This window comes from Manis javanica, chromosome 15 (genome assembly GCF_040802235.1).
Source record: "Manis javanica isolate MJ-LG chromosome 15, MJ_LKY, whole genome shotgun sequence".
Classification (NCBI taxonomy): Eukaryota; Metazoa; Chordata; class Mammalia; order Pholidota; family Manidae; genus Manis; species Manis javanica.
The window spans coordinates 76,033,103-76,173,748 of NC_133170.1; the positions used below are offsets into that span (position 1 = coordinate 76,033,103).

The 140,646-nt window shown below is 44.7% G+C and overlaps 7 protein-coding genes, 2 long non-coding RNA genes and 2 other non-coding genes across 24 annotated transcripts; 5 read left to right on the forward strand and 6 right to left on the reverse strand.

The window, feature by feature from the left end:
* Positions 1-2,625: 2,625 nt before the first annotated feature.
* Positions 2,626-2,766, reverse strand: LOC118967496 (U4 spliceosomal RNA). The gene has a single exon (XR_005054585.1). It is a non-coding gene; the product is annotated as a U4 spliceosomal RNA (small nuclear RNA).
* A 503-nt stretch (positions 2,767-3,269) lies between these two features.
* Positions 3,270-3,410, reverse strand: LOC118967497 (U4 spliceosomal RNA). Its single transcript, XR_005054586.1, has one exon. It is a non-coding gene; the product is annotated as a U4 spliceosomal RNA (small nuclear RNA).
* A 2,650-nt stretch (positions 3,411-6,060) lies between these two features.
* SIRT4 (sirtuin 4) lies at positions 6,061-15,256 on the forward strand. Of its 3 annotated transcripts, XM_073222687.1 has the most exons (6): positions 6,061-6,119; positions 6,308-6,394; positions 9,607-10,104; positions 12,554-12,848; positions 12,974-13,270; positions 14,817-15,256. In XM_073222687.1, the coding sequence occupies exons 3-5, from the start codon at positions 9,608-9,610 to the stop codon at positions 13,124-13,126; spliced, it is 945 nt and encodes a 314-aa protein (XP_073078788.1). In that variant the 5' UTR covers positions 6,061-6,119; positions 6,308-6,394; position 9,607; the 3' UTR covers positions 13,127-13,270; positions 14,817-15,256. The 3 variants fall into 3 exon arrangements, with proteins under 3 accessions (XP_073078788.1, XP_073078786.1, XP_073078787.1); XM_073222685.1 differs by lacking the exon at positions 6,308-6,394 and having other exon boundaries at positions 6,063-6,119; XM_073222686.1 differs by lacking the exon at positions 6,308-6,394 and having other exon boundaries at positions 6,063-6,119; positions 12,974-13,186.
* Positions 15,257-18,762: 3,506 nt separating this feature from the next.
* LOC108397694 (uncharacterized) lies at positions 18,763-34,698 on the forward strand. Of its 4 annotated transcripts, none has more exons than XR_012125461.1 (4): positions 18,763-18,896; positions 30,195-30,306; positions 30,955-31,082; positions 34,566-34,681. It is a non-coding gene; the product is annotated as an uncharacterized lncRNA (long non-coding RNA). The 4 variants fall into 4 exon arrangements; XR_012125460.1 differs by lacking the exon at positions 18,763-18,896 and adding an exon at positions 24,116-24,276; XR_012125459.1 differs by lacking the exon at positions 30,955-31,082 and having other exon boundaries at positions 34,566-34,698.
* On the reverse strand, positions 19,757-26,644 carry PLA2G1B (phospholipase A2 group IB). The gene is made up of 4 exons (XM_017661229.3): positions 26,540-26,644; positions 23,950-24,109; positions 23,307-23,434; positions 19,757-19,962 (listed from the first exon to the last, which is right to left on the reverse strand). The coding sequence occupies exons 1-4, from the start codon at positions 26,571-26,573 to the stop codon at positions 19,841-19,843; spliced, it is 444 nt and encodes a 147-aa protein (XP_017516718.1). The 5' UTR covers positions 26,574-26,644; the 3' UTR covers positions 19,757-19,840.
* MSI1 (musashi RNA binding protein 1) lies at positions 34,584-57,137 on the reverse strand. 5 transcript variants are annotated; one of them, XM_036993538.2, is made up of 15 exons: positions 56,954-57,130; positions 56,744-56,784; positions 56,105-56,186; positions 55,922-56,006; positions 52,943-52,984; positions 51,272-51,364; positions 47,707-47,755; positions 46,488-46,570; positions 45,890-46,007; positions 43,374-43,454; positions 42,104-42,160; positions 39,255-39,323; positions 38,269-38,423; positions 37,757-37,820; positions 34,587-36,465 (listed from the first exon to the last, which is right to left on the reverse strand). In XM_036993538.2, the coding sequence occupies exons 1-14, from the start codon at positions 57,010-57,012 to the stop codon at positions 37,779-37,781; spliced, it is 1,056 nt and encodes a 351-aa protein (XP_036849433.1). In that variant the 5' UTR covers positions 57,013-57,130; the 3' UTR covers positions 34,587-36,465; positions 37,757-37,778. The 5 variants fall into 5 exon arrangements, with proteins under 5 accessions (XP_036849435.1, XP_036849434.1, XP_036849433.1 ...); XM_036993537.2 differs by having other exon boundaries at positions 34,589-36,465; positions 38,269-38,456; XM_036993540.2 differs by lacking the exon at positions 42,104-42,160 and having other exon boundaries at positions 34,584-36,465.
* A 48-nt stretch (positions 57,138-57,185) lies between these two features.
* LOC140846409 (uncharacterized) lies at positions 57,186-69,889 on the forward strand. 2 transcript variants are annotated; one of them, XR_012125458.1, is made up of 6 exons: positions 57,186-57,574; positions 57,967-58,047; positions 58,136-58,242; positions 60,552-60,692; positions 67,528-67,607; positions 67,999-69,889. It is a non-coding gene; the product is annotated as an uncharacterized lncRNA (long non-coding RNA). The 2 variants fall into 2 exon arrangements; XR_012125457.1 differs by lacking the exons at positions 67,528-67,607; positions 67,999-69,889 and having other exon boundaries at positions 57,190-57,574; positions 60,552-61,988.
* A 31,438-nt stretch (positions 69,890-101,327) lies between these two features.
* On the forward strand, positions 101,328-103,324 carry COX6A1 (cytochrome c oxidase subunit 6A1). Its single transcript, XM_017661217.3, has 3 exons — positions 101,328-101,485; positions 101,641-101,783; positions 103,046-103,324. The coding sequence occupies exons 1-3, from the start codon at positions 101,380-101,382 to the stop codon at positions 103,127-103,129; spliced, it is 333 nt and encodes a 110-aa protein (XP_017516706.3). The 5' UTR covers positions 101,328-101,379; the 3' UTR covers positions 103,130-103,324.
* Positions 103,325-104,915: 1,591 nt separating this feature from the next.
* Positions 104,916-107,281, reverse strand: TRIAP1 (TP53 regulated inhibitor of apoptosis 1). Of its 3 annotated transcripts, none has more exons than XM_073223684.1 (3): positions 107,102-107,281; positions 106,539-106,596; positions 104,916-105,859 (listed from the first exon to the last, which is right to left on the reverse strand). In XM_073223684.1, the coding sequence occupies exons 1-3, from the start codon at positions 107,279-107,281 to the stop codon at positions 105,789-105,791; spliced, it is 309 nt and encodes a 102-aa protein (XP_073079785.1). In that variant the 3' UTR covers positions 104,916-105,788. The 3 variants fall into 3 exon arrangements, with proteins under 3 accessions (XP_073079785.1, XP_073079784.1, XP_017516722.1); XM_073223683.1 differs by having other exon boundaries at positions 106,533-106,596; XM_017661233.3 differs by lacking the exon at positions 106,539-106,596.
* A 22-nt stretch (positions 107,282-107,303) lies between these two features.
* On the forward strand, positions 107,304-116,965 carry GATC (glutamyl-tRNA amidotransferase subunit C). 2 transcript variants are annotated; one of them, XR_012125882.1, is made up of 5 exons: positions 107,304-107,416; positions 107,513-107,685; positions 114,529-114,632; positions 115,480-115,733; positions 116,169-116,965. XR_012125882.1 is itself a non-coding variant. In XM_017661232.3 (4 exons), the coding sequence occupies exons 1-4, from the start codon at positions 107,336-107,338 to the stop codon at positions 116,219-116,221; spliced, it is 411 nt and encodes a 136-aa protein (XP_017516721.1). In that variant the 5' UTR covers positions 107,304-107,335; the 3' UTR covers positions 116,222-116,965. The 2 variants fall into 2 exon arrangements, 1 of the variants encoding a protein (XP_017516721.1); XM_017661232.3 differs by lacking the exon at positions 115,480-115,733.
* A 641-nt stretch (positions 116,966-117,606) lies between these two features.
* Positions 117,607-123,968, reverse strand: SRSF9 (serine and arginine rich splicing factor 9). The gene is made up of 4 exons (XM_017661231.3): positions 123,657-123,968; positions 121,245-121,405; positions 119,509-119,681; positions 117,607-118,094 (listed from the first exon to the last, which is right to left on the reverse strand). The coding sequence occupies exons 1-4, from the start codon at positions 123,842-123,844 to the stop codon at positions 117,951-117,953; spliced, it is 666 nt and encodes a 221-aa protein (XP_017516720.1). The 5' UTR covers positions 123,845-123,968; the 3' UTR covers positions 117,607-117,950.
* Between the last annotated feature and the right edge of the window lie 16,678 nt (positions 123,969-140,646).

The window sequence follows — 140,646 nt, forward strand, 5'->3', positions numbered from 1 at the left end:
GAGCTAAGAGCAAAATATCATATGGATGTTCCATAAATTTTACCTTTTTTAAAAAACATTGTTTTGCTTATCCTTCAGCTATTTGTTCATTTTTGAGGTGGCTTTTCCCATGCTTTTCTTTCTTGTGTTTGCTCACAAATGAGTTATATTTTACTTACTTGCTGTTACAAGTTCTAAGAAAATCACACACACACACACACAAATCAGATGGGTCAGTGCTTGCTAGAGCATCATTTGACTTTTCTGATCAATACAAAATTTGCCATGGGAGGAAGTATCCATCTTTTATTTCCTGGTTTGAGCCCAGATTAACCATCTCGGCAATGAGCTAAGGTGGAAAGAAAAGGTTGGAATGCATTTTCAGACAAAACTATCAAAAATATTTATAGCTCCTTGAAATTTCAGCCTCTGGTCAGCACAAATCGGCTTTTCTTGCAGTTCCCAGGATCAATGTGAGCTTCCTAAGCGGCCCCTTTGAGCAGTTATACCTGACCCCCTCTTTCCATCACATTTGCTCAGTTTCAATACAGTGGCTTGTTAGGAGGACTCTTGACTTTCTAGAACCACAGGTCCTGAACACAGGGTATTCCCTGGTCTCAGGAAATCTACCGTGGGTTCCAGAGAAATGACATTAATTTATCTCACTCCAGCCATATTTTGATGACTGATCAGAAAGTCAGCTAGTGGTTTAGGGAATTGATAGGAAAGCAAAGGGCTTTTAGTATCAAATGGTTCCTATGGCAGGTGGTGTGCATTCCACAAATTACTGATTAGACAGGGGAAAATGCACTTTTACAGTAGAGGCAGCAGTTACTACCTTAACCAGGTGCTTAAGCTCAGCAACATTCATAATGGGAGATGCAGTACAAAGTTCACAATGCCACCTCTGAAGTTCTCTTGAATATTAATGAAGCCGCAAGGTCCTGGTTATAGGAAATACAGAGGACAGAGGAACATGTTAAACACCTCAGGGGACACAATCAGATGAAGTAAGACTGTGAGACTTCTATAAGATAACTATCTTGGACTCTTCAAAAAAAATTAATGTCGTGAAGGAAAGTAAAAAGGCAGGAGGACTTATCTAGATTTAAAAAGACTGCAGATGGGATGTACACTGGTACAGCCAACTCTGGAAAATAATCTGGCAATTTCTTACAAAACTGAACACGCAATTTACCAAGTGGTCCAGAGAATTAGAAACATATGGTCACACAAAAACTAGTAAGGGAATGTTCTTAGTAGCTTTATTCATGCTAGCAAAAGACTGGAAACAACCTAATGACCTTCAAGGGGTGAAAGGTTCAGCAATAGTTGATACATCCATACAACTGAGTACGCAAGAACAGTGAACTATCAATACATACAACAACCTGGGTGGACCTCAAGGACACTGTTTAGTGAAAAAAGTCAATCCGAAAAAAATCACATACCAAATGATTCTATTTATATAAAACTCTAGAAAATGCAAACTTTATAGTGACAGAAGTAGGAGTGTGTGGGGAGAGACGGGAGGGATCAACGGATTACAAAGAAACACTAAGAAATTTGGGAGTGATGGATTGTGTTCACTATCTGGATTGCAGCAATGGTTTTGTAGATACGCATGTTTCAAAACTTAATCAAATCTTGTGCTTCAAATATATGCAATTTATTGAATGTCAATTATACATCAATAAAGGTGTTTGTAAAAAAAAAAAAAAGAATGGGGAGAATGGTTTCTGTGAGAATTAAATGAAATGAAGCATGTTAAGTACTTTGCCTGGAGTGTGGCACACAGTAAGTGCTCAATAGTTGCTACTGTAATTTGGCTGGTCTCCTGGATGGCTCCATCACATCTCCCTCTGTATTTTCTCCATCGCAATGAAATAATTTGTAATTACTTTGTTTATATATTTGTTTACTTACCTATGGTCTGTCTCAAGACTGAGCTCCCTGCAGCAACTGGGTCTAATTTACCGCGCGGGCCGCTTTGAACCAATAGATGCCCTTCCACTACCTTTGCCCTTAGTAACCACATCCTTCAGATTACAGGCCAAGAGTGTTTGATGGGTAGTGGCCTAAGCAGGTCCAGACAGATCTGCCATGCCCAGGCATAGGACTACTGAGGGCTTCCGACTGGGACACCGCTGGCCTCCCTAACAGGACAAGACTAGTGGTAGCTGGTGTAGTGGAAACCAGCACACTACTATGGGTGCTGAGTTCCAACCCCAACTTTGCTTGGGACTCCACAATGAGTCCTGAGCAAGCAAGCATTCTGTTTCCATTTCCCTCCTGGTCGTTTTAAAAGGAAGCATTCGGGTGAGATGCTTTCGAGATTCCCTTCCATTACTGTGAACCTGTCTCTCTTTGGGTGGGATTGTCCACTCCAAGGGCAATGAAGAGGACTTGGCCATTTGCTGTGAGCTTTTGGAAAAAGATTAGCTACAATTAAAACCAAACGTGTGCTACTCTAAATAAGAGACCTCACAGCTGTACATAGAAGTCGGAAAAAAACCAAGAATTTTTCGTACAGCAGTCCTGTAAACTCTTCCTAACAGCCTCAAACTAATACAGTAGAAAATGAAGAAAACACTACAGATAGCATATAATAAATCTGAAATCTACCGTTGAACAAACAAGAATCAGTCTCCGTAGAGACTGTCAAAAATTGCCAATGCCGACTATATTTCAAGTCGTCATGGCGGGGTATTGGGAAAAGTTTTCAATTAGCAATAATCGCGCCTCGGATAAACCTCATTGGCTACGATACTGCCACTGCGCAAAGCTGGCACCCATAATCACCCACCCCGCTCTCCCATGGATGACAACTGTCTTTACAGTAAGGGTGAGTGACTGCCAGCGAGATCGCGGATTTAGCGCGTTCCCCTTTAAGCAGTTATATTTAAGGCCCATCTGTAAGGCAGGCTACTTCTTGTTGGATTATCTCTTACAGAACATTTAGATTTTGGAAATGAGAGCGAATTCGCTTAGGATGCTGGGAAATATTATGCAAACTAGTGTAACGTCACAGAGATGGCCCGGCTAACACCTCTGGATTTTGAGTAAAAAACTGAGCGGCAGGAAGGCGGGGAAAACAAGAGTGAGCCAAGACGAGTATAGTTGGAGGAAGCACCCCAGACACCAAGGGTATAATAGCTTTGGTTAAAGCAGCGATAAACAATACTTCCAGAATTTCTGACGTTCTCAATAACGTACGACAATGACTTAACCTCTCGCACACAGCAGAAACTACTACGGAATAACTATTTTTTGCAAACCTGAAAATCCAGTCTCCGTAGAGACTGTCAAAAATTGCCAATGCCGACTATATTTCAAGTCGTCACGGCGGGGTATTGGGAAAAGTTTTCAATTAGCAATAATCGCGCCTCGGATAAACCTCATTGGCTACGATACTGCCACTGCGCAAAGCTGGGTACATCTTAGCCCTATTCATCATCCCCAATAAGCAAGGTTCCTATTACATAAAGGTGAGTTTGAGTCCTGTGGAAAAACCTTCGTTTATTGTTTGATGAAAATTATATAACCATACTAAGATCTCTAGGAATGCTTCTGTCGATACAGTTCCTTGTATACACTTAACAAGCTTTGGTGGGAAATGAAGCAAAGCATTGTGGGAAAGAGCATGCTAATAATTAACTCAGAGAATGAATTGGAGAGGGTGAGAAATGGGCTATGTCAGTGAGCTGTTGTTCCCTTGGCTCCCAACTCACAGTGTAAATGCTGTCCCCAGAACTTTTTTTCCAAATTATAATAAAATATACATAGCATAACATTTACCATTTTAACTGTAGAGTTCAGTAGCATTAAGAACATTTACATTGCAACCATCACCACTATATGTCTCCAGAACTTTTTCATCATCCCAAACTGAAGCTCTGTACCCTTAGACGCTAATTTCCCATCCCTCATCCCCTCCGCCCCTGGCATCCTTTATTTTACTTCTGTCTCTGTGAATTTGACTACTCAAATATATAATATAACACCTCGTATAAGTGAATCATACAACATTTGACCTTTTGTGTTTGGCTAATTTCATAACAATACTGTTAAAATCCACCCATATTGTGGTATATAATAGAACTTTATTCTTTTTTATTGTTGATTAATATTCTACTGTATGGAATTTTATTATTCATTCATTCTTGGATGGACACACCTTGTTTCGACTGGCTATTGTGAACAATGCTTCTATGAAGTGATAAACAAGTATGGGTTTGAGTCCTTGTTTTCAATTATTTTGTGTACATACTTAAAATGGAATTTCTGGGTCATGTGGTTTTTCTGTATTTAATTCAAAACGGTTTTCTGTGGACATCTTAATTCAGAGGGGAGAAGCTGAAAGAGGCTATTTTTTCAGAGACGTCCACAGTTCATGAAGTCTGAAGATTTCACAACACTTCTCTCTACAGATTGAAAGCTGATGGAAACCCATGTCTGTACTTGTTTCGCCCCTGAACTATATTCTCCAAAATACTTTTGTTTTTTGCTACTCATTAACATACAAATAGTAGTTTCCGAGAAAGTGACATTTTCCCCAACATTTTATTATAAAAATTTCAAACAGAACAAAGTATGGATCAGTGAGCATTCATGTAGTCATCATCTAGATGCAAAAATGACATCTTTAAAATGTATGATGCTGATGTATAATTAGTTTTATTTTCCCACAGCAATAACTGCCAGAGTGGGAAAACCAGCAAAAAAAAATTTAGCAATCTGATTAGATTATTTTAGCTAGATCCAGTCAAGGATTTAGTCATTAATTCCTGGTGTGGTGAAACTGTTTCACCAGCTGTCTTGAACAACTTCAATCTCCACAGATGACTTTCCAGCAACAAGGAAAAAGTAAAACTCAGCTAACTTCTTCCCAGGATGTGAGATTCCTTGGGGCCTAAAAGCACAATAGTCGTGTATTCCTAGCCAGTCTTTATTAATGATGTTTATTCCACTTAAAACTGAAAAAAAATAACATGGGCTTGAAATTTTTCATAATAAAATTTGCCTGGGGGCAGGGAATGTCACTGTTTTGGCATTACTATAGGTTTTGATCGAATACCCACATGGGCAGAAAATGTTGTGGATTGCAGTTTTTTTTTACTTAGCGTTTTACTTAGTAAAAGTATTATTCAGTAAACTTAGTTTTACTTAGTAAAAGTCTACATTTTGGTACTTATTTTCAGGTTAGATTAAGGCACTCGTGACCTGTGGAGCTGTTCCTGCAGGTACTGCTCTCCAGCTACTAAACTGCGTTACTTTTCCGCTGTTTCACGCTTTAAGAATCAATGAGAGGATCAGGAATGAAAATCTGACTCCAGCTTCCGTATTACTCGTTTGGGCTTCAGCTCATCTTAAAACGGAAGAAGTGGTTCCGTAGGTGATCTTCACGGTCCCTGCTAGCTGCCCTTTGATTATACTGCAAAACACAAATTGTTTGCTGGTTTACTTAGGCAATGCTATAAAGCAGCGGTTCGCGTTGGCTACCCATTTGTAAACCGACTTGAAGCCCAGGCGTCTCCCCAGACCAATTAAATCAGAATCTCCAGGAGCGAGATTCAGGCATGTTGGTTAATTTAGTAAAAACATAAGCTGAGAAATAAAATTGGAGAAGACAAATGGGCAAATATATTAGTCCCTGTATAGACATTTGGCTTTAATTGTTCACATTAGCTGTAACAATATCAATTTTTCAGATATTTGTGAATGTATTTCTTCACAACCCACTGCAAGGTGGGAACTTAAACACCTAAGTTGAAGATGAATCAAATCTAGATCCATTATTAAATCTATCTTAAGAGAGAATTAATTCCTAAGTTATCGCTAGTTGAATGCACAATTTTGCTTTCAGGATATCGCTGAAGTTAGACTTCTCTCTCAGAGAGATGACGTGTAGGTTTAGCAGAAAGAGGCATCTCAAACCGAGGTTCAGAACCTCTGACGAGGAAAGGTCGACAGGGGGCGCAATTGGACTATATGGGACCCACAACAGGTGAAACCCAGAGGATTGTGGGACTTGTAGTGTTTCTTGAATCAGTTCAGCTTCGTGAACTACACTTCCCAAAATGCAAATGTAGCCGGTCAGTCCTTCTGTCGGAGGTGAAGTGTCCCTTAACTTGTGAAAGGTAAGCGTGTTCTCTGTGGGCTGCAGGTTTCCAGAAGTTGTGGGTTTCTTGTAAGGGATACACCATTTACCTTCTTTGCCCTTTAGTGGTAGCTAGGAGAGAGCAACTGTTCTAAAAGAGCGTGTTTTCAGCGGGGTTTTCTCAGCCCTCTCATCCAGGAAACCCGACTGTTTACCCTGTGTCCTTAGCTCTCACGTGTTTCTGTCGAATGTCATGGAGAAACCGGGGTCCTGGACCTAGACGCGAAAAGCCAAGCATAAAATTTTCCATACGGGGTACGTGTCGCTAAAGAATTTCTGCATTCTATCAAATATGTCAGCCTTGTTTTTACAGCTGGAAAAATTGGGGTCAGATGTCTTCCTAGGTCTCTCTACGGTGTGTCCAAGTAGCAGTGTTTGCAATTGAGGGTAAACTGAAAGAATTCGGGGAAAAAAAACACACAATAAAAGGTGTGCATGTACTGAATGACATTAATAAAATCAAAAACCTGAAAAATATGAACTTCATCACTATAACTAGAACCCAAAGCATTTTTAGCTTATGAAGAAATAAGATAATTCTAACTTACAGAATGGGAAGTAGGTTTATGGAACACACAGTCCCTCAAGGGATGGTATTGACTAAAAATATATTATGATTGAGACATCTTTAGATGCAGTCATAGATGGAATAACAAAAGCTATTAAGGGATTTAAAAGATTCTGGGGTAAACTGTTAACCTTTTGAAGTTTATAAGAAATTTAGTTCTAACCAGCCAGGTGTTACTGTGAGAGACAGAATAGCCCTTATGTTATTCTAGAATTCTGCTTTACCAATTTTTACTTTACTCTGTCTCGTTTTATTTCCACCTGATGGACACAGCATAGTAGAGCTCTGACTATAGGTCCTTAAGAGGTCAGGAAAACAAGATTGACTTGGGCTGTTTGAAACAGTCCAGTGTAGAGACAAGATTCTATGGAAGGTATTAAAAATTCTTGACCAAAATAAATTGTTAAAAAGATAATGAAAAGGTAGACTTAGTGTTTCAGGCTAAACTTCATAGGAACCAGGAGGGGGATGCTGGAATCAGTTTGTACTGATGAGGTCCAATTGTTAAACATTCAGGAATTTGCTAGCTTGTTATTAAACCATTGGTAGCCTTAAACTGGCCATGATGGGATTATTTTCTTCTTTCCTGTTTTTTGGAGGTGGGGAGGAGAAAAGCCAGTTTACCAGCATCCTGCTGGCAAGGGTCAATTTTCTCCATAAACCCGGAGTCCTAATGTTCAGTTCAGTACAGGTTTGAGTTATCAGATCCCAAGTTAACTCACACCCTCCCCAGTTTTACAAAATACTGGAGTACAAAATAATATTACATCAACCAAGAATTAGGAGAAGTGCAAATTGTAGCGCTCCAAAATCTTACAACTACAGACTATTTACTGTTAAAAGAACATATGGGATGTGAACAGTCCCCAGGAATGGGCTGTCTTAATTTGTCTGATTTCTCTCTGACTGTTCAAGTTCAGTTGGACAATATCCGCCATATCATAGATAAGTCTTCACAAATGCCTAAGGTGCCTAACTGGTTTTCTTTGTTTCACTGGAGATGGCTGGTAATTGTAGGTCTGCTTTGGTTATGTAACTGTACTCCTATTATGTTAATGTGTGTGCATAATTTAATTAGTAGTTTAAAACCTATACATGCTTATGTTACTCTACAAGAAGATATGTCAAAGAAATAATCAATCTTCCCATGTTTTCTTCTGCCTGCTACATCTATAGCTTTTCTTCTTCCTTCCTAATTACAACCCTTAAATAGAATTCGTGCCTCATATCGAATTTACCGTGTATCATAATTCTTCCAAGTGGTAAAGATACCTCAAGACAAATGCTGGGCATAGAAGCCACAGGGCATAAATATGCAAAGAAGTAAAAAACTAACCTTTTCAAACAATAAGGCTTCTCTCTCACTTACCAACTTTACATTTCCCTGTATGGCCCCAGAAGATCACTGGTTAGCCAGAGACGGGTAAGATTCCTCAAGGGAGGAGCAACCTAAGACAGGCACAGTCACAGGGGGGCCATCAGGTGAGAAATTGGGGATCAACAGAGGTGAGGCTTAGAACCTCACCCCCCCCTGTTTTGAGAGAAATCTGCTGCATCCATGGATGTTTTATTGCCCTTGTCTAGCTTGGATTAACACACAGTCTACAGGCACACACCTGATCATCTACATTTGCTCTCTTACAACACTAAACTATGTTTTCTACCTTTATCTTGCATCTACCTACCACTTCAGCATTTTATTAAAAATAATAATAATAAAGAGAGAAATGTGGTATCCACGTATAAATCAAGTATAAAAATCAAACAAATATTCATATTTGGACTGATTGTTTATAGTTCATAATGCATGATCAAAACCGAAAGTTTCTGTGATGACTGCCCTTGTACTGTTCACCATGTAACTTGTTTACTGTGTAAGAATTTGTTCTCCATGTAAGAACTTGTTTGTTATGCTTCAGAAGATTGGAGACTGATGAAAATTAGGCTTGGGGTGGATTAATGATTGTGCATTGAGCATTGAGTCCCCTATACAGAATTTTATTGTTGTTAACAACCATTTGATCAATAAATAGGAGAGATGCCTCACAAAAAAAAAAAAGTACACACTTGTAAAATAAATAAGTAACTGGGATGTAATGTATAGCATAAGGAATATAGTCAAAATATTGTAACAACTTGGTATGGTGATAGCTGGTACCTAGAATTATCATGTATATAAATGTTAAATCACTGTGTTGTACACCTGAAACTAATGTAATACTGTGTGTCAACTACCCTTCAATAAAAAATAATTATCTACAAAAATATATATATATTACAAATATATTCTAGGTGTGTGTATGGAGAGGGCTGTACCTTTCCAGTGAGATGTTCTTGTTTATTTGTGGGCCATCTTTCAAGGTACTGAAGTCACTGATGAGTTCATTATCAGTAGGTTGTTCAGATAAGCATGAAATCTACCCTGGAAGTAGTATGGTCTGGATGGATTGCTTCCTTGGATTATATAAAACCTGTACTGCTCCCCAGTACAATACATTTTTCTAATACCTAGATATTATCTTCCAGAAGGCAGTATTGTATGTAATACCAACAAATTCCTGCTCCCCAGCCATCTCTGAGTCTCATGTTGTTGGCTCTCATCACATAAATTATTTCAATGTCCAAGTTTGCTGATTATTAGATACCTTTTGGGTTGGCAGCTTCCAGATATAAATTGGATGGGTCTTGAAATCTCATCAGTTACCTGCTCCCAAATCCCATGCAGGGGGACTATTTTGAGGAATGAGGATGCCACCCAAGCTTTTCTTTATTTGTATAGTGTATACAAATATTGAATCATTATGTTGTATATGTGAAACTAATATAATGGTATATGACACTTATATCTCAGTCAAGCAAAAAAACAAACCGGTTTCTCACATGAGGTTTCTCTCTCTAGAATGAGGATGAACTTTGGGTTGACTTTCAAGGCAGCAAAAGGCTGCTGGATGGTGACCATCAGCCGGCAGAGCTCACATGGATCCACTGGGTTATTTGTGCCACCAAGTCCTCCTCTGGACCCTGAGAAAGTCAAAGAATTACAGCTCTTCATCACCCTTTCCAAGAGGCTCCTAGTAATGACTGGGGCAGGAATCTCCACGGAGTCAGGGATCCCAGACTACAGGTCAGAGAAGGTGGGACTTTATGCCCGCACTGACCGGAGGCCCATCCAGCACGGGGACTTTGTACGGAGTGCGCCAATCCGCCAGCGGTACTGGGCGAGAAACTTCGTGGGCTGGCCTCAGTTCTCCTCCCACCAGCCTAACTTGGCACACTGGGCTTTGAGCAACTGGGAGAGACTTGGAAAGCTGCACTGGTTGGTGACCCAAAATGTGGATGCCTTGCACACCAAGGCAGGGAGTCAGCGCCTGACAGAGCTCCACGGATGCATGCACAGGTACAGGAAGGCCTAACCATTTTGAATGCAGAAATCTGTGCTCTGTAAGAGCAGGGACCTTGGCTGTCTTGATCACTGCTGTCTTCAGTAGCCCTTGAAAAAGGCTTTGGGAGCAAGTTGTTTATTTTGGGGGCAATCCTAGCAAATTCAGTTATGGAGTGGGAAAGTGAAACAGGGCAGGGAGGAAAGGCAAGAAGAAGGTGTGTTAAGGGGTTACTTCTTAGGGGAGCTGGGGCTGTCTTGTGAAGGGCCGTCTGACAGTCTAGAGCATGCTTCAGAATTGTCTCACTGAAGTCAAGGAAGCTGGGGGGTTTATCCATCTCCCATTTCTCACTGGTTGAGGGTCATGCTTGGGGAATTAACTATCTAACCCTGACTCTGCTCTTCTGGAGAAGGCTTCCTTGGCCAGTAAACACCCTAAGCAAGAGACACAGTAAGTGGCTTAGAAGAGAATTGTGTGCAAGGGGTCTCTAGGTCGTCTTGAAGGGAACCTGAGCAGAGCACCCACAGCAGATACTACATGCTGCTAGATCTTTGGCACTTAGGCACATAGAACACAGTATATCCTGGAATGTAGTCAGAACCCAATAAATATTGATGGAATGAACACATGTAGCCCTGGCAATGACTTGAAGCTAATTGGAGAGGATTTCCTTATCTTTAAGCCCTAGAGATCCTCCTGCCAATCCAAATATTTATTGGGTGCCTAAAACATGTGGTGTGTGCTGGTGGGTTACTTGGTGCTGTGGAGGGGTCAAAAACAAGGTATAAAATATCGTCTACTTTATGTGTGAGAACTTTGCAATCTGTTGATGGGGGGAATCCAAAAACAACATGTTTAATGACAACTCCACATATGAGTGAAGGTCCTTGTGGACATCACTTATAAGTTCAGATTGTGTGGTCCTTGATAGACATTACTTACAAGTTCAGAGAACAGAGATTTAGTAAAGATTGGAGTCATCAGGAAAGCATTTATGGGTAAGGTGGGGCTTGGGACTGGCTCATATTTGAGTAGGCAAAGGAGGGGAAAGAGAGCTTTCTGAATGAAGGGACTTTGTAGGGCCCAGAGGAGTCTGGCCTGGCCTCTGTGGACACTACTATGAAACCAGATTGTCTGGAAAGGCTCGATGAAAATCATAGGTGCATTTGAAAATTGTGCAGTGCAGTTTAGGTCTGTTAGGAGAGAACAAAGGGGACTATTAGTGGTTTCTGAGCAAAAAAGCAACGTGATAAAGATAGCATCCTCAAATGCTAGACAAGATTAGAAAGAGTGGCTCAGGGAAGTCAGCCTGAAGATTCAGACTAAGGTGGTTTCAGGGGAATGTGAGAGCTAATGATGGCTATGGATCCAGTAAAAACTTCTTTTCATAATGAAAATGTCAAACATCCACAAAAGCAGAGTATGTAAAGAAATAAGCTCCCATATACGGTTATCCAGATTTAAAGATTTTACCATGTCTGCTTTATCCCTTCTCTCCCTATCTCTTCTTAAGTATTTTTAAAACAAATCCAAGACTTCTTTTCATTTCACAGGGGTCCTTTTAATTTAAAAAAATCAACAAAATCTGATGGCTGACTAGATGACGAGTAAAAGGAAAAATATACATAACAAGTTTTTTCCAAAGGTTAAACCCAAATAATTTGAGAACAGGTGGAGAAGTTGGGGGGTGGGAGTTGAAGACAGAAGGTAAGCTTAACAGGACAGTCAAGAAGACTTGGAGTTTGGACTAGAGTTTGGGAGTGAGAACAGGAGGAAAGTTCTAGATACAGGAGGAAACCATTAGCACAGAGGAGTTGTAGCTGTGAAAACAGAGTCCCCAGAGTGGGGGGCATAGAAGGAAAGCAGGCTGGAAGATGGAGGAACAGAGGAGGAACCAACTAAACAACCTTTTGTGCTTTCTTTGAACAGCTGTTTAGTGAGTGCCCACTGTATGCAGGCACTTTCCCAGGTGGTAGGCATAGAGCAGTCTCAAAGTTCCTGCCTTCACGGAGCTCATGTGCTGTGTAGAGAGGTGAGAAGAGGCCCAGAAGACAGTGGGTCAGGATGCCAAGGAGGAATGTGTTTTAAAGAGAGAATGGTGATGAACAGCAACAATTACAGCTGATGAGGAGAGCAGAGGTGGGAGGGAAAAACACTGAAAATCATGTGGTCAGGCCTTTGCAGTGTGTTAAGGATAAGAATGAGCCAGGCAGAAGGTTAAGCAAGGAGTGGGAAGTAAGGAAATTTGTACCTTACTTGTTCTAGAAGGTTGGCAGTGGAAGGAAGGTGAGAGATGGTGGCTGCTAAAGAGGTCATGAGATGGTATTCCTCAAATGGGGAAATAACTGGATGATAGGAAAAGCAGACATCAGTGGAGTGGGTAAAAATGGCTGGGGATGAAAAGTCTTTGGCAGCTTCTTGCCTCCCCAGGACAGACCATTCATTCAGCCTCATCTTTGGTTGCAGGGTTCTCTGCCTGGGCTGTGGCGAACAGACTCCCCGTGGGGTGCTGCAGGAGCGTTTTGAAGTCCTGAACCCCACCTGGAGTGCTGAGGCCCACGGCCTGGCCCCTGATGGCGATGTCTTTCTCACAGAGGAGCAGGTACAGAGCTTTCAGGTCCCGTCCTGTGCTCGCTGTGGAGGCCCTCTGAAACCAGACGTCGTTTTTTTCGGGGACACAGTGAACCCTGACACAGTTGACTTTGTGCACAAGCGTGTAAAAGAAGCCGACTCCCTCTTGGTGGTGGGATCATCCCTGCAGGTATCTGACTTGGTTGAGGTGGTAACTGCCCCTTTTTCAGGACAGGGGGCCCTGGAAAGGTTCCTTATTTGGTTCATCTCTTCCTGTGTCTAGAGAGCTCTTACCTGTATCTTCTCCTCGTGCAGGTGTACTCTGGTTACAGGTTTATCCTCACTGCCCGGGAGAAGAAGCTGCCAATTGCAGTACTGAACATTGGGCCCACACGGTCAGATGACTTGGCGTGTCTGAAACTGGATTCTCGTTGTGGAGAGTTGCTGCCTTTAATAGACCCTTACTGACCACAGCCTGATGGTCCTGAGCCAGAAACTGGGACTTTCACTTGAATCCTGTTGCTAAAGGTAAATGCCTTCTCAGAGATCAGGTTCCAGTTCCCATTCAACTGAGATGACTGACAAGATACAGAAGGTTCTAGGCTTCTTAAGGTATGGCTACTCTTAATTAAAACTGATTTTTTAATGTGCACTAAGCTATAGTGTTTATAGACTGATTTCCAAATTCTAGGCACATAGCTATTTAAGACAATGTTCCAAAATTTGCCATTGCTTTTTTCCGTTTTTAAGAATAACAACTTTTTTGAGATATAATTCACATACCATAAAGTTCACCCTTTAAAAGCATACAATTAACTTATTTTTAGTACATTCACAAAGTTGTACATTAATCATGACTATCCAATTTGAGAATATTTTCATCATCCCGAGAAGAAACCTTGTACCTGTTTGCAGTCATTCCCCATTTCCCACACCACCCTGAGTCCCAGGCAACAACTAATCTCTCTGTTCCTGCCTATTCTAGACATTTCATACAATATGTGTCCTTCTGTGTCTGGCTTCTCCACTTAGCATAATGTTTTCAAGGCTCATCCATACTGTAGCATGTGTCAGTATTTTAATCTATGAGTGCAACTATTTAAAATATATGTATAACGGATTTACTGAGATATAATTCACATACTATACAGTTCACTCAGTACAATTCAATAGTTTTTAGTATATTCCCAAAGGAGAGCAACCACTTAAAAAAAAAAAAAGGGCTTTGGAAACCACGGTTTTGGGATGTGGGTGCTGTCCCCATTGTTCTTCTTACTTGTTGCAAATAATAAACTTTTTTTTCTTACCCAAAAAAAAATAGACTTTATTTTTTAGAGTAGTTTTAGGTTCACAGCAAAATTGAACAGGAAGTTCAGAGTTCCCATATGCCCCTTGCTCCTTTACACTCACAGTATTTTTTACCTACTGAAGGACATCATAGTTGCTTCCAAGTTTTTGGCAATTATTAATACAGCTGCTGTAAACACCCACATGCAGGGTTTTGTGGGGGCGTAAGTTCTCAACTAATTTGGGTAAATACCAAGGAGCAACACTGCTGGATCATATGATAAAAGTATATTTAGCTTTGTAAGAAACTGCCAAACTGCCCTCCAAAGGGGCTGTACCATTTTGCATTTCCACCAGCAACGAATGAGAGTTCTTATACACCCACTTTTTAAAAACCACCTTAACTCAGGTGTACTGTACTTACAGGGAAGTGTATGTATCGTAAAAGGACAACCTGATGAAGACATACAGCATCTCGATGAAGGAACAGGATGTGACCAGCACCTGAAGAGTCCCCTTGGCACAAAAACTTTTTAACCAGTTTTTCATTACTAGAATAATACATATTGTAGAAAGTTTAGATGACATAGGTAATAAATAAAAAGAATATAGACTAATTACCCATAATCCCACCACCAAGATAACCAAAGCTTAACAATTCTGGTATAACTAAATCTGTTTTTACAAAAATTGAATCAACTTGTGCATAATGTTATATTACATCCTATTTTCACTTAACAAGATATAGTGGCCATCTTTACTTGTCCTAAATGCTGTGGTTTTTTTGAATGGTAGGTAGGCTGATGTTCAATCATTTCCTCTACCCAACCCTTGGCCTATTCTGGCACTAACTTGTTTCCTTTCTTTTCAGATCCCTGAGGGATTCAATCCTTCTTCCTCTTATAGAAGCTCACCAAGTGCAACCTGTAGAGGGCAGCAAACCAGCTTCTTTCCCAGCACGTCTCTGAACTGCCTGGTGTTCAGTCGGGCTGATGAGAACTGCCCTTGACGAAAGACTTTTTCAGAGAAGCGGCTTCTCTTAATAGGAAAACTGCTTTCGCCTCCTTTTATCTCACCAGACAGAAGAAATGGCCTGGGGAATATGTAGGCCAGAAGAATCTCAGGAGTGCTAACCTGGGGATCTCACTAATGTGGGGAGGTGAAAGAAGGAAATGACTTTAATTTATAATTCCAAATGGTTGTATGTCTTTAACTGAACCATTTTAATATATTTTTTTGGAAAGATGAGCAACAGTATTAATTTTTTATTAACCAAAGAATAAAATAATTATTGTTTAATAGCACACCAGGTATATGGGGTCTATATTTATATTATTTTTTTCATCAGGTAAGAGAATAGGACTTTATGACATGGTTTTCTAAGGACTTCTGCTTGATTTCAGCTGCTAGAATGAGACACCTGCCTTGAACCTGGTCTGTAGAGAGGAAACTGAGTTCCCAAGCGAGCTCCTAAATGGATTTGTTTCTGCTGAAGAAGCAGCAAGACCTGTTTGATTACTGCCTTAGCCAGAAAGAATCATTGTACCAGGCTAAAGCTTTCTGCACAATCTCATCAAAAGTGAAGTGGATCAAAGAATCACAGACTATTCTGGCCTGCCTTTTGTCCAAAATTAGGGCAAGCAATACATGTTCATCCTGCACCTACCTAGGAAGCAAATTTCAGTTAACTGGAATAATCCAAGAACTTGAAAACACAGAGTTCTTTTCACCTGCACCACTCTAAGTTTGTTCATGGTCATTAATTAATTCTGAAGAGGCTGAGGGTTGTTGTAAATCTCATCCCAGCTTTTTTTGTAGATGAGGATCCTAAGATGCTTTGAATCAGATTTGCTCAGTTACCAAAAGTCGATACCAATAATTGTATCCAAATCTGGATCTTTTGAATCTTAAACTGTTCTCATCCACAACTCATCAGCAGTTACTGACTATTAAGTTGCTAAGGCTACAAAGACACAACCTCTTGCTCTTGCCCTTAAGTGGCTAATGGAAGATGTGCTATTTTCTCCACCCTTATTCTCTACCAGAAAATGTCTTGGAGTCATGCATGGAATGACTGGGTGAGAGCAAATTTAGTCATCCCTCCTCATTTTATTTTTGAAGAAACTAAGAGCTAAACTTACCTAAGGTCATAGTACATAGTTTCAGAGCCTGGCCTAGAATCCAAGACTTTCCTCCCAGTTTTTTTTCTTTTTAAATAACAGTGCTTCTCACTTGCCTGAAGATTATGGTTAGAAGTAAGTCAACGTAATGTAGAAGTAGAAGCTGGCAGCACACCTGGCCCGGAAACCAGGGATAGTCAAAACATGGTGGGTAGTGGAGACCAGGTTAGGTTGCCAGGGAGGGAAGGCAGGCTTTTTCATCACCTAATGCTGGCCTGATTCATGAAACCATTATCTTGAGGGCCTTAGGAATGTCTGTTATTACTGAGATGTAATTCTTTCCAAAAAATGTGTGTCGAGGGGAACTTGGTATTTCCTGAAGCTGCTGCTTCTCATGTCTCCTTACATCTCTTGCTTTCTCCCAGCATGATGGTTCCTAACCCACTATAAGTGTCCAGTTGGGAATAACAAACATCTACCAGTGGGTGCCATCAGTGTGTCACTGCCCTGGTTACATGGTTTTAATGGCATAAGCCCAGCTTTGGGCATGACTTTTCAGTGGTGTCCTTTCTTGGTTGCTTCCATGGTTCTGCTGAGGTATCACAGTGAGTAGAAGTCACAAAGGCAAACAAGTACATTACACTTAAAACCTCCTTCCCACTAACTCATATTCTTTCATGCTATCATAAACTGAATATCCTTCTCTCACCTCTTTCTTAAATAACAGCATTATTGAGCATATCCTGAGCAATGTGGGAAGTATGTCACAATGTATTAGCTCACTTAATAAAAAGTTAACCAAGAGATGCTTGGGCATGCCTTAAGGGGCAGTCTTTAGGGAATGCCAAACTTTTCTCAAGAGGATCAGAGAGGAAGGCCCAATAGGAAATTCAGCACTCCTAGATAGGGTGACCAACTGTCCCAAGTGGCCTAGTACTGAAGGATTTTCTGGGATGCAGGACTTTCAGGACTAAAACCAGGGTGAGTCAGTCACCCTGCTCCTAGGAACTGCAGAGGTTGCTGCCAGATATAATAGTTAATTCCAAATATATTACCCTTGCTGAGATTCAGGATGGTGCTCTGAGATCAATTTTTTATTTTTTATGTCACAAAATAGGTAAATTCTACCTCATGGAAAAAAAAAAAACTCATCCAAGAAAGAGGAGTGTTGTTTTTTTTCTCTCAATTTGTTGGAAAAGGAAAACAGGATGGAATTGAAAGTCAGGGTATAGACAGACTTGGATTTCCATCCCTGTCTTGCTTTTTACTTGAACAAGTTGTTTAATTTTCCATCTCTTTATAAATGAGGATAATGGATAATAGTAGCTACCTCAGCAGGTTATGAAGATTAAAGAAAATGATGATATATGTGAAGCTCACAGCACAGTGCCTGCCACCCAGTAAACAAGTGCCAGCCATTGTCACATGGTTATGGGAGGAGAGCCAGATGGTGGGAGGGGAAGCCATCACACCCCCTGAACCTTTGTCCGTTACTGAGAACTACTTAAACTAGACTTGCAGATCTTCCTCAGAGCCGTATTTCCTTTTTGTGCACCTCTTTGCCTTTTAAAAAAAACTACAAAAGCCAAGTCTTCATTGATGTAATAAAGCCTTTCTAAAGAAAGAGTATCCTGCTCACCCTTACCAAAATACTATTTATTCTACAAGCACTGTAGGAAGCATTTTACAACACACTGACTCACTTCAACCCTATGACCTGCACACAGTTTTTAGAAAGATGAGAATCCTGAAGCTCGGGACCCTTATGTAACTTGCCCAAGGTCACCTAGGGTGCCCAGGCCAGTAATCAAACCCAGTCTGTCCTGTTCTGTGCTTGGTCCCTCTCCTCTTTAATGCTCCAGAAACCCGGGGCGGGGTGGGGGTGGGGGTGGAGAGCTGGTAGGTGAGCAACTTGTACTTTGGGAGGGAAGAAGGGCAAGGCTCAAGAAACTTCCAGAAGTGACTCCAACTAGGTTCTGAAAGATAAATAGGCGATAAGCAGGAGGGAAAAGGGAGAGCATTCCAAAGGCAGGCACCAACAAACGCAAAAGCATGGCGGTCAGAACTGCAAATTCTTACACCTTTTTTTTACTTTTGAAGTAGGGATGGGGATGCAAGTGGGAACTTGGGGCGCCCCAGTGGCCTTTGGCTGCAAATCCACTCGCCGCTCTCCTAGGCTGCTCCTCCTCCTCCTCGCCCCACTTTGATTCCCTGCACCCGCCTTCCTGGCCCCCGCGGCCACTCCCAGGGATAAAAAGCAAAGAAGGGGTCGCCAACCAGAAACTGTTAGGGGGCTGGAGTAGGAGGGGCCTGTGTGCAGTGAGAGACTCTGAGAGGAACGAACCCCGTGGGGAAGTTGGCCCCCACGTCATGCCCACGTGAGTCTCCCCCTTTTCACATGAGACTCGCCCACTCTGTGCTTCCTGCCGGATTCGTCCCCAGAACGCACCTCTGGAGACGCCACACCCAGCGGTCGTTACCAACTACTGCGCCTGCGCTGGCTCAGCCCCGAAGCGTGAGAAGTTGGGGCCAGACCGTGGGAGGCGCGGAGGTAGGCCGGGGGCTGGGCCGCTGTTCACCAATAGGAGGGAGGAACCGAGAGCCACGTGCCCAAAATATGCCCAATCACATTTCCTGCTCTGAAATCCCTCAGGGCCGGAGGGTTGAATGGGTTGAGAGCGCGGTGTCACGTGATCTGAAAAGGTAAATACGGCCTCGTGGTTGCTCCTCGACTGCCGCCAGCCGTTGCACCACACTGCACCTTCGTTGAACAATTATTTAATTAGCTTGTACAATATGATGAGCACTGTGAAGATATTGCGGATGCTAAGGTAAAATCTCGACTTCAAATTACTCTAATTCCAGTTTTATTTATGAATTTAAATCAGCCCAGCCACTGTAGCGGTGTTTCCGGTATTGCGTTTCCTGAAATAAGCACCCAGCAGATGCTCTATTAATGTTTTCTCTCTCCCCAACCCCAGTAATGACAAAAAAAAGAGGTAGTTTTTTACGACGGGATATTTTTAGAACCCAGATTGAGTACTCGGGTGACTGTTTTTCTCTTGTTTTACAACCCACCCCATTCCCCCAAAATGGGAATTTGCAGCAGTCTCCTAAAATTGTACATTTCTTTCATCCGAACATGGGCTTGAAGTTTCTTTCCATAGAAGAAGGACATTTATGACCTTTACAGTTCGTTGAAGGCTGCGACATAATTTTGAGTCCCTTGCAATCCTACTGTAGCATAGTATGCACAGAATGGCCATTCCATCTAAGCTCGTTTAATCTGAACAAGAGCCCACAGCTTCAGCCAGAGTAGCGTAGTGGTTAAGAGTGTGTGTTCTGTTGGATCCCTGGGTTCAGAGCTCTTCTTTGCTACTTACTAGATGCATAGCATCGGACAAGGACCGTCTCCTACTGAGCCTCAGCTTAGAAAAGTGGGATTTACTAATAGTTTCAAAACCTCATAGGACAGTCCAGATAAGGTAGAGACACAGTCCTGGCACAGAATACATAATCAGTGATTGTTGGTTATTCAGGTCTCATGGTACTCAATTCCTGGAAATATCCCTCTAATTCAACTTCCAAGGCTGGAAGGAATGCTCACAAAGGACTAGAAAGAGACTTAAGTCATGTTCAGTAGATAGAATAAAGCAATCTTAGACAGAATAAAACAATCTCCAAACGTGAGGCCTTTCAACAAAGTGCTTTAATGGAGGGCACAGCATAAGGTGAAGGCCATGAAGCAGGTAGGGATGATTTCTGGAGGTGATACTCAGTTCCGACAGTACTTGGTGTCCAGGTTCTTGTTTTCCTTGTTGTATGGGGCCTTTGAAAAGCAGATAGCAGCTTCGCGATCACAGTTGCAGATGAAGTCCTGACAGGCTTTGTTTTTGCCTGGAAAAGAGCAAGAGGAGATGACTGAGCCAAGGTGGATCTTGGTTTGTATAATTTGGGGACAGGAAGAATTAATTGGAATAATCCAGTGGCCATTCCATTGGTGCAAATTTAGGGTTGACAGATCAAGCAAATAAAAATACTGGAATTTCAGATAAACAGTGAATGCAGTATTTGGCACATAGACTAAAAAATTGTTTGTTGTCTATCTGAAAGTCAGACTTAACTGGGCAACCTCTGTTTTATCTGGCAATCCTAGAAGTGACAGTTACCTTTTGGAAAGTCCTATTTCACTCCCCTAAAGGAGCTGGTAAACATAGGAAGGCAATTATAAATCATATGGAAAACCCTAAAACATGTATTTGAAGACAGCAAAGCAATATACATTTCAACTTAGTGAAGCTTAGTAAGCCAGTTTCTCTAAATTACATATTTCTCTAAAGTACAAGTTACAGAACATCCTTACAATAGAATATTCTACAGACATTTAAAGGAATTAAGTTTGTATATATGTGTAAGTATTTCTAAGGTATTTTATTAAAGCATAAAATAGCTAGTATATGCCAAAAAAATTTGAAGAGCTATATACCTAACTGGTTATTTTGGGTACGATTATAGGCACCTTTCACTTTCCATGACATACATTTCTGTAAAGTTTGAAATTATATTACTTTGACCCTGTTTACTTTTTTAACCAAAAGAAACAACGAAGGCAACATTTAAAATGCATTTCAGAGTATCATAATTCTTCCAAGTGGTAAAGATACCTCAAGACAAATGCTGGGCATAGAAGCCACAGGGCATAAATCTGCAAAGAAGTAAAAAGCTAACCTTTTCAAACAATATTGCTTCTCTCTCACTTACCAACTTTACATTTCCCTGTATGGCCCTAGAAGATGACTGGTTAGCCAGAGACCAGTAAGATTCCTCAAGGGAGGAACAACGTAAGACAGGCACAGTCGCAGGGGGGCCATCAGGAGAGAAATTGGGGATCAACAGAGGGGAGGCTTAGAACCTCACCCCCCTGTTTTGAGAGAAATCTGCATCTGTGGATGTTTTGTTGCCCTTGTCTAGCTTGGATTAATACTTAGTCTATAGGCACAGACCTGATCATCTACATATGCCCTCTTACAGCACTAAATTATGTTTTCTACCTTTATCTTGCATTTACCTACCACTTCAGCATTTTATTTAAAAAAAAAATAATAATAATAATAATAAGGGGGAAATGTGGGATTCACATATAAATCAAGTATAAAAATCAAACAAATAATATCTGACTTGATTGTTTATAGTTCATGATGCGTGATCAAAACCGAAAGTTTCTGTGATATGACTGCCCTTGCACTGTTCACCATGTAATAACTTACTCACTACGTAAGAACTTGTTCACCATGTAAGAACTTGTTCGTTATGCTTCAGAAGATTGGAGACTGTTGAGAACTAGGCTGGAGGTGGATTAATGATTGTGCATTGAGTCCCCTATACAGAATTTTATTGTTGTTAACAACCATTTGATCAATAAATATGAGAGATGCCCTCTCAAAAAAAAAATAAATAAAATGCATTTCAACTTTATTATCCATAATTTAATTATGTCTCTGCTTACTTTCAATAATCTTATTAAATAAGTGTTCTTTCCTCTTTGAGCCTTTCTTTTAAGAATCACAAATGTTTTCCTTGCTCAGCCATTAAAGCACAAATTAGCTCTTAGATAATAAAGTATATACAATAAGATAATTATTTAGCAAGTTATTGTTACTAAGAATGCCCTCTGATGTAGGCTTCTTTCCCTGCTTTGAAGGCAGCTGCATTAAAAATAAATTATTTGCAAAAATTTGTGTGTGTTTTTTTGCCTTGTGTGAGCGTCCATAGCTTTCATCAGATTTGTAAAGAAGGCCAGAATCTATAGAAAGGAACTGTTGCTGGCCAAGTGGTAGTGCAAAAATATAGTTTCCATATATTTGGCTTTCTAAAGTGAAGTACAATGGAAATATCTGTTACCAGGGGACTGTGAAGCAAGTTAAGCCATGTTATACAGCAATTACATAACAGTAGCAATGAAGACTCTGAGCCACTAGGAAAAATTGTCAAAACGTAATAAGTGTGAAAAAGCATAATGCAAGATTGTATCTAGACTATGAATTCATCATATACTTACTGAATAACTACTGCCTGCCAGGTACTGGTCTAGATTCGGGGGAGATAGCAGTGAAGAAAACAAATAACAATCCCTGTTCCTACAGATCACACTTTCTATTGGAGAGATAGGAAATGAAGAAATAGCATAAATATATCAGCTGTTGAGAAATTCTGTGGTGAAGATAAAGCAGCAGCAGAAAATAGAGAATGCTAGATAGACAGAAGTACATGTGTGATTTAAAAGAACATGATGAGGCTCAACCGAGAAGTGACAGCTGAAGAAGGGCCTGGAATGAGGGAGTGACCCAAGCAGATGGTGGGAAGTTTCATGCAGGAGGAACACAGGGCTTGGGGTTGGGTGCATGCCTAGTAGATGATGAAAATTATATAAACCTTGTTTCAAGGATAAGGGCGAAAGGGAACATGGAGGGAGGGGTGAACTGTTTATTTTTTAGGATGGTGGGATTTTGGGTAATTTTTTTCATAGCACTTTTGGGTTTGAATTATGTTCCTTCCAATATGTTACAGTTTTGAAAAGTGGGGCCTGTCTGTAAGGTCCACAAAGTGGAGGGCAATGAAAATCCAGAATGCTGGCCTAGCATGACAATACCCTTCACCTCTCTGAATTGTCTGCTTTTCAGGACCACATTTGTGGAGGGACATAACTTAGCACTCCCCATGAGCACTTCACTTAGTGGTTAAGACCAGATCCTTTGAAATCAGAAGAAACTGAGTTCAAATACCAGCCCTACCACTTACAAGCTGTTTGATTTGGGGCGAGTGACTATTTTTGAGCCTCCACCTGTAAAGTGGGGCTAATAAAACCTCTCATATAGTCGCCTAGCCTTGTACCTGGCATGTACTAAGTACCTAATAAATGCTAGTTCTAAGTTTTTTAAAAATGAAATAATGAAGCAGTATAGCATGGCAGTTAAGAGAAGTGGCTTTGGAGTCATACAGACCTGTGAGAGAGCCAAACACCTGTGTGTCCTTGAATAATTGGCTCAGCTTCTGAGCCTTGGTTGCCTTAGCTGTAAAATGGGGGTAATAATAGTACCTATCCCATAGTGTTGTTGCAAGGGTTAAAGGAGATACTGCCTGGCACCAAGAAAATGATCAGTTTAGTATGGTGGCTATCGTTACTATTATTCCATCCCCCCATGCCTGCCCAGGGCCTATAAGCCAACATGGGGTCAACTTACTGTTGCAGGTGATCTCAGAGCCAGAGCATGAATATGAATAGGTTTTGGTGTAGGGGTTGTCTAGGAGGAATGTACAGCTGTCCAGTTTCTTGGCTTGTGAGTAGCACTTATCGTGGGTCTGGCAGCACCTGGAGAGGGGGAGGGACAGAGCTGAGGCAGGAGCAGGGCCAGGGCAGCAGGACAGCTGGGCAACCTGCACCTGCTCTCTCAGAAACAGGTGGGGATGATTTAGCTGACATGCTCTGGGAGATACTGGGTCTTGTAGCTTGAGATGTTTAAGTCCTTTTATCATATTTATTAAAGGCGATATAAAAATGGTTGCAGGAATACAGTACAATCATATATTCTGACGATGCCGTGATAGTTCTAATTATTGCTAGATGGCGGCGATTGAATAGCCGTGGTGTTTTGTGTTGTAATGTTCGGCCACTAGAGGGCAGAAGCACCCACTGCTTCACACCTCCGACCTTCGCTTTCCAGCCCGAATCCGGAGCCCTGGTTTCAGGTTCTCCTTGGAACACATTTCTTTCAAAGACAAATGGTGAAAAGGTGTTAGCCTTAGCAAATGTGCAAATCCCTTCTCGTGAGATCCCCGGCTTGTGCTCACCCTCCACCCCACTCTCCCAGGAGATCCATTACTCACCTGTCCAGTTCATCAACAGGCTGGCCCGACCCACCAAGCCCGCAGTAGCAGCCGTAGTTGTTGTAATCCTTCAGGGGGTCGCTTTCGGGGATCGTGCACTTGATCATGCTGCGGAACTGCCACACTGCCCGCGGGCTGACGCTGCTCTGGGCAGCGCCCACTACAAGAAGACAGCTAGAGTTCAACTTCATCCTCATCAGCTCTGCCAGCGCCCGAGAGCCCCACTCCTGCCAGCTCTCAGACTCTCCGCTGCCCCAGCCTCCCCCGCCTCCCCGAGCTCCTGGCAGCTCCCGTCTGGGGAGAGAGCTGGACAAGGAACCTGGTCAAGTGAGTAGGAATTTTTTAAATGAACACTTTTTAAAAAACGCTGTTTTTATTGAGATAAAATTCACCATTTGACCACTTCAGATGTACAATTCACTGGTTTTATTATATTCACAGAGTTGTGTTGCGACTGTCACCATTAATTCCAGATCATTTTCATCAACCCCCAAAGAATACCCTGTACCCATTATCAATCATTCCCTTTTCCTCCCCTTCCCTCTGGCAAACAGAAATCTGCTTTCTGTTTCTAAGGACTATTCTGAGCACTTCGTGGAAATGCAGTTATACAATATGTGGCTTTTTGTAACTGGCTTCTTTCACTTAGCATCATGTTTTTTAAACTCATCCACTGTTGTATGTATCAGTACCTCATTCCTTTTTATAAGTAAATAATATTCCACCATATGGATAGACCACATTTTGTTTATTCATTCATCACTTGATGGACATTTGGGTTATTTATACTTTTTGGCTCTTATGAATAGTGCCACGTTTAACGTTTGTGTACTAGTTTTTGTGGGAACATGTTTTCAATGGGATCTGCATTATTTATCCAGCAAATATTTACTGGGCATCTATCATGAGCCAGAATCTGTCCTAGGAGCTCGAGATGTATCACTGAACAAATAAAATTTCTGTAACATAATTGAGCTTACAGTCTAGTAGAGGAGAAAGACAATAAACAAGAAACGTAATACATAAGGAAATTGGATATTGTGTTAGAGGGTGGAAAAATTGGACAAGGGAAGGGGAATCAAATTGGAGAGTTGGGTGGGGACTCACAGGGTTGAGGTAGGACAGGAATTTAAGAAATAATAAAGTGACCTGTGTGCCCTCCTACCTTCAGCAGACAACCTCTTTTCTGCCTCATGGTCCACACACCTACTATTCCCTCTGCCTGATACACTTGTCATCTCACTTTCCAAAAGGCTGGAAGATCTCTGTTTAATACCACTTCCTCAAAAAGGCTTTTCCTGGCCACCCAAACTAAGTGGCTCCTTTGCTGTCACTTTTCTTCATATTCTTTGCTTCATAATACCTCTTACAATCTGTATCCACCTACTGATTAGGACTGTAATCATAGGACCTTTCATAGGACGATAAAGTCAAGGACCAGCCTCTGACCTTTCATCCCACAGGGCCTGACATTGGGCCTGACACATAGTAGGTGCTCAAATAAACTTATGATGAGTAAAATACATGAAATAACCAAACAAGTGAATTAAAGAAAGTACCTGGCACATAGTAGGTGCTCAATAAATATCTACTGAATAAGTTTAAAAAGTCTGCCTTTCGATGAGTGTTTGCCTGAACCAAGAACAAGGCATGGCTCAGCAGACTCGAGGAAGCCCTTTCATCTCCTTTGCAGAGCCCCACCGTGTGAGATTTGATGCCCTAAAGAGAAGATGGCATTAAATGACTGTGGCATCCTGCTCAATTGGCCACCAGCATCATCTCTTTGCCCCATGCCTTCCCCTTTCTTTCCTTGATCCGCTGTGCACATTGGAGCTGCTCCATGTCCTTAAGCCCCAGATCAAAGGAAGGGTGGCAGCTGACCATCCTACCCCATGCTCAGCCTCTTTGGTGACCTGTCTACCTTGGCCCATCTCCAGACCCTGTCCTTCTGTATCCCTGTTTTCTCTCTCTGATTCAGCCAGCTGTACTCTTTGCATAGGAACAGACCTGCACAAAGCTGTTGTTCATGTGTGTTCCTTGGACGGGGACCATGGCTCATTCATCTCTGAGTCCCCAGTCTCAGCCCAGAGCCTGGTACCCTGGAGGTATCCATGTTGAGTGAACGAATGGACAATGGATGAATGAGGTGGGATTTGAATTCCAATGTATCTGATTCCATTAATTCATTCAATAAACTGCAAATGAGCGCTATTCCTGCTCTCATGGAGCCCATGCTTCAGGGTGGATGGCAGATGAAAAAGGAAAGGAATCAACTAGATACAAATTGCAGGCAAAGGCAGGTGCTGGGAGATACAGTACAAGGCAATATGGTAGACAGAAGGGAGAGAGGCCTCACCTAGCTTGGGAGGGCAGAGTAAGCCTTTCTGTGAGGGGTCATCTAGGCTCAGACCTGAAGGTTGAAAAGGTGCTAGCCACAGGAAGATTGAGGGAACACCAGTACAGGAGCTGTTAAGGTCCAAGGAGAGCCCTGAATAAAGGCTTCAGGTCTGGCCAGCCCTGTGACCTGTGGCCCCCATTCCAGAGGAGATCTTAGCACACGAACGGGATGGAGCTGGGGAGACTGGCTTACCTGTGAGCAGAGCAGTCAGAATAAGGAGTTTCATTCTGTTTGTCAAGTTGGTGAGCAAGAGAAAGGACTAAAGCCACCTATCACCTCCCTACTTATAGTCCCATGGCCTCAAGATAAGGCTGGAGTGTTTGTTTTGTTCCCAGCCCACTTCGGGTTGGCCTTGAATTTGCCTGCTTCAAGAATAACCTTGACCAATAAATAAGCAAACCTTGCCAGGAAGGGGCCAATGGAAGTAGTATATGTATATGTCATCTGCACGTTTTTTATGTTATTCTTTGTCGATCTCTTAATTTATTATGCATAAATATGTCATTTAATATATATATCAAAAGGAAAATCATAACATAAAGTTACAATTGCTATATATCAGTGGTAAACATACAAGCAAAGCTAAGACTGTTAAAGCAAATCATTCCAAAGTTCATCAATTACACATTTTTTTATATTAAGGTATCATTGATATACAATCTTATGCTCAGGTTTCACATGGTTACTACATTGCCCCCTATTATCAAGTCCCCACCACATACCCAATTACAGTCACTGTCCATGCTATAGAGTCACTACTTGTCTTCTCTGTGCTATACTTCCTTCCCCGTGCCCCACTATATTATGTGCATAATACCCCTTAATCCCCTTATCCCTCCCTTCCCACCCACCCTCCCCAGTCCCTTTCCCTTTGGTAACCACTAGTCCATTCTTGGGTTCTGTGAGTCTGCTGCTATTTTGTTCCTTCAGTTTTTGCTTTGTTGTTATACTTCACAGATGAGTGAAATCACTTGGTACTTACCTTTCTCCACCTGGCTTATTTCACTGAGCATAATACCCTCTAGCTCCATCCATGTTGTTGTAAATGGTAGGATTTGTTTTCTTCTTATGGCTGAACAATATTCCATTGTGTATATGTACCACATCTTCTTTATCCATTCATCTACTGATGGATACTTAGGTTGCTTCCATTTCTTGGCTATTGTCAATAGTGCTGCAATAAACATAGGGGTGCATATATCTTTTTGAATCTGTGATCCTGTTTTCTTAGGGTAAATTCCTAGGAATGGAATTCCTGGGTCAAATGGTATTTCTATTTTTACTTTTTTGAGGAACCTCCATACTGCTTTCCACAGTGGTTAACTAATTTACATTCCCACCAGCAGTGTAGGAGGGTTCCCCTTTTTCCACATCCTTGCCAGCATTTGTTGTTGCTTGTCTTTTGGATGTTGGCCATCCTAACTGGTATGAGGTGATATCTCATGTGGTATTAATTTGCATTTCTCTGATGATTAACAATGTGGAGCATCTTTTCATGTGCCTGTTGGCCATCTGAAATTCTTCATTGGAGAAGTGTCTGTTCAGCTCCTCTGCCCATTTTTTCATCGGGTTATTTGCTTTTTGGGTGTTGAGGTATGTGAGCTCTTTATATATTTTGGATGTCAACCCTTTATCAAATCTGTCATTTATGAATATATTCTCCCATACTGTAGGATGCCTTTTTGTTGTACTGATGGGGTCCTTTGCTGTACAAAAGGTTTTTTAGCATGATGTGGTCTCATGTGTTCATTTTTGCTTTTGTTTCCCTTGCCCAGGGAGATATGCTCATGAAAAAGTTGCTCATGTTTATATTCAAGAGAGTTTTGCCTATGTTTTCTTCTAAGAGTTTTATGGTTTCATGACTTACATTCATGTCTTAGATCTATTTTGAGTTTACTTTTCTGTATGGAGTTAGACAGTAACCAGTTCCAAAACCAGTTGTTGAAGAGGCTGTCATTTCCTCATTGTATATCCATGGCTCCTTTATCATATATTAATTGGCCATATATGTGTGGGCTTATATCTTGACCCTCTATTCTATTCCATTCATCTATGGCTCTGTTCTTGTGCCAGCACCAAATTATCTTGATTATTGTGGCTTTGTAGTAGAGCTTGAAGTCGGGGAGCAAAATCCCCCCTGCTTTATTCTTCCTTCTCAGGATTGCTTTGGCTATTTGGGGTCTTTTGTGGTTCCATATGAATTTTAGAATGATTTTCTCTAGTTCATTGAAGAATGTGGTGGGTATTTTGATAGGAATTGCATCGAATCTGTAGATTGCTTTAGGATCATCTGCACTTTTTAATGGAAGGGATTATTTCTGGAGTTGGCACCTCTTGGAATCTTGACCCTCACCCCTACCCCTTTGCACTCAGCCAAGCTTCATAATTGATGGGGGAGGTGTGGCAAAGCCATCAGTTCCACTGAACAATTGGGAGGAGGGGGACAGGAGGGAAGGGACTGCTGCCTCCATGTCTTTTCATGCACCTGGGTCTGAGCTGAGGGTCTCATTGAATAGTCCTATCAATCTTGCCCTTTGCAGATGGGGAAACAAGTTCAGAGAGATGGAGTAACTTGCTTGAGGTCACACAGCTAGTAAATGGCAGAGCAGGGGCTCAACCTTATGATTTTAAGGCACATGTTTTATTTTTTTCCCACACCCATACCACTCCCCTCCCCCACTCCCCAGTGTGGATTTGTAAGAAAACCCTGGGCTTTGAAGTTCCAAAGGCTTGAATCTGACTTGTAGAATAAACGAGGTTTTAGAACTGTCATGTCAAATGTCTATCTGACATTTTTAAGTGAAGTTCACATAGCATAAAGTCATCTATTTTAAAGAAAAATTCAGTGGCATTTAGTGCATTCACAGTGTTGTGCAACCATCATCTTTAGTTCCAGAGCATTTTCATCCTCCCCAGAGGAAACCATGTGCCCGTCAGAATCACTCCCCTCAGCCCCTGGCTAACCACTTATCTGCTCTCTGTCTCTACAGATTTACATATTCTGGATATTTCACCTAATATGTAATTTGATTTTTTTTATCATTTATAACTGATTTACTGAGTGTTCTCCTGTTGAGTTCTCATGATCTCTACAACACCTGTGAGTTAGGGAGGCCCTGTTGTTTTATTTTTCTATTCATTTATTTATTTTTCTCAAGCAGAGAGTTCCCACATACCCTCTTGCCTCCCCCATCCTATTGCCTATTATTAATATCTTACATTGGTATGGTACATTTGTTAAGATTAATGAACCACTATTGATATATTATTATTATCAAAAATAATATTAATAAACTCAAGTTCATGGCTTATTCAGGTTTACTTAGTTTTTACCAAACGTCATCCAATCCAAAATAGCACATTATATTAAGTTGTCATGACCCCTTAGGCCTTCCTTGACTGTGGCGGTTTCTCAGATACCTTGTTGAACACCTTGGCAGTTCTGAGGACTACTGGTCAGGTATTGCTAGGATGGCCCTCTATTGGAATGTGTCTAATGTTTTTCTCATTATTAGTCTGGGGGTGGGTTATGGGTCATGGGGAGGAACATCACAGAGGTCAAGTGGCATTTTTTTATGACATGGTCATGTTATGCTTAATCATCTCGTGTCCTGGGATGCATTTCGGCCCCTTCCCAGATGGGAACACTGAGGCGCATCCTGGAGCGGAGCGGGAAATGGCCACGCCCAGACTTGAACCACACCGCTTCTTCCCACTGAGCCATTTCCCTCCTCCCTGGGTGAGGTTGTGTGTATCAGCGCAGAATCGATCGGCCTGAATCTGACTCTGTGGCCTCTGCTCAGCCACTCCAGGACTCCAGCTCTTTCTGTTCTGTTCCCTTGACCAGGCACTGGGGCCAAGGAAGAGACCCATCTGGAAGGGCTTCCCTGTTTCAACCCAAGTCCAGAAGCCCCAGGAAAGGTCCTACAACTACTGAGAAAACACTGAAGCAGCATTTGGTAAGCAGACAGGGAAACTGAGGCCCAGAAAGGGGAAGTGGTTTATTTGCTTGGGCCTGGCTCTGAACCCATTTGACCCAAGTTTGTTTCATGCACCTGTCTCTTCATATTTGCCCGAGGCTTGTACCTTGCTCCAGTATGGTGGCCATTAGCCACGTGTGACTATTTAAATTCATTACAATTAAATAATGTTAAAAATCAGCTTCTCAGTCCCACTTGCTGCATTTCAAGTGTTCAATAGCTACATGCAGCTGGGAGCTGCTGTGCTGGAAGGTGTAGATATAGAATGTTTCCATCATCACAGAAAGTTCTATTGGACAGTGCTGCTGAGGTTGTCACAGAGTCTGTCTCAGCGCCAGCCAGGAGGCAGGTGGAGCTGGGAGAACTCTGGAGGGAGAGGAGGGTTCGCTGAGGACCCTACAGCAGCCTGATGAATGGCTCTGCCACTTCAGCACTCAGAATGAGTGAAGGCTGCCCAAGGAAAGGGCAAAATGCTAAATCCCTCTTATATGGGTTCTTCAGAATCAGATCAGAAGAGAGGACTAGGCGCTGCTCCTGTTGGGAGTGGTCTGAGATGTAGCTGGTGCTACAGAATCCTCTAAGGCTAATAATATTAACTACCATTACTGAGTGCTGACTCTATTCCAGGTCGCATGCTAAGAACCTAGCACAAACCCTGGAGGTGGAGCCAATTACAAACTCCATTTTACAGAGAAGACCACTGAGGCCCAGAGAGGTTAAGGGACTGCCCCAGTGTCACACAGCAGGACCAAGATGTGAGTTGGAGTCAGTGCTTATGATATTACAGTATCACCTCATGGCAGGGAATCGTAGTCATGGGTGGGAGTGCCGAAAGCTCCCAGAAGGAGACTTAGCCCTGTTTACTTCCCTCCTCTTCCCTCTCCCAGCCAGCTGGAGGCCTTCCACAAGGCAGGCTGGATAAATTCCCATGTGCATTTTGTGCAGGGGCCTAGGCAAAGCACCTGGTGGGGCAGGGGTCGAACCCCTTCTAGAACCCTCTCCTCCTGGCAGGAGATGTGCTAACTGTGACAATCCAAATCTCCCCTGGGAATACAGAGCTGGCAGATGAATAGACCCAGCAGGCACTGGGTAGTCCATCAAGTCCCTATACTTTGTACTGCTGCCCAGGTTCATGCACAGGTGTGCACAGCACAGCTTCTCCCACCCAGCCTGGCTGGAAAACACTCTCCAGTGGAAAAAACATGTAAGGATAGCTTGTTGGCTTCTTCAGGTGACGGCATACCCACACTCCAGCAAGGTCACACCTGCCAGGGCTCCTGCTTCCAGGAAATGTTAAAAGCAGCCACCAGCTACCATTTATGGAGTGCTTCTGTATGTCTGGCCCTGAGCTACAGGCTCTATGTGTATTGTTTTTCAGCCTAACAATAATCTTCTGACTTCAAAACATATTACATTTTTTTCTAGGAGTTATTGTCATCCTCTGCCCCTTTTTACAGATGATGAAACAGGATCAGAGAGCTTAAGTAACTTGCTCAAAGTCACACAGCCATAAAGTAGTGGAGATAGGATTTGAACCTGTGTGCACCTACCTCTTGGCCCAGGGCTCTCTTCAGTAATAATAATAATAATAACAACAGTAATAAGAACAGCATCAGTAGCCTCCCTGGACTGCTGGGCCAGGAATGACACTAAGAGCTTTACACAGGCTGGCCAATGATAGGGTGCTATGACAGATGGGCAAATTGAGGCAGTATACCAACGTCTCAAAACCTTTTCCCACACCCAAAGCCATCATCCTCAGCATCTGGGTTTCATGAGACTCTCCTATTGGTTCTCATAGCATCCATTCTCGGCCTCCCTCATCCATCCTGAGAAGCAGTTCTTTATATATTCTGCATATTAACTTCTTATCAGATGATTTACAAATTTTTTCTTCCATTCGGTAGGGTGCTTTTCACTTTGTGTTCCTTGTTGCACAAAAGTTTTTAGGTCCAATGTGTCCCATTTGTCTATTTTTGCTTTTGTTGCTTGTGCTTTTGGCTTGGTACCCAAGAAATCATTACCAACCCTGATGCCATGAAGCTTTCCCCATTTTCTTCAGGAGTTTCAGGTCTTTAATCCACTTTGAGCTAATTTTTGTAGATGGTGTAAGAGAAGGGTCCAGCTTCATTTTTTGTAGGTGGATATCCAGTTTTCCCAGCATCATTATTAATTTTTTTTAATTGAGGTACATGCAATAAAGTGCACAAACCTTAGTGTACAGTTCAATGAAGTTTGACATGTGTATACACTCATGTAACCATCATCCAGATGAAGATACCAAACATTCTAATTTTTTCTCCTTAACCTATGCACCCATCCTCCTCTGCCCCCTCCCCTTTGGCAACCACCAGTTTGTTCTGTGTCTGTGGGTTGATTTCTGTTTTCTTTGTTCATTTGTTCTGTTTTTTAGATTCCACATGTAAGTGAAATTGTATGGTATTTGTCTTCTCTGTCTGAATTATATCACTTAGCATAGTACCTTCTAGGTCCATCCATGTTGTCCCAAATGGCAAAATTTTCATTCAATGGTGGAGTAATATCACATTGTAGATGTGTATCACATCTTTATCCATTCATCTATTAACGGACATTTAGGTTGCTTCCATATTTGGGCTCTTGTAAATAATGCTGCAATAAATACAGGAGTGCATATATCTTTTCAAATTAGTGAATTTTGTTTTCTTTGGGTGAATTCTCAAAAGTGGAATTACTGGGTCATATGGTATTTCTATTTTTAATTTTTTTGAAAAACCTCCATACTGCTTTCCGTAGTGGCAGCACCAATTTACATTCCCACCAACAATGCACGAGGGTTCCCTTTTCTCCACAATCCTTGCCAACACTTGGTTGGTATTTCTCATCTTGTTGAAATTAGCCATTCTGACTGGTGTGAGGTAATATATCTTGTGGTTTTTATTTGAGTTTTAAGGGACCATTTATTGAACATATATGAGCACCACAAGCTGTTGGGCCCACTCAGATGGGAGCAGCCACTGCTGAGCTCTGATCATGCATTTCCAGGTGTCGGGCTGCCCTCTGCACAGCAGCTACTTACTTATGTTGTGCCTTGCCTGGTGTTGAGGCCTCTGTTCACCTTCCCGTTCAATTCTCAACCACATGAATGACTTCTAGCATTCTTTTTAAATTTATTGAGGTGAAATTCTCCTAAAATAAAATTAACCTTCTAAAGGCGAACTATCCAGGGGCATTTAGGACTTTCACGATGTTCTGTAACCACTGCCTGTTGTTCCAAAACATTTTTATCACCCCAAAGGAAATTCCTTAACCACTAAACCATTAGTTCTGTTCCCCCTCCTTCCAGACCCTTCCGGTTTTCTATCTTTGGAATCTTAAGACACGTGGCCTTTTCTGTACCATCCCCTTTCACCAGTGAGAAGACTGAGGCTCAGGGGTTGGGGAAGCTGTTCAATGTCCGTCAGCTCGGAAGGGGAGGGGCCAGGTGTTGGAACACACACATCTAACCATTGACCTATACCTGCCCTGAGCTGAGCTGGTTTCTCCACCTTACTTTCTTAGGATTCTTTTTGGGTCAAAGGCAAACCAAAAATGTACCATTTTTAAGTGTAGCACTCAGTGGCATTAATTATATTCACCATGTTGTGCAACCATCACCAGGATCTATTTCCAAAACTTTTTCATTATCCCAGACAGAAACTCTGTAACCATTAAGGAATAACTCCCCATTTCTTCCTCCCCAGCCCCTGGGAGCGTCTGATCTACATTCTGTCCCAATGAATTTGACTATCTGAGGTCCCTCATATAAGCAGAACCATACACACATTTGCCCACTTGCATCTGGCTTCTTCCATTCATCGTAACGTCTTCAAGGCTCACCCATATTGCAGCATGGGTCAGCACTTCCTTTTTATGGCTGAATAATATTCCACTGTATGGATATATGTGTATCCACTCATCTGTTGTTGATCACTTGGATTGCTTCCCCATTTTAGCTGTTGTGAGTAATGCTACTATTAACATTGCTGTACAAGTATCTGTTTTTGACTCCCGGCTTTCAATTCCTTTTGGTATATACCTAGGAGGGAAATTCTGAGTCCTATAGTAATTCAATGTTTAATTTTTTGAGGAACCACCCAAGCGTTTTCCACAATAGCTGCACCATTTTACATCCCACCAGCAATGCAGAGGGGTTCCATTTTCTCCCATTTGTAATTTCCCATGGTTTTTGTTTGTTTTTATAATGGCCATGCTAATAGGTGTGAAGTGGTATCCCATTACCAGTGCCAAGCTTTGAGGCTGGTCAAGAAGTTGGAGATGGAAGCCGATCAAGTGAAGACTATTCTGGAGGAAGAGAGAAGGGAAGGGAAAACGGTACCATTGAGGTACGGAGATCTGAATGCACAGGTGGAGACACAAGACACAAGCCCGGCACCATTTTCAAATAATTTATTAGGAATTTAAAACTGAAAATAAAACCTGGAAAAAGAAGTTACAGATGTGGAGAGAAGAGACACCAGAGGGTGGTAACTTGCCGGCTTCGAAACACCGTGTAACATCTTTTAAAAAAATTCCCCAAACAAATCAGAAAACAGAATTCCAGGGCCCTGAGCCATGGTTGGGTCCCCTGGGGTGGGAGTGGGAGTCACAGGAAGGGGAGGAGAGGGAAGCTAAGTCTCTCCTGACTCAGCTCAAACGTGTAAAAAATTAAAAATAAAACCCAATAAAATGCAGCTTCTCTTTTATTAGGAAACATCAAAAAAAAAAAAAACACCACGAACAGCCGCGTATCTCAGTAACAAAGATTATTGCTTTGTGTTCTCAGGGCTAATAGGTTAAGCACCTCAGACAATTAACTCTCCAAAGGGGGTTTTAAGGGGTGGGGGACTGTGATGCAGAAGGGAGCTTAGGTCCCCAGCCTCAGATCTGGGGGAGAAGGGGAAGGAAACAGGATGACAGCAGGTGGGCCTCAGCCCTGCCACGCCAGCCAGGTCACTCAGTTCATGAAGTCAGACCCTTTGAAGGGGACTTGGGGGTAGGGAGCTGCCAAGGGGCTTTGGCCATGGGACCAACCCGGTGGGAAACTTCAGTGAGAGAATGTGGGGTTCCCTGAGAAGCCCTTTGCTTTCCCCTGGGGTCCGCCCCTTCCCAAAGTGCCCCCTGATGCCCACTCATGGCAGGGCTCAGAGCAGAAAACATGAAGGCCCAGCCTAGGCCGGGGGCTGGGGGAGACCTTTAGAGAGTTAATTTCTTTCCAGCAGTGGCTCTGGGCGAGCCCTGCTCTTTGCCTCCCCCCTTGCCCCCACAGTGGGTTTTTGGGGTGAGCAGGCCCAAGGCCTGAGAGCGGGCCTGCCTCAGCCACAGTTGAGGCCTGCAAGCTTACAGTAACGGTGTCTGAGGAGGAGACAGAAATGGGGGAGTGGGGGAGACCTTTGCCAGGTGGGGTCAGGCAATGCCCTCACCCCCAAGGGGTCTGAGAGAGAGGTGGGGGCTTCGCCTCACAGTATTTACATATGATACAGGACAGGATGGTCCAGGGGCTTGGCCTGGCCCTACTCAGCCCTGTCCTCCTCTCCAGGGCTGGAGGGAGGTGGCCAGGGGTCCACACCCACATAGACATTTTGTTCTCAGCTGGTGGGGGGCACCTGGCCCCTTGCCCCCTGCGGCCTGGGACTTCACATTCACAAACCTAGAAATAGTTTAAAAAACAGTTCTTTAAAAAAAACAAAAAAACGGAAGAGGAAAGGAAAAATCAAAATAAAAAACAAGGGTTGGGGCTGCGTCCTGTGGCAGGCGCCCTCCGCCCTCACTCTAGCTATGCACAAATACAAAAGCCTTCTTCGGGTCGGGGTCCTATGGGGGCGCGACAGGGAGGTAGGGGCACAGACCCAAGAGGGGAGGTAGGGTGGGCAACCGGCTAATCCAAAATAAATAAAAGCGGGCAGGAGAGGGCAGGTGAGGGGCGAAGGGTGGAAGTGTGGGAGGTTAGTAGGGGAGCCGGACGTTGTCCAGAGGCAGCAGGGCAGGCGCTGGGCCCGGGGGGGGGGGGCCTGCAGAAGCGGTTCGAGTTGCTGCAGGAGAGGAGACGACGGCTGCGGCTGAGGTGTCCGTCCCCTCACTGGCTCACTCCTGGTCCTCAGTCGGCCACAGGCTGGGGTGCTGGAACACAGCAGGAGGCTCTGGGGGCCCTGGTGTCCTGCCCTTGCCCCGTCTCTTGGGGGCCCCCACAGCACGCGATGGCAATGCCCTCACATAAGGCCCCTTCCCTAATGCCTTCCTGGAAGGGCTTTGTTCCCACACTTGCTGGATTTGGAATGGCTGGATTTATTCAAGTGTCCGTTCCTCAGAGGTGTCTTCTGTGACTCCCTAATCCAAAGTAGCCCCCTCCCACACAATTTGGAATTATCTCATTTTTCACTTCATTATTGTCTGTGGAATGAGAGAGGGCCCTTGTCCCTCTTACATAGCTGACCCCTGAACAATAGGGAGTGGGTGGGCTAGGGGCCTTGACACCCACCTCCATGCAATGGAAAACCCCAGTGTAACTTTTGACTGCCCCAAACTTAACTATTAATAGCCTACCACTGATTGGAAGCCTTACTGATAACATAGTCAATTAACACATATTTTGTACGTGTATTTTCAACTGTATTCTTACAATAAAGTAAGCAAGAGAGAAGAAAATATTAAGCAAATATAAGGAAAAGGAAATACATTTTCCAGTACTGCACTGTATTTATTGAACAAAATCTGCTTATAAGTGGACCTGCACAGTTCAAACCCGGGTTGTTCGGGGGTCAACTCTACATCCCTCTTTCCTGGAAAAGTACTCAATAAATAGCTGTTTGAATGAATGAATGAATGAACAAAATGCCATGGGGTCACACAGTACCCACCATCATGACTGTGTAGAGTTATCTATCTCTTGCTCTCTGTATATGTATGTATGTTGATAATACCCTGTTTTAACTGCTGTGTAATATTCCACTGCATGCATGTACTCTAATTTACTTAATCACTTTCCTGTGAATGGTCATTTCAGTTATTTGAAACTTTTAAAATAAATGCCTGGAAGTGGAATCATTGGGCCAAGGGCACAAATGTTTAAAATCTGATAAACACTGTCAGTGTGTCCTTTGGAAACTCTGAGTCAATTTACACGCTGTTTCCCCTAAACCTTTATCAATGCTGGACGTTAACAATCTGAAAAAGTCTTTGCCTGACAGGTGACATGTGCTGCCTCATTGTTTCCATTGACGTATTTTATGTGGCAGGTTGCACAGCTTTTCATTTTCGTTGACCACTGCTGGTATGAAGGTCTGTCCCCACCGTGACTCCCAGGACTGTGAGCTCTGTGTTTGCAGGGATGGCGTCTATGTCCCAGACTGGGCAACCCAGAACCAGCCTCCCTAGTGCCACCTCTACCCAAAGCACCAGCCCACCTCCTCACCTCCTGCCACCTGTATCCTGCTTCAGTGGTACCCATTGGTGAAAGCTGTGGCAATCAAGGGGCCCTGGAAGAAAAGAATTTGACTCCTAGATTCCTGAGGGAACCCAAGAAAGCCAGGGGCCCTTCCCTCTACCTCAGGGAATCTGGGGGGGCACACACGCTTCTTCAGGCCTGCCCATATCACCCCCACTGCAGACCCATTGAAAGATTCCCCAGGATAGGACCTGGAGAACCACACATAACCCTTACCTTGGTTAAATCAGGGCACCCCTGAGCCAGAATCTAGCCTCCATGTGGGCAGAAATGGTGAGTCTTGTTTGTATAATACCCCCAGAGCCCATCTAATGCCTGGCATACAGAGGGTGATCATTAAATGCCCACTGAATGAATGATAATCCCCACTTGGCGACACTCTTTCTCCATCCATCATGCCTCAGCTTCCTTCTGCCCCTGAAGACAGACCAGGCCTCTCCCTCCTCCAACTTCAGGGTCCTCCAGGACCAGGCACTCACCCCAAGGCTGTGGCCGAAGCCGGTGCTGGGGGCGGGGCTGGCAGCACTGATGTAACTGCTGACCCCCGAGTCCTGGTTGGCTGCCCCATAGAGCTCAGCCATGGGGCCGGGGCTGGTGGTCCCCAGGAAGCCCCCTGTGCGGCTGGGAGTTGAACCTGGAGGGGGAGCCATCGTCCAGGGGTGAGAGCCTGGCAACCCAGAAAGAAGACAGTGATAGCCCCGGCGCCCACTGCTGCCCCACGGCACCCCCTCAAACCTGTTCCACCCACCCTGACCTCGACCCTTCCTCTCCTTCACCCCCACTTCCCAGAAGGGCCTTTGAGTCCACCTCCTGGAGACCTTGCCGAGTCCACGCCCACCCAGCCCTAGTCCAGGCCCCCATCATCTCGTCTGACCACTCAGCCACCTGATCTCTAGGTCTCCATTCTTGAGCCCTTTCAAATCTTTCCCTCGCTGCAGCTGAGTGCATCTTCTACAATAGACGCCACTCCGCTGCTTAACATGTCATGAAGGACCTTGTTCCTCCTGCCTCCTTCCCTGCACTCCCCACTCCCGCACTCTACCCAAGCTAACTGGCCTCCAAGCCTTTGCATATGCTATTCCTTCTGCTGGGAACACTTTTCCTCTTCTTCGCTTTTAAGTTGGAAGTTAAAAGGCCCTTCCTCCGGGAAGACTTCCCAAGAGGCCCTGGCTGAGAGCTCCTCTGGTATCTGGCTTCCCCTGGTGGAGCAGTATGAGCCTTCAGAATTATTGCCATTTCAGTACACAATGACCCCCACCAGCCTGTTAGGCCTGGAGGGCAGAGACCACATCAGTCTCCTCTGTGGCCTGCTTGCAGGTGCTCAATGAGTACTTGTTGAGTGAGTGAAAAAATAAAAGGGGTGAGAAATAAATGGACAGGGGTGGCAGTGGCTACCTCGCCTCCCCTCTGGGCTTCTCCACCCCCTGCACCCCTTCCCTGCTGCCTGCACCCTGAAAGGCCTCACCGGTCCCTCGAACCACAGCTGCTGCAGCCGCCGCCGCCGCCATTGGTCCATAAGCAGTGAGAGGAATGGCTGAAAGGAAAGCACGGCACTTCAGCAGGGCCATCAGGGGACAGAGGCGGATGAAGGAGGCCCCTCGGGCAGAGCCTCTCCAGCCTTACCCACCTCAAGGGGCTCAGTGCAGCCCCAGGGCCAAGGCACAGAGGGCTCTCTGGGGCTGCCATCCATGCCCTGACCCACCAGATGGATGGAGAAAGGCAGGAGAAAGGAGGCTTTCCTAGTGATTGGCTCAGCCTCTGTTGTCCCCTTAACTCAAGAGACACACTTGAACAACCCAAACTCAGAGGATGGGAGCGGGGTGCCCCACCTTGAGCTGCTCTGAGCACTGCCCCCTTCTCCCAAGAGTGCCCTCGGCTGAACAGGGGCCCAGAGGTATTCCGGAATTTACGTCCCTCATCCCAACCCAGGCCCAGTGCAGCCAGAGACTGGCTGACACCGGATACAGAAAGCCAGGCCTGTTGCCTCAAGGTGGGATGATCTGGGGTGCAGTGCATGCCCCCGAGTCCCTGTGGGATCAGGCTGGAGGCCCCAGCTGCCTGTTGCTCCCTCTGCTGCCTGTCCTGTTTCCCTCACTTCCCTTCTCCTGAGAGCACGCCCTCCACTGTAGGCCCCCAATTCCCTGCCTCGGGGTCCCCAACTACCACCCGGCCAGAAATGACCTTTCCCTGCCCCCAATTCCCTCGACCCTATCCTCTGATCTGCTGCTCTTCAGGCACAGGGATCCTTCATCCTTGTCTGCATCTGCCTCCAGCCTCACTTCCACAGTGCCTAGCACCCTGCCTTGTACACAGGGGGTGTTTCCTAAGTGTTGCCTGAAGGAGTAGAAGGACCTCTGCTTTAAGAACCTGGGGGCTTGAGCCCGGAGCTCCCTCGGGCTGGAGGATGGTGGGCAGCTCCGCCCCCTGCTTGGTCTCGCCGTTGCAGCCCCTGGGAAGCTACCACTCCGCTAAAGCCAGTGTCTCGTCGGCATCTGCCTTTAGGAACACCAGCCTCTCATCCCAAGATGCGTCCCCCAGGGCTGTTTTGGTAACCCTTATCCTGAAACGGAACCCAACCTGGGGCAAGGGACCCCGAAAAGGCCCCTGAAAATCCTTGGCAAGACCACTGGGCTGGGGGATTAAAGTCTAGGAAAGCGTGGTTCCTGCACCATGGAGGACCTTGCCTAAGAGCTTCATACTGTCGGCTCTTTCTCAATTGGACTTCTCCTCTGAGAAGCCTTCCTTCCTTGACCATCATTGCTAAACCAGCCTCCTTGTCCCCTATCCTAACACCTCAGCACACCTCCCTGTTTTATTTTCATGGTGGAATTTCTCACCTTCTGAAAGCATCGTATTTATTTGTTTACTTGTTTATTGCTGTCTCCTTCCCCTAAGGGGGCAGGGACCCTCCCTCACTCACTGCTATATCCCTACTGCCTGGAACAGCATTTGGCACAATAAATATCTCTTGGATATTATGTGTGTTTCACCCACATCTCCTGAAGGTAAGAGAAAAGTTCAGACCCCAGGATTCCAGGGTAGACTTCCTCCCCTGCCAACATGTTTGCAGAGGGAACATTTCTTCTCTCAGTTCGTTAGGGGCAGAGGCTGGGCTCTTAGGTCTGGTTTTGGTCCATTTAGGCATTTCCATGAAGCAAAGTCAGTGAGCAAGTGCTTATCACAACTGTAACGAATTACTTGTTTGTATAATAAGAATTTGTTTCTCTCTGCAGGCTGGCAAGTTCTACTGAAAGCAGGTCCTGGTTCTGTCTTTGCCTCCGCTCTGCCCCCCAGGGCCTGGCACAGCATCCCACACAGTAGGTCCTCAACACAGAGTTCTCAAAGGAGTAGACAAGACTCCCCTTGTGCATCCCCCACTGCTGCTCAAATCCTCACTCTGCTCAGAAAAAAGCCTCTATCACCTCGCCTCCAGGACTCCCTCCCCTTCTCCAACCCATGTTTTTGCCCCATCTGGAGGGACCCTTGAGCACCCCTTGGAAGGAAGGTCTCATCTAAAGCAGCATCCATGCTCACGTCCTCCACACATGGCCAGGTTTGGGGGGGAGAGTCTGGGGTGAGGGGTGGGGAGAAGCAGGTTGAAGAGAGAAAAAAACCCCTTGCAGCCCACCTGTCTACACAGGCACCGCCCTTCGGAGCTGAGCTGATTGGCCCAAGTGAAAGCTTCAGCTGCAAAAATGGCTCCTGATGGCCAACCCCTTCATCCCACTTGCCCAGAGGTTGCCAGTGGGCAGCCTGAGGACTGGGGTTAGCCCTCTAACATGTTTCGCTTGGCCTGCAGTGGTTTTTAAAAATTTGGAATTTGTTGCCAACATTTGAAAATTTCATCTGAAAGCAAGCGCTGGGTGTCTGGCTTCTCTTGGAAAATGAGACTGAAAGTACTGACCTGCATCCCCTCCTGGCAAGGGTTTGCTGGCAGGAAGTGCAGACATGCTCCCTCCAGTTTGCCCAAGTCCCCACCCAGCCCACTCTGCTCTGAGTCTGAGACCCTTGTTTCTTCACCGCTGGATCCCAGAACCTACATGGTGCCTGACACGTGGAAGGTGCTAAATAAATATTTGCTAAATGGATGAATGAGTGACTTTGCCTCCATCTGCTGGGCTTGGCCCCATGTCCCACCCTTAAGGGCCAGGCCATAGAGCTACACAGACTGGCCAATGCCCAGGCAGTCTGCTATATCCCCACAGCTGGGCGGGCAGGAGAAAAGGGTCCTGCTAGCTTTCCCCGGGAGGGTCCCTGGGTCCTTCTCTTTCTCCCCATGTGGCCTGTGAGGTGTATGAAATCTGAGCGACTGACCTGTAAGCTCGGGGAGGACTGGGGCGTTCGGGAGAGGGGTCCGCTCTACACGGAATTCTAAAATGAAACATAAAACAGCTTAGGAAGATGCAGGGGATGCCCTCTGGGCATGGCCCAGGGAAGACAAATGCACCCACAGGGACACTGGGTTGGGGGATAGGCCATGCATAGGACCCAAGAGCTGGGGATGGGGGAGCAAGATCCCCAGCAGACAAGGGTGGGGAAGGAGACATAGATGCAGAGGACAGACAGAGAGAGGCAGAGTTGCCACCTATACCCTGGGCACAGGGCAATGCTGGAGCTACCATTCCCAGTGTTTCTTAAAGGGCTTGAGATGGCACCAAAACATCTCCCAGAATCCTCCTCGTCCCTATTTCTTGGAGTAAGGAGGAGGCGCAGAGGCAGCGTTAGTAAAAAAACAATGGCCCTCGAGCAGATGGGACTCAGGTTCAAGTCCCAGCTCCCCGACTTCCTAGCCAAGTCATCTTAGTAATTCTTACTTCTCACCTACAAGACGGGGGTACACATCCCTCCCCCGTGAGACTGCTGTCAGGATTAGATAACATAATTACATACAGGATTCCAAGCCTGACAGCCCCAAGGCAAATGATGAAGTGCTCAGGGACCCTCTAAAAAAATAAGACCAAAAAAAAAAAAGCCTTGCAAAAATTTGATACTTGATATTTCAAAGAAAACAACATTGAATAGTTGTCATGGGAAAGTTCAGAACTTTGTTGGGCTTCCTGCCACTTAATTGAAACTCTAGTGTTATTTTTATTTTGAATTACAAATGAGGGTGGTGAGCATCATGGTTTTAAATTGTTTTCACCGTCAGGGTCTCAGAAGGTCTTGTTGGCCTTGAAAGGGCTCAGTGTAGTACTGCTCGTGGTGAGCGTGCACATAAGGACACAACCAAACACTGGCTCCTGGGGAGGCCCCTGCCACAAGCCCGATGCCCTCTTTGGTGGAAGTGGCAACCCCAGAGTCAGGTGGGGAGGAGAGAAGGGCAGGAGGCAGGCAGACATAGGCCTAGGAGAGGACCATGCCATGTAGGGCCACTGGGAGCCCCTGTGCCCAGCTCCTGGGGAGGGGTGAAGAGGGAGGGGTGGATGGGTGGGGAGGCACTCCTTCCTCAGACATGCCCTTCCTTCCAAGCCCCCCGCAGGCAGACCCCACCCAACCATGCACCCCCCAGACACCACCCTGAAGAGTCACACTGCCCAGGAATGGGGGACATGCTGGTAGCAAGGAGACGCCAAGCAGGACTTACCGGGGAACTGGTAGGTGTAGCCAGGGGCCAGGCCTGTATAACTCCGGCTGGCGTAGGTCGTAGCTTGGAAACCAGGGTAACCTGATAGGGTAAGAGGGCTGGTCAGATGCCTCACTGACAGCTCAGACCCTGCTCCTTTCCCTCCCCACCTTGTATCACGAGTAATGGTCCTTTATATTTGCCAAATACCTTCTGCATGCCAAGCACTGTGCTAAGCCTACTGCACACTTTATTCTCCCCTCAAACAAGGATTCTCTCCTCACCAGAATCCTAAGAGGTAGGTACTATTAAGAACTCCATTTTACAAATAAGGAAACTGAGGCTCAGATAAGTGACACTGATTGGCTGAGAAAAAAACAGGCCCTTACCAAGGCCCTTCATCCTCTGGCTCCTGCCTCTCTCCTGTCCTTGCCTACACTGTCTCTTACTCACTCTGCTCTAGCCACATTGGCTTCCCTGCTGCTTCTCAAATTCACCAAGCCCTTTTCCACCTCAGGGCCTTTGCACATGTTATTTCCTCTCTACCCCCAGGTTTTCACACGACTGTGTCCTTCTCATTGTCCAAGTGTCAGCTCAAATGCCACCTCTTCAGAAAGGTCATCATCCCAGGAGAGTCCTCCCTCCCGTCAGTTACAAGATTGATCCCTTCACCTTGGTTTTTCCCATTCATAGCACTAATGATCATCATCTGAACTTATCCCAGAATTTCTTTAAGTGTCAGCTTTGTCTTCTCCATCTTTTATTGCTGCATCTCCAGCACCAGCACAGTGCCTGATACTTAGTATGCATCTAATTAATAATATTTGAAGCTTTGAAAGAAATATCTTATAGTAAGAATGGTATAATTGGGATTCAAATTCAGATCTGACTGGCTCCAAGTCTCTTAACTACCATTCTTACTACTTGTTAGAGGTTTTCTTTTTCTTTCTTCCTTTTTTTTTTCACTTTTTAAATGGGGTGAAACCAGTGAATGAGTCACCTTGTGACAACTGAATGCAATACCTGGCTCTAGCTTGGGTCTTGTTCTGGTAGGCAAAAATGCTATAAAGAACATTATTGGGCCAACTGATAAAATTGGAAAATAGCTGGCAGAATTAAAGTATTGTATCAGTACAAACTTATTAAGTTGATAATCATAATGTGGTTTCATGAGAGAATATCTCTAATCTTAGGAAATACACACTGATGTATTTAAGGGTAAAGAGTCATGATGCATGTAACTTACTCTCAAATTATTCAGAGAAAAGAACTGCAAGTGCGTGCATGTATATGCCCATATGTATGTATACACATACACACACAGCGCAAATGATAAAGCAAATGGGGTACAAAGTTAACAGTAGGTGAATCTAGCAAAGGGTATTAGAATGTTCTTTGTACTACTTTATTTTTGCAACTCTTCTGAAAGTTTGAAATCATTTCCAAATAAAAAGTTAAAAAAAAAAACTTTTAAGAGAAGACAGTGCCCCAACCACTCTATCTGTAATCCCAGTCCTGACCCTCTAGGCCATGCCACGCCCACTCCTTTGAATTCCCAGAGCACCCCACTACCTGGCATGAACACTCCCTTGTGTACACATCTTGTCTCTTTAGGGAGACTGTGAGCTTCCCAGGGGCTCAGCTCAAATTTTCCACCCTCAGTCATGGCCCCAAGCAACTGCTAACTCGTGCTCAACTTCCAAGGCTCATGGCGGCCTTCAGCTCCTCCAGGGACCGGCAGGTGGGTTTAGGTGCCTCCCACTCCAGTCACACACAGCCACCAATCGTTCTGTGGTGTCACTGCCCATTTACTCCTGTCTCCCACCTGACGAGAAATCCCATGAAGGCAGGTCCTGCCTCTCAGAAGCTGATCAATAAACATTAGCTGAATGGACAAGAAAAAGATGCCTTCTTTTTGCCTTCCCAAAGGCCTTTGGGACTTTCTAAATGCTGTTCCCTCTGCCTAAAACACTTTTTCCCTTCCTTTCTCCCCTGCCCCTCAGACACCCCATAATTAGTTCCTACTCAACCCTCAGATTCAGCTTAAGTATAACTTCTTTTCTGGCTTCTCCAAGACTTGGTCAGGTTCCTTATGACCATGCTCCCCTGGCACCCTACACTTCTCCATCCTAAACCTATTTATTTATATTTTTACTTATTTGTTTTCCCTCCCAGATTATAAAGATCCAAGCAAAGTCACTTGTACTTCCTGGCATAGTTCGTGGCATTTATTGTTGCTCAATAACTATTTTTTGGACGGATGGATGAATGGACCAATGAATGGATGGATGGACAGAAGAACCAATTAATAAGCAACTGGATCATTCTTCTGGCCACCACCAGAGGGCAGCACCTCACAACCAAATCACCCCACCTTTGGTAGAACTGCCAGATGTGAGGTCCTTAGTCCCCACTCAGGCCAAATGACTCAGACAGGAGGGCAGACCACAGAGGAGATGCAACACCCACACTGCCTCTGGTAACCCCTGGAGCAGTTCCGGGCAGGAAGAAGCCACAGGTGCGAGCCTAGCACATACCCAGCATGCCTATGCCCAGCATGAAGGCGTCCATTCCATAGGGCATAACTCGAGACCTCCCCCGGGCCGAGCCTGTGGGGGACATCACCTCTTTTGGCTGAGCTTTCTTACATTCCACCTGCAACAAGACGTGATGGTCATTCCCTCCTACAGACTAAAGGCCACCCACCCTCCCTGTTTCCTGGCAGGTCTCTTTATTGTTAATTTCATAGTTATCATTTATGGAGCCATCACTATGTGCTAGATTGTGTAAATGGCTTTGCACGCAATAGTTCATCAAATGCTTACACTAAGAGGTACTACTGCCACTCTCATTTCCCAAATGAGGAAACTGAGGCTCAGAGAAGGTAAGTCACCTGCCCAATGACCAGACTAGCAAGCGGTGGAGTAAGGATTTTAACCCAGGTCTCGGACTCCACCAAGCCATGCTTTTTAACCACCACGGGAATTGCCTTCCTACCCAGATTATCAGGGGGTGGGCAAACTGGCTCTGTTCGTGTGAGGCCGCTCTGTCTGCCTCCAGAACCTCCAAGCATCCCTGGCTGGCTCAGCCTGGTGCCCCATCTCTCTCTGTACACCTCCATCCAATCCTTCTCACCATTTTGTTGTTGATTTCATGGAAGTGGATTTCACACACTTTCTCCACGATGTCCTCGCTCTCGAATGTGACAAACCCGAACCCTATGGGGCAAAGGCAGGGTCAGAACCAAGGCTCATGGCCAAAATCCAGCCTTCAGTCACACCACCACCATCATTCCTCTCTTGCAGGCAAATGTCTGAGAATCAACGAAAGGCCCTGCCCACAGTCTGGGAACCTCTCAGTTACTCTGTTAGCGGAGACACAGTTTGTTGCTAACAAATTACAGATGTAAAAGTAAGACTCAGTGTAAGTGAAGTGACTTGCCCAAGGTCACACCACAAGTTAGAAAGCTGTCGTGAAAACACACTCAATATGCCTTTTCTTTCCCTCATATGCTTTCCAAAGAGAGAAGAACACACACACACACTCACTTAAACTTACACAAAGGTATACATGCCCAAACATGTTTGTACAAAGTCACTCATATGCATGACATGTAGGTACACACACAGGTACATATATACATAGGGACATACATCACACAGTGTCCACGAAAGCCCCCACATGTGCATAGATACCCTACACACCAGTCATTCACAAATATTCAGACACAGACACCTGCACACACACACACACACACACACACACACACACAGCACATAATCCAAACCTAAAACAGGCTAAAACTCCCAAAGCCCTTAAGTAACTGCAGAAACAACTCCTCCTCCTCCCTGGTGTGCCCCAGGGGCTAGAAGGGGATTTCTCAGAAGACAAGGCCCTTGAAAGAAAAACAACCAGGCAGTGCAAACACTGCTGCCCAGCTGCTCACAGGTTCAGGGGCAAGGGGACAGGGGCTGGGAGCTGGGCTCCGCCCATGGGCGGGGCACTGGCAGAAGCAGCTTGTGGAGTCAGCCTGACCCTGGGGCAGCCTGGCCTGAGCTCTGGTTACCAGGGACAAGGTAAGCCCTGGCAGACAGCGGCTGGGTGGGGGTGGAGGGCTCAGTTTAAGTGGGGGGAGGTTGCTCCTCTGCTCCTCTCTGGTGTCTGCAGTTCGGCAGTTTCTAGCACAGGAAACAGTGGGACAAAAGCCTTCTGTAAGGCCAGGCCCTGGAGAGGATGCAGATCCTCAGGGATAGGATGTCAGGAGGCGAGATGAAAGGGCAGCTGTGACCTGCAGCCCCCTGGCTGACCACAGGCCCCCAGCCTGGCCTGGGAAGGGGGAGGGGGCCATACTCACCTCGGTGCCGGTTGGTGGTTTTGTCAAACATTAGCATGGCATCGTCCACCTGAAACAGAGCCTGCCATGGAGCACCCACCAGATACCAGAGGACCCACCACCCAGAGGCAGGAGCTCCCACACTCACTCCCCCCTTGCTCAGTCTGCACTTTATCTTAAACTTGTTCCCTGTGTAGGGCACAGCTTTCCATCTGCAATCCACCGGATGCCCAGCAGTACCAGATTCTCAATGGACCAGCCTGTATATATTAAGCACCAAATATTTGCCTGGCACTTTGCCCCATCACCCTCTCCATATTTCCTGCATGGTAAGAGTCTCATTTTATAGATAAGGAAATGGGCTCAGAGAGGTGAAGTCACCTGCCTAAGGTCACACAGCAAATCCTAGACCCAGCTCAGGAGGAGAAGGCACAGAGTGGGTGCTAGAAGATTTAGGGGAGTAAGATAGAAACACAGCAGCTAAAGCCTTTTCACTTTTTGCAGAGGCCAGGAGGACAGCAGCTGCTCCAGCCAGACTTGACTCTCATCTCCTGGTATAGATCTTTTCCACTAATTGAGGTTTCCTTTTGCTAGAGGCTATAATAAAAGCAAGTAGAGTCCAGTGCCTAGGCTGCTTGCCTCCCACTGCCTGGGGGAGGGGAAAGGGTCTACATCATCCCCTCCCTTGGACCCCGTCTTCTCTTCTTGCTACTCCTTCAAGGCATCCTCTTGGATACTGCACAGCCAAGGGCCTTAGCTTCATCTCCTTCCCTGTGCCTACAACTGGTGCTTCCTCTGCACCCTCTTAATTCTTCAGCCAATGTCAGCTATTTCATGGGGTTAAACTAAGGTCTAATTCATCCTCGGTGGAAATCAAGGGCTGTCTCTGCTACATCCCAACACACACACACACACACACACACACACACACTCCAGCTGCCAACCCACCCCCAAATGATGAGACACCCCAGGGATGAAGGAAAACTTCCAGAGCCCATGGGGCACAGCCTATTCCCCACTCTCCTTCACTCTCTTTCCAGACCATCATCTGACTCAGGGAAGTGGAAAGGCATTAAATAGGGTGGTCCTCCAGCTCTCCTTAGGCACCAAGCTGTACCAGACCTCTGACTTCCCCCTGGGTGAACCAGGACCTCACTGAGGCAGGAGGCGGCTGGGTCCCTGGAGAAGCTGAGGGAAATGACCCTCCCTGTCCAAGGAGCTTCCTGCCCTAGAGTCCTGCAGCAGAATGCTACCCTCACTCCTATCCTATAGACCCATTCTGAGCTCCAATCCCAAATCAGCTAGATTATCCAAACAGGACAGACGCCAGGCTCAGCACATCTTCCCTACCCCCTCGATAAAACAATGGAAAAGAGCAACCAAGAAAGGAGGGCTGTGATCAAAACACAGGCTTTGAGTAGGACAGGCTAGAATTGGGATCCTAGATCCTGCATTTGCTGGTTGGGTAACTCTGGGCAAGTGGCTTTATGTCTCCGTGCCCAGGTCCCTGTCTGTAAAATGGGCATAACAGTCTCTCTCACATAGGGAGTCAAATAAGAGAGCGCTTGTTAACACTTAACTCACAATACCTGGGATACACTAAGTGCTTGATAAGTAACAGCTATTATAACCTTTATTAAGGAGGGGCTTGCCCAGAGTCCCACTGGGGAGAGTAGCAAAGCAAGAGAGAGAACAGCCCAATACCTCTGGCTTTAAAGGTTCCACAAGCCCAGTGCCTGTGTCAGTAATGACCATGGCCATTCTACTGAGCACCTTGACTTGTGCTCCAATAATTTTTGAATGAATGAATGAATGAAAGCCACACCTCCTTCCTAATCCTACCACTTTGAGTTCCTGCCTGACCCACAAACTGATTCAACCCACATCCACAGCCCTCTGGCCTTCCCAACCTTCCAGCTCCACCAACCCTGGCCCCCCATAACCTTCAACCCAGCCTTGGCTGGACAGCCCCCTAGTGGGCTGAGGCCAGGCCAGGGAGCAAGTTAAGTGGCGGAGGATCCCGGGGACCCCCACGGGTGTCCCCTCCTGGGGCCAGCTGAGGGGAGGAGGCTCCCAGCCCAGTGTCCTTAATAGGCTTTGGTCTCCATGGGAACCCCGGGGCAGGGGGGCTCGCGCAGGGGGAGGGGAGGCGGCCGAGGCCTGCTGACCAGTGGGAGCCGCCAAGTTCGGCGGCCGCTAAGCCTGAGTGGCAGCCATGGCGGCTGACCATTGTTCCCCCCTCGGCGGCGGCCCCCGATCCGGGCGGGGGGCCCCCCGCCGCGGGGCCCTTGGCATTCCCGGCTGTCCCCCGCGCTCCCTGGCAGCCTATTCTCCGGCTCCCCCTGGCCTCCCCGGGCCGGTTTCACATGCCAACGCCGATTTAGGCCCGAACAAAAGACGCGGCCGCTGACGGCTTCTCCTGGGGCCCGGTTGTCATGGCAACGCCGGCCCCGGGGGCAGGCGGCCTCCAATCACAGCTGCTGGATCAGATTAGTGCGAGCTCTAATGCTCGGCGCTCAGACACAAAGACACCCCGCCGGAGCCGAGCGGGCCTGCTGCTTCCCAGGAGCGCCCTTCCCTCTGGGGCCCAGGCCACCGACCTGCCCTCCGTCCTGTGCCCAGGTCCCCACGGAGTCGCCCGAGCCTAGGCCTCTGGCCCCCACGCCGCCAGCATCCACCGGCCAGGGGACCTCCCACTGTCTCTCCTGCCACCCTAGAGATGAGGCTGGAAACCCACCCAGGCCTCAGCTCACATCTATCTCATTCCCAAGCCATGGTCTCCCTTGCGCCTTGCCTAACAGGCAACTGAAAAATGCCAATGGGAAGGAAAATAGAGGCCCAGCCTCTAGCCTGTCTCATGGAAGATCGCAGACCTCAGCACTAAGCACAGCAGCCCTGCTTCACCCCACTCAAAACATGACCCCCTCTTTGCAATCTCCCCGTGGGACCTTGACATTCACGTTACTCACCTCTCTGGGGACACCTATTGTCTGATGCCTCCACATCTCCTACTTCTTCATAGACTAAATGGCCCAGAAATTTAGGCTTGATGCACCTCAGAGCCAACAGCCAATCCTCTGGGCCTGATCAGGAATTTGGGGTGCCCTCTTCAGTCTCCCATATAGCTTGGGGATCAGCATCACCCCCACCCCAGCTCTTACCTGTGCAAGCAGGGTGCTGAGTGCAATTGGGAGTCATTTTTATTGCCTCCTTATCATTCTCACCAGGAAAGAGTCAGGGGAGGTATAACCGCCCGTGGCCTGGACAGGTGCAAACTCCCAGGAGGCCAAGGGGTGGCTGGATTGAACTGGCTATGGGAGCACAGCCTCCCTAGGGAGAATGAAGATAAGCCAGAGAAAAACACAGCGGACAGGCAACAACAGCGACAGCTACTGTGTGGCTTCTCTCCCTCGGGATGTGTCCAGAGGCTGAGGCCTGGCCTCAACCACAAAAGAACCCAGCCTCCTTTTCACCTTGTGCAGGAATTGCAGTAACCTGGCTGGACTCTGCTTGCTACCAACCAATTCTACAGGGCTTTCACAGCCCCAGCAAGCACCCCAAGCAAGCACCCCCAGTTTTGACCCACCTTCCCGAACTGCTCAAAATACTGCTTCACGTCCTCTACTGTGGTGTTCACTGATAGCCCCCCTACGAAGATCTTCTTGGTTCGAGTCACCATCTGTTAGGGGGAGGGAATGAAAAAGAGGGCATCTGAGTCCTGTGGCCTACCGCCACCAGCAGGGGCTTGAGCTCTCCTGCCAGGGCGCCAGCTGACAAGCTATCTGTGGCCCCAGCTACTCGGAAGCCCCCCTCCCCAGCTCCCCCTTGGACCTCCACCTCTAGGCCTGTCACAGGCAGCTGTGCACCCCACACTGTGGCTGTGCCTCCCTCCCTTGGGTCTGTGTCTGGAAAATGCCTTCTGAAAGGACCCACAGAGACAATGGAGCAGGTTATGACCCAGACCTAACTCAAAGACCCCCCCTGCACCCCTGGGAAAGGCTAAGGACCATCAGAGGGATCCCTTGAACTCAATGCCGACATTTTCCTCATCAAACTCCTCCCAACCCAACCTCTGGCAGCCCCGTGGCCCCAGTGCTGTTTTAGGAAGAACACATGGTCCTAATTACCCCAGGAGCGCATGGCTAATCCACGGCAATTCCCAGCCCCATCCTAACACTAAAGCACCTTCTGTCACCAAACTGCTTAATGGAATTAACCCAATTCCAACCATGTGCTCCCTGGTGTGGCTTCCTTCGAATACCTGCTCCATAATTGCTTTCAGGCCCTCTGCTGGACCCTTCCAGAGATGCCCCTTTCCTGTTTCCCAAAACTTGTCCCTCTTCCTTCTCTGTGGCAGAAACTGGGAGCCATGGTGGGACCCACTGGCTCAAAATATTAAAGCATGCTAGTTCCTACCCACCATCTTGCAATAGGGGAAACAGAGATCTCCTGGAGAGGGGCCTAGTCCTAGGACACATGGGAAGCCGGCAGATTCAGTGGTTCTTGACTCCCTGTACCACAATCAGCCATCTGGCCTGTCCTGTATTCAACTGCTTAAAAATTAAGCTAAGGCCAGTTGCCTTGGGACCTGGAATAGAATCTCAGGCCCTTGCCCTGCACCCAAGTTTCGAGTGCTATATAGCTCTGCTTAGAAACCTGTTTTCTGCATACCCAGAAAAACTCGCCACAACACCAGGGAAAGAGAGCACTTGGGAGGGCAGCCACAGTCATCCAAGTTGAAAGACAACAGGTGATAGACTCTAAGGACTCCGGTCCTTTCTCTCTCTGCAAGCCCAACACACTACACCTCAGAGGTCAGAAGGTGACAGGTGGTGGGTGTGGTGGGGGGTGTCAGAGGTAGTTCCCTGTCTGATTCTAGCTCAGCCTCAGGAGGTAAGTCTGTCCTGGGTTTGACACCCCAGAGGTACTGGGCATAAAGACTATGATCCATGAGGTCAGAATATGACTCAGGGTCCACAGTGTACTAGCTTCAAATACAGGACTAAGAATCCCCTGGTGGGTTCCCCCTTCTCCCAAAACAGGACGCAGCCTCCTTCCCAGTCCACCCTAGAGTACAGATGGAAAGATGCATGATGTCTTTAATCCACAGAGCAAGGACATCAAGAATCTCCCCTCCTTCCATCCCAGTCCATTCCAGGAATACTCCAGAGGTTCCAGAAGCTTCTTCCACAGAAGGGAAGGCTGGGAAAAATCACTGTCCATGGTAACAGAGCTCCTCCCAGACAGACACACCTACCTTAGGCTGTGCTCGCCGAGGAAAGGCCACCTTGGGATCAATCTGCAAGAGAAGGAAGAGGGAAAGGGGCCTTGGTTATTATACTTCAGATGTGACCACACAGCCTTCAGTGCTGAGGACCTCTCTGATTCCAGGACACAGAAGTGACAGAAACCACAGCCTGTGGCAGGAAAGCATCACGGTGAAGCACTTAGGCCCTGGAGCCAGGCTGTTGGGTTCAAATCTCATTTACACTGCTTCCCATGTGAGACCTTGGGCAAGTTACTTAACTTCCCTGAGCTGCAGGGTCCAGCTCACCTGCAAAATGGGCAAAAAGTAACATCCACCTCAAAGGGGTCTACAGATTATTTAAGATAATGCTTACAAAACACTTGGCATGATGTCTCACTGACAGCAAGAACTCAAAAAAAGTAAGCAAAATCTTAGATTCCTTCAAGCACTGGGTATATTGAGGGCCTCCCCCAACTAACTGACTTCACACAGATACCTGTCTAGGTGAGGTATGTGATCCAGACTTTGAAAGCCTTTGGAATGGAAATACTTTTTGGTTCAAGATAAGAGTTCATAAAACAACAGGATTCAGTTCTGTTTCCCCAATACTATCAACATCTAACAGTCTTCCTTGAGGCTGCAAGCAAACAGGCCCCTGATAACCCAACGAGGCTTGGTATGAAGCAGAGCACAGACTCTGATGACATGCAAGGGCCCAGGACTTGGACTCAGTTACTTTAGGTCCCCAGCCAAACCTGTAATCTTGGTAACTCACCTGACCCTACCCCCCTGCCCAAGCCTCAATTCCCTCATCTGCAAAGTGGGGACAATCACATCCACTTTTCCCAGGGGCAACTGTGGGGAATCAAATGAGATAAGGTGGTGAAAGCAGCCCTTTGTGAACAGCCCTCATTGCACAAACAAAGGTGCTATTACCAGCAGGCCACCTTTGCCCTTGGCTGTGAACAAGCAGAGGGGAAAAGCAAGATGCACCTGGGTACTCCTGGGAGAACTACACCCATACTGACGACAAAGAGCAAAAGCCAGCACACAAGACACTGATCAACACAGAACGCATGAGGCCTGGTCATGCCAGAGTTTCTTGCTACCCACATGGGTGGATACCACGCAGAAGTTCATCAGCCAATCACAGGGAAGATCTATCTTTTCCCAAAGTTCCTTCCATTCAAAACTCAGCCTCATTCTAGGCAACTAACTCTGGTTCCTCTATGCCTGAATGGCACAAACCAGGGAACGGTCTCCTACAGGCTTCCCCACTGGAATCTGCCCACAGAGAAGCAACTTCCAAAATCCACACTGGGGCAATGTGTCCTATCCCCCAAAGTCCCACTGGGCTCCAGGGAAAATCACAGCAGCCCATTTCCCCCATCTCAAGGTATGTAGCACCTCTATAGACATTTCTGTCCTTCTCTTTCTCCTGGCAGCCTTCCCAGCCACGAGAGCACACCTCAGACAGTCCCCCCTGCACAGACCCTGATGGGGAGATGGTACCCAAGCCACATCCCACAGACCCACACATGCCCGTTCCTTGACATACCCCACCTCCACTCTGACTCACAGCTGGCAACATAAATAAAACCCAACAAGTAAATAAAAGGTGAAAGTCAGAACCCAAAATAGACACCCCACAATAAACCTTCCTCCCACCCCACCCCCTTTCCCAGGCCAGAGAACACCAAACACAAAGCCCTCGCCCTTTTGGAATCTTGATCCTCAGAAGGGTATCTATCTTCAGCTCCTTTCTCCCTTCACTCTTGTCCTCTTATACACCTTCCATACCCCTGCCCCGACTCCCAACCCCAGCCCCAGCCCCTAAATCTCTGCTTCCTGAGCGCTGCAGAAGGCAGCAGTGCTTTCTGAGGACAGGGGATGGTAGGAGAACAGACAGCTTGATGGCAGATAATCACCAAAAACAATAGGCCACTGTCTCTCCATTCCCAGCTTGGGTCACTCGGTCTGCGCCAAGAAGATCCTTTCAGAACCGGAAAAGTTGAGGCCTGGCCTCATTTGCTCATGACTGCGAGCAGGAGTGGGAGCCACTGGGCAGAGGTAACAGTAGCCTGGGACAGACAGTAATTTAACAAATTCTTGGGCACAACCAGCTATTGTTGCAGGTAAGCAGGAGCCAGTGACTGACCCAAGCTGGGAGGCCCAGAGTTGGAGGAAGAGTCGGGGAGTGTGGAGAGAGATCACACTGTCCCGGTCTCCTGGCAAAGGGTCACCCCATCACAGAGTAACTCCCCGGACTTTCTCCTCTTCCCTCTCCCTTGGAACCAGGGCCTGGGCCAGCGCCCCCTGCAGGGCCCAAGACACCAGGGAACAGAGGGCCTGCAGCAAAATGTTGCAGGAGTTTGAATGCCCAACTTGCTTCCTCAGACTGAGCCCTCAGGAGGGTTGTTCCCAATCAAGCTGGCTCCCTTCTCATAAATCCCTTCCTGGGCAAGGCAGGTTCTTGTCTTTCACACAAAGCAGGGAGCTCATAGACCAAAAGTCAGGGGAGGGAGGGAGGACGGAAAGGAGGGGCTTTTTCAGTGATGCTTTGCCATTGGTCTGGAATGGGGGGGGGAGAGCCAAATACTAGTTGGGAGTTCGGAGAAGCCGCGGGGTGGGTCACTGCAGCCCTGACTCACCCAATTTGGGCTAGAGGAGGGACCTGGCCCCACCCCAAGCTCCTCTCTGAGGCATCAAGATGAGTACACACAGGGAAGGCACGGTAGCTGCTCCTTCCCCCGCCAGTACCAGAGGGGTTGGGGGGATGTAGCATGTCATCGCAGGCCTAGGATTCTTCTCCTCCCTCTCCCCCCAACTCCAGTGACAAAGTTTCAGAGCGTGGCAGCCCTTCTGCTCACAAAAAACTCCCTCATTCCTTAAGGACCCCGTCCAACTGACCTGTGGGGAGAGTCCTGACCCTCTCCTCCGGCGGCCTCCCTCTCCCAAAGGACCCCCTTAGCCCGGAGGGCCACTCACTGTTTTGGAGTCGAGCTCGTGCCGCGATTGCGCCAGCACTTTATCCACCCCCGCCTGGTCCATGAAAGTGACGAAGCCGAAACCCCTGCGCGCCGTAGTGAGGGAGAGGCAGATGGTTACAAGGCAGTGAGTGGCGGTGGAGGGGGGCGAGCCGGGAGCAGGAGGAGGGGGTGAGGGGCTCACCTGGATCTCTTGGTCAGGGGGTCCCGCATCACCAGACACTCCTTCACCTCCCCGAATTGGCCAAAGTATTCGCGCAGACCTTCTGTAACCACACAGCCGCCTTCGGACCAGTCCGGGCCCCGCGCCCTTCCCCCCTCCCCCGTCCTTTGCCCCCGGTGACCCCGGCGCAGCCCGGCCGCCCCCGCGCCAAGCAGCGTCCGCGCTCTCCACTGCCCCCCCTTCCCAGCCCTCACCCGCCTCCCGTGGAGCCTCCTGGCGCCCACGGGGGCTCCAGGAAGCTGAGGGCCAAGCTGGGCTGGAGGGGGACGGCTCCGGCCGGGTTCCCGCCGCTCGGGGAGCCGCCTCACAAAAGTTTGAGCCGCAGGTGCGAGCGGAGTTGGCTCTGCCGCCGGCGGGTCCCGGGGGCCCAGCCCACCCCACGATGCCCCCTGAACCCCTCTATCTCCTCCCCTCCACTCTCTGGGCCGTGCGCGCTCGCCGATCGTCCTGCTTTCTCGGGGTACCCGGGCGGGGCACGAAAGAGGGCGCGGGGGCGCCCAGGGTCAGCAGGGCGCAGGGCCTGGCTGGGGTGTCCGGTTCCGGGGCGCCGGGGGTCCGGCGTTCACTGCCGGGCCGGCGGGCGCTCCCGGGCTCGCTCACCCTGCGTGGTCTGCCAACTGAGTCCCCCGATGAACATCTTGCTGCGGGAGGAGGAGAGACACAAAGGGCCCGCGTGAGCGCCGGGCGCCAGGGCGCAGGGGGCGCGGGCCCGGGCCCCGGGGAGGCCCGGCCCGACCCGGATCGGCCATGTTGTCGAGGCCGGGGCGGGCGCGGGCCGGGCAGGCTGGGCCGGGCCGGGCCGGGCCGTACCAGGGGTCGTGCGGCGAGTCCGGGGAGGCGAGGCCGGGCTGGGGCGCGTCAGTCTCCATCGGGAGCCGCGGGCGGCGCGGGCAGCGGAGCGGCGGCGGCGGCAGCGCTCGGCGCGGGGCAGATGAGGAGCGCGGCGAAGGGGGCCGGACGGACAGGCCATGCTGCCCCCTCCCCCGACCCCGCTCGGGCGGGCGGGCGGGCGGGGACGGCCGAGGGGAGGGCCCGCCGGGGGCCGACCTGCCGGCTCCTCCCCCCGCCGCCCTGCGCACATAAAGCCCCGCGCGCGCCCGGGCGCCCGCGGAGGAGGCGGCGGCGCCGGGACCCCGCTCCCGCCGGGCTTCCGGGTCCCCGAGGGCGAGAGAGACCCCGAATCCCGATGCGGGCCGGGACCTGGGCGCGGCCGCATCCCCCTACCCACCCCAGCGCGGGGGCCGGGCCGCGGGGAACGCCCTCCCGGAATGAAGCGCTCCCCGGTGCCTTCAAGGTAGCTCGGTTCCGGATCGGGTATCCCCTACCCAGCCCAGTCCTCCCTCTCAGGTCCCCGCTATCCAGAATTTATGAGATCCCCAATCTCTCCGGGTCGGGATGGAGCCAGCCCCAGCGACCCCCAATCCCTAACTGGTAAGAAGCCACCCTCGGAGCTCCCAGTTTCCTCCGAACTTAATTCAGGGCTCCCCTTCAGTGGCCCTCAGTCCACTCCTAGTTCTATATCCCCCATATCCAATTTGGGGGACCCTCTGAGCGCCTCGCGTCCGGAGTGGGAGCCTCCATCACCAGACTTCACCGCAGGAGAAACGTTATCAGTTTCCCAAATCCTTCCTCCGCCTCTGCTGTCCCGAGTGAGAACCCCCCGCAAAGGCCCCAAATCCCTTCCGTCCACAGTCGTGGGCTCTGGGCTTTGCTGAAAAAACCCCCTGCCCCAAGCCCGGGTTCCTGGTTTGCCGCCCCCCCACCCCCACCCCGGAGTGAGACGTCTCCACTGTTTCTCTCACTCTCTGGATCACTTTGGTCAGCCCTACTCAGACTTCTGCCTGGATTCGGGAAAGCCGGTTCCAGACACCCACCGCCGCCTCCCCTCCGAGGCTGGGGGAGAGGTCAGTGCCTTTTCGAGACTTCCGTTTCCAGCTCGGGAGCCCGGGGGCTCGGCTGCTCACCTTCCCCTCCGGATGATCCCTTTCGCAGAGCTCTGAGCCGCACTCCATCGGACTGGAAGAACCTACGCTGCCTGCCCACTGCGTTTGGAGTTTCTTCTCTCAGCCCCTCTCCGTTTGAGACTACTTCCCATGAAGGCAAACGGCTTCATTTCTCCTTCCTCCTCCCCACTCCCCTCTCTTCTGGGTCACTGAGATTTCCCCAGTACTTTCACCCAAGACTACTGGGGGCACTTCGCCCACCCTGAAAACTCCCTCCCTTCAGCCTGGGAAACCTGACAAAGTCCATTGTGGGTCACCTCCCGAGCCGGGGCGCCGTCCCTATCCCCACCTGGCCATACCCTTAATCTCACCTTAATTCCCTGGCTGAATTCAGGCAGGAAAGGGTCGAAGCACGGAGGCAGCCACTCTCCTAAATCCCCATCCCTGCTGGGGGTCTCTGTGCTACACAAGCCCCTCCCTCCCAGCTCACCTCCCAATCCTTCCCCCTCCCTACCTTAAATCCACTCCGTGTAACCCAAGGATAACCCTTTGATGACGAGTCCCTTGCTGCTCACCTTGACATCCATTCTGCAATCAGCCACCTTTTATTAATGTGTGCTGCAGCTCTGGGCATCCTAACCTTGACCCCCGGAAGAGTGCCCATCCCCCTCCTCTTAATATACCTTCCCTCCCACCACCAACACACAAGAGAAAGTGAGAGACTCAAGTTAATGGCTTCCTCCTCGGGGACCTTCTGGGAACACTCAGCAGGTATATCCTGCCACCCTGTGTGCATAACACTAGAAACAAACTTGCTTTTTCCTGTTTTTATCGTCCTACTCACCGCACAGTTTCTCAGCATCCCCCGGACTGCAGGCGGGGGGCACCCCACACAGGGCATTTCTCTTCATCTCAATATGAACTGGAATGACCCAGATGAGGGTCGGCAGGTAGCAAATGCAGTGTTAGGGAATTACTGACTGTTCCTAGGTCTAAACCTCAGGTTCCTTGTGTGTCAAATGGGTCCAATAGGGAGGTTCAGGGAGGGGGAACCCCAACTATCTATCCATGAGCAGTGATCTGCTGTTGGGCAGGTGGCTTGGAGAGTAGGAAGTGGGTAAGGGCATTTATTCTGAGCCAGCCAAGCCTGTATGAGCAATAGATCGGGATAGGATCCATTTACTACCATCTTCGTTCAGGCCGTCAGGGGAGGAAGCGTTTACTTATCATCACTACCTGGTTCAAAGCACAGTATCGTGTGAGGTGGGCTTATGGAAGACCACTCTCACTGCAGGTCCATCTCAGCTCCATTGCTTCAGTCCACTTTGTCCACAGGAGGGGCAATGAGTCCTTCTAGGGGTAATTCTCCTAGGACTGTAAATGCATAGTTTTCATAGCAAATTGAGGATCTCTACAGTATTATGGAAAAATGATCATCAGAGCAAACTGGCCCAGACTCCAGAACTAGGAGATTAGAGGATGTGGTTCCAGCTCTTTCTCTCTGGTACTACACACACTGAGCAATTACTCAGAGAATTAAAGAATAATTTGATTATAGTTTTTAAAAATCCGTTCTAGAAAGACAGTGGGCAAACGACAATATTCTCAAGCACCAAAATGCAAGTTGGCATATTCATTCATTCCACAAATATTGACTGAACACCTGCTACCTACCAGACAATGTCTTAGGTGCTATATTCTTAGCACCGACCTTTGTGAAACTTGCTTTCTAGAGATAGGATTCAGATAATAAATAAGTAAATAGATAAATAAATAAAATGTTGGTTAGATGTTGGTAGGTGCTGTGCAGACGGAAAGGGGATAGAGAGGATGGGAGGATGATAAGCAGTTTTAATTCAAGAAAGTTGTCACAGGGAGGAATGATGTTTTAGCAAAGGTTTGAAGGAAATGAGGTATGTTAATCCACTGTATTATCCAGAACTCTCATTTAAGCAGAGTATCTGCAGCTCTTGAGTTCAATGATAGATAATTTGACTTTGTTGTTCTAAAAAACAATGGTTCCCAAACCTTAATGTGCCTAAAAAATCACTGAGTGATTTTCAGTAGACACGGGATGGAAGGGGGCTCTGAAAACTGCATTTTTTAACAAGCACCTCTATCAGATGATGCTGATGGCTGGGGTTTTCCGACCACTTTTGAACAAACACTGCTCTAATATATACTAAAGAATTCTAGAATAATAACAAAAAAAATAAAGATTAAGTTACAATCCAAGTGATTTTAGAGTTGAGAGTATTTTACAGTGTTCTCATTCTTTGAAAAAGCAATACACAAGCAAACCCATAGATTACTCAGAACATCCCATTTCTTGTCCATGCAGGAGAAGGGAAAATTTATCATAAGGTGAATAGGAGACAAACATTGATAATCATTCTGTTTTAGACTCTTCCCCACATTTTGCCCTAATTTTTCTCTGTATTTTTTTCCTTCTCCCAAATTTCTAGACTCAACCAGGAGGCGATTGGCTGGGGTAATGAGAGGAGTTGATGTCCACAGATTGGTCCTGGAACCACCACTGTTTCTGGTTGAGTGATGCCACTCAGCCTTCTGAGAGCTTCCACGTATTCTCAGAATTGCTGCAAGACGTGAGTGAGATCATGTGTATGAAAATGCCTTAAAAATTCTAGAACACTATGGAAAGGCAAGAGAGCTGTGTGACTGGGCATTTCAAGATTCAGTTAATTTGGTCAGCTCAAATTCAGTTACTTTCAAGACAGTGTGGTACTGGTATGAGGATATACCTATAGATGAATAAAATAGACTTGAGAGTCCAGAAGTAAACCTTCACATTATAATAGTGATTTTTGATAAGGATACCAACAGTTCAATGGGAAAAGAACAGTGTCTTCAACAAATGGTGCTAGGACAACTGGATGTCTATATGCAAAAGAATTAATTTGCATCCCTACCTCACACTATGTAAAAACAAATCAGCTCAAAATGGAACAAAGACCTAAATGTAAGAGTTATAACTATACAAAGAAAGTTCAATCTGATATCATTAAAATTTAAAACCTTTGTGCTTCAAAGGACACTATCAAGAAAGTGAAAAAAATAACCCACAGAGTAGGAAGATACATAAATTGCCAATAAGCACACAAAAAGATGCTCAACATCATTAGCCATCAGGGAAGTGCAAATCAAAGCCATAATGAGATACCACTTCACACCCACTAGGATGGCTATAATTAAACAGGTAGATAATAACAAGTATTTAGGTAGAGATGTGGAGAAATTGACATGTTTGTACATTGCTGGTGGGAATATGAAATAGTGCAGTGCTGTGGAAAACAGTCTGGAAAAGCAGGTCCTCAAGAGGTTAAATACGGAGTTACCATATAACCCAGCAATTCCACTCCTAGGTGTCTACCCCCAGAGAAATGGAAACATAACCCACACAAAAACTTGTACATGAAAGTTCCTAACAGCATTATTCATGATAGCCAAAAACATGGCCAACTGATAGACACTGGGAAACAACCCAAATGTCTACCAGTTCTATACAATGGAATATTATTTGATCATAAAAATGAATGAAAAAGAAAAAAAGGAATGCAGTAGTGACACATTCTATGGCCTGGATAAACCTTGAAGACATTATACTAAGTGAAAGAAGCCAGAAACAAAAGGTCACATAATGTATAATTGCATTTACATGAGATGTCCACAATAGGCGAATCCACAGCCTAGGGCTTAGGGGGAGATCTGGGGAGAAATGGAGAGTTCCTGTTACTGGGTTCAGGTTCCTATTTGGAGTCATGAAAATATTCTAAAATTAATTATGGTGATAGTTGCACAATTCTGTGAATACACTAAAAACAACTGAATCATATACTTTAAATGGGTAAATTGTATGTGAATTATATCTCAATAAAATTGTTACCAAAAAAACTCTTACCTACTGTAAACATTTCTCTTACCCATCCCAGTGCCTATCCATCAAAATGAACTTACTCTCTTTTCTCCCATAGCATGTTCTTATTATTATTATTATCTAGAAATTCTTAAATACTTTCCATATACCACATGCTGTGCTAAGCACTTTTCAGGGGTTTTTCTCATTTCATTCTCCCAGAAATTCTTCAATAGCAGGAACTACTGCATTTTTTGTACTGAACAGGAAACACATTTTAGGGAAGGTAAGTAACTTGTCCAAAGTCACCTAATAAATGGGAAAAGTAATAGTTAAAATTTATTGAGCAATTACCATGTCCCAGGCACTGAACTAAGCACTTTGTTTCAGGAAACTTATTCCATCCTTACAGCAACCGTGTGAGGTAGGTTCTTATTTTACAAATCCAGAAACAGAAGCATTGAGAGGTACCCTTGCTAATAAACATCAGAATTGTAACAAGTGAGGCAGCTGAGATTTGAACTCAAGTCTGATGGAGGAATCTCCACCATGAACCACTGCATTATATTATCTACTTATTTAATGCATAACAACAAATTACTATTATAGATGGTTCTGGAATGTCTGTTATGTTAGAATGAGAACTACTTAAGGGCAGAGTCCCTGTGCTAACCCTCTTTGCAGTCTCTTCCACCACTATCCCTAGCCTCAGAACCATACCTTACACTAGGTGTTCAGTAGTTGTTTATTAAGTACTTGCCTAGAACCTGTCACTGTGCTAGAGATGCAGGATGCAATGGTGAATGAGACAGCTATTCCTGCTCTCACAGAGTTTATAATCTAGAGGCAAATACAACAGTTTTACTATATATATCTTTTTAACGAAGTCACTTAAATCACTGCACTAATCCAATGTAGTAGGTTCCATGCCTGTTTTACAGATAAAAAAAATAAGAGTCAGACACCTGAAGTGACATGCCCAAGGTCACACAGCTAGCAAGTGTGTGGGGCCAGCCTAAGAATCCAGTTCTACCTAACTCAAACATGCTACCTTCTGTTTCCAGTTTTTCCCACTGACTTTTCCCCTTTGCCCAGGCAGGGAGAGAATTAAATAAACTATTCTGCTTGCCCAGCTGAGAACACCCACAGTCTGTCCAGAGCTGCTGACTCTCCCACTTTCTCACTGTCGCTTCCAATGACAGCCAGAGTCAGTTTGATGTGTTGGTGAAAAGGAGGTTGCTTTTAGAGTTTTATGGTTTCAGCATAGGAAGTTGCCTCTCTACTGTAATTAACTATTTGATTTAATCTGGTCAATTAATAATTCCACAATTCTGGGCTGAAGACAAAGATGCTAAGAGCATGCCTCCTTTATTTTTTATTTTTTTAAATGTTTATTTTGGGAAACTGAAACTGCAGACCTGGAGAACAGAAACCGCAGGTCTGTCTGTGGTGGGTGTGGGGAAAGGGATGCCAGTCTGTTGGCAGGGGCTTCTGGTTACACTCAGGCAGGGCATAAAGACGAGGGCCTAGTTAGAGGGGAGGGTCCTATCTCTGAGCCCTGTCTGGGGAAAGAATGACTTCTTCCTAAAGACCAGGTTTTCAGGATTCCAGGACAATCATTTTGGAGTCAGTGACTGTAGTAGAAAAAGCATTAGATCGGGAGTCAGGAGCCTGGGGCTCCATCTCTGACCTTGAAACAGGCTCTTCCTCTCCCTGAGCCCTAGTTTATTCATCAGCAAAATGGAAGGTGGCCAGATATTTCAGAGATGGGAAATTGGTTTCAGTTTTTCTATTGATTAGCAGTGGCTGGGGTTGAGCAGGGATAGAAAGCTGTGATTGATTAGCGATGTCTGCCATGGATACAGGTAATCAGAAGAGTGAAAGGACAGCCATATATTTGCCTTCCCTAGATTCTCCCTAAGTCTTTTCCAGTCTTGGTCTTCTATAAACTTTAGAACAAGGAGGCCAAGGATAAAGAGCTATGCAGCCACCCCCAGGAGTCAGGCAGCCAAGGGTGGAAACACCAAAGTGACAATGTTATAAATAATTATAATACATTCTATATGTGGAGAAAAAGGTCTGAAAGGATTTATGTACATCAAACTATAAACCATTAACATCAAACCATTAACATGGGGTGTGCATATTGTTAGTATACACATGGATTTTTTTTCTGTGAGTATGAATTCATCTTAATCAAAAAACATAAACATAATTTGAACAAGAATATTTAAAGAATAGTTATAACATTATTCATATTAGGCAGAAATTGGAAACAATGGGAGAATGGATCTCCATCAAACCAGAGAATGGATAAACTATGATACAGCCATACAAAGGAATACTACACAAGAATAAAAAGGAACAGGCAAATGATACATGGATGAATTTCAAAAACATTATGTTGAGCAAAAGGAGCCAGACACAGAAAAAATGCATATTGTAAGATTCCATATATATGAAATTCTAGAACAGGCAAAACTGATCTACAGGGAGAGAAATCAGAATAATGTTTCTGGGGTGAAGGGTGCAGAGACTGGGAAGCAAAAGAGAATTTTCGGAGGATGAAATGTTCTGAACCAGTGTGTACAACAGGAATAAGATGCAATGCATAGCTGCAAGCCACATAATGTAACTAAATTTTCTAGAAGCCATGTGAGAAAAAAGTAAAAGGAAACAGGTAAATTTATTTTATAATATATCAAAACATTACATTTCAACATGTAATCTATATCAAATTATTAATGATATATTTTACATTTACTTTTTACATTCCTTGCTATCCAATGTATATTTTGTGCTTAGGGTACTTCTTAGGTTGAACCAGCCACATTTCATGTGTTCAGTAGCCACACGGGGTAAGTGTATACAACACAGCTCATTCTATCTTAATGTGTGTTGTCATTAGATTTAGAAATTCACCAAGCTGTACACTTAAAATGTGCACATTTTACTTTATTTAAGTTGTAGCTCAATAAGAAAAAGAGAATGAAGCTTTACTAAAAAGGCAAAATAAAAAAAATTTTCAGGGGAAAGGATGAGAGAGCAGGAATAAAGTAACCACGCAGAAGAATGTGCTACATCCATAAATCTATTTCCCATCTCAGCACAGAAATCTATCAGCACTTAGGAGTCTGAAGACTGGGTTAGACAACCACAAGAGATTAACTTTGATGGAATTTAATCAAGAACTTAATTTTCAGTCTTCAGCATTATATTCTAATTTTCTGGTGTGTTTCATATAATTTGTAACTAACTAATAACAAAAGTAGATACTGACAACTTTACTACAACTTTATAGTGCTAAGAACTTTCCAGAGTGATCTTATTTAATCCTCTCCACAGTCCTCTGAGGTCGGTTCTATTTACAATCCTCCCGTTTTGCAGACTGGGGAACTGAGGCCCAGTAACTTGCCCAAGATCACTGCACTCACACATGGCAAAGAGGGGATTTCAACACAGGTTTCCCCAGCTTCTGGCCTGGTATTTTTAACCACCATCTCTATGGAAGCCTGGAAATGCTTTATATGCTTTATAAGAAATAAATGAAGAAAAAGAAACAAATGAGGAAGAGTGGACTCAAGGTTAGGTCTATAAATAATGTCACACTTGCTCCCTGGCCTTCAGAAATGCTCTCCTGATGGGGAGAGGAAGAGCTGGGGTTATATAAAGCTTCAGATTATCTTATCTGAATGCCCATGGATGCGTGTGTCACATGGGAACGTCATTCATCAGAAGTGTCCCAATTTCAAAAAGGTTGAGAATGTCTGCCATGGAAAGCCTTTGATACCCCCTTCTTACTTTACAGAGAAACTTAGAGATTCAAAGAACAAGGTGTCTTTGCCCAAGGTCACACAGCTGGGACGCCATGTTTGCATCTTCACTTTCTATTGAATGAATCAAATATGCCTTTCCCACCATGTCAGGTACTTTGGAGCTATTTAACCCTGTATATGACTTGCTGCCAGTTCCTGAGGAGTTTATGCTCCAGTAAAGGGACAAATTATAACAGGCAACGCATAGGACTTTATGAGAGCTTTGGAGGCTCAAGGAACGGAGAGTAGAGAAGATAGCAGAGGAAGGGCAAGACTGGCATCTGAGCTGGATTAGAAAGACATAAATGGAGGAGTGGGCACTCCCCAAAGGAAAACCAGAGGGTACCTGTGTTGGCTGAATTGTGTATTGCCCTCCTGCCCAACTATTGCTCTACTCTACTGTCCAGCATAGTGCTCGGTCTACATTAAGACTCAACCAGTATTGGTTGACTGATACAGGATGGAATTCATTCATCAGAAGCAGAGAGCAAAAGGTGCCTTCATTCATTCATTCAACTAATATTTACAAAATGTTTATTATGTTCCACGCATAGTGCTAAGTGCTTTAGCTGGGACTTGAGTCAAATCATGGTCACTAGGTCCACCTCTCTCTAACATAATAGAACAACAACAATAAGAGTAGGAGTAGGAGATATAATTACAATTTGTCACCTGCTTACAATGTGCCAGGTGCTCTGCTAAGCAATTTACATTAATGGACTCATTTAGCCTTTCCCCTGAAACCAAAGGAGGTACATCTATTATCTTCACTTGACAGAAAACAAAACCCAGACAGAGAGTATATGTAACTTCCTAAGGCACACAGCAAAGAGATAGGAAGATGGGATTTGAACATGCGTTCTAAACCCCCTTTGAAACCAATCACTTCTGTCCATCTTCTTGTCCACCATGCAAGTCCAGGCACCAGGTCCTCAGCAAGAAGTCTGCAATAACATACCTGATCTTCCGGCAGCTGCTGTTGCCCTCTGCCCCAGCTGAAAACCCTCCGATGGCTTCCCTGCACTAACAGAACAAAATGCAAACCCTTACAGCGACCTACAAAGCCCTGCGTCATCTGGCCTCTCCCTCCCTCTCCAGCCTCATCTGCCTACACCCCAGCTCCTGTCTTCCCTCTGGTCAACTGGCCTTTTAGAGCCTGGAATCACCAAGGTCTTTCTCAACCAGGGAACTTCGAACATCCTGCCTCCAGCCTGAAGCATCCCATCCTCCAGCCTGGAGCACTCTTTCCTCTGCTGGAGCACTCTTTCTGCAGACTGGAGCACCTGCCCTTTACCTGGCCTGCACACCTATGCTTATCCTGGAGCACCTTCATCTTGGCCTGATCATCCTTCCCCTAGACTGGAACACCCCTCTCTCCCTCTGTGCCTGGTTACTTCCTTTCCATCTTTTGGATTTCGACATAAATGTCCCTTCCCCAGGAGGCTACCCTGATCACTTCCCTAATCCTTTATTCCTTTGCCTTTTCCCTGGAAGTACTTGCCTCCATGTGTATTTATGGGCATGGATTGCTTAGTTAATGTCTGTGTATCCCTAGGTCATAAATTTTTTTCAAAATAAGGACCATTTTCTTATTTCCTGTTGTATGCCTGGCACATAGTAGTCATTCTATACATCTGAATGGAATGAACAAATAGGTAAATAGTATAGCAAACACATTACCCTCCTCAGGCCACAAGCAACCTCATCTGCTGTTTCTCTTTCCATGGTCAACTGTGGTCTGTCTGTAAGCAGATGATCCTCAACACCTGCATAATTTACCTCACTCATCTCATCACGGAGGTGTTTTACCATCTCACATCCTCACAAGAAGGGTGAGTACAGCACAATAAAATATTTTGAAAAAGAGAGAGAGAGACCACAGTCACATGACTTTTACATCAGTATTTTGTTGTAATTTTTCTATCTTACTGTTATTGTTAATCTCTTACTGTGCCAAATTTATAAATTTAACTTTATCATAGGTATGTATGCATAGGAGAAAACATAGTATATATAGGGTTTGGTATTACCTACAGTTTCAGGTATCCACTGGGAATCATGGAACAGACCCCCGTGGCTAGACGGTAGGGGGGTGCTACTGCAATAATAATAACCACTGTCATGTGCACTGCTCTTACTGCAGGGCAAGTGAAAGCGCTATTTCAGCTACTCATCAGAAAACTCTGTGATGCGTGTATAATTGTTACTATCTCCATCTTATAGATGAGGACACTGAGGTTCAGGGAAGTGTCACCCTTTGGCCAAGGTCACAAGGCTGGTAAGAAGAAGATCAGGGCTTCAACCCAAGCCTCTTCACTCCAGGTACATCTCACCCATCACGCCACATTGCCTCCGGCCAACCCGTTATCCTTGTTTCAGTCTCCTCCAGGGAGGGGTACCTGCCTTGAATTCCTTAGCTAGCAGATCAGAAGGTCTGACAGGATCTGGCTCCTTGACAGAGTCAGTAATGACTGTTGTTATTTCCTGAGAGACTACTAGGTGCTGGGCACTGCGTTCCCTGGGACCCCTCCCAGAGTCCCCATAGCAACCCTGTGAAGGATAGACTGTAATTCCAAAGGCAAAGCTGCTTGTCGCAAGTTACACTACTTGGGACATAGAGCCAGGGTTCAAACCCTGTCCTTCTGACATCAGACTCTGTGACCCAGAAGAGGGAAGTGAGCTCTAACCTGGAGCGCTCACTCCCATGCCACCCCCAAAGTGTCCTGGCCGTTCCTTTGGAAGGACTGTTGATTTCGTTCTGCCATCAGGACCTGCAGACCCCAGAAACTGTTGAGAGCCTGGGGTCACTCAAGATGATCCACCAAGAAAAGACCAGGCCTGCTAGATGTATTGTTTTCTGTTTCATCCTCAAACAATTTCTTTTGCATATGTTTATTTTTTTCTTTTCTGTATATTTTATAGCATAGATGTCATAACAGTAAAATTGCATACACATACACACACATATACTTTATGAATGAATAGACCTACATACCTTAGAGATATGGGCTCAAAGATTGTTTCCTCTTAGGGGTGTATCAGCCCAAAAGTTTGGCAATCACTGAAGATAGTAAGGACAAGGATTAAAACAATTATTATAGAATATCTACATGCAAAAGAATCAAGGTAGGCCTCTGCCTCACATCATATCAAAATTAACTCAAAATGGATCAAAGACCTAAAACTATAATACTCTTAGAAGAAAGCATAGGGGTAAATCTTAATGACCTTGGGTTTGGCAATGGATTCTTAATTATGTCACCAGAGTGCAAACAACAACAACAAAAAAGAGATTAATTGGACTTCATCAAAGTTAAAAGCTTTTGTGCATCAGAGGACACTACCAAGAAAGTGAAAAGACAACCTATAGCACGGGAGGAAAGGTTTGCAAATTATATTTCTGATAAGCGTCCAGAACATACAAAGAACTCTTAAAACTTAATAATAAAAGACAAACAGCCCAATTAAAATGAGCAAAAGACTTGACTAGATATTTCTCCAAAGAAGATATACGAATGGCCAAATATGTGGATGCTCAACATCATTGGTCATAAGGGAAATGCAAATAAAAGCCGCAATGAGATACCACCTCATACCCACTAAGATGGCTATAAAAAAAAAATTAAAGGAAAATTGGCAGGATTTTTAAAGGAGAGTTGGCCAGATTGTAGAGACATTGGCACCCTCTGTACATTGCTGGTGGGTATGTAAAATAGTGCGGTGCTATGAAAAACACCTTGGTGGTTCCTCAAAAAGCTGCCATATGACCCAGCTCCTAGGGATATACCTGAAGTAACTGAACACAGATATTCAAGCAACAACTTGTACACAAATGATGATAGCAGCCCTATTCACAATTGCTAAAAGATGGAAACAACCCAAATGTCCATCAATGATGAATGGATACACAAAATATGGTATATCCATACAGTAGAATATTATTCAATAGTAAAAAGAGTGACATCTTGATACATACTACAACGTAGATGAACTTCAAAAACATGATGTCAAGTGAAAGAAGCCAGACACTAAAGGTAGCATATTTTATGATTTCATTTATGTGAAATATTCAGAATTAGTAATTCCATAGAGACAGAAAGCAGTTAGTGGTTGCCGGGGCTGGGGGAGGGAGGAATGGGGAGCAACTGCTTAACAGGTACGGGATTTGCCTTTGGGGTGATGAAAATGTTTTGGAACTAGATAGAGGTGATGGTTGCAAATATTGTGGATGTGCCAAATGCAACTGAATAGTACACTTTAAAATGCTTACATTAACCTCAATAAAAAAATAATTATTTTAAAAGAAGTATATGATTGTGGTAAGACAGTATTTTTCTACACAGCACAGTATTAAGTGACCTCTTCCCACTTTCCATTTTGCTCTTAAGAGGAAATAAACACAGATACTGCAACTTAATATGTGTTCTTCAAATATTTTCCATATGCATATAGAAATGTGCAATAAGTGTGTTTGTATTTATGTGTAGATATTTCCTTTTCCTTTTACACAAATGAGATTATATTACACTCAGTGTATTGCCTTTTTTCTCTTGGAGATATATCAATGACCATTCCATACCAATACATTCCTCTTAATGGCTCCATTATATAAAACTCCCATACTCCCCCAACTCCCCTTCCTCAGTCCTGAGCCCCACGTTCCATCCTGCCACAGACTTGTCCGGTCTTTGACCTCCACTGTTGCTTCTTCACCCGGTATTGTGAGGAGTCTCTAATACCCAGTAGGTGCCTGGCCCCATGGGCTTTGTGAAAATGATAGCGCCCTTCTCACTCTGTCCTGCTCCAGGACCAGCTGAGGGTACTGAAGCATAAAGCTCCCCCTCTAACTAGCTGTGTGACCTTGGGCAAGTTCCCTACCCCCTCTGAGCCTCCGTTCCTTGGTTGCACTGGGGATCATAATAGTCCTACAGGATGGTGCACGTAAAGCACAGAGCACAGGCCCCTGCTCAGAGCCAGCTGGCGGCATAGGATCTTTGGGGGAGAAGAGGTGGGCCAAGCCCTGGGTCGGTGGCCACCTGCCTTTGGGTAGGGCTCTAATGGGTGGTGCTGGGGCACGAAGGTGAGGCAGAACTGGGCGGCCCTGGGAACCCAGGAAGGAGGCAAGGCTGGAGTGGAAACGATTAGAATGAGAACAAACTGGCTCCTGAATAGAAGCTTTTATTCCTGCCGGAGAGGGCTTTGTTCCCCAAACACGTGACATACAAAAGCCTCTACTTGAATTCGGGAACCCTAATTGGTTCTCAGGTGGGGGAGGAAAGGGGTGTCGGGATTTAGGGATTCCTTAAAGGGACAATACTATGGAGAGCTGAGCTCAGGGCTCACTCTCGTTGTCAGGGGGAGCGGATGGGCTGAGGTGGAGGGCGAAGAGCTGGACCAGTGGGGGTGGGGCATCTGTTCAGAAGAGGGGGAGGAGGAGAGGGGAGTAGTGTGGAGAAACTCATAGGCGCTCAGCCACTGACCCAGAGCCTGGGAAATAGTAGGCAGGGAGGGAGGGAAGGAAAGAAAGAAAGAAGAAAGGAAGGAAAACCATGTTTCTAATCAGGTCCCATACGCCCTGCCTGGTTAGGGCCCTACCCCTCCCCAACCTCTCACACCAATCCTGCCCTCTCTCCCAGGACTCCAGGAAGGGTTGCTTTTTAGTTCCTCAGATACTCCAAGCTGGATCCTGCCCCAGGGTCTTTGCACTTGCTCTTCCCTCTACCTGGTGTTCTCTCCAGCCCCCCTCCCATTCTGCCGCTGCTGTCCTGAAGTTCAAGTATCACATCTCAAGAGAAGACTTCTTGGACACGATGACTCAAGCCCATTACCTTGTTTAATGTCTTCAAGGCTCTTGTCACTCACAGAAATGACTCGACTATTGTCATATTCCAATTCCAGAAGAGCAGAGTAGCTCTGTCGATCTTGTGCTCAGCTCCATCCCAGGCTGCTCAGCTCAAAGCTTAGCACACAGTAAATTATCTGAAGTCCCCAGGCGGGCTAGCTGGCTGAGTGGAAAAGGAGGTAGTGGTCACAATAACTGCCATTACCTCTAGCACCCAGAGCCACTGTTTTAAGGCTCAGGCCTCCCTTTGAAACATTCTGGCTGGGTGGCCTTGGGCACGTCATTGCTTCTCTTAACTTCACTTTCCTCTTCGTTAACAGCACAGAACCCTCCTGGTAGGGGTGTTCTGAGGGTTTGAGGGAGAATTTAAGCATTAGACACAAACTGTCATATAATGGGCAACTGATAAACAATAGTCACTTTGGTAGATATTTCTGTGGAGGGCAGAGAGAGGACTCCCATTCGCTGAGCCCCAATCATGTGATAGGCACCCCCATGTGGTATTTTAATGAATGTTTATAAACAGTGCTTGAAGCAGGTTTTGATTGTCCCCATTTTACAGATGAGAAAACTGAGTCTCATCAGTTAAGAGAATTGCTCAAGGTCACACAGGTGATAACCGGCAGAGTTAGGATTCGAACCAGCTCTGTCTCTGTGCTCTGTCCATTCTAACCCATGTGCTCTTTTTGACCTCCAGTGCCAGCAGGCTAGAGGAGCAAGGAGGGGCTCAGGACCCTGAGGGTGGGAATGGGCGCAAGGAAGACCCTGAGGGACCTGCAAAGATGAGGCTGCCTCAGTGCTCTCCATTAGCACTCAACCTGGGGTGTCATTATATTGTAGGCAGGCTCCTAAGTTCTGGAGCCTCAGGCTCTGTGCTTCAGTTCCTTTTTTGAGCACATACTCTGTGCCAAGGATACAGCCGTGGGCAGGACATATCCTGTAGCTGTGCACTAGTGGGTCTGTGGGGGTTTAAGGAAGGAAGCCCTCTGAAATCTCTAGTTAGGACAGTCATTTCCCCTACTACTTGGGGTGGTGGCACCCAGCCTTTGCCAGAGCTGAAGGTATGGTTGGGGTCCTCTCCTGCTCCCAGCTCCAGCCTGGGCCCTGGGTGCAGGGGCCCTTTAAGAAGATCAGATCCCCTCACCCCCGTTTGCCCCCACCCCCCATAATTAGCCAGCTAAAGAAAGAGCTGGCTTGAAATGGGATTGTGCAGACCCAGCTTTGGGCCCCGAGGATGCTGGATCGGGGATTGTTATGCTAATCGCCTGAGATCAGCAGTTCCCGTGCCCTTCAGATGGCAGGTAGTGATGCCCGGCTCTGCCCAGCGGCTGTGGCTGCACTTCTGCAAGAGGGCCGAGCTTTTCCTCCCCTCTTCCTGCTTCCTCTGCCCCCCACCCCCAACCTACCCTGTCAGACTCGCCCTGCCTGTCCTCCCACCTGCCAAGAGGCTGGGAGGTTTGGCCACTCCTAGAAATGTCCAGCCCAGCTCTTCCTACACGGCAAAGAGAAACTGGATCCCACAGCCACTCACATACCTTCAGACTGGGTGCTATTGGGGGACACAGAGGCAGGAAGGAGAAGGTTCCCAGCTCCTCCTTGTAGCCCACTCTCATTTCCAGGCGCTGAGCCTTATCATTCCTGATTCCCCCCACCCTGCCCCCACCAGCTCTGGAAACCACACAGGATGGTGGCTTTGCCACTTACTAACCATGCCATCCTGAGCAGGTGACTTTGCCTCCAGAGCTTTGGTTTTCTCATCTGTAAAATAGGTTGATAATAATAATACTGACCTCAAAGGATCAAAACGAGGATGGAATGAGAGCAGGCATCTAACATGCCCAACTCATCAGTCACTACTGTCAATCCAGGCCTTGGTAAAGCACCCACTACGTGCCAGCCCTGTGCTGAGTCCTTTTATATGGCATTACCCCATTTTGCCTTTAACTGTTCTGTGAGGTAAGTAGAATTATCACCCCCATTTCACAGATGAAGAAACTGAGGCTCAAAGGCGTTACCTCATTTGCCTAGAATCCACCCCGAGCCAGCCTGTTCTCTTAATCTCTGTTCTGCAGTTTGACGTGTGGTCATTGATGGTGCAGAAGGTGAGCTTGGCTGGTACAAATATGCTCACATAAACATGTAATATTTAAGGTGCAGGAGGAAAAAAAAACTAGCATTTTAAGCCTATGAATTCACAAGTAGTATTGCTTAGGTTAAATATACCTAAGTCCATACAATGACTAGTACAAGTCTGGTCATAGCAGCTTTATTCATAGTCAGCCGAACCTGGAAACAGCTTGAGACGTCGGTCAAGGGGAGAATGGACGAACAAGCTTGGCGCAGCCATATGATAGACTACTCCTCAGCAGGCAGGGAACAGAAGCAAGCCACTGATCCAAGCCACAGCATGGACCAATCTCACAGATATAAAGCCGAGGGAAAGAAGCCAGACTCAAGAGAGTACGTACTATACGATTCCCTGTATATGAAGTTCAAAGACAGCTAAAACCAAACTACAGTGAGAGAAGTAAAAATAGTGGAGGCCAACCAAGGTAAGTCTTGACAGGGAAGCATCCAAGGGAAACTTCAAGTTAATGGATGTAATCGTTATGCATCAGTAAACCTCTGTTCATAATTTAAGTTACATTCATTAATTTAAGAGAAATTTATTAAAAGAAAAATAGTATCTAAATTGTAAGTTACGGGGTTAAGCAGATACTGCCAAAAAACACCACCAAACAAACTCCAGTGACTGAAGTTGGGTAAAGTATCAGCATTAGTTCCAGGCAGTGGAGTTTTAATCGGCTTCTCCTAGGTGCCAGGTAACATGCAGGACATCTAGTGAAATTTGAATTTCGGATACAAGGCAAATCCTTTTTTTCATGTAAGTATGTCCCCTGCAATATTTGGGACATACTTACGCTAGAATGTGTGCTTTTATTCGTTGTTCATCAGAAATGCAAATGTAATTGGGCGTCCTGTGTTTTTATTTGCTAAATCTGGCAACCTTACCCTCTTGGGACCCCGCCCCGTCTCGCAGCCCGGTGCCCACCGCAGGCGGGAGCGCCCTGCGCGGTGCAGTCACACCGGTCGCAGCCTGGCAACGCGGCCACAAAGGGAGCCGGGGAGGCGGAATCTTTCCACATGCCTGATCAATGGGGGCGCGGAGACGGCGGCGCAAACAGGCCTGAGACAGGCGCACAAAGAGGAGGCCCCTCGGCCGCTCCCTCCTTCCATTGATCCCGGCCCTTTGTGGCTCGGACAACGGGAACGTGGGGGCCGACTCTAGGGACTTGGCCCATTCCCATTTGGACCCCCACCCCGCCAGCCCGTCCCACCATTCCCCCTCCTGTGGGCCCCAGGCCTCAGGTGTGGGGATGTCCAAATCCCTCCAGGGGCTCTAGGCAGGGCACAGGTGGGGTCAAGCCAGGCCAAGGAGGGTCCTGTACTCCAAAAAAGTCCTGGAGCCTGCCAGTAGGGCCAGCCACCTAGGTCCGGCCTCCTGAGGACCCCCCAGTCTTCCCTGGCAGGCCTTCTCTGTTCCCCTGGTTACAGGAAGGCCTTGCAGTCTTTATTTTGTTATTTATTGAGCAAATATTTATTGAGCAGCGCTTGCTCCAAGCAGTTCCCGCTCTCTCCTGCCCCTATAGCCATTTAAACTGGTCAGCTTCTCCTCCAAGTATCACTTCTCTGGGAAAGCATCCCTGGCCCCTCTCCCACCCCCAGCTTGAGTAGGGAGTCCCCCGCTCTCTATGTGTGCCCCTGAGCTCCCTACTCTTCAATCATTATAGGAACGGCTCACAATTACCGAGCACTTGCGCCAAGCATGTGACATTCCCTGGCTCCTTCCAGTTTTACTCTGTGCTCTGGGTTGGAGCTACAAGGATCTCTGTTTTCCAGAGGTTGAAACTGAGGTTGGTATGTTAAGGCTGTCACCCAGGGTCACACAGCCAGCAAGTGGCAGAGTGGGGATTTGAACCCAGGCAGTAGATTCCAGAGCCCAGGATCCTCACCAAAGCAAGCCCCAGGCTCTGTGAGGATTCAATACTGTGGCCCAGCAGAAGAGCTCCATGTCTCACTTAACCCATTAGAACATTTACTCCTCTGTACTGCGTCTATTTGCCCATTTTCTTCAGTTTTCCCCACTGGACTGATTGCTTTGTGACCTCAGCACCCAGCCCAGTGAAGGTGCCCCAGGTATATTTGTTGATCTGAATTACTGGTTTTGAGAACATTTTGTGGGGGTTCCCTGAGCTTGGGAAGCCGGGGGAGGGAGGGAGCACAAAATGAATCTGATATAGGTTCTGCCCACAGATGAGCATGAAATCAGACACTCATAAGAAGGGTTGCAGGGTGCTGGAGTCTGGAGCACAGTTTTTCCCCACCCTCTTTTTAAAAATCAACTTCATTGCAATATAATTTACATGAGATAAAATGCACCCATTTTACGTGTCCAGTTCAATGAGCATTGACAAATGAATGCACCCATGTAACGAGCATTACTGTCAGATGTAGAACATTTCCATCTCCCCAAAAAGTTCCCCTGTGCCCCTTTGCAATCAATGCCTACCCTCCCCCCCAGTTCCCAGGCAACCACTGATCTGCTTTCTGTCACTATAGGTTAGTTTGCATTTTTCTAGAATTTCATGTAAATGAAATCATACAGTGTGTACTTTTTTGTGTCTGGCTTTTTTCGCTCAACATGCAGTCTGGAGATTCATCCATGCTGTTGAGTGACCCCTTAGTTTCAAAGCCCTTCTCTGCTCCTGACCTCAGTTTCTTCGTCTATAAAATGAGGTGAATGCTGTGAAGTGATTGGACAAAATGTCTGCAGAGTGCACAGGACCTCCACACAGTAGGCACACAAGAAATGCTGTAGATTAGTATAGCTTTTCTGGCAGATAGCAAACTCCATGATACAGTAGGCGCACAAGATCTGCACACAATAGACATTTAATAAATGCATTTGATTAGCATAACCTTTCTGCTAGACTGGAAGCTCCACGAAGACAGGGACCTTATCCATTTTGTTCACCAATGGCTACCATTTATTACAGCTGGTGACTCTAGAGGCTCAGAGAGGTACAGCAACTTGCCTGAGATCACACAGCTAGTAGAGGCAGAGTCGGGCTTGAACACAGGCAGCCTAGAACTAAGGTCTTTCTTCTTCTTCTTCTCCTTATTAAAATACATGGGTCCTTACTCTAATCACTATACTAAACTGCCTGCCTCACAAGCTATTTTTCTTTTCTCCCACAATCTTCCTGAACCTTCTCTTTTTGTTCTCTTTATCCTTTACTAACTTTTCCACCAAGGAAGCAAAATGTAAAAATGAACAACTATACTACCATTAATATAGTTTTTGAGATTATGTGCCAGGCACTGTTCAAAGCACTTCACATATATTAACTCATATAATTCCCCAACGACACTGTTAGGTAGGTTCTCCCCATTTTCCAGCTGAGGAAATTGTAAGGTAGCTGACAGGCTGTGGTTGTGGAGTCAGGATGCCTTCCTTTTGCCGCTTTCTCCATGGGACTTGGGTAAGTATGTTCCCCTTGCCAGGTTTTCCCTGAACTGCTTCCTGACCTGCCATATTTCTGGACACTTCTCTGATATTTCAGCAAGGTTTTCTCTTCCTGGAGATTCGAAGTTTCCTTCCCCAGGCCTTCCCCGGCCTTGGCAGGCCCAGGCTGCAATTTCAAAAGGACTTGAGCTCCTTCTGGAATGGGGCTGGGACTGAGCCCCTCCTCTCCTGGCTCTTCCCATAAATACCCCCTGTGTGCAGCGCCCAGGGGCCCCAGGGAGCCAGGCGGCTGACCTGTAATTAGAAACTTTTCTCCTTTTCCCAGCTGGGAGGAGGAAGGTCTCAAGTCTGGGCCAGCCATTTTGTTTGTCATGCATTATTCAGGAGCTGGGAGGACCCCTCTGCTGGCCAGACCTCTCAGGTCCTGCCCAAAGCAGCCTCACCCACCCAGTTCAGTCCAATTCACTGACGGCTTTCGACCCAGAGAATAAACAACCTGTGTGCCAGGCACATTCATAGAGGGAGTTTTCATCAGATCTGGTAAGGGAGGTGTGTTTTTCAGCAGAGTTGGTGGGAGGGACAGGGACTTGCCCAAGGTCACAATGCTAGGAAGAGGACAACTGAGCTGGGATTTGACCCCAGGAATGATTCCACACAGAGGAAGAGGGGGGCAGAAGAGCGCAGTCTGGCCAGGAGAGGCGAAACCTGCTTTCCTTTCACTCCTTACTTTGCCCCTTTCTAAATCTCTGGGGTAGAGAGAACTTAACTTTAAGGAGCACCAATGTGGGCGTCAAACAGGCATTATTTTGCATGCAACGTAATCTTCACAACCCTCTGAGAAAGGTGTTATTATGCCCATTTTATGGATTCATAAAATGAGACTCAGAGAGACTTGGGTTGTTAATTTGAGGACACATACAATGAGTTAGTGGCAGAACAGGGGCTCAGATCTAGCACATGCCCCCATGGTACACTCTTTTCTCACCACTCCTGGTGGGTGGGAAGGCAGGGGCACCAAGGAATCCAGGCTCTTAAACCCACAATGATCCTTAGAGTGGACGTCCTTCATTGTCAAACCTCTCGGTGTCCATGAGCTGGGGCTGTGACACTGCTCCAGACAAGCCCTCTGAGAACCACGAATGACTCTGAATGAGCTTCGGAATGCTTCCTGCCCCCCCAACACGGGGTAGCCTGTGCAAGGCAGCCCTTCAGGAGGCTGAGGGTTTCCTCTTGGACGTGAAGCTGGCATTTCTGAGAGGTAGACCAGCTCTAAATGTAGTTCCCAGAAAAGCTAAGAGCCCAGGGTTTGGAAGAGGATAGCCTGGTTCCACTTTTTACTATCTGTATGAACTTGGGCTAGTTTCTTAAACATGAAGCATCAGTTTGTCCATCGGTGAAGTCAGACGATGATAAGGAATAAGTATGAGGAGTAAATATGATAATGCATATAAAGCATTTACATAATACCTTGTCCACTGTGAGTGCTCAATAAGAGTTAGCTATTATTATTATTTCTGGTGACAACCTCTCCTTAAGCTTGATGAACAGAGAGATAGAAACTACCAGATGATGAAAATGTGTCTTCTGGAAATAGCACCCCAGTTTCCCTGGGGAACTCTTGCTCTGCCAGTATCAGCCCTTGTACCTTGGATGGGGCTTACTCTGCCCCTGTGATCCAGCCTGGCCACTAGATTGGTTCAAAGATGGGTGTGTGACCCACTGAGAGCCAATCAGAGGGAACCCTGGGAGTTCAGCTAGGGTGAGGCAATCTCTTTTCTATGAGAAGAAGAGGGCAATCACAGAGCTTCTGGGGACCATCTTGTCACCCTGAGGAGGAGCATGTCTGCCTGAGAACAAGGACATAGAATAAAGCAACCAAGACATGGCAAAGACCCTAATAAATCTTTGATTCAACTGTGAGCCACTAAGTAATAATTATTATTAACTAGTAATATTTTTTTTTGTTTGCATCTGTATGAGTTGAGTTTTCTGTTGCTTACAACCCAGAGTTCTGGCTAAATATGCCAATGATTCTCTCTCTCTTTCTCTCTCTCTCTCTCTACACACACACACACACACATACACACACACACACACACACACACACACATATATCTTTGATTAAAATGACTTCAGTTAAAAGTGTGTTGAAGACTCATTTCTAATTATTACTTTTGTTTTACAAACTTAGGGCCAGAGAGAATGTCAAGTAAGGCTTTAAGATTCACAACACCTAGGTACAAATTATGGTCCTTTAACTCACTAAACTTATACTGTCATGGAGTCACAGACTTAGAGTCATGGCTTGGCTTTAACCATGATTTTCCTTTCTGCTTTCAGGAAAACATTTAATTTCCACCCTGGGCGTAGTCTATCTCAGCTTCCTTGTGGTACTCTGTTTCTGTCTGCCTTTTGTCTGTGTGCTGGTGGTGTCAAAGCCAGTAACTATCTGTTTACAATTTCAGACAGAAGCATTAATTGCCTTTTGAACCTCCCATTTTCTTCCAAGAGCTCCCCACTCAACTGTCTCAACTGTCTTGCTTGCATTTCTTTCTGCACAAAGAGAAATGTCTATCTTTTTTCCATAAAGTCTGACCACCTGCAAATCCATACATATCCTCCTGTGAGCAGGCAACATGAGAGAAAGACATGTAGGCAGGAAAATATCTGCATTGAACAGAGTTTACAGAACAAGTTATCACAACCCAGAAGCTTTTAGGCCAAACAAGGGGGCAGCTGTGGTAAAAGCCTCGGAATGAGAATGAGACCAACATTGGAGATCTGGTTTTGTCACTCGCTGTGTGACCTGGGGCAAGTTGCTTCATCTTGCTGAGCCTCAGTTTTCTCATCTACAAAATGGGCATGAGAGTGCCTGCCTCATGAGGTTAGATAACATAGCTATTAGACAAAACCACTTTCCTCTGCCCTTTAGTTGCCCAGTGTGGATTCAAAATAAAAATAAAGTTAGCAGTTACTGAGTATTTACCATGGGTTCAGCATTATTTCAAGTGGAATTCAGCCTTCCAAAGAACCTTATGAAGTAGGTGCTATTATTAGACTCCCACTTTACAGGGGGCAAGTAGAGGACCAGAGAGGGTAAGTTGCTGAAGTCATACAGGTAAGAAACAAAGCTAGGATTGGGAACAAATGGTTTCACTCCACAGCCTTCTACCCATAACTATATGGCACCCACTGAGGTAACAGATAGCAGCTACCCTCCCTGGAGGCCAGGCAGGGTCAGAGGCTGGGGTTGCTGCCTTCAACACAAACCACATCATTCTCTGACTTCCCTGCACCGCTTGCCAAACTCTACTCCACAGAGAGCTTGATGTTCCAACAGTCCAGACACTACCCACTCCTGGGAGTCGTGGGGGGCAGAATAAGAAAAATGCAATTTGGCTTTGGAACCCAAATCTTGCAGCTCCCCCCAAACATACTCATTCATACCTCCTGTGTACCAAGAAGAGAAGAAAGAGGGATGTGGGTCTTGTGGGAACCTAAACAGGGGGCTACGTGTGCACATAGAGCCTCACATGCCCTGCTCAGTCTTGCTCCCACCACGCCACACACTAACATGGGCATGGCACCCATGCAGTCACACCCACAGTGAATACAGGGGTGCATATGTGCACATGCATGACCCGCAACAACACGTATTCCCCGACTCTCAGACTCACACCTCCACCCACCCCACCCCGTGCTGAATTCTTGGGTTTGGTCAGAACCTCATGAGGCCGTGAGATGTCCTGGTCAAGTGCACACACTCCGACTCCCAACTGCTTGGTTTGAATCCTATTCTGCAATATACTAGCTGTGTGACTTTGGGCAAATTCTCTCACCTTTCTGTGCTGCAATTTCCCTACCTGCAAACTAGAGTAACAGATAGTATCTGCTCCCTGAGGGTGTTGTCAGGAATTTTGTACGTATTGCCCATGGTGAATGGCCTGTCAGTGATGTATCCGTCACCCAGCAGATCAGGTTCCTGGGAAGCAGACTCAGAGATGAAGATTAGCATACAGAACTTTATTAGGAGGTGCTTTTGGGTCAACAGCTGTGGAAAGAAAGAGGAGGAAGCAGTAGGGAAGAGTTGGACTGGAATGCAATCTCAGTGAAGGCCTCAGCTACCTTTTGGGGAGCTCTGAAGCTGACATGGTACATTTCAGCTGTCCTCAGTCGACGTGAGGAGGCGAACATGTATACTTATGTTGACCGGTCCTAGGATATGAGCTGCACGGAGAAGTGGGCATGAACCTTGGTGTGATGGCTCCCTTCAACTCCGGGCAAGCCACATAGAGGGACTCAGCTGTGAGCTACCAGCTACCAACACCCCTGGCAACTAGGGAAATGCATACCTCTGTCCTAAAGGGGGGTCAGGGCAGTACACCATAGCATTCTCTACACAGCCCCCAAACCACAGCCAGGGGGGTCTCCATTCTCCCCTCCTCTCATCTCTGGACTCCAAACAAGGACCTTGAAACAGTGAAGCAAGGAACACGGATCCTCAGTTTTCCCTGATTTGGATTGCAGACCAAGCTGTTCGCGTTTGCCTCTGTACTCCTGACACCTTATTCAAACCCTATTTGGCATATCTTTGAATAATACTAAGCAGTGCTAACATTAACAAGCATTTTGCTCAATAGCTATGAGCCAGTTCTAAGTACTTGAAATGGATTAACTCATTTAATGCTTACAACCCCATGAGGTGTTTATAGTATTGTTATCTGTACTTTAGAAAGGAGGAAACTGAGACACAGAGAGGCTAGGAAATTTGCCTCAGGTCACACAGTTTGTATATGGTGGAGCCAGGATTCTAATTCAGAGTTGGTTCCAGAACTCAAACTGAACCCTCATGCTCGTTTGATTATTGGTTAGTGTTAACATGGATGGTGGATATCCATGGATGGACAGATGGATGGATGGGGAGGACTGGCAAATGAATGGACAAAACAATGGATATATGAATGCATGAATGGATGGATAGGCAGTTGGATGAATATATGGACGGATGGATGGATACTTCATGTCCTGGCCTTCCTGGAATTTTCAGTCCTACTAGTTGCATCTCCACCCTTGGGATAAGCACATCTGGGTCCAAACCAGCAGGAAGGATGGCGCAGCCCTGAGCAAGGAAGACAGATGTACAATCTTCACCTCTTTGGGTTCTGACCTTCAGCCAAGAGATGATGGGACTTCACAGAAAGAGACCTCAGAGGCAATAGCAGGATCCCAGGCTTGCCAGCACTGTGGCCTGGGGAGAGCCTTCCTCTTTCTCTGTACCTCAGAGGGCTCATCTGTGAGATGCAGTGGCTGGATCTTCTAGGCCAGACACTCCACAATTCTTCAAAGTGGGAACTCGGGCTACGGCCCTTAGTCCTTTCACCTGTGGGGAGCAGCCAATCCCTAGTTCACCTCCTCCAGGTACCATCTCCTTCTCCATGGCCTGTTTTTGCAGCCTTCCCCCAGAATGCACTCCTTTCAGCATTTTCCTTCTCTTTGTTCACTTCTTTTCTGTTCATCTTAATGTTTCATACTCCTAACCAAGGAATGGCCATGGCTGAACATGCACCGGGGCTGCCCGATTTCCTCCTGTCTGGGCATGTGAGTGCTTAACTGCTATTTCCTTTTTTTTTTTTTTTTTATGATGGACAGGCAGCACCCAGCCCTCAGGGAGAGACACATAGCTGGGGATGTGGTTCTGAGAGACTCCAAGTCTGGTTGGAACCCAAAAGCCCCACAGGAAGATTTTCTAAGGCAAAGAATTTTGGAGCTCCTACAGTCAGTCCCAACTCCCTGGATTAGCACCCTGTGACCAGACAGTGGGAAAAAGTCCAGCAATCTGGGCTGGGCTCTTTCTTTGATGCTGGGCAACTCATATCCCTTTTTTTGGCCTCAGTTTTTCTATCTGTAAAATGAGAGCTTCATCAGTCTATAAATTCTTGCAAAGGGAATCAGATTGTTTGGTTCAAATCTCAGCTGCACCACTTACCACTTACAAAACCTCGGAGAAGACAGTTACTTCCCTAAGCCTCAATTTCCTCATCTGTAAACTGGGAATGAAGACCATCCACCTCATAGGGTTCTTGTGAGAAGTATAAGAAGTAATGTGCGTAAAGTGCAAAGCACAAAGTAAATACTCAGTAATTGGTGGTACTTGCTTGAAGTACCAACTTGAAGTTTGTGGTACTCCAACTTACAATGTTGGTGAAAAAAAGGGGAATGTTGGCAGCAAAGAGACAGAGATATATATTTAAGTTCCAGGTGTTCCCACCCAATCTTACCACACTGAACCCTCCCCTTCTCAACTTTCCCCCCTCTGGAATGCCTGTGCCCATCAGAGATAGTGAAATGGACAAGCCACCTCAGAGATTGTGGCTGGGGAGAAAGGCAACACTCCAGAAATTATTTGACAATACTTTTTAAAAGCCTTAAAAATGGGCATAGCTTTTAGCTCAATAACTCCACTGCTGAGATATGAGGACATTATCTGACATAGAGGAAAAAACGTAAGTGTAAAGAATTTATTTGAGTTGTTTAAAATCACAAAAACTTGGAAACAACTTGGTGGTCATTAAGAGGAGGATGTTTGAAGTTTTGTTTATTGCTGGGATATTTTGTAACTATTAAAATTATATTTGTAAATTGTAATTAACATGGAAAAGTACATAAAAATAAACAAATGAATAAAAGGAAAACACAAATTCACATACATAGAAAGAGTGGTGTAAAAAAAATCAAAACAAAATCAACTCCCCAAAGAAAATATTGCAAACAAACATTCAAAGTTTATACACTAAAATGTAAACAGTGGTTATTTCTGAATAGTACGGTATGAGTGGTATTTATTTTCTAACTTTTCTACAAATATATCATTTGTGTATATTTTTTTGCATTTGTGTATCTTTTTAAGTTTAAAAAAAAAACTAGAAGGAAATAAACCAAAATGTTAACAGTCATCTTTGGATAGTACAGGGAATATATTTTCTTTAATCAACACTGTATTTCTTTAATGAACTTTGTGTTTATTTGATGGACATTGCATTTTCTTTAATGAACATATATTAGAACTATATATAGCTAACCTATGTTTTTATCAGCTAGTTTTTTAAAAAATTACAAATATAAGCTCACATTAAAGGAAAAATTCAGTCAGAACACAAAAGTATAAGGTGAAAAGTAAAAGTATTCACTTGTCTTTACTCTTTAGTCTCCTTCTGCAAAATTGTTACCAGTTTCACGTGTGTTCCTTCAGAAATTTTCTGTGTATATGCACCTAGATATGATTATCCATTAAAAAAAGATACATATCAGTGAAAGAGATTTGCACAGTATAAATAAATCTTGCTTTGTTATTCAATGTAGTATAGTTTTCTGGGTATCTTTGCACGTATGATATTCTATTAGGATATCTAAAAAACATTCCACTGTAATGTTATATGATAACTTATTTAATTAACCCCTTACTGATGACCATCAAAGTGTATGATGAACATCAAGGTTGTTGTGAGCTTTTGCTTTATTTATAAACACTGCTGCAACAAACATCATTTGTTTATTCTATTTACCCTTTTTCTCACTTATGTGAATTTATCTGTAGAATAGAATTTTAGATACGAAATTGCGGGGTGCCCAGGGTAGTGTATTTTAAATTTCAAGATATTGCCATCCAGTAACATAAATATATATATAAAACACATGAAGAGAAAAGACAAGTGGGAGAAAACCTCAATCTGTGAAGTTATGCCAAAATGTTTGTGCAGTATAAGTATGCAAAACAGACATACAAACATAAAAATGAGAAACTTTGCATAGAAGTCTTTGCATTAAAGACCTTATACCTGAATATTAAAATTGATCTTCTTTGGGTTGGATCGTGGGTGGTTTTTATACTTTATTTTCTATGTTTCATACTGAATATGAACTTCTTTTCTGATCAGAAAACAGTATCACAGATATTATAAAAATATCTTTTTTTAATTACAAGAGGCAATAACATAATTACTGTAACAAGTCAAAAGTCAAGCAATGTGCTATAAAAAATATTAATCATGTCCCTCTCCTCACCTCCAAATTCATTCCCTTAGGTAAACAATGTTGAAGGCCTGGTGAGAATACTTGCCTACTTTTTTCCTAGAGCATGTTATTTTTACACTGGAAAAGAAAGAATAAATGAAAGACCTTCTCTTAAAATTTTTTTTTTCCTTTTTAAATGTAAGGCCTCCCCTGGGCCTTTACAGACCATCCCTCCCTACCTCCCACTCTGCCAAGCTGTTTGCCCTCTTCCCACATCCACACATCTTGCCCTCAAAGAAACCCACTTGAGGCCCTGCTCCCCAGAGGCACCTGCCCCTCAGCCTTGGCCCAGGTTCAGCAGAAATCAAGGCCAGGCCTAGGAAGCACCCGCCCCAGCCCCAGCCCGGCCCAGGCCCAGGAGAGTCCTTGCACCCCAGCCAGGGAAGCGAGGGGCCCAGGGCCAGGAGAGGCGCAGGGCTCCTGGCGAGGCCTCCCTCCGACGAGGGTGGAGTCTGCGCCCAGCCTCCCTCCTGCCGGCTTTCTCTAGGAGTAATTAAGAGTGAAATCCACCTCCTGGTGACCCCGGTGCTCCTGGCCCGGGCTGATTTACACATGAAAGGTCTGCGGAGGGCCTGGGCTTTCTCCTTTTCACATTCACAATGAGGCGCGGCCTATAAATAAAACCTCTCTGAGAAACAAGGGGCTTCAAAAATGTGTGTGTGTGTGTGTGTGTGTGTGTGTGTGTGTGTGTGTGAGAGAGAGAGAGAGAGAGAGAGAGAGAGAGACCTGGCATGGAGAAGGGCACCCTAATGAGAGAGACACATGATATGGTCCCTATTTTAGAGATGAAGAAATAGAGGCTCCGGAGGGGGAGACCTGTCCCAGGTCCCACAGTGAACTAGGAGAAAAGCTTGGACTCAAGAAGTGGGATGAACAATGATACAAAGAATGTTCTGTCTCCATGATAATGGTTTGTCCAAACCCATATGACTACACCCCAAAAAGCGAGGATTTTATCTGTGAAGTATACTTATGGCAATAACAGTGACTTCAAAAGGTTAAAATAAGATAAAATACAAAAAAAAAAAACCTACCAAATATGCCAATGGGCTGTGAGTGGACGAGGTCCCCTCGGCGCTTGGGGCCCCTTTGTACCTTGCCCTCTAGCAGGTCTGTTTACTCAGGCTCAGCGCCTGATACTGGGGAGACGTTGGCTTGCTTAAATGAATGAATGAGCTAAATGATTCTCTCGGCCCATTTCTCCAGCTATAAAATGAGAAATTGACAAAACACTAAGGCCAAGTCCTCCCAATTGGCTCAGAGGTCACCTCCTCCAGAAGCCTTCCTAGATCTCCTCCCACTCCCAGTTTGTATCAGATGCCTCCTCTGGGCTCTCACAGAGTTAATTTGTATTCCTACCCCTGCACTAATCATACTGTATAGTATTCGTCTGGTTTTGTGTGTCCTTCATGTGAATATTCCGGTTCTCTGCAGTAAGGTCTATGTCTTTCACTCATCTCTGTTCTTCCAGTGCCTGGCACGTCTGATGAATTAATGAATTCATGCATTTATTAGTTCTGACTTGAGGTCCAAAACTGAATCACACTGGTGTTGGCTGGAGCCCACTGAGGGTCCAAAGCAGCAGAAATGGGGCAAGGGACAGACCCAGGGAAACTTTATGCAGCAGAGATGAGTTGAAAGGCCTGAATTCTAGAGCATGGAGAAAGAAATCCTGCTGTGACCTATGCAGGAAATTCAAGCCTCCTCCTGCATGGGGCAGGGGAGCAGGAGGAGAACAGCTAGACTCGGGAGGGCAGATGGTTTGGAGAGGGGTGGAGGAAGGGGTGGGAGGACAGGTTGGAGGCCGGAGGTGGGGCTGGGATGTGGTACTAGGTACCAGCCGTCTGCCTGCATCTGTTTAGGGTTGGGGGTGGGGTGTGCACATGGACGTGGTCAGCTCCCAGCTCTTCTACTTCTTAGCTGTCAGTCAGCCTCACCAAGCCTCAGTCTCCACATCTGTGAAATGGGCAGGATGTGTAATTATACTACTTTAACATGTTTATCAGGAGAGCAAAGGGACATGATAAGTTCAAAGTGCCTGCTATTATGTAGCTGCTCAGAAATATTTTAAGCCCCCTAACATCTTTTCCCTTTCATCCCAGGTGTTTCTCACTCAATTTTTGTGGCCACTTGTGAGTTCCTAATAAAATATTAACTACTTCTAATGTTTATTGGATGCCTGCCGTGTTAGGCATTGGAATATGCAGTTTATGTGTATTATCTCATTTAGTCTTCATCTTGTAAGGCAGATTTAATTATTATTTTCTAGAGAGGATACAAATTCAGAGTGTACTGTGACTTGTCTGAGATCACACAGTTTCTAAGTGCAAACCTGGGATGTAAAACATCAGTTAACTTAAGCAAGTACCATAACGCCCTGGAGGGCTTGTTCAAAAGCAGATTGCTGTCGCCCGCCCCTAAATTTCTGAAGCAGCGGGTCTTGGGTGGAGCCTAAGGATTTGCATTTCCAACAAGTTGCCAGGCGCTGTTGCCGCTGGTCCAGGAGCACACTTTGAGAACCACTGCCTAACACCAATTTCTTCACTGTCATTATCCCAATTAGACATGTCATGTCACGTCTAGCCTATTACAATAGGCTTGATCCAAAGAATTTGAAGTCTAGTATAGTTCATTGAGCATTTGGTGTATGTGACCCTATAGTCTTCATTAGCACTTAAAAAAACTTTCATCCATTTTAAAAGTGCAAAAAGTAACTAGAAAATATAAATGAGTAGAAAGAAGGACAGAATCAGATCTGGTTTCAGCAATTACTCAGGGAACGGCTTTTTGTTATACATAGTTGTATCACAGAATTTTTCTGGATTAACTAACTCACTGGATTAAGAATGCTCTGAAGCTGGCTCACGGGCTGAACACTCGCCTTGCCCAGTGTAAAGCTCAGAACAATGTAATGCCCACCGCCCCAGAGGACTCATCTCTAGCAAGGCCAGCCACTAACTCCTGCTGACTTAAAGATGCGATCATGTGCTTTGTTGGTTCTCCAATTGGTTTCTCTTGTTATTAAATCATATAATTGTATATGACCACCGGATAACATAGAAGTGGAAAAAGAAAACTGATGTTTCCATGAATGCAGTTGAATGCTTTGGAAAGGTTCTTAAAAAGTTAGTTAGTAAATGTCATCATACATTTGTCGAAACCCCGTAGAATGAATGCACAACACTTGGAGTGAACCCTAGTGTGAACCGTGGCCTTTGGATGATAACGTCAATGTAGAGACATTGATTGTAACAGGTGTACCGTTCTGGTGCGGGACACTGAGGATGGGGGGGTGCTGTGCATGTGTGGGGGCAGGGCTTGTATAAGAACTCTCTGTACCTCTTGGTAATATTGTTGCGAATGTAAAATTGATCTAAAAAATGAAGTCAGTCAAAAAAGAAAGGAAGAAAAGGGAGGAAGGGAGGGAGGGAGGAGGGAAAAGGGGCACAGCCCCAGCTTGACCCGTGATGGTCATACAGGATGAACAAAAAATAACTTTTTGTCCTAAATCACTGGGGTGGTGGGGTCATTAGTTGGGTTAGGTGTAGCCTAGACAACTACAGACTGTTGGGTGGTGATGGAGGTGGAATTCTAAAAATCCGGACAACTGGGGCCTTCAGATCTACCTCAACTTTCTAGAAGTCCAAGCTAGAACTCAGGGGAGTGGTTCATGTAAGAAAGATGTAGGGAAACGCCAGCTAGCCAGCTAGTTGACTCAAACCGGGCTCACAGCAAAGGCTTTGGCCCTACGTCAAAAAGTTGGTGAATGAATATACAGCAATAGGTTTTTAAGTTAAAATAGAACATTTAGGGGTTGTGAGGATCACTTTTTATTATTGCCTGTTTTCATGGACTTTTTCAATAAACTTACCAACCACTCATACGATCAGACTGAACGTTCATAGAACACCCTTCTGAGCCCCGGCTACAGATTCTTTAGGAAAGGGTGATCCATGGAATCCTAAGTAGGGAAACCCTGAATTTGAGGACCTGAGGTCCCTTCTAGCTCTGATGTTAATAGTTGTAATGATAAACATGACAACAACAATAATAGTAGGATCCGTAAGTCTTTGGACACTGACTCTGGGCTGGGCACTGCAAAGAACTCTCCCTCCTTTAATCTCTCCATAGCCTGATGATGCAGGTGTTATCATCTCTATTTTGCAGATGAAGAAACTGAGGCTTAGAGGAACTAAATCACTTGCTCACATTGCAAGTCAGGAAGTGGGGTCCTTATTTCCAATTTAGCACTGTGGGCACCAGAGCCTCGACCCTCTCCCACCTCCTTTTCAGGAGAGCATAAACATATGACCTCCGTGTGGCCCTTTCAAAGCCAAATTCAAGTTGCTGTATTTGGAGAATATATTTTAACGCTGGCAACCGTCCTTTCAGCAATGAAATATGAATATCTCCTATGTGCCAGGCAAAGACTGACCAGTGGGGGCTCATGACAATCATGGTCTTTGCCCTCAATCGGCCCCACTTAACTGCATATTCTTCTGACACCCCTTGCACCAGATTCATGGTGTGAACTGTTACAGTGCAGATTCTCAGGCCCTGCTCTGATCCCTGGAATAAGACTCTGAGGTTGGAGCTTGGGAATCTGCATCTTACCATCTCCCCAGGTGACTTACAGATGACTGAGATAGAGGAACCCTTGGATGGAAGGTGGAGAGACCTAGAGGAGCAAACAACTATGACACAGAGAAAAGTTTTCTGTATAGATTGAGGGGGGTTGCTAGGGAAAGTTTCTTAAAGGAAGTGACCTTGAAGACGAGACCTGAGGGATGAGTAGGATAAGAGAAATGGGGAAGAGATACTCAATGAAGAAGGCAATCTCTGCCTTCGGGGATTCACAGCCCGGAGAGCAAGGGGTGGAGGATAGCAGCCTAGCAGAACTGTGCACCCAGGGGCTGTGGGAACGTGGAAGAGGAGCCTGGCTCAGCCAGAGGAATCAGAGTGACTTTGTAGAGGAAGTGACTATGTTTTCTAATGTGTTCTCAGATATAAGCATCTGCTTTGTCACATCTTGGGTGAAGAAAATGGGTGTGGAGAATCAGGGCTGGCTGGGAGGTGTGGTCTCCCAGGGTTGGAAGCCTCTTATCAGCCTATGTTGGTGGGCAGAAGCCAAATCCTCCTCTAATCTGGATGCTGTTTTCACCTCCATTGTCAATGCTAAGCTTTTGTTTGTTTGAACTAAGTCCTTCTATCTGGAGTCCTTAGTACTCAGCAGTAAATGGTGACATTTGAATAAATGGAGGAGATTTCCTTTGTAATGGAACCCGGAGAACACCTGCTTTTAGATCCACCCCATTAGAGGAAGTGCAGGATCTCTGCCCAAGACCCTCACAGCCACCACTGATGACTCTTATTTAGGTGGATAGTTGGACTCTGGCTCTGGCCAGCCTGGATTCAAATTCCCTTTCAGCTACTTTCTAGTGACCTGTCCTTGGACACATATTACTTGACCTTCCAGTGCCTCAGTTTCCCTCTCTGGCAAAGGAGGATAATTATAGTACCTATTATCGCCAAAGAGTTGTTTTGAGAGCGAAGTGAATTTTCCTATGAAATGCTTAGAAGAGTGCCTGGCACACAGTAGGCCCTCAGAAAATGTAGGCACCAGGAACAGTGCTAAGTGTTGGGGAGATCGCAACAGAACGTCTTCATAGTGCTTACATTCTAATAGGAGAGAGATGAAAAAGTAAACTAAAAAGAACCCACAATACAGATGATGATTTGTGCTATAAAAAAATACTTGTTATAAAGAAAGAGGAGCTCCTTTAGAAAGCATGAGGAGGGAAGGCCTCTTCAAGAAGGCTGATATTTAAGGAAAGGCGCACACCACAGGACAAGCTCAGGTAGAGGGTGGGGTGGGGAGGGTTCCAGGCAGAGGGCACAGCAGTTACAAAGGCCCTGAGGTGCGACTGAAGTTAGCTTGGTCAAGGTGCTAACAGAAGGCCAGTGTGACTGCAGTCTGACACAGGAAGTGATGGAGGCAAGATATGACCCTGGATTCAGTTTAAACAGGAATGTTATCAAGTGTTTTAATTTCATTATTTTGTAGCAGAATTCAAGTCCAGTGTACATAAACTTGAGTGGAGACCTAGAGTCTCATTTAAACCTGGGAACCGCTTCCATCATGGGTGAGGTTTAAAAAGACCTCCTCTCTACCGGAGTCACGTGTGCCAATGTCTGCCAACTTCAACATGGATCATGTATAAGATCAGGAACAATACTATGTGCGTAACTAGGGGGGTCGGTCAGGGCTAGAAATTAAGGAGGCAAACTGACCATCCAAGGTCAGGCTCACAGGCAGGTCAGGCTCCCTTCTCTTCCTCTCCTGAAAAGTCTATAAATGGAAACCTGGTGACAGGTGCCATTTAAATCAACAACAGCTCCCCGTGTTCATGGATAGGAAGAATTAATATTGTCAAGATGGCCATTCTGCCTCAAGCAATCTACAGATTCAATGCAATCCCTATCAAAATGCCAACAGCATTCTTCAATGAACTACAGCAAACAGTTCTAAATTTCATATGGAACCACAAAAGACCCCGAATAGCCAAAGCAATCCTGAGAAGGAAGAATAAAGCAGGTGGAATTATGCTCCCTGACTTCAAGCTCTACTACAAAGCCACAGTAATCAAGACAATTTGGTACTGGCACAAAAACAGACCCATAGACCAATGGAATGAACTAGAGAACCCAGATATAAACCCAAGCATATATGGTCAATTAATGTATGATAAAGGAGCCATGGATATACAGTGGGGAAATGACAGCCTCTTCAACAGCTGGCATTGGCAAAACTGGACAGCTATATTAAAGAGAATGAAACTGGATTATTGTCTAACCCCATACACAAAAGTAAACTCAAAATGGATCAAAGACCTGAATGTAAGTGATGAAACCATAAAACTCTTAGACGAAAACATAGGCAAAAATCTCTTGAATATAAACATGAGCAACTTTTTCCTGAGTGCATCTCCTCGGACAAGGGAAACAAATGGGACTACATCATGCTAAAAACCTTCTGTACAGCAAAGGACACTATCAGCAGAACAAAAAGGCATCCTACAGTATGGGGGAATATATATGTAAATGACATATCTGACAAGAGGTTAACATCCAAAATATATAAAGAACACACTCTTCAACACCCAAAAAGCAAATAACCCTATTAAAAAATGGGCAGAGCAAATAAATAAATAAATAAATAAATAAAAAATGGGCAGAGCATATGAACAGACAATTCTCCGAAGAAGAAATTCAGATGGCCAACAGACACATGAAAAGATGCTTGACATAGCTAATTATGAGGGAAATGCAAATTAAAACCACAATGAGATGTCACCTCACACCAGTTAGGATGGCCAACATAGAAAAGAATAGGAGCAACAAATGCTGGCGAGGATGCAGAGAAAGGGGAACCCTCCTACACTGCTGGTGGGAGTGTAAACTAGTTCAACCATTGTGAAAAGCAATATGGAGGTTCCTCAAAAAACTAAAAACAGAAAAAGCATTTGACCCAGTAATTCCACTCCTAGGAATTTACCCTAAGAATGCAGTTTCCCAGTTTCAAAAAGACATATGCACCCCTATGTTTATCACAGCACTATTTACAATAGCCAAGATATGGAAGCAACCTAAGTGTCCGTCAGTAGATGAATGGATAAAGAAGAGGTGGTACATATACACAATGGAATATTATTCAGCCATAAGAAGAAAACAAATCCTACCATTTGCAACAACATGGATGCAGCTAGAGGGTATTATGCTCAGTGAAATAAGCCAGGTGGAGAAAGACAAGTACCAAATGATTTCACTCATCTGTGGAGCATAAGAACAAAGCAAAAACTGAAGGAACAAAACAGCATCAGACTCACAGAACTCAAGAATGGACTAACAGTTACCAAAGGAAAGGGACTGGGGAGGATGGGTGGGAAGGGAGGGATAAGGGGAAAAAGGGGCAGGCATTACAATTAGCACACATAAGGGGTGGGGAACAGGGAAGGCAGTATACCTCAGAGAAGACAGGTAGTGATTCTATAGCAACTTACTATGCTGGCGGACAGTGACTGTAATGGGGTATATGGTGGGGACTTGATAATGGGGGAATCTTATAACCACAGTGTTGCTCATGTAATTGTATATTAATGATGCCAAAAAAAATCAACAACTGTCTAACAGGTGGGCTCCTGGGGGACTTTTACCTTTTAATTTATTTCTGTCTGACGTTTTTGCAGCAGTTGTATTTCCTTTTGCCATCAGAAGAAGAAAGCAGCTAAATAACAATAAAAATCTCTAATGTAGAAAAGTTTTTTTTTAGAACATTAGTATTTATTTTGCAGCCTGTCATGGGAACTGCAGACATGGGGGTGTGGTGATTGTCTGGGTGGCATTTGGGATATAGCTGTGGAGCACATGATGTTGTTAGATTAAAAAAACAAAGCATGACGTTATGTTGTCTGGTAGAGTCCAAAAGTTGTGTCAGAATTTAAAGAAGCAGAATCACCTCATTTCAAAAATATTGAATAAACCCTGGACTTGGGATTGAGAAGTAAGCAAGAGAGCCCAGATCTCTGCTCTCACAGAGCTCCCAGGCTACTTATAAGTTAAGGAGGTGGGGAGCGGGAAGAGCACTTCCGGCAGAGGGAACAGCGCGAGCAAGGGCCCTGAGGTTGGAAGGGGCTTGGCATGTTTCTGAAACAGAAAGAAGGCTAGCTCAGAGGATGAATGAGGTGCCCTTAGGGAAAATGGTGGAAATAGGCAGGGACTGTATCCTTCAGGACCCTGGAGGTCAGAGTAAGGCGTTTGGGTTTTATCCCAAGGGAACAGGAAGCCACTGAATGAAGTGTTGTGAAAAGGAACAGTAGTAGAGTGGGTGTTGTGTTTTAGAAGGGTCTCCCTGGCTCCCGTGTGGAGAACAGATTGGAGATGGTGAAGCCGTAAGGACAGAGACCAGTCTGGAGGCTACTGCAGTAGTCCAGGGGAGAGAGAATAGTGGCCGTGCCTAAAGCAGGATGGAGAAGATTAGAGAGACATTCCTAAGGTAATCCACTTGGTGGTTGATTGGATAAGAGGATGAAGGAGGAGACAATGAGAAAGATTGACTCCTAGCTTGTTAGCTTGGGGACTGAATGGATGGTGGAGCTCTTATAAGGCCACCTAACCAATGACAAGAGATGCCTAAAATTAATTATCTAGTAGGAGAGCCAGGCATGGAGACAACCATCCATCACACGTGATATAGTGAAATGTGCTAAAAGAGAGACGCTGGCAGGGCCTCTAAGGGCAGAGAGGGACAGATTCTGGCTGGGGTGCCTCAAAGGGAAAAGAGATCACAATAGATGGAGTAATTGGAGGGAAGGTGGAGACAAAGAGGCTGGGAAGATGAAGACATGATATGGAGCTTGGTAAAGTCCTATGTGGTTGAGACATGAAGTGGGTGGAGATGCCCCTAGGAGGCCTCCCATGGCAGTCCAAGGGGTTAGTGAAAAGAAATTACCCTTCTAGAAGAAGAGGAATCGCTCCTTCCTGTATTTTAGAAAATCAGTAGTATGTGAGATGAGGAGCAGTAAAATAGTTGCTCATCTATGCACAGAACATCTCTAGAAGTATCATCAGACATCTCCAGTGCGATAACCTTCCTTGGAGTGAAACTGGGTGGCTGGAGGTCTGGGAGGAGGGAGGCTTTCCCTAATCTTTCTTTTCTTTCTTTCTTCTTTTTAAAAATGTGAACCATGTAGATGTATTACCTATTCAATGCTTTGATAATTATTAAGAAAAAAGGCATGTACTGGTTGAAAGCAAAGACTCTGGGGTCAGACAGCTGTGCATTTTCATCTTGACTCTGTCAAGATGCTTAAATTGAATCTTGTCTCTATTTGTGTCAAGTTTTGCTTCTTGAGGCTCAACTTTCCTCATCTGTACAGTAGCAGTAATAGTAGTTCTTTCTTCATGGGTTGTAGGAAGGATTAAATGAGGTAATATATGTAGAATGGCAGCGCCACAGTAAGGATAGGGTAAACAGACACAGTATTAATAATCAATAAAGGTAAGTTAGATGGGTACACACCCCCTCTGAGGATGTCTCAGCTTGACACACAGGGGTGGTTTAAGAAAGGGATTTGGAGTCAGACACAGCTGAGGTCTCTCTAAGTGGGCACTGCCTCTCTAAGCCATAATGGCCCTCTTATGCAAAATAGGGCTGCTAAACACACCTCCCTCTTAAAAACAAAGCGCTACTAGGTGGACACATTTATTCAACTGCCAAGTGCAGCGCCTTATGAATGTATGGGTTTCGGAGATGACGATTTTCGGGATGAATTCTCCTGTTCTGTCTCTCAGGCCCAGGGGGCCTTTCAGTCTCTCCTCTCGGCCCTCCACTGGGAGATGAGATCGGGAGGGGGGACATTCTCTAGTAAGTGAAGTTTGGTCTTGTTCCAATCTGGGGAAGATGCAGAAGTCTCAGACGCAAGGCCTTAAGAACGAGTCCTGAGGTCCCTGCTGGGATGGGATCCCTCTATCCCTCTCTCAGGATCCACCTCCTTCTTCCCTCCTTCAAGGATCCTAGACTCGACAGCCACGTTGAAGGTTGCAGGCAGGAGTCAGCAGGCCAGACTTTTGGGAGGCGCCCGCACATGCGGAGCCTGCCACCCACAGGGAGAGAGCGGTACTGCAGACACGGGTGCCAGAGACGCGCCCCTCTAGCCAACTTTCTGTCACTGTCTACTCAGCGCCTTTTCAGCCAGGCGGAAGGCGTCCCTGCCCTCATGGGGCTTACGGTCTAACGGGAAGGACAGCAACGGAAGTGCTGATAGCACCTTATAATCTTTTTGGTGAAAGCCTTTGCTCTTATAACACAAGAAATGTGCATTCACTGTAGAAAATTTTAAAAGAAAATTAAAAATCCAGACATAACTTATGTTAACATGCAAGTATATCCCTAGGCATTTTACAAAAATGGAAACATATTTCATAACACTTCGTAGCCTGCTTTGTATGTTTAACAGGCTTATTGAGATCTGTTTTGCATACCATACACTAGCTTTTTTTTTTTAACTTAATGTAACATTGGGTGATTAATAATAACCCAATAGAAACTGCTGCTATTTGTTGAGGAAAGTGTTTTTACACACATCGCCATATTCAGTCCTCCCCAAAACCTCACTTGGTAGGAATAATTCTTTTTCCCACTCTGAGATGAAGAAACTGAAGTACAGAAAGGTGAAGTGATTTAGCCAGCAAAAGTAGCAAAGCCAGGATTTTATTATTTTATTTATTTATTGTTATTTTATTTATCTATTTATTTATTTTGCAGAGCCAGAATTTTAATACGGCTTTGTCTGAGCATCTGAGTTCTTAACCATTTTCCTGCACGTACTCTGTGCCAGGCTGCATGGGAATTCAGAGGAATCTGAGAAGAAAAAAAAACACAGAAAACGAGGAGGATCCCCTGAAATTCAGAGTGGAAATGAGGCAATGGCAGAGTCCTCATACACACTACAGTGTGAACTTCAACATCACTGTGAGGCCAGAGGCCAGGAGCAAGGTGCAACCAGGAAAGGACTGAATGGGGCATGTGCAAACAGAGACGGGCAACAGGGTGGGAAGGGCATTTCCAGCTAGGAAGTGTCAGCCTAAGCAAAGCCTATGGTGCAGAGGAGTGTCTGAGTGGAAACAGGAACTCATAAGGAAAATAACTGAGCACCAAGTTCTATGGGGATAGAGAAGTGGATGACACCTGGGGTCTGCTGCCCTTCAAAAACTAACCATCAAACTAGGCTGAGGGTTGGGAGGAAAACACAGAAATAAGTAATAGTTACCCTTCACTGTGCACCCCCTCCACCCCACCCCCACACTCCAGGTTCTCTACAATATCTCATTTAAGCTCACAACATCGCTGGAAGGTGGGCCATTTGGGTTCCATTTATAAACGAGGGAAGGAAGGCTCGGAGAAGTAAAGGGGCTTATTCTAGGTCTTCCGGGTAGGGGTGGGGCTAGAGCAGAGACATGCCACCCAGGTGGCTCAGGGTCTGAATCGAGTGCTCTAAGCTGCAAGCTGCACTCTTCTGCCGGTTCCACCAGTCTTCCTCTTGCTCCAAAGAAACACTTTCACACCCAGCCCCCTGTGTCAACCTCTAGGGGTGCCGCAGCCACGGATTTCTAAGTTGCAAAGCTAATCCTCTCTTTCCTTGCTTAAAACCAAAGCTTCTCAGTATTTTCCAGATAAAATCCTAACTCAGCACGGTCTGCAGGAACTTTAAATTCTTGTTCCTTCCCTCTCCTCATACCTCCAGCCTTAAGCCACTGTTTGGAATTCTGGATACATACCCATGTCTTTTCTCTGTGGTGATGTCTGCCTGAAAAACTCTTCCCATCTCCCTCCCAACCCAAACTTGTCCCTGACTCATGTATAATTATTTGGAATGGGCATGACTTAGAAACTGCTGCCTGCAGGAAGCCTTCCCTGACTGCCCTCCATAGTCCAGGCCAAAGCCCTTCTGCTCTGCTTCCATAACCCTGTATGCTCTCCCTTGATTATGGCAGTAATAACAGTTGACAATTATTGGACACTCACTTTGTGCCAGGCTCTGTGCTAAGGTCACTCAAGTTACTGAAATAGTATCACATAATGATTAAATATGAAAGTTTTGAAGCCAGACTTCCTGGATTTGAATCCTGGCTTCATTACTTAAAGGGGTGTGAAACTTAGGCAAATAACTCAACCTCTCTTCATGCCCCAGTTTCCTTATCTATAAAACAGGGATAAGAATAGCACCTATCTCATAGAAGTGCTGATGATTACATCAATACATGTGAAAGGCCCAGTACATGGTAAGTGCTTAGTAAATGTTAGTGACTGACTATTATCCTGTTAAGTCCTTGTAATAACTCAGTTCACAGGTGAGACTCTAAGAGGTGACTTGCCCATGATTACATAACTAAGTAGTAGACCTGGGAATTGAACTTGATGCCAAGTCTATGCTGTACTGCCCCCCATTGCAGAACCTCTCACATTAGTTGCGATAACTGTTTACTTGTCAGTCTCTTCCTCTAGACTGGGTGCTTTAATGAGAGTCACAGCTGTCACCACAGTCCAAGGACACAGTTGAGACCCTAATTAAATGAATTAATGATGCTGAGCAGCTCAGACAAGTTATTCAAAGGGTGAGGGTGGTGGTCATAACATCCTGGCTTCCCCTGCAGCATACTTGGAAAAAAGCTTCAGTGCCTTCTCCTAGGATTGGTCTCTTTGCAGACAAACATTTATTGGTTCAGGAACTGGAGGTACTCATAACTGGGAAAACCACATTAGGAGTAGCAGACAGGATGCCCCAGATATGCTTTCCCCTAAGCAAGGCCTGTCCTTGACTAGATGGCCTCCCCCAGGTCACTGCAATGACTCTCCCATCAGCAGCTGTTCTAGTACTGAGGTGCCCACCTGCCAGCTCCCTATTTCAAGGAAATAGAGCATCAGAGACTTCAGTGGTTTCAGCATGAGCGTAAACATCACCAGCTGCCAGAGAAGATGACGTCAAATCCCAGGCTGGCTGGCCATGGCCTTGGCGAGACTCCCTGTACAGAGAGGCCTGATGCCCTGGGGGTCACCATGAGAGGCAGCACAAGCCAGGGACTGACAGCTTAGCACCCTGAGGACATGTTAAATGATTCTGTCCATTTCAAGGACCCCACGACTTGGAATATTCCTTTCCAAATCCACTGAAGTCAGAAATTAAATAGCTGCTCCTTTTCTTGCTAATCCCTATTCAGAGCATCAGATCAGCATAAGCCTGACAGGGTGACCTCTCCGAGTTGGTATCATTTTACCTAAAGCAAAGTCTGTATGGCTTTGAGGTTAAAAGAAATGACTTGAGTTCCAGACTGCCTGGGTCCATGACTTGTCTAAAGTTCTGCAACCTTGGGCAATTTCTTGCACATCTCAGAGTCTCAGTTTCCTTATCTGAAAAATGGGGAGACTAGTATCTAGCTCACAGGATCATGGCTAGGATTAGTGTACACTCACCAAGTGCCTATCATGGTCAAGTGCAGGGGTCACACTAGTGAATGAAGCATAATCCATGCCTCCATGGTGTTTGGTAAAGGAAGGCAGAACAAAGCAATAAATAATTAAAACAGAAGATGGTGGTAACTGCCACAAAGATAGGTAAGACATAGTGAGGATAGAGTTTCAGGGTGGGGAGGAGTTATTTCACTTCAGTGTGGTCTGGAACACCTTTCTGATAAGATAACTTCTGAGCAGACCTCTGAGTGAAAAAAGGAGGCAATTCATGGGGTTATCAAGGGAAAACTCTTCCATGTAAAGAAAGGAGCATGTGCAAAAGTCCTGAAGCAGGGGCATGTTCAAGGAAAGGCAAGAAGGCCAGTGCAGCTGGGGTAAAGTGAGCAAGAGGAAAGGCAGAAAGGATGTCAGAGAGGTGGCTGGGGGCAGGGTTTGGAGGACCTGGTAGCCCACTGTAAGGACTTCGGCATTTACTCTGAGTGAGATGGCAGCCACTGGAGAATTTTGAGCAGAGAAAGATGATCTGACAGGTCTTAAAGGATCCCTCTCACTGCTTTGTAGAGAGTAGACTGTAGGGGGACCAGGGAGACCAGTTATGTGGCTGTTGCAATTGTCCAGGTGAGAGATGAGAACACCTTTGATTAGTTAATACTTCTTAAATTTAGTACTTTTAAACCCTCCTTAGTATAGATGATGAGTAATTTCCAATGGTAGAGAGGGGTTTTAATAAATATTTGTTGGATAAATGAAGAAATGCATATTACATTTCCATTTTAGAGAAAATGAAACAGCTGGTGGCAGACCAGAGATCTGAACCCAGGGTTTCTTGATCCCTGACCTTGAACCTTTGCATGGCCACACTGGGGGACCTCATACACTTTTTTGGCTGTGCTTGAGGATGTGTAGGGATTTGATGATCCTAATTACACAATATGTGAAAATCCAGGCATTCAGAGAAAGAAAGATCTAATGCTAGATTGTGGAGCTCTAGTAATATCCTAAATTTCTGTCTTCATGAAACTGATGAACTTAAAGTACTAGTTTTATCTAACTAGCCCAAGGTCACAGCGGGCTGCAATGTACAGAAACAAGAAACAAGATGTGAGCTCAGTCTTCCCACACTACAGTCCCTGTGTGTTCCCTCACTCAGGAGTTTCTAATCTGGGGCACAGGGACTCTCAGGTGATCTCAGGATGTACTTTATGGCACCTTCTTCCTCCAGTGTTGTCTGCTAAAATGTGTGCTTACAAGCAAGTACGTTTCGGGGGGAAAGGGTTCATAGCTTTCTTTATATTCTGAAAGGGGCCTGTGACCAGAAAGTTTACTTCCATTTTATCGTATGTATCTGTATTGTTAACTTTTATTTTTAAAACTGTTTTTAGATGATTACAGGGAAGAAGTGTTGTGTGTGTGTGTGTTGGGGGTGGGGAGTTATTGAGACAAAATATAACTGATGCAAATTTTTGTTTCCAGAGTTTCAAAGGAAAGAAAGCTAGCATGACTAAAGAAGCCATACACTGAGGGCGTTGAGTAGGGATTGGAATCCAGATCTGGCACCAAGTCCAGGGTTCTTTCTGGTTCCTGTTGCTATTCATTCAGCAAATTTGTATCGAGCACCTGCTACGTGCCCGGCACGATTCCAGATTCTGGGAATGCTGGAGTGACAAATTCTTGGCATTACAGTTTATATTCCAGTAGCGGAGGCAGACAAAATAATAATGATGACGGCGATTTTGCCATGAGCGATGACAAGTGACGTCAGAGGATGGGGAGGTACGAGAATGGCATTTTGGATAGGATGGTTTGTGCTTGGAACCTCCAGCCGTGTACACGGACTCCAACCAAGGGAGCGATCCCGAATGCCAGGATGCGCCGCACAAACCTTTCCTTTGCGCTCAGCCTCCCAGGGTGGGAACCGGAGAGGGGCGTGCGGAGGTGCAGAGCGCACGCTCCCTCAAGCGCGGTGTCTGCAGATTTTATTCGAGGATTCTGTCTGCCGGGAGAATAGGGAGCCGACTTCTCGGGTTAAGCGGAGAGAGAAGGCGCCGCCCAATCGGAGCTCCTTTTGAGATTGTGGTCCCGCCCCCAAGGCCCACCTTTCTGCTTCCGCTTCCGGCGCTGCGGCTGTTCAGATCGAAAATGGCGTTGGCGGCGGCTGGGTCCCGGGTTTCCGGGCTGCTAGGTCGCTACCGGCCACAGATGGGGCGGCCTATGTCGAGTGGCGCCCACGGCGAGGAGGGCTCAGGTACTGGGGCTGTGGTCGGCGGGTCGGGTCTCAGCCCCAGTCCGGCGAGGCGGGGCGGGACTGTGACCTTGGCTTGAGGTCTTGGAGGAGGAGTGGGTGAGACCTGGGCGGGCCCTGCACGGGTCCTGAGTTGAGTGGTCGTTCCCCCTCCGCAGCTCGCTTGTGGAAGGCACTCACCTACTTCGTCGCGCTCCCCGGCGTGGGAGTGAGCATGCTGAACGTCTTCCTGAAGTCGCATCAGGGAGAACACGAGAGACCCGAGTTCATCGCCTACCCGCATCTCCGCATCAGGTCCAAGGTACGCCCTTGCAGTTTCTTCGAATGTCTGTTCTATTCCAAATACGTAATTCAGGTTCTTCATTGTCCAAAAGCGTGGGTGTTGGGGGTGTGCGATTTCTCATCTAATCCTCACAAATTTTGCGGGCAGGAAACTGACACCGGGGTCATGTCTGGAGTGTTCTTCAAGGTCATACAATAAGTGCCTTTCGGCATTCCTTTAACCGATTCATCCCACGTGCCGCCTCCTGATACTGTTCTGAAACGGTTGTCGATTGTATAAAACTTGGAGATTTGGAAACTCCCCTTAAAATGGCAAAGTCGTAAGGTGATTCACCTTTTAGGACCTGGGCATCTGGCAGTTAACTAGCTGTATAATGAAGAAACTGACAGCTTTTTCTATTCTCCATCTCTACATTAGTTATCTTTTTCAACTATTTTATCTCTTGGCTATTGATGTAAATATAACGATTTGTTTTTTATTGCTTGCTGTAGATATTCTTAACAAGAACCTTTTTTGGTTTCTTTAATAACTGTTAATCGCTCAGCCATTAATCACTGGCCTCTTAGAAACTACATTCTTTGATTCAGAAAGGATGTTGGAGTCTTTGAACCCCACCCTTGCCCTTGTCCAGAATCAGAAACCATACAGCAACGTTTCTCAACCTCAGTACGACATTTGAGTCTGGATAAGTTTTGAGGTGCGCAGGGGGGTAGGGGTGCTATTTGAATGTAGGATGTTTAGCAGCATCTTTGACTTCTGCCCACTAGATGCCAATAGTACCACTCACTCCTCCTCATGTCTCCAGAAGGGCAAAAATCATCCTGAATTGGAAACTACTGCCCTAGAGCAATTATTTTTCAAAGGTAGCACACAAAATAATTGAGGATCATAGGTTGCAGTTTCCACTTTATGTCAGGTGGAGCCCAGAAATCAGCATTTAATCAGCATTTTCTCTGCCCATACCCACCCTTACCATTTCTGATGGAAGTGGCGTGAGAATTGTACTTTGAGAAACAGCGATGTTAGACCAGTTGCCGGGGAGAGGCTTATGACTAATGAACCTGAGCTTCCTTTTTCTATTGTTTACCTTAAGGACTCCCCTGAAAGGTTTGAGAGCTCCTTTAAATGATGGGAAGGCTGAAATAATGCCAGTAGTTAAAGGACTAGTTTCCATTTTGTTTTTAATGTATTATCTGCCACCTTGTCTTTTAAGCAGTTCATGGCAGTGCTGCTTCTGAACTGTTTTCTGGAGTTGCCTAATTGACATCTTTACTCCACAGCCCTTTCCGTGGGGAGATGGTAACCATACTCTATTCCATAACCCTCACGTGAATCCGCTTCCAACTGGCTATGAAGATGAATAGAGAGAACCCGGACCACTACCCAGTGGGGACCACAGCACTGGTTTGGACCATTACTCTGCACACGGACCAGAAAAGTGTATGGGACCTTACACTCACCTTCTTTACTTATATTAAATGATGACCAGTATACTTATTTTTCCATCCCTTTGCTTATGGCAGGAGATGGCTTAAATAAATAACCTAGATTGGTCATGAGCTGAGAGTTGCATTCTTTGGTGGTATTTTTCTCTCAGAAATTATTATTAATGTTCAGTTTCTGCAATGAACGTGTGTAGCTGCTGTTTACAGTGATTCAGGTCAAATTCAGGTCTCTGAATGATGGTGTTTATAACATGTTGTCCTTGGTTTCTTATACCTGGGGTGCATTAAGCAGAGACCAGGAGTGGAGCTAAGTATCAAGATTGGGTACTGATAGTCTCTGGATGGCAGAGACATTGAGTGGCTAGCAGAATGGTTGCAGTTTACATCTGAAAGAGGTAACTACGATTCTCAGAGGAAGTGCTTGCTCCTTTTCAGCTTTCTCCTGTTCCATTCCACCAGCATTTGTTGCAGAATACTCCTTATAATCAGATACCCGATTTTCTCCAAAGATGTCAGGTACTCATTTGGGGTCATCTCTCAGCACTCATTTGGAGTCTTGAAGGCTGGAAGGGTCAGCAACTTTTGGAAAAAGGCAGTACGACACCTTTCTGCATATAATACTGGCTTTGTTTCTGGTATTAAAACCTTCCTGTAGCCATAAAAATTGAGAAAAACAATGGTAATAGTTATAAAATCACCCTTAAAGAGAAATTAAGATTTCCTTTTAAAATCTTTGAAGTAGCTGGGATAGTTGACGTCACTGTATGGGGAGGATGAAGTTAAAACAGCATGAACAACAATCAGAAAAAACTATGACATCAGTAGTGATTACAATAAAAGAACATAGTTGGCTTGGGCTGATTTTATTCTCAAGGCTTAACCAAGAGTTTTGTGGTATGATTCAAGAGGCTACAAAGTTGTGGTACTGTGTAGTACATACAGGAAACGAGTACTGCAGAGGTGAAGCGTATGGAAATGGTGGGAAAGCCCTTGCCAGAAAAGGAAGGAATCCCTGCTGTCCTTGCCATTCCATGATCTAACCACAGCCTGAGCTTGAGCCCCTGTAGAGCTGTTGTGCTTATGGCCAGTCTGAGTTCAGGACAGATGTTCTTAATGTCAACATGCTGCCTGGCTTCCCTCAACTGGGCACCAGGTTATCTTTTATAATCCTTGTATATTGGACATTAACCTGTCGAAACATAAATATATAATGTACTGAAATGACATGAAGGATTGGTGTCACATTAAATGTGAAGTAGTTGGTAGAAGATAGTAGAATTTAGGCCTTCCGTAAACTGTTTCATACTATATTGGGCATATAGAATAAATTGAACCAAATTACACAAGACACACAATTGTGGGGACTACATGACATTCTGAAGTGTGTAAGTGCTCACCTAATCCTGACATTTTTTGTGCTGTTACATTATGAAGACAATTTATGTAGCTTAGTGTGTGGAAATAAATATAAAAAATTACTGAGGTTTCTAATCGCTATACCATGCTACCTGGCTTAGATAAATCTTTACTTTTTCTTCACTTTTAAATTATAAAACATAAAACTCTCCCCAGTGTGTATATTATATATATATATATATATATATATATATATATATATATATATATATATATAGGATATGTGGGGTTACAGGGTAATACTGTAAAGTGTTCCACCAAGTTCCAGGAGCAAAAAATGCTAAGAGACTAAATGTTATGATTTATTCCATCTTCATGATTACATACATTATAGGGCAGGGTGGATAATCAAGGCAAATAAAGCAAACTCTTTTCTCCCCTCATTTAATCAGATGTAGCATTTTGCCATTTTTATAATACCAGTTGACTTTAATTCACTGACGGGTTGAAAGCCGCAACAGCAGATCTCTGCAATTTAGGATCTTCCAAAATTACTCCAGGGATCTCGATTCCTGAACTTCACTGTGAGCTCTGAATTGGAGTTCACTGCAGCATTCTTAAAGCTTTTATAATCTTACGTGAGATCTTAAAACATCTTGTTAAGGCAGGGAACTGTCAAAGTGATCACTTGGCTAACTCAGTCCACCAGCAATTTTAATAGTTAAGTTACTATGATAAAAATAAAACTGCTTCCAAGCATTGAATAAAACTTGTGCTGGGATCCCTTTTCAGAGCATTAGCTCCCTGAGAGAAAAGGGAAGTCCTAACCCATTTCTTCCATGATTAACCTCAGTACAGTGTATCTAATGTCCTTTGCAGCATAACTCAGGAGGTCAGGCAACCCTGATCATTCTAACAAGTTTACCAGTATTTATGTATTTAAAGCTGATCTTAGACCAAGTATTGCAATCATAATCCCCCAAGTCATTCTATTTTAGCACATTGGGTTCCTGCAAGATGCAGAGAAAGTGAGAAATCATCTCAAAGAAAAGAGCGATGGTTCATCTTTTACAGGTGAGAGGAAAGCATCAAGGAAGGAAAACTCCTCCCTCCTAAACTCCTTATCAAATTGATGGCCATTTTCACAGACAAAATCCAGAGTCCTCAATTTCCTGATTTGAGGAGTCCGTTTCAAGGTGACTGTCAAGGTCAAGAAGAATTTTCAGGCTTTTCTTTGCCACGGCCCATAAACTCCAGTCCTTCGATGGGAATCTCTTTCTCTTTTATTGCTTTCTGATGGGAGGAGAAAACATGATAAATAAAGGTCTATATGAAGGTTGAGGACCAAAGTTTGTAAATATGATACAAAAATAAATCAGACTGGACTACTAAGGACTTCCAACCATGATTCAAGCCCCATGCTTACAAAAAAATTAAGTGTTTAAGATCAGAGAGATTGGAAAGGAGTTGTGAAGAATTATCACAATTCATAACAGTATCACTACTGTGACAAAAACAAGTTCAAATATGGGTTTTTGGATTTACTGGCTACGTGACTGAGCAAGCCTCAGTTTTCTATCTAGGATAAAAATCAACTCCACCTGGAATTACCCTGAAGATGTTTTAAGTTAATTACTTGGGAGTGCCTTATCCAGTTTTTAAAATTCAAAGCAGTTCACATTCATTGGAGTGGAATGAAAATTTCTTGGTCAAGAGATAAGACAGGCCAATAAAGGGATTGTAACAAAAAAATGAGACTCCATGTCTAACAGGCCAGAGAGGCTAAAATCCTGCCTCTCTTTCTGGTAACATTTCCAGAATATCTCTCCAGGCTTTAGTACACCTGAATATCAGGTGTTCAGAGGTGGACAGTAGTATGGCTTTAGTGCATTTGCATCATTCCTCAGGGGTGGAGAGAAGATCATCTCCATATCAATGGGTAATTACCTGGACAAGGAGGGCTTACCTGTACCTGAGAGGTGAGGGGAGTGCTGGTTTTGCTCCTGGAGCAGGAAAGAGAAGGTCCCGGACTGCAGTTTGTAAGCAATAAATGGATTTTAAACTTTGTTTCTCCCTTTGACTGATTTCGGTTTTTAGAGGTATTTTGCCTCGGGATTTCTTCTCCCTGTACTTAAACTCCCCCAAAATAATACTGGAGAAGTGCACCACCGCAAAAATCAAGGCAACGTGATTCCAGTGAACTTGGACTAATCATTTCCTGTATCAGCGTGTCAGTGTTAATATGTATAAAATATGAATAACTATGCCCACTTTGCAAATTTAGGAGCACCAAATGAACCCAAAACTGTTACTGTACCCGTCAAAAGTAAAACACTGCAAAAATATTTTGTTATTCAGAGAGATACTAGGCGGTACGGGGAAGGAAGATGGTAGGGGAGAAAGCTCCTGTCACTGACATTGAGGCGTTTCTTCACCCTCCCCGTCTCTACACCTGCGAGAAACTGCGCGTGGCCAGGGACACCGCAGAGTCTGCGGCCTGGAGGTAGAGGCGAGAGGGCTTCGGCCACAGCTCACCTGAACACACTGCTGGTAGCGCTTGAAGAGGTCTGTGCACGGGTCCCCGGAGCCGTCCCCCTTTAGGAACTTCTCGGCAAACCAGCGATTGAAGCACTGGTCGTACTCGCGCTTCATGTCGGTGCATGCCTCCCCTACACTATTCATGGCGGCAGTGGCGGCGCGCTCTGCCTTCGTCATTCTTGGGCTCGGCGCTCGGCCTTACGTGAACGCACTACGGAGGCCGATAAACAAATGTGGGCGCGGGCTGTATGGCTGGGCCTTCGCGGCCCTGGGGGTTGGCTCCGGGGCTTCACCTCCAAGGCGGATCCTCAGGTAAAGGCTGGGGACATCTAGGCGGGTGATGAAGCGGGTCTCTAAGCGGCCTACGCCCCACCTTTGACCCACACCCTCCGCTTCATCCCCACCCAGGGAAGTGGCCGGATCACGGCCGACGTGATCGAGCACTTGGAGCGCCTAGCGCTTGTGGACTTCGGCAGCCGGGAGGCCGTGGCGCGGCTGGAGGAGGCCATCACCTTTGCCGACCGTCTCCGCGCGGTGGACACCGACGGGGTGGAGCCCATGGAGTCAGTACTGGAGGACAGGTAAGCTGGTGGCTGCGGCCCCGAAGCCTTGCCTGTGACGCTCGCCTAGACATTTTAGGCGGCGATTAGTACGTCAATTCACGGAGGGGGAAAGGGCCTTAGCGAGATGCAGTAATTTTCCCACGGCCACCCCTTGCGAAAGTGCTTTCACGCGTCCTCTTGTTCATTGTGGATCTTATGTTTAAAGTCCTCGAGGTAAACGAAATAAAAATAAAATCCTCGAGAACCCCCGTAATTAGCAACAAAATCCGAACTCCTAATTATTGCCTTCGAGGCCGTAGGTTATGAACTAGTCCTTGCTTACTAATCGAACATAACTGCCCCGGACATTCCAGCCACGTTGGCTTGCTTACTATTTCTACAACATGCCACATTCGTTCTTTGCCCGAGATATTTGCACTTTCTTTCTTGGCAGATCTTAGCTTATACCCTCCCAACACTCTTTCTTTCCAGTCGCTATCTCCTTATCCTGTTGGGTTTTCTTCTAATATTTTTCTTATTTTTGTTTATGTCTCGTTATTCGAATGTAAGCTCCTATCTTGCATTCTGTCTCAAGCTCCTGACTTGGTGTTGGATTCCTGTCTCAAAATGTTAAATGTACGTATTTTCTGACCTAGTGAATCCCTATGGAGATTATCTGTGAAGGTGCATCCAAGTGTATGCACAAGTGCCCAGGGTATGCAAATCCGTTTATAAAACATACATGCATACGTATACTCATAAATTAAAAAAAAAAAACCCAGAAACAATCTAAGTGTTTGTCATGGCCAAACACATTATACAATGGAATATTCAGCAGTTGTTAGAAATGAAGAAAAAATAACAATATATACTGTCACAGAAAGGTCTTCAAATTTTATTTAATAAAAAAGGGAAAATCGAAAACATTATGGTATTATCAATACTTTCTATGTAATCTATCATATATTCTGGTGTATGCATTGTTTTGTCTTGTTCCTGAAAAGGCATGCAAGAAACTGTTAATAGTTTTAAAGAAAGTAGAAATGAACAGAGAAGTTTTAACTTTCCATTTTCTATCTCGGGCCAAAACCACAATTGCCTAAGAAGGAGGCAGAGAAATAACACAAGTAGTGATAGTGTCCTGTAATATAGTAGCAAAGGGGGTGGGGTCTTTGACGAAGTAGGTTGTGAATACTATAGTTGACCCTTGAACCACCAGGCTTTGAACTGCATGAGTCCACTTATATGTGGAATATTTTCATTAAATATATTGGAAAAAATTTTGCAGATTTGTGACAATTTGATAAAACCATTGTTTTCTTTAGGTTACTTTAAAGTATATCATACATATTAACATACAAAGTGTTAACAACTGTTTGTATTATTGGTAAGCCTTCGTGGCCAACAGGCTATTAGTAAAGTTTTTGGAGAGTCAAAAATCATATGTGGATTTCTGATTGCCCTTCAGGGGGGCCACACCACTAACCCCCATGTTGTTCAGGGGTCAGCTGCATACTTATAAAGGGTGCAGCCTCCACCCATCTCTGCCACTGTTGCCGAATCTTAATACATTTTTAAAGACAATGATCTTTTTGGAAAAGTGAACTTGTTTGCTGTTTGGTACTGCAGCTTCTTGGGGAGGATGGGTATGTAGCTCATAAAAATAAGAGCAAGATACAACTTTCCATCCTACCATTTTTCTGATGTGATTTTATTTTTAAATAAACTCCTAGTACAGGTGGGGAGCAAGAAAGATTAGCTGCCATTAGTATCAATAGGGAGAGCCAGACCTACCTGTAACCATAATTTTTGTGTAAAATGCTTACCAGCCTCCAGTTCACACCTTTAGTCTTTCTTTCAAATCCTGTCTCTGTTTTGGAATCTGATGCTCAGGTCTAGAGCAGTTAACCAATTTGCCCAAAGTTGCACAACACTTCAAAACAGTAGTTTGTTGTCATTCTCCTAATCCAAGCCCTTGAGGTGGCTTCTCAGTGCTCTTGAGGATAAAGAAAAGCTTCATTGTGGCCTGTGGGGCATCATTTAAACTCACCCCACCCACCTCTCCAAGAGGGTGCCTAGGGACATCAACCCAGAGTGGTGCCCCGAGAAACAACTCCTGGTAGTCTAATACCAGGGCAGAGGCCAAATAAATGAAAGCAGCAGCAGAATTGTCCCTCCAACTGGTCAGGCCAGGGGCTGACAGAGGCTCTTCTTCCTCTCTGCTGTATTGCTTTTTTTCTGTATCTTTTTTTTTTTAATTGAAGTATCGTTGATACAGTCTTACATTGGTTTCAAGTATATAACACACTGGTCCAAAAGTTACCATATTAATTAAATCCTCAACCCCACTAGTAAAGCTACTGTCAGCATAGGAAGATGTTACAGAATCATTGGCTATATTCTCCATGCTGTACTACATACCATCCCTGCAAACAACTAATTATTGAGATTTTGTGCCCCTTATCTCCCTCCCCCATGGTAACCGTCAGTCACTTCTTGGTGTCTAGGAGTTTACTGCTATTTTGTTGTTTTGCTTTTATACTACACAAAAAAGTGACAATCATATGGTATTTTTTTTCACCTGGCTTAACTTCACTTAGCAAAATACCCTCTAGGTCCATCCATGTTGCAAATGGACTGCTGTGGTACTTTCATTAAATGCTTTTATTAGCATTTCCCAGTTACTGATTTAAGTGCCTTGTCTGTGAGCTTTACAGTCGAACCCTGTCTCAACTAGGGTTTTTCCTCTGAACCAGAACACAGAAAGATTTAAAGGACTGTCTTTTCAAGTCTTCCAAGTATATAACTAATATTAGCCCAAATGCATACTTATCAAAATGGGTATCTTGCAGTATTTGGGCTTTATTATCTCACAGAACTCTGAGAAAGATGAATGCTTAGTTAATAACTGATTAGCATCTAAAGAGCTCATCTGATCTTGTTTGGGGTTTTATGCATGAATTTGAAGTCAAGAAAAGTTCAGCAGCTTGCCAAGTGAAGGTGTCTCTTGGCGTGCCACTGTCACAGACCCTAACTTCAGTAGCCTGATTAAGAAAATAGGGAGGTGTGGGTTTATTCTAGAAACAACTCCAGCATAAACAGTAATTAGGTGGAAATGTGTGGCTATTTTTAAAGGGGTGAATTTTGTTTTTCTTGTCACTTATGTAAGAAACCTGATTACCAAGGGAATTAATAAAATAATTGCTTTTAGATCTACTGTTGGGAAACTAGCTTTTAACCACTTGCTGGTCATAGTAGAAAGTCTTATTTTGTCAAAATCTCCAAGTGTCCAGCAACACTTAGCAGCCTCCAGTATGTACGGACTGGGCTGGTTATGCGTGATTACAGCAGGTTAATAAATACATAGGAACACTTTGAATGAGGGGTGGGGACTGAGGTATACCTGGGTGCACTCACTCTTCTCAAAGAAGCAGGTGCTGTTCAGCACCTACCTCTTACTCGTGTGAGAATGCAGGCCCAACATTTTCAGAGCTTCTTTTTTTAATGTCATTTCATTTAATCTACTCAGCAATGCTATGAAGCATTCTACAAATGAGAAAACTGATACATGGAGATAAGTAACTTGTACACGTGCCATGTATGGCACTGGGATTTAAATTCAGCTGTGATTCAGGAGCTCAAGCTCTTAGCCACTGTTACACACCCAACAAAAATATAAACTCCAGAAGGTCCGATGGTCACCTTTACAGATGGCTTTTATTATCCAACTTTTGTTAAATGGATGCATAACCCTTGTATGGTTTAAGAAAAAAAATCTAGTGTAACCCTCACTTTCTTGGCAAGAAACTTAAGATCTGGAGAGATCATACTTGTTCAAGGCCACAAAGTTAGGATAGTGCCAGAAACTGGGATAGACTCCAGCTCTGCATTTGGTACCATGAGTGTTTACTGTGGCTAGCCCTAGGCTGGGTGCCACAAAAGAAATAGGCCTTTCCCTCCACCCCAAAACAATTAGTACTAATAACTGAATTCAGCAAAGTTGCAGAATACAAAATTAATACACAGAAATCTGTTGCATTCCTATATACTAACGATGAACTAGCAGAAAGAAATCAGGAAAACAATTCCATTTACAATTGCATCCAAAATAAAATACCTACGAATAAACCTAACCAAGGAGGTGAAAGACCTATACCCTGAAAACTACAAGACACTCACGAGAGAAATTAAAGAAGACATAAATGGAAAAACATCCCATGCTCATGGATAGGAAGAATTAATATTGTCAAAATGGCCATCGTCTCTCAGACAATCTATAGATTCAATGCAATCCCTATCAAAATACCAACAGCTTTCTTCAACAAACTAGAACAAATAGTTCTCAAATTCATATGGAACCACAAAAGACCCCAAATAGTCAAAAGCAATCCTGAGAAGGAAGAATAAAGCTGGGGGGATTACATTTCCTGACTTTAAGCTCTACTACAAAGCCACAGTAATCAAGACAATTTGCTACTGGCACAAGAACAGACCCATAGATCAATGGAATAGAATAGAGAGCCCAGATATAAACCCAAGCATATATAGTCAATTAATATATGATAAAGGAGCCATGGATATACAATGGGGAAATGACAGCCTCTTCAAACAACTGGTGTTGGCAAAACTGGACAGCTATATGCAAGAGAATGAAACTGGATTATTGTCTAACCCCATACACAAAAGTAAACTCAAAATGGATCAAAGACCTGAATGTAAGTCATGAAAACATAAAACTATTAGAAGAAAACATAGGCAAAACTCTCTTGAATATAAACATGAGCAACTTTTTTCTGAATACATCTGCTCAGGCGAGGGTAACAAAACCAAAAATTAACAAATGGGACTACATCAAACTAAAACACTGCTGTATAGCAAAGGACACCACCAGTAGAACAAAAAGACACCCTAGAATATGGGAGAACATATTTGTAAACGACACATCCGAAAAGGGGTTAACATCCAAAATTATATATAAAGAACTCATACGCCTCAACACCCAAAAAGCAAACAACCCCATTAAAAAATGGGCAGATGATATGAACAGACACTTCTCCAAAGGAGAAATTCATATGGCCAACAGGAACATGGAAAGATGCTCCACATTGCTAATTATCAGGGAAATGCAAATTAAAACCACAATGAGATATCACCTCACACCAGTTAGGATGGCCAACATCCAAAAGACTAGGAACAACAAATGCTGGCAAGGATGTGGAGAAAAGGGAACCCTCCCACACTGTTGGTGGGAAGGTAAATTAGTTCAGCCATTGTGGAAAGCAATATGGAGGTTCCTCAAAAAACTAAAAATAGAAATACTATTTGACCCAGGAATTCCACTCTAGGAATTTACTAAAACAAAAAAGATCCCTAATTCAAAACGACATATGCACTCCTGTGTTTACTGCAGCACTATTTACAATAGCAAAGATATGAAAGCAACCTAATGTCCATCAGTAGATGAATGGATAAAGAAGAGGTAGTACATATACACAATGGAATACTATTCAGCCATAAGAAGAAAACAATACTATCCTCTGCAACATGGATGGAGGGAGGGTATTATGCTCAGTGAAAGAAGCCAGGTGGAGAAAAACAAGTACCAGATAATTTCACTCATTTGTGGATTATAACTACAAAGCAAAGGAACAAAACAGCAGGAGACTCAGACTCCAAGAAGGGACTAGCAGTTACCAAAGGGGACAGGTTGGGGAGGGAGTAGGGGAGGGGGATTATGACTGGCACACATGTGTGTGGGGTCATGGGGAAGATAGTATAACACAAAGGCAAGTAGTGACTCTGGCATCTTGCTACACTGGTGGATAGTGACTGTGATGGTGTGTGTGGAGGGACTCAATAATATGGGTGAATGTAGTGACCACAATGTTGCTTATGTGAAATCTTCATAAGATTGTATGTCAATGATACCTCAAAAAAAAAAAAAATAGGCCTTTCCTAAAGAGTCCTATGATAACTTAGCCTGCTAAGCAGCCTTTGTGCCCAGATGTTTATGTCACATCTTTGCCCCTTTCTTTAGCCCTCAGTCTGTCTGGCTCAGAGCAGAGATAGCTTGACTACTCCCCTATCAAAGTGAGGAAACTGCCTATTTTTCAGCCCAAGTACCTGGAAGCATACTCAGACCTCTTGTTGTGCACTTTTAACATTGAAACAGTAGTGAAGCCTCAGACAGGTTCATTTCCTGTTTGGTTTCAGTAGTTTGTCATCTGAATACCTTAATGAAGCCACTAAGCCCAAAGAACAATGGGGGATTCTTAAGCAATGTTTATGGCACATCATACAAGGGCAGGTACTTTTATATACAGAGGGGGCCGTGGTGAGAAAGACACTCATTTCAGGCGTGCCAAAACTGGGCTCAGATCCCAGTTCTGTCACTTATAACCACTCTTTAGCAAGTTTCTGCACCTGTCAATAAGTCCACTTCCTATCCCTCCATCCAGCTATTCCTTGCTCATCCTGTAGCATTGACATCATCTAAGTACCTGTTCCTCATCCAAGCTGGATTAGGTGCCCCATTCCACTTCCTTGGCAAGCTTTGCTTACCTGTTAGACTTAACACATTGGGTTATAATTGCCTTTTTACCTATCTCCACCAAAAGTAATTTACCTGTGGTAATCATCCAAAAATATTTATTAAACACATCGGTCCTGAGAAATAATGACTACTTACCTCACAGGGTTGTCAGGCAACTCTACAAACTGTAGACTGGGTGGTCTGCTGTTGACCACAGTTCCTCTTTCTCTTAGCTGTGACTCTGACACAGGACTACTCTGTTCCCTTGTTCTGCCATTAGTGACCCTTCCCACCTATGCATGCCCAAGAAGCCCTGCTGAGAAGGTAACCTTGAGCTTCTTGTTTTGTAGATGTCTATACTTGAGATCTGACAATGTGGTAGAAGGCAACTGTGCTGAAGAACTACTACAAAATGCCCATCGAGTTGTGGAGGAGTATTTTGTGGCTCCCCCAGGTATGTGTTGCTCAAAGTGGTTGTTAACAGGTCCCACAGTAAACTAAGAACATAGGAACGTTGGTCCAAATTTGCTATGTGAAAGCCCATTGAAAAGTATAAGGCAAGAATTAGGTGAAGGTGGTCAAAAGGTACAAACTTCACTTACAAGGTAAGTTCTGGGTTATAATGTATAATATGATGACTATAGTTAACAATATTCTATTGTATATTTGAAGACTGCTAAGAGAATAGATTTTAAAAGTTCTCACCACAAGGAAAAAACTTGTTACTATGTGAGATGATGGATGCTAACTAATCACAATATCTAATCATTATGTTGTACATCTTAAGCTTATACAGTGTATGTCAGTTCCTCAGTAAAACTGGAAATAATGATGAAAAAATAAAAACCACAGTAGAGTCCAGAGGTCACCCTCACCTCTAGAGGCCAGTCAGTAACAGGAATGAGCAAAACAGGGCTGGGATGGGGAAGGGTGTGGACAGTGGCAAATGTGGAGCTCAAACTTCACCTAGAGGGGGAACTGACGCTGCTTCTCATTCAGTGCCAGGCAATAATGTGAGCCCATTTTCCCAGAGAATCTGGACATCTGGCATTTTTTGTGGTATTTCCCAAATTTTAAATACTGACAAGTAATTCAAGATTAAAGGAAAAAAATTCCAGGTAAATAAAACATCCCTGCAGGCCAGGTGTATCCTGTGAGCCATCAGTTTGCAAAAACCTATCTGGAGGTTTGAATCTTTAAACCTCACTGTAACTGTTTTAAACGGAAGCTTTAAAATGACTCTGGGCACATAATAAAATCCAGAACCTTGGGTGGGTTGAACTGTTTTGTCTCCTTTGCAGACAGGTGGGTTCTCAGAGCTGCTGTACACTCTGGACATTTGGGAATGCGACTAGTCTAAGCACTCAGGTAGACTGGCTTTCCAAGTGCCAACTTCAAGTTCAGAAGGTCTCCTCAGAGGAGAACCATTCTAAGCAGCCTCCAGAGACAAACATCAGCTCAGCTCTCCAGCTCAGGGGTTACTTCTTGATCAAGATCAACCAGTTAAAGGAAATCTCTACTTCAAGCAAGGATGGGAAAGAAAGCTAAAAAATTTGTAAGCTCCTCTCTTTAATCATGCCTCTGATTCACTAAACCACCTCAGTTAACTGTAGAGAGAAATATGATTTTATTATCATCTATCTCAGAACCTGATAGTCATTGCTGTTTCAGTACATGTCCATTGATCACATATGGTATTTCTCAAATAGACTCTTGCATCAGACTTTGCTTCTTGGAACACAGTGAGTCACAGTCATAGTCTTCCCTTCCACTCCTATATGCATATAAATGCCTAACCTGTCTCTGTATACATTAAGGTCACTTGTTAATCTTTCAGATATTAATTGTTAGAAAAACAGGAATAGCTACACTTATTTCCATTATGTGGCTATTTATGTACTTGCTTCCAAGACAAAGCAAGTGATAAGCTGGCGCCAGTTGGGAAGCAGACTCAGCTATAACATTCTTTTTTGTTACTGTTTTCAAACAGGTAACATCTCTTTGCCAAAGCTGGATGAACAAGATCCTTTTCCACACAGCTAAGTAGCTGTTCTGGGAAAGGGTACCTGTGAATACACAGAAGCCCATCCAACGATAGTATTTTACTGTGAACATTAACATCCCTACTTCCTTCAGTCATCTGAAAAAAACCTGATGGTTAAGTATTTTTTACTAACTCTACTGAAGACAGAACTGGGAAAGATCCAGCCAAAGCAAGGCAATGAGTTCCTGATGGTAATGGAAGTAAAAGGTATTGTCAGTTTCCAAGGAAATAGATCAAGTATTTACTCACAGGCAATTCAGTCTATAAGACACTATTCCCCCTTATCTCCCAAAATGACTGTCTGAAACTGCACTTAAGTGTATTTTTTTTTTTGTAACTATTAGACATTGTGTCTAATCAGTATATTCACAGCCCAGGTTGTCCTTTTTAGTTGCTCTTTCTGGCAACTCAAGCAGCCTTTTATCTTTACTAAACATACTCAGTTATCCTGGGTACCCACTTTGTTCCAGGCAGAGGGCTAACTTTTTCCTAAAATCTGAAGGGTATTTAAAGTAGATTCTACAGCTTGGGAACTTCTAACCTAGAACCATCCACCATGCCACAAAGTGAATATATGCAAAAGGGATACTGTAGCCACACCTATAGTTTTTCTGAAAAGAACTGTAAAAATAACCCTAAGACAGCTAACAATACTATACTGTATACTAAAAATTTGCCAAGAGGGTAGATCTTAAATGTTCTTACCACATATAAATATTAAAAGAGGGAATTTTGAGAAGTGACGGATGTTTGTGGCCTTGATGGTAGTGATGGTTTCAAGAGTATACACTTAAACCCCAAACTCACTGAGTTGTATACATAAAATAAATGACTTTTTACGTCAGGCATACTTAACAAAATGACTTAAAAAGAAAAAAAACAGCCTGGGCCTGGGACAAAGAAGCCCCCCACCAGTAATTATCAAACTGTGGAATCCAAGATATAGGTTTGTTTTTTTTTTTTGTAAAAAAAAGCTCAGATACCAAGGATAAATGAGACAGATGTAGGGGTAAGAGTGAGAACCAAGAGATTTTTTTTTTCCTGACTAAACTGCCAAAGTTGGTTTTGGCTAAGAATTTCCCAGTGATCTTTATGTTGCCGCCCATTTTTAAAAGTCTGTTTTTATTCTTCCCCTTCCCTTGCCCTATCTGCAATGCTCCCTTTTTCTTTAAGGCATTTCAGTTACAAGCTTGGCCTTGAATTATAAGAGAATCCTGAATCACCATCAGAGTAATTATCTTTATCCCCAAATAAAGTTCCCCCTCCTGCTCCTTATCAGGCAGGTACAAGCTGCCATTACAACTCAGTGATTTTTTTTTTTAAATCAGTGTGCCTGGTTGGTGAAATCTATGAATTCATTTAATCAAGGACAACCACACGTCAATTACTAAACATTTAAAATATATTTCTAAACAGAATGGGCCGACTCAGTCACAGTAACTGCTCATCTCCAGAGCAGAGTAACCCACAAAGACACAGCACTGATTTTTTCCCCATAATCAGGGGTGAAAAATATACAACTTATTTCTGAACAAAAACCACAATTTCTGCAGTTTAAAATGTTTCACTGCTTATATGGCCCTGGTAGAAATTATGTAGTTTTAGTTCCTTAAAAAAAAAATTAAAAAATTTCCTAAGACACTAAATTATCAATCTGGAATGTAGATTCTGAGCACAAAGCAGCTCAGTTTCATCTAAAAAATAAAGAAAAAATTTCCGTCACCTGTCTCAGTAGGGCCTAAAAGGAGAGAAGTAGTGTGGGGAACCCCTGCTTTGGTATGGAGAGTCACGGCCTCTTGACCCAGACCGAGACCGTGAGTAGCCATAGCTGGTGCTTCTCTCTGGATAAACCCGGATGTAGGAAGTTTCACCCTGAAATTCAAACAAAAATAGTAAAGGAAAGTATATGATCCAGAAGAATAAAGCACAATAACACATAACATGACTGTCTAACAATGATAGTTAAGTATTGAGCACTTGCTATTTGCCTTGCGCGATATATTCTCATTAAACCCTCACAATAATGCTGAGATAGTCTTACTACTAGCTCCCTTCAAGAATGAGGAAAATTGAATGTTACCATCTGCCCAATGTGACATAAATAAATGGCAACATGACGTGGTAAATGCTCAAATACTAGCTATTACTGTTAGACCCACAGATCTCTAAAATAAACTGGAAAGGGTCTCAGAGATCATAACAGTTCAATCCCCTGCCACCTCATACATGCATCTATAGCTGAGGACCAAAGAATTAATCTGTATTCAATACCTCCCAGGTGTCAGGACCTGAGCTAAATCCTCAGTTATCTTCATAATTTAGCTCCCTGGCAGTTCTTACAAGACAAATATTATTATTTTGACTATTTTGCAGGTTTCAGAGAGTAACTTGGCTAAGAAATTATGTAAGCAGCAGAGGAGTCATATCCAGGCCTTTCTCGAGACACTTTGCCTTCAGCCAGCATTCTAAGAGCTAAAGATGCTAGATAAAATTAACCAGATGCTTTTTCCTAGGTGAAGTCAGTAACTGGATTTACCCTTACTGAGGCCCTGCTTTGCAGTACAACTGGGGACCAGGTGCTGCTTTGTTTCTGTTCTAAATTTACGTCCTAGAGAATAGTCTGAGCAAAAGTACTATTCAGCCATGCAGCCTCCAAGCCATAAAACTGAGGAGTTAACATGAATCCTTAGAAAACAAAATGAGCCTGGAAATTGATGTCTCCAGACATGCTAAAACCCCACGGCAAATCAGAACAGGATAACCAGAAAACAATGTCCAATTGTGGCAGTGATCTCATATCTGGTCTCAGTGGTATCAAAGGAAAAGTCACCATTTGAGTCAGGGGGCTCCCGTTTCAAAAGGGGCTTGTACTACTTTGGGAAAGGAAAAATGAAGTGACAAGTTAGCCCCAAAAACAGTACCTATAATGGCTGAGATGATAATAGAGCCCAGACTAGACCAGTAGGAACGACAGCCATAATAATTAGGTTTACACAGGGACACTGCAGATTAAGCCAGTTGTGAAAAGAGCTGGTATCACAGAACAGCTCACCACATGACTGCACCAGTACTCTCTGTGGCTTAAAAATACTATGACTGCAGACTTCTCTCTCTTAAGTCCCTGCAGGGCTTAGGCATGATGAATTGATTGACTCTGTCCACTTAAGACAGATCTTTAATGGTACTGTGAGGTAATCAAATGGCAAATGCATGGCCTGCTGCTACTTCTGCAAGATCAGCTTCAGGTGGAGTGGCCTGAGTACAGGCTCAACAGGTGGGGACCTACCTCATGCGAGCGGAATTTGGTGTCATCCAGTTTACGAAGGGCATATTCCATGTCTTCTTTTCTGAGATACTCAACCATTCCCATTCCATCCTTCTGCACATCTGCGTAACAGACATCCCCAGCTTCTCGCATGTGATCCTTCAGGTCCTGCCAGCTGCCTGATGGGGGCAGTCCTAGGCACAGAGAACATAAGAGAAGAGGCCACATCCTTCAGCCATGTTTAACTGCCCTGTTAATAGCCAGCAATACCTCAGGTCTCTTCTCCATCAATTACTACTCTTAAATCCTGAGGACCCCCAAATCACAAATCTTGGACATGATTACTACTCTTAAATCCTAAGGATTCTTAAATCCTAAGGATCCCCAAATCACAAATCTTGGACACAAACCCAAAGAACACTAAAATATGTGTGGTAAATCACCTTAAGAAGCTGGTCCTATGCTAATCAAAGACCAACCCTTTCTGACAGCAAGAAGTCCATAGGATTAGTATCTCTTGAAAATTTAGTCTTTCTTTCTTGTCTTTCATAAATAATTTCAAACTCCAAAGACTCTGAGCTCTAATTTTTTCCATTATGAAATCTGTCAGTACTAGTTATTCTTGCTTAACTGGGTTCCTAGGACACAGGAATTTGAAACCACCAATGAAATAACCGAAGTATAGCTGAAGGTAATAGAACAATCTGAAGCTTGTTTTCTTGTAGGTATGAATGACAGACAATCTAGACAGAATACCTTTTAAAGATCACCAACATTCTTCAATACAGTGGGGGAAAAGGTAAGAATCAGATGCTAAAACTAGTTGGGAGTCATACAACCCTACCTGATATCATGAAAGGGAAATGTGCTCCTGCTTTCAATGGCTGTGTTTACCGCTCACAGCTCAGGACTGCAGCCATTTCCTAATAGTTTTCTAAACAGGATTTCAGAGCAGCATGGAGAGGAAAAAAAGATATTTATGACATCCTAAAGAGGGAATAGAGTTCTGGGGTTAAAAAATAACAAAGGGACACAAGATAGGCAGATATTGAGAGCATCATTCTTAAGCACCATGTGATTAATCTGCTGTGATTATGTGACATTCACATCTAAGAAGGTGCCAGGCTCCTCAAAAATATTTCACTCCACCAGGGCCCTAACACCCCTGCAATGTGCAGAAGGCTGCATGTCTTTACCAATGTGTCAATATTTTGAAAAGATGCATAAATTTTTTAGCTTAGCATGTCATCATTTGTCGATCCTGGATATTTCATTATACACTCTGCAACACAATCCCTAAGACTCCCAGTTTTTACTTTTTCTTTTTTGCTAATTCCAAAACTACCACAAAAGCTGGCCCTTTTCAGGATCCAAAGCTGGGTAAGTTGTTCAAAATCTGGCTCCTGGAATGTCATTCTAGTAAGTTTGATACTAAGGTACATTCCAATATAAAACATCTTTAGAATCCCAGCTCAGTGGGTTTTGCTATCAACTTCCCTTTCAAAACTAGAAAATTCCTTTATAAGAAGCAAGTTTATGTTCTACCAAAACTGTACCAAGTGCAATTTCATTTGCAAGATACCTGCCTCACTGGCAAAGTGTGGAAAGTCTTCAGACTGTCACTGTACATGGGCTATAGAAGAGAAAGCCCCATGCATCCCATGCACTGAGGAATAACAGTTAACATTTCTTAAGAGATCAGACTCTGTGCTAAGTATTTTACACGCATCCCCTCATTCGGTCTGAAAGGAACATACCTGAAACAAGAACTCGGAAATCAGATCTTCTTGTAGGAGGCCCATTCCTCCCACCGCGGGGCCACCCACCCCGACCTCCGTAAGTCCTGGGAAACTCCACACGAAGTCGACACTGGCCATAATCATAACCATTCCTTCCGTAAATTGCATCCTCAGCATCTCTGCAAAGAAAAGTTTGGAGTTAGTGTTGCTCAGGAGGCTGGCTGACTTTCCAGTGAGGGGCATGTGTAACAAATAAAAGAGGGAAACCTACAGTGAGAAAAAACAGGATCTTGATGCACTACATGAAGACCTTCCATGATACTGGAATTAAACTTTATAGCTGTCACATATTCTAGGTATGAAATATAATGCCTGGGTAAACACTTAAAGAGGACTAATTTGGTAGGAAAAAAAACTTGCTAGATTACTGATTTCACCAATGAAAAGTGTCTCTCTAACCTTGGTGAGCAGTTTCTCAAAATGCACACTACACACTATAATATTCTTCCACAAGGTCTAATACCATCAAATCTACAGAAAGAAAAACCTACTTAAAAAGAAGGCTCAAAAGACATGCAAATTAGTGCTTTGTGAGGAATTTGGAGCTCTTTCAAGTATATCTTCATCATCATAGTTTGTAGTTCCCAAAACCACACTCAGTATAATTTCACCAAAAGAGGTAAATATTCAGTAAGGTTACTTTAAGCCTTTCTTAGGCTCTAGGAGGGTTAGAAATGCCAAGCTGGTTCTCCAATATTGGTGGGAGGAAGAACAGCCTCAGAGGTTGGGTGGACAAGCAGAGTTGGAGATGGGCTAATGAGGACCATCATTCAGTTGTCACAGGTGCATACATAATCACTTACCAAGATTCTAGTCACAGGATTAAAAGCAATGAGGACAACATCCAGTGCAATCCTGGCTCTGTATAACAGAGAGGCTGAACTGCTAGGGTTTAAGAACAGATTTTGAATACAGACTGACCCAAGTTGAAATTCTTCAGCTGTCTCTGCATGCTTTTTATCAAAATTTGACATTTCTAGATGTAATATGCCTGTTAAACAGGGTTATTATAAGGATTAAATAAGATAATATGTATGCAGTATTCTGCTTGGAGCTTAGGCAGTGTTTTGCTTGGAACTAGTGATAACAAAAGATAACTTTTCTTTATAAAAGGAATGTGAACAGATGAGAATCTAACATCATACAGTAAATCTGTATTCTGAAAGAACAAGGGGTTCAAATCCTGGGTTGATCCGTTACTAGCATTCGCTTTTCATCAACAGTTCTCTAAATCCTCAGTTTCCTCATTTGTGAAATGCGGTTAACACTACAAACTTACACGTTGAAAATTAGGCTAAAGTTTAGCAGCAAATGTTCAAAAAACACACCGGAACTGTTATTAATTAGTAGAGGTGCAACCTTCTCCAATTAAGGTGTGAATACGCCTAGATCCATTTTTGAGACAAATGGCAAAAAGCTAGAAATTGAGCTGTCAGTCTTCAGAGCCATCAAAGCCTCAGGGCGCTTCCTGCCTCCCCGACCTCCGATGGTCTCCTCTCCCCATCCCCCACACCAGGTTAAGAAAGGCACCCTAAAGAGGGCAGGGAGGCAAAGCATTCCCGGGGACAACGCTGGACAACAGCAGGCTCTTATTTACCGTAACTGAACTGACCGGTAAGTACAGCGCGGTGGCTTCTAAGAACCAACCAGCAGCAATTCGAAAGTTTCTAGGTCTTTTCCGGTCAGATCGACAATGTTTGCAAGATCACAAAGACCCCCTTTGAACCAGTTACTCGACCGGGAGCTTCCAAATCCTTGGGGGCCCTAAGCAGCCAGCAGTGTCTCCCTCACAGAAGGGTGAAATCAGAGATTCGCGCCCCCTCAGACTTTTTTTTTTCCAAATCCACGAGGCCCTGGCCTTGTGGGTGGCGCGCCCGGACAGAGATCTGATCCATCAGAGACCCATTACGACCTCCAAAGGCATCCGTATCCCCGCAGTCTGTTCCCCTCTAGGGGCGAGCTCCGGCCGGGGGAGGGTGCGCAGAGGGCGAGGGGCCGCCTCTACTCTTCACCGAGTCCTCCCCCAGGCCGGTTGGGCGGCCAAGTTTCCCAAGCCCTGGGCCGCTTTCCCTGAGGGGTGCCTCTGCGGCCTGAGGGAGAGGATGGTCATTTGTTCCATCCCTGAGGCTCTCCTGGGCGGGCCCGGGCCCTCCAAAGACCCACCTTTTATGTTTTCAAGTAAAGTAAAAAAAATAACAGAGGAAGTGACGACTGAGCAAAGGACGCCCCGAGCCTGTGGTGAGAGGAGGCCTCATCCTCCACCCGGGGGCGCCGTGAGGGGGCTCTGGCTGAGGGAGGAGGGGAGGCCCCGGGTAGGAGGGAGAAGAGGGAAGACGGGGGCCGGGGCCTCGGGCCGGAGCGCAGCCTCACCGGGGGTCCTCGAAGCGCACGAAGGCGAAGGGCACGAGGCCGTGCCGGTTCTTGAGCTCGATCTCGCGGATGCGGCCGTACTTGTAGAACAGGTCCTCCAAGTCCTTCTCGCGCACGTCGGTCGGAAGGTTCCCCACGTAGATGCGCCCGTCGCCCTCGCCGCCGCGCTCGTCCGCCCAGCCCGACATCCGCACCGCCCGACGCCGCGGGCCTGCCGCAGCCCACGTCGCCGCCGCCGCCGCCTCAGCCGGGGTACCCCCGCAGCGTCCCCGCGGGCTCGGAGTTGCTCAGCCGCACTGCATTGTGGGAACGTGAAGCGGAAGCAGAGGGGTCGAAGAAGGCAAAAGGAATTCTCTTAAAGGGGACGCGGCTGCGGAGATTGCGCGTGCGCGCAGGCCGGCGCCCCCTGTGGGGCGAAAAAAGGGATTGTTTGAAGTCTGACGGATCGGGTTTAATTCCTGAAGGCAATTCACTCGCAGGCTGCTTAGGCAAGTGACTCAGGCTCCCTGGGCCTTAGTTTTCTGCCTCTGTAGCGCCCCCCACCTCACATGCTTTTTTTGAGCGCTCACTGAGATGAGGCGGGTGGCGCGGGAGACGGCCCGGCGGGCCGTCATTCTGCGTGCGCGGCGCCCGAGGGAGGCAGTCTGGCCCCGTCCGCAGGCTGATCTCGCTGCGGCCCGAACGAGTCCGGGACGGTGGGGCTGGGCGGGGCTGTCGCGGCCCTCAGCCTCAGGTCCGTAGCCCTCTGGGCCACCTCGTCCCCTTTTTACCAGTGCTTGGAACTGAGGGTGTAAAATGGACTAAGGTGGGTGTAAGAGGCCCGACAGGGACTCCATTGCTTGGACTTGAAGTTCATCGGAACCGAAGAGGAAATAAAAGAATAATAACTGTCCAAACTATCATTATAGAGTGCTTCCCGCGATTTGTGTTTTTAACCCTTAGCAAGTATGGGGGAATTCCGACGTACAGGTGAGAAAACCGAGGACTCATAGTGGGGTCAGGATTAGAACCCTGAGCCATGCGCCCACCCTGTGCGACTCCTTCAGAAGCCCAGTGGCTTAGGTAGACTCCCACTTTGGCACTTTTTCACACTTACATCCCATAGTGCAGGGCAGTGAATTTGGGGACATTACAAAAATGAGGCATTGCATTAGAAGAGTCTTGATCTGAAAAGATGTTTCATATTAAAAATGAACCTCCAGGGATTGATGGGTGGGAAGCTAACAGCAAATTCAGCAGAATGTTAACTGTACAATCTAGACGGTTGGTGTATTCACTGTGTTCATTGTACCATTCTTTCAGCCTTTTTGTAGATCTAAAAATTATCACAATAAAATGTTGGGGGAGGTGTTATAAAACTTGTTAAAAACAAACTCTATTGATGCTGGCAATAGCAAGGGAATAAAACCAAACTTTGAATCTGAAAGTAGTTGATTTGTAGTCACACCACATCTGAGCCTTTTAAAATCAAATCTAACGAAACATTAGACAGTGACTGTGGTGGGGACTTGGTGATGTGGGGAGTCTAGTAAACATAATGTTGCTCATGTAATTGTAGATTAATGATACACCCCCCCCACCAAATTAGGCACCTGTGTTATATTGAGTATATAACGTTTTTAGAAGGAAAATTGATGGTATATATCAGGCCCTGATAATATACATCTTTTTTTAAATTAAGTTACCATTGATACACACTCTTATGAAGGTTTCACAAGAAAACAATGTGGTCACTACATTCACCTTCATTACTGAGTCCCCCCCCCATACCCCATTGCAGTCACTGTCCATCAGTGTAGTAAGATGCCAGAGTCCTCACTTGTCTTCTCTGAGCTACACTGTCTTCCCCATGACCCCACACACACCATGTGTCCCAATCATGATATCCCATAATCCCCTTCTCCCTCTCTCCCCATCCATCCCCTTTAGTAACTGCTAGTCCCTTCTTGGAGTCTGTGAGTCTGCTGCTATTTTGTTCCTTCAGTTTTGCTTCGTTGCTGTAGTCCACAAATGAGGAAAATCATTTCGTGTTTGTCTTTCTCGTACGCATACACCTCTTGATCAAGTAATTCTACTTGTAGAATTTTATCATAAGGAGATAAATTCTTACAATAAATTATTATGCTCATTGCATTCTGGGCAATTAAAAAATTTAACTCCTGATAATATGGGAGTGGTTCAACACAATAATATTGAATGTTACACACTTTCTAAATGAAGGTTTGAAGGATACTAAGCTCACACTAATTCCGTTATAATGAGAGTGAATTAAAAATGTTTCATATGTACATATACACGTGTAAGTATATATTCTGAAGGAATCTATCAAACTGATACCAGTTGTCTCTGAAGAATGCAATTGTTGTAATTTCACTTCAGATATCATACATTTTTTTTGTAAAGTTGAACTTTATTACTGCAACTTTGTTTCATTTTTAAATGCTGAAAAAATAAAATTTTAAGCAATATTATTCAGGTCTGTACAGGAGAATGTACGTATACATATACATACATACTAATTGCTTATAACAAAAAAGCATAGAAGAAAATAACCCCCCAAATGTTTGTGGTGATAAGTCTTGATGGAAATGATATCTATATTTTTATTTTTATTTATGCTTTTCTGTATTTGTCAAATTGTCTGTAATTAGAAAGTACTACTTTTTCAGTTGGAATACAACACAAATTATTTCAAAATAAAACAATAAGAACCATCTGTTGCATTCTGGGTTATGTAAAGCTTCTAGTTGTTCTTTGCTGGCCTTCAGAAGTCAAGCAGGAAGAGCCCTGGCCAGATATGATCTTCAGTCTAAGTACATGGCCTTATAGGAGTTTATATATCCTAGAGGCATCCTAAAGACCAGATGCTTCCCCATCCTAGGGGTGTGTTTAAATGTATTAATACTACCCTCTTGAGTCGTACCACTCCTACATGATTGTTGCCTGGAAAGACCAAAAAATAGATGCTGATGGCGATAATTGGGTAGTCTCTTAAGAAGAGAAAAGTGGAGTCAGCTAAGTAACCCAATAGGACTCTAGGTGGAAGACTGCTTGTAAATAGTAAGGATTCAGTTTATTTTGTGCAAAGTCTTGCAACAGTCACCAAAGTGGTGGGCATGTGGCAAGTTCAGGCTCCCTGTTTTAGAAGGAATACAGCTAAATTGCTAGAAGCATTTATGATCATCCATGGAACTCCAAAGGTGTATTTTGTTTCTGTGAGCCCGGGTACTAACCTTTGCTGGTTAGAACACAAATGAGGTAGATTTAGGGTTTAACACTTAAGGGGCCTGTGGGCTCCATTCTTTACTAAAGCTACAGACCCCAGTCAGGGTTGTCCTTTTGAGCTTTTGCTCATCTCGTTATTCATCATCTTTGGGTGCTTGCTATAATTTAGGCCTAGGACATACAGTAATAAAACTCTGTCCTCAAGGTTTATATTCAAACAGTCACTTAGAGCACATTATGATAAGAGCAAACTGTGAGACCACCTAACACAGTCTTAGAGATTGTAAGGAAGGTGCCCAGGAGGAAATGTTCAGGTTGAGCCCTGAAAGGCCAGTAGGTGTTAACCATAGGGAAGAAGGGGAGGGCTTTTCAGGCAAAAAGGACAGCATGAGCAATCACCTAAATAGAAGAGAACATGGCAGACCAGGGGTAAACCCTACCACACTGCAATGTGGTGGGGCAAACTGTTCAAGCAGGAAAAAGTGGGTAGAAGGAGCTGGTGCTGGGCCTTGCAAAGCCTAGTAGACCATATTATGGAGTTTGGACTTTACTGAGGGCTTTAAGGAGTTATTTGGGGTGAGGCCTTTTCAGTATGAAGTGGCAGCTGAGAGAAATAGAGATGTGGAGTCTCAGGAGGAGACAGCTAATTTGACTGTTGGACAGCTGCAGGGTAGTAGGGGAAGGATAGGGAGGAAGAGATGTGTCAAGCTGACATTATGGGGGAATTTGGAGAAGGAGGAGAGATAACTAAGGGGTCAGTGTAGGAAGTATTGCTCTGCAATCTCAATATAAGCTCCCATAGAGTCCTTCACTAAAAATTACATTATCCGCTAATGATTTTGAAGTTGGATTCTTACTGTTCTGGGAAGATAGGACAGTGTGCTCAGATTAACCCAAAGGCAAGTATAGTTAAGAACCGGGATAGCCTCAAATGGCCCATTCACTAGCAGCTTACACGGGGAGGTAACATGGCAGTGGGTACAGGGAGACCAGCTAGGAGACCACTGCAGTCCTTCAAGCAAGAGATGCCAGTGACCTGATGTAAGATGAGATATCCCAAGGGGACAAAATCATAGGACTTGGAAATAGATTGGACATGGGGGGCCAATGAAGAGGAGGGGTCCAAGCTGATTCCCAGGTTCCTGGCTTGGAGAGCTGGTTGGTCAGTGGTAGCATTCTGAGATGGGGAATACAGCGAAGGAGCTGGTCTGCAGGGGATGGACAATGATGAGTTCAGAAGCACGTGGAGGACAGAAGGAAGAAGTGGTAAGTATGATGGGTATAGGCAGGCTCTGTGTGCCCTCTTCCCTGAAACTGAATTCCAGGTGCATGACCTAATGATGGTGGATTGCCTTGGAGTCCATAGATACATGAGATAGAACTGTCCTTCCCCTGTAAGTGAACTTATACTTCACTTAAACTATATGGGAGCTCCAAAAAATTCATCATTCCTAATGTGATAAGAATGACACCAATGGGCTTGTCCAGATTGAAAAGAAGCCTTTGATCTTAGCAGACTGTTAAGTTAATGCAGTTCCCACAGCAAGCCGTTCACTCTCTGCTAGGGAGTAGGGTAGCACCCACTAAAAAAACAACAAAACAATTTAGAGTGGGGATAAAACATTCTGCGAACCTGCCCATCTGGTTTGCTCCCCTTGCCTATGACATCAGTGCCCTCTGGCATCCCAGCAAAATGTTTTCTTCTGTCAGGCTCAGTCATGAGCTTCTCCCAGACCCTGGCCCTCGGGAGCAGTGGGCAGAAGAGGAAGTGATGGAGGTCTAAACCATCACTGGGAAAATGGTTCATCTCCAAGAAACTGGTCCAGGCTGGCAGGTGCAGCTGTGGAATGTGTGCCCAGTCACAGCACTCTGGAGTTTTCTTTCTGTTCTTTACCACTATATTTGTGTGATAGGGCAAAATAAACCATATTATTGGAGAGCTACATAATGAAGAACTGAGTCATGCGGGAGAGGAAGGGGAGAAGTGGCAGCAGAACTTGGAGATTTGGAGAATTTAGAAGGGTGGTGCAGAGAGTTTTAGGGAAGCAAGTGCCGTGTGTGGGAAGCTGAGAGGAGGAGAAACATGGGAAAGATAATTCAAGAAGATATGCAGTATGTTGTGAATAGTAGTCTCCTTTTGTGTCTTCTCAAGAGACTGCAGAAAATCTTTAGCATTGTTTTTCAATTATTTTTGGATCATGAACTGATGTTTCGGAGCCCTTGTCATATCAGGGTTTGTTTTTCTTGGATTCATGGGCTTCAGGGACCAGTGAACCACTGCATCCTCACACAACCCCAACCCCTACCCTTCAAAGTTGTAGAAGTTGTATGTAAAGTTAGATGCAAAATATTGCACATAAACAGAAAAGTCTTAATCCTGGGGAGAGTATGCATGCAATGCTGTCCAACAGAACTTTGGATGCTGATGGAAACATTCCAAATCTGAGTTCTGTATGGTAGCCATTAGCTACAGGTAGCTATTGAGCACTTGAGTTGTGGAACTGAGCTGAACTTTTAATGGTAATTAATTAATTTTAATTTTAGTAGCCAAATGTGGCTAGTGGCTACTATATAAGATGGTGCACTTCATCATTCTCAAAGATCTGTTAACCTACACCCCCTCAAAAAAAGGTTGAGAACCACTGGGACCAGTCACTTTCCATTACAGCTCTTTTATGTTGGCACAGAACAGGTGCTTAATAAACACCTGTTGATTTTAACTTGTACTAAGGAAGAGTTACTCTAGCTCCTGAAAAGGGGAACTAAGGTACAAAAAGACAAATGGGCTCCTCAAGTCCACCAAGTTTAGTTTTCTAAGCCCCAAATTCCTTACCCTCCACCCAGAACTTTGTCCTAAACATTTTCCACTCTGTCCCATACCTTTGAAACTTATTTTAAGTGCAGAGTAAACCAGAAACACAAGGAAAAAGGTTAAAGGGGTGTGAAGTGATTAATGACAGTGCTAATAACGTTTTTGAGGCAGCAAGAAGATGCATTTATTTCATAGAATCCTAATGTTTTTGGACTCATCAATTTTGCACTAAGCGAATTTTTTATTAACTGTGTCAACATAGTTGGTAACAGCCCCTCAACATTCTTTAAAGGTAAAAAACAAATATGGGAAAATGTCTGGAGATTTTTAAAAAGAAAAAAAAATGAACAGAGAGCCAAGAAGCTTCTAAGTCACACATACCCCAGGGCTAACACGTGCATAGTGCTGAACCTCCTTCTGTCTGGCTGAAGCTGGCTCCCCTCTTCAGTCAGCACACGTGCAGGGCTTCTGTGAATGCCACATTGACAAACGCTCCCTGGAGCTAGGCAGCTGGGGACCAATTTCTTTTGTTATTCCCTCCTTCTCATGGGCTGCCAGTTTGACTTTGGTGGCACACTTTGAAGGTACCTACAGGAGAGGAGGTGTTTTTCCCTCATGGAATGCTTTGACCCCATCTCTAAGAGCTATGACTTGGTGGCTTCCCCACTCCCTGCCCACCTGACATTTGTCCATTCATTCAGCTTCACAAGAGCTGCCTGGCTCTGTGCTGAACATTGGGTGCACAAGAATGAAAAGACCTAAGCTCTGCCATCACGTGATTCACAGGCAAAAAGGCAATTACAACACGGTGAGATTCGTGCTAGAGAAACACAGGGTGCTCTTGCAGCTCTCAACCCAGACAGGAGTGGGGTGTTCAGGGATGACTTCCCGGAAGGAGTGGCTAAGCTGAGACCTGAAGAACTAGCTGGTACTAGCCAGGTAAATAAGGAGAGAAGAAGAGCATTCCAGACAGAAGGAAAAGCATACGCAAAGAGCTGGAAGGACAGAAGAGAGCTTGGTGCTTTAGGGAAGCTGAATAGCTTAGCAGTTAGGGCATGGGTTTGGGGTGTTCTTTCTCTCTGTGGAACCATAAATGACTAATGGTGAGTTGCCCTAATGTAAATCAGAGCCTGGTTGGGTTAGAATATACGTGTGAGTCCTAAGTATTTCTTGGTACTCAATGGAAGTCAGTGTGAATTGCCTTTACCATACAAACATGTATTGTACATCCCTGAATAGGATGATTGTAAAGGGGCTGAGATGCTCAGGCTGGGAGGAGGGGAAGGCCTGAGGGGAGTACAATCTCAGTTTCCTAGGGGAACTGTGAATAGCAAAAGGGTGTTTATTTGGAAGCAGGGATGGGAGCAGAAGATGACCACACAAAAATCCAGGGATTCCCCCTGGGCCTGAGAATGAAAGCCACCAGGGGAGCTGAATTCAAAATGCTAGGATGTTTGTTAATATTAACTATGGTTCCTTAAAAAATCAGAGGCAACCTCAAGTCCCATCCAGAGGGGACTCGTTTACATGGGAAATGAGGAGTCCTGAATATTATGCAGATGTTAAAAAGTGTATCTATGAAGATATGAGATCTCCAAGATATTTATGGAACACCTACACACGAGGAACACAGCAGTGGAGGAGACAATGTGTCTGCACCTGGACAGAGCCCTGTCTCCTCACCCTTGTCTTGGCCCTTCCTGATCTGTCTCCACCAGACTTTCCTCATCTTCTGCTACTCCCTGCCAGCATATCTAGGATTTGCTGTGTCTGAAAGCCCCTATGAGTCTTTGCAAAATTGATTTCTCAACCTCTGCCTGCCCAGTCTGTTGCCTGACCAAACACTCCTTGGCCTTCAGGTCCCTGACTTAGTTTGCTGGTGTCCAGTGGTGCCAAGAACTGTGTGACCCAAATCTAGAACTTTCCTCCTAGTTTGTACCCTTGAAAGGCCTACCTGTCCCCTACTGCTCTTTATAGACCTTCAGTATTTTTGCTGGTTGATTTGTCTAAGCACATTCTAGAAGCTTTTTTTTTTTTAGGATAATAGAATTTTTTTTGGTATTATTAATTAATAATTAATTAATAATTATTACATGAGCAACCTTATGGTTACTAGACTCCCCCTATTATCAAGTCCCCACCACATACCCCATTACAGTCACTGTCCATCAGCATAGAAAGATGATATAGAATCATTACTTGTCTTTGTGTTATACTGCCTTCCCCGTGTCCTCCCCGCCCCCGCTACATTATGTGTGCTAATCGTAATACCCCTTTTTCCCCTTTATCCCTCCCTTCCCACCCATCCTCCCCAGTCCCTTTCCCTTTGGTAACTGTTAGTCCATTCTTGGGTTCTGTGAGTCTGCTGCTGTTTTGTTCCTTCAGTTTTTTCTTTGTTCTTATATTCCACAGATGAGTGAAATAATTTGATACTTGTCTTTTTCCACCTGGCTTATTTCACTGAGCGTAATACCCTCTAGCTCCATCCATGTTGTTGCAAATGGTAGGATTTGTTTTCTTCTTATGGCTGAATAATATTCCATTGTGTATGTGTACCACATCTTCTTTATCCATTCATCTACTGATGGACACTTAGGTTGCCATTCTAGAATATTTTTATCAAGTTCTGTATGGCATCTTGTTGGTATTTTAATTGGAATGGTGTTAAATCTATAAATTTACATGGGGAAATTTTTTTCATTCTTGCTATATTTGGCCTTCAATTCCAGAAGCTTGGTATTACTATCTATTTATTTACAGCCTTTTTTTCTTTTCTCCTATTGCGGCTTATAATTTTTTATTTATTAAAGTCTGTATATCTTGCACTGTGCTAATAACCAGTGACTTACTGTGGTGTCTTTTTTTTACACCACCTTCGGCAGTGAAACCATCTGGTCCAGGAATTTTGTTCTTAGGTAGTTTTTTGATTACCACTTCAATTTCTTTGCTGGTAATTGGTCTATTCAGATTTTCTGTTTCTTTCTGGGTCAGCCATGGAAGGTTGTATTTTTCTAGTAAGTTGTCCATTTCTTCTAGGTTATCCAATTTGTTACCATATAATTTTTCATAGTATTCTCTCATAATTCTTTGTATTTCTGTGTTGCCTGTAGTGATTTTTCCTTTCTCATTTCTGATTCTGTTTATGTGTGTAGACTCTCTTTTTTTCCTGATAAGTCTGGCTAGGGGTTTGTCTATTTTGTTTTATTTTCTCAGAGAACCAGCTTCTGCTTTCATTAATTCTTTCTGTTGTTTTATTCTTCTCAATTTTATTTATTTCTGCTTTAATCTTTATTCTGTCCCTCCTTCTTCTGACTTTGGCCCTCATTTGTTCTTTTCTAGTTTCATTAGCTGTGAGTTTAGATTGTTCATTTGGGATTGTTCTTCTTTCCTGAGGTAGGCTTGTGTTGCAATATTATTTCCCTCTTAGCACAGCCTTCACTGCATCCCACAGATTTTTGTGTTGTTGAATCATTGTTGTCATTTGTCTCCATATATTGCTTGATCTCTATTTTAATTTGGTCGTTGATCCATTGATTATTTAGGAGCATGTTATTAAGCCTCCATGTATTTGTGGGCTTTTCATTTTCTTTGTGTAATTTATTTCTAGTTTCATACCTTTGTGATCTGAGAAGCTTGTTGGTACAATTTCAATCTTTTTGAATTTACTGAGGTTCTTTTTGGGGCCTAGTATATGATCTATTCTTGAAAATGTTCCATGTGCACTTGAGAAGAATGTGTATCCTGTTGCTTTTGGATGGAGTGTTCTGTAGATGTCTGTTAGGTCCATCTGTTCTAATATATTATTCAGTACCTCTGTCTCTTTACTTATTTTCTGTCTGGTTGATCTGTCCTTTGGAGTGAGTGGTGTGTTAAAGTCTCCTAAAATGAATGTATTGCATTCTATTTTCCCCTTTAATTCTGTTAGTATTTGTTTCACATATGTAGGTGATCCTGTATTGGGTGCATATATATTTATAACAGTTATATCCTCTTGTTGGACTGATCCCTTTTCTTGTTACTTTCTTTGTTTTGAAGTCTATTTTGTCTGATACAAGTACTGCAACAACTGCTTTTTGCTCCCTGTTAGTTGCATGAAATATTTTTTTCCATCCCTTTACTTTCAGTCTGTGTATGTCTTTGGCTTTGAAGTAAGTCTCTTGTAGGCAGCATATAGATGGGTCTTGTTTCAGTGACTCTCTGTCTTTTGACTGGTGCATTCAGACCATTTACATTTAGGGTGATTATTGATAGGTATGTACTTATTTCCATTGCAGGCTTTAGATTTGTGGTTACAAAAGGTTCAAGGGTAATTCCCTTACTATCTAACAGTCTAATTTAACTTACTTTGTGTGCTATTACAAACACAACCTAAAGGTTCTTTTTTTTTCTCCTTTTTCTTCCTCCTCCATTCTTTGTATGTTATGAATCATATTCTGTAATCTTTTTCTATCCCTTGGGTGACATCTATTTAGCCTTAGGAACACTTCCATCTATAGGAGTCCCTCCAAAATGCACTGTAGAGGTGGTTTGTGGGAGGTAAATTCTCTCAATTTTTTCTTGTCTGAAAATTATTTAATCCCTCCTTCAAATTTAAATGATAACCTTGCCAGATATAGTATTCTTGGTTCAAGGGCCTTCTGCTTCATTGCATTAAATATATCTTGTCACTCCTTTCGGCCTGTAAGGTTTCTGTTGAGAAGTCTGATGATAGCCTGATGGGTTTTCCTTTATATGTGGTCTTTTTTCTCTCTCTAGCTGCTTTTAAAAGTCTGTCTTTATCCTTAATATTTGCCATTTTAATTATTATATGTCTTGATGTTGTCTTCCTTGGGGTCTCTTGTGTTGGGAGATCTGTGCACCTCCATGACTTGAGAGACTATCTCCTTCCCCACATTGGGGAAGTTTTCAGCAATTACCTCCTCAATGACACTTTCTATCCCTTTTTCTCTCTCTTCTTCTTCTGGTACCTCTATAATATGAATATTTTTCCATTTGGATTCATCACACAATTCTCTCAATATTCTTTCATTCTTAGAGATCCTTTTTTCTCTCTGTGCCTCAGCTTCTTTGTATTCCTCTTCTCTAATTTCTATTCTATTTACCATCTCTTCTGCTACATCTAATCTGCTTTTAAAAATCCCTCCATTGTATGTTTCATTTCAGATATGGAAGTTCTTAATGATTGAATCTCTGACTTAAATTTGTTCCTGAGTTCTTGAATATTTTTCTGTACCATAAGCATGTTTATGATTTTTATTTTGAGCTCTCTTTCAGACAGATTGATGAGTTCTGTTTTACTCAACCCTTTTTATTAGGTTTGTGAGATTTGGGGCTGAACCATGTTCTTTTGACGTTCATTTTTCTGTGTGGTGCCCACTAGTGCCCAGAAGCTCCTGTCTCTGGAGCTGCTCAGCCCCTAGAGTGAGGTTGGGGGTTGTAGGGGAGGGGAGCTGGCGCCTGGGGAGAGGAAAGATCTGTTTCCTGATTCACGTCTGCAGTGCCTGTCTCCAGTGTCAGGGTCAGTGGGCCAAGTATACAGGTGTGAGCCTCTGTGCTTTGCGTCTCTAGCTGTTATTGGTGAGGCCTCCCTCTGGCTGGCCTGATGCCAGCACAGTGACTGCAGGTTTGTGAACCGGTTTTTGGCAGGCTAGGGGGAAGGCACAGAAGGCTGCATGTCACAGTGGGGGGCAGGGAGGCATTTTTTTAAAGATAGAGAATGTTGTAATATATTTGTATACTGATGGGAATAATCCAGTAGACAGGACTTGATGATGCAGGAGAGTGAGAAGAGACTATCACAGGAGTAAGGAGATGGACTCAGTGCCTAGGAGCTGGCCTTAGATGGAAGCATGAATGGTTCATGCTGGTAACCAGAGGGGAGGCAGAGTATGTGCATGCAGATGTGGGTGGGTAGGTAGGGATGGTGGTGGGAATGTAGGGACGTTCATTAAAAGAATGAATGATGGAAAACTCAGATCATCCTATTTTGGTAAAAAGAAAAAAAACTATTACATGCATTTTAAAAAATCTAATTTTAACAGTTATTATCTTTGAGTTGTAAGATTACCAGGATCTTTCTTTGCCAGATTCTAAATTTCTAAAAGTTAAAAGTGTTTAGCTTTTATACAATGAGTACCTATTACTTCTGAAAGTAGAATAAAACAAAAGATTATTTTTAACTTTGAAGAATGTTGATCAGAACAAAGCATTGTGACAAATACTGAAGAATTGGAAACAATCCAAGCATTTCAATGATAAGGGATTGTTTCAAAAGTTATGGATTAGAAAAAAAGAAGTATGGATGGACTACTAAGAAACTATTGAAAAATCATGTCATAAAGGATTTTTAAGGACATGGAAAAGCAGGCAACAGAAATGGTGTAGATAGTGTGATAACCATATGAATATGGATATAAACATATATGCTTAGAAAAAAGACTAGATGTATTTAGGACAAAATATTAATGATGGTTCTTTCTGTGAAGTTAATATTTATAACTTATTCTTGTGTTCTGTATCTTCTACTGTGTACATTTATTATTTTTGTATTTGTTAATAAAAAATCAATGCCAGGAAAAAAACCCTGACTGGTTAAAAACTCCATAAATATTTCATACATGTAATGGCTGTGACATTGAGACTGAAAACAGCCACAGTTGGCTGCACTAATTACACTGTTTTACTTTATAGCCTGGTAGTACATGGCCCATAAATCTAGGAGGCTGACTTATATGAACTCAGATAAAAAATAGTCATAAAGAAGAGAGTTACAGAGGCTGTGGCCAGAACCACCTGGCACCCCTGCTAACAAAGTGCAGATCTTCCTTGAATTTTATGATAAGGTTATGTCCCAAAAACCCACCATAAGTTGAAAATATTGTAAGTCGAAAATGCATTCAATACACCTACCAGATGTCACAGCTTAGCCTAGCCTACCTTAAATGTGCTCAGAACACTAACATTGGCCTACAGTAGGGCAAAATCATCTAACACAAAGCCTATTTTATAATAAAGTGTTGAATAGCTCATTTAATTTATTGAATACTGCACTGAAAGTAGAAGTCAGAATGGCTATTGGGTAAAGAACAGCTGTCAGTGTATTGGTTATTTGCCGTGTGGTCACTTGGCTGACTGAGGGCTGTGACTTGCTGCCACTGCCCAGCATCATGAGAGAATGTCATCCTGCATTCAGTGTGATAATGACAGTTTTCACTTTTGCACAGCATAGTTGGAGACCATATATAATACCTTTGGACATTCTGGGGGGATGTGGCTTCTGGACAAAACAGATTATGTCCTACCTTAAGCTCTGGCTTTGAGATCCTCAGATGACAAGTTTAGGGGCATGAAGCGTTCTACTCTTACTGAGAGAGAAAGACCACTTCTCTACATTTCCCCAGCCTCAGAGAGAACTGAGCTCTGCAGCAGAGCTTTAAAATGGAGGAACCGAGAGACTGAGGCAAAGTGGCCCCAGTCAAGAATTTCCTCTCTGGTGTCCCAGCTTCCACACTGGGCTCCAGGGCCCATTCTCTTCAGTGACCCTCTGACAATGTGAGCCCCCACTGGTGCCCTCAGGATGGAGTCCTTGTGTCTTAACCAGGCTCACAAGGTCCCCAAAGCCTGGCTATTATCCACCCCTCCAGCTACATCTCTCCTCCTCCTCCAGATCACACCTCTGTAGTGGCCTTCGCTCAGCTGTCAGTGTTTTTCCTGACTTCTGGCCTTAGAGCTGTTCCTTCCACCTGAAAAGCTCTCTGTACTTCCCCTTACCCTAGGTTCCTACTCCTTCAGATTGCTGCTCCAATGTGACTTCCCAGGAAGTTTTCCTTGCCTCCCAGGCTAGGACAGAGCCCCTTCTCTGTCATTACTTTTGTCACAACTGTAATCCCATCATCATATGCAACTTGTTCAATGCTCACCTCCTCCACACACAAGATGTAAACTCCATTACAACAGGAGTCATATCTGACTTATTCCCTTTCATGACCCTAGTGCATAGATGGGGGCCTTGTACCAAGTAGGTGCTCAATAAATATCTGTTGAAAAAATGAGTAAGTGACTAAGAGGCAGGGCAAGAATTCTCAATGTTTGCCCTCTAAGTGGCCAAAGCACTTAGGCCAGGAAAATTAAATAAGTAATGAAGTATTTCTTGGGCAGGTGCTGAGGGATAAATGTCTCTGTTTCTAGCAGCTAGCTCAGGGCCTGGCCCATGGTAAAAGCTCAGAGAGTGGTGCTAGCTGAATAAGCATTACCTCTTCCATCTACACGTACTCCTCCCTTCGTGGTGATCTCATCTAGTCCCATGATTTTAAATGTCATCTAAAGCTGATGACTCCCCAAATTATAGTTCTAGCCTGGACCTCTTCCCAGAACTCCTATATTCAACTGCTTATTTGACACCTCCACTTGGAATGTCTAATAGGCATCTCAAACTTAGCATAGCCTAAATATTTTTTTGTTTCTGTTTTGATCAGTCTTCTCCAAACCAGTTTATTCTTCTCATTGTTCAGGCCACAAGTCTTGTAGTCAAGCTTGACTCCTCTCTTTCCCTCACACCTTGCATTCAGTTATCAGCTCCACTTTCAGAATACATCCAGAAACCAACCCTCTCTCATCTTACCTCTGCCTGGTCCAAGACCCTGTCACCTCTCACCTGGACTGTTGCCTCTACCTGGCTTTCCTCCTCCTCCCAGTTGGCTTCCTCACACCCTACCCTTTACCCAGTAGCCAGATCATCAAGTCTTGGCTCAAATGGCACCTTCTCAGAGATGTCTGCCCAGAAATCTCTATAAAACAAGACTCCTTGCCCTGTCACCCTTGGTTCTCTTTTTCTAATTTATTTATATCCTTTGTACTTACCAGAGTCTGACATACTTTTGCTTGTTCTCTTTATTCTCCTGCTAGGATATTGGTTCCCTGAAGGAGGGACTTGGCCTGTTTTATTCTCTCGTGTATCCCTAATAGGGTCTGGTCACCAACTACTCTATGTAGGGAGCTGGGGGTGGGGCAGGTATTTCCTCACACCAGCAAGAAATTCTCCTGACACCAGCTGGGTATCCTACAGTTCAACTCAGTTCTGACAGTGTCAACCAAGAGACAGCATCAGATTCCACAGCTTAAGGGTTTAGTCCTCTAAGACTGCCCCACCCACCCCACCTCAGACGCCAGGCGCAAGCCTATATTGTTACCTGTACTTCTGTCTGATTGGCTATTAATCAGAGGTTCCCAGAACCCCTTCTTTGGGTTCAATTTATTTGCTAGAGCAACTCACAGAACTCAAAAACATTTTATTTACTAGATCACTGGTTTATTATGAAAGGATATAATTCAGGAGCAGCCAGATAGAAGAGATGCATAGGGAAAGGTATGGGGAAAGGGCTTGGAGTATACATGCTCTTTCCATGTATGCTGCTTTCCCTACATCTCCATGTGTTCACCAACTTGGAAGCTCTTGGAACCCAGTTCTTTTGGGTTTTTATGGAAGTTTCATTACATAGGCCTCATTGATTACATCATTGGCCATTGGTGACTGAACTCAATCTGCAGCCCCTCTTTCCTCCCTGAAGGTCAGGGGTGAGATTGAAAGTTCCAACCTTCTATATCACAGGGATGGCTCCACTGGCAACCTGCCCCCTTAGGTGCTTTCCAAAATTCACCTTATTCACATAAACCCAGTTGTGGTGGAAAAAGGCTTGTTTCAGGGTACCCATTTCACCTTTATGGCTCTGAAAGAATTTCAGGAACTGAAGGCAAGAGACCAAATATTACAACAAGAGATACTACCATTGTTCTTATTTTCAGGAAATTTCAAGGTTTCTGGGAGCTGTGAGCCAGGTGCCCAAGACTGAATATTTATTTTTTACTGTAAATCACTATATCACGGTTCCCAGTACCCAGAACAGTAACTGACATCTAGTTCTCTCTCAAATATTTCTTAGCGGTCATGACTGAAGGTCAGGGTGAACTTCTGAGTTCTGGAGATTCAGATTTTCTCTGAGCCAGTGAATGAAAATTAAGATGCCAGAAATTAGGTACCAACTACCTGTCCCTATATCTGGGGCCCTAGAACAATTGAGATTTAGTTCAGGGCCACTTTGCAAAAAATTAGAGTGACACTGAGGTTACCTGATGAGTCAGAGGGGGGATCCTTAGTTCCTAGACCAGGCTAAGGTCCTGTCTCTTTGTCCACGCTGGAGGGAGCCCATCTATAATTGTTAGACATCCCATCCCTTCTGTAAGTAGGCCTGCTTCACTTGTGGTCTTTACATGGGGCTACAAGTTTGGGATCTGTGACATTTGGACCCAGTCCAGATTGTTTACAGCATTGGTTCTCAACCGGGGGTGATTTCGTCCTCCAGGGGACATTAATCACTGTCTGCAGACATCTTTGGTTGACAGGTGGGCATGAGGTGTAAATGGCATCTGATGGGTAGAGGCTAGGGACACTGTCAAACATCCTCTGATGCACAGGATAGCACCCCCAACAAAAAGGTTCCTGGTCCAAAATGTTAGTGACAATGCCGAAAAATCCTGGTGTAGGGTAACATGAATAATCTGTAGCTAGCATCATTGACCTTTTTTTTTATTAAGGTATTATTGATATATACTCTTATGAGGGTTTCACATGAAAAAACAATGTGGTTACTACATTTACCCATATTATCAAGTCCCCACCCAGACCCCAATGCAGTCACTGTCCATTGGTGCAACAAGACTAGCATCATTGACTTTTGCCAAGTGCCAAGTCCTGCACACATATTTTATATGTACCATTTCAATCTACAAGTTGTCCTTGATTTTTTGTAGGATTCTGTTGGAATACTGCAATCCTCATTTTACAAATGAGGAAGCCAAAGCTCAGAGAGGTAGACTTACTTAGCTAAGGTCACATACCTCAGGAGGGACAGAGTCAGGATGCACACCCAGGTCTGCGTGGCATCAACATCTGTACTT

Bases quoted from the DNA above. Each gene is read 5' to 3' on its own strand.
- SIRT4 (XM_073222687.1), top strand. From the start codon at position 9,608: ATGAGGATGAACTTTGGGTTGACTTTCAAGGCAGCAAAAGGCTGCTGG. The intron at 10,105-12,553 runs GTACAGGAAGGC...CTTTGGTTGCAG, and splicing joins CTCCACGGATGCATGCACAG to GGTTCTCTGCCTGGGCTGTG. The intron at 12,849-12,973 runs GTATCTGACTTG...CTCCTCGTGCAG, and splicing joins TGGTGGGATCATCCCTGCAG to GTGTACTCTGGTTACAGGTT.
- PLA2G1B (XM_017661229.3), bottom strand. From the start codon at position 26,573: ATGAAACTCCTTATTCTGACTGCTCTGCTCACAG. The intron at 24,110-26,539 runs GTAAGCCAGTCT...GTCTTCTTGTAG, and splicing joins TCTGACTGCTCTGCTCACAG to TGGGCGCTGCCCAGAGCAGC. The intron at 19,963-23,306 runs GTAAGTTGACCC...GCTCTTTTCCAG, and splicing joins CTCTGAGATCACCTGCAACA to GCAAAAACAAAGCCTGTCAG.
- MSI1 (XM_036993537.2), bottom strand. From the start codon at position 57,012: ATGGAGACTGACGCGCCCCAGCCCGGCCTCGCCTCCCCGGACTCGCCG. The intron at 52,985-55,921 runs GTGAGTGGCCCT...CTTCTCTTGCAG, and splicing joins ACGAGCTCGACTCCAAAACA to ATTGATCCCAAGGTGGCCTT. The intron at 43,455-45,889 runs GTATGTGCTAGG...TTACCCTATCAG, and splicing joins GCTGGGCATAGGCATGCTGG to GTTACCCTGGTTTCCAAGCT.
- COX6A1 (XM_017661217.3), top strand. From the start codon at position 101,380: ATGGCGTTGGCGGCGGCTGGGTCCCGGGTTTCCGGGCTGCTAGGTCGC. The intron at 101,486-101,640 runs GTACTGGGGCTG...CCCCCTCCGCAG, and splicing joins CCACGGCGAGGAGGGCTCAG to CTCGCTTGTGGAAGGCACTC. The intron at 101,784-103,045 runs GTACGCCCTTGC...TTTACTCCACAG, and splicing joins ATCTCCGCATCAGGTCCAAG to CCCTTTCCGTGGGGAGATGG.
- TRIAP1 (XM_073223683.1), bottom strand. From the start codon at position 107,281: ATGACGAAGGCAGAGCGCGCCGCCACTGCCGCCATGAATAGTGTAGGG. The intron at 106,597-107,101 runs GTGAGCTGTGGC...TACAAACTGCAG, and splicing joins GCTACCAGCAGTGTGTTCAG to TCCGGGACCTTCTCTTTCCT. The intron at 105,860-106,532 runs GTAAGCCCTCCT...TCCTCCCATCAG, and splicing joins CCCTCACCTCTCAGGTACAG to AAAGCAATAAAAGAGAAAGA.
- GATC (XM_017661232.3), top strand. From the start codon at position 107,336: ATGTGGGCGCGGGCTGTATGGCTGGGCCTTCGCGGCCCTGGGGGTTGG. The intron at 107,417-107,512 runs GTAAAGGCTGGG...ATCCCCACCCAG, and splicing joins CCTCCAAGGCGGATCCTCAG to GGAAGTGGCCGGATCACGGC. The intron at 114,633-116,168 runs GTATGTGTTGCT...GTTTTCAAACAG, and splicing joins GTATTTTGTGGCTCCCCCAG to GTAACATCTCTTTGCCAAAG.
- SRSF9 (XM_017661231.3), bottom strand. From the start codon at position 123,844: ATGTCGGGCTGGGCGGACGAGCGCGGCGGCGAGGGCGACGGGCGCATC. The intron at 121,406-123,656 runs GTGAGGCTGCGC...TTTTCTTTGCAG, and splicing joins GTGCGCTTCGAGGACCCCCG to AGATGCTGAGGATGCAATTT. The intron at 119,682-121,244 runs GTATGTTCCTTT...CTCTGTGCCTAG, and splicing joins TTTCCGAGTTCTTGTTTCAG to GACTGCCCCCATCAGGCAGC.